The sequence below is a fragment of the Rattus norvegicus genome, chromosome 2 (genome assembly GCF_021556685.1).
Source record: "Rattus norvegicus strain SHRSP/BbbUtx chromosome 2, alternate assembly SHRSP_T2T, whole genome shotgun sequence".
Lineage (NCBI taxonomy): Eukaryota > Metazoa > Chordata > Mammalia > Rodentia > Muridae > Rattus > Rattus norvegicus.
Window position 1 is genome coordinate 23,444,163 of NC_141535.1, and position 144,179 is coordinate 23,588,341.

Here is a 144,179-nt window from a genome sequence, read left to right on the forward strand (position 1 = left end):
CTCTCTCTCTCTATATATATATATATATATATATATATATATATATATATATATCCTCAGCACTCCTTATTTGCCTACAGTTCTTAGTGTAACTTTTAGTCCTATTTCCATTCACTTTGTCACATCTATTATTGTCTTTGTTAAGCTCATTTTGGGGCAGTCATTTTGTTAATGTGTGTAGCTTCTGATATTACTAGGAGATACAGTCTCACAATACTTTAATATTTATACATTGAGAAAAGATTTCAATGTTACAAGGGTTTATGATATTAGCAGCATATTTTCCCGGGGTGAGGTCAAACCATCCCAAATACTATCTAAAAACACTTTATCCATGACCAGGCTGGAAAGTTATAGCAATGACCTGGATACCAAACAAAGAAAACAGCATCATTAAAATATAATAATTCCATAATTCTGTCCACTAAAACAAATGCATTTTATGATGCTCCAAAAGAAGATCTGCCACTTTGGCAGAGAAATTAGTGAAAGTGGACATAACGATAAACACTTATCTAACAAAAATATGAGTCCCATTTTTAACTTTGCTTATAGAAAGATCATAAAAAGCACTTTAAATTTAATTAAAGCCAACAGTGCAGCCTGTGTGTATATGCTTGTAATAAAAAGGGCATAGTTCAGTGAGCTAAATGAAAGAATGTAAGATTCAACTTAGCATTCAACATTTATCATAGACTAATAATACTGAAAATAAAATGAATATTTTTTCTTTAAAATATGTTCTAGGTCCTTCTGGTCTGCCCTCCACCCCGACCCCCAGCAGATAGGTGTGCCATGATGCCACAGCCTACCTGTTCCTAGGAAGTCTGCCATAAACAGAAACACAGGTGAGATCCCCTCCTCAATATCTACACCCACTGGGACCCCCACAGAGCCCAGCAGACATGGGATCTATCCTACTCTGCCTGAGTCCCATTGTCCTTTCTGTCTGTACCTTTACCTGAACATGTGGCAGATCAACAAACCTGCCCCAGGACCCTAAAGACAACCTGTCTCCCAGGATGTCTGCCCTAACCAGGAACACAGGAGAACTTCCATAACCAGGGACAGTATTGCCTGCCTCTGAAAAGGGCTGCTCTAACCCAGGTCACACAGCTCTACCTGCCTCCAAAGAGGCCTGCTCCTCTGAGACACCCAGGCCAGTTAACACCAGAAATAACCACATGGAGAAAGACAAGTATAAGAACATAAGCAAAGAAACCATTATAATTTGGCACCATCAGAACCCAGTACCCTAAGATACCTGAAGAGCAAGATTCTGACTTAAAATCCCATCTCCTCAAGATGGTAGAGATCATTCAGGAGGATCTAAAATCCCTTAAAGAAATACTGGAAAACATAGGCAAACAGGTAGGATCCCTTAAAGAGAAAACAAATCACTTAAATACAGGAAAATATCATCTCACAGATAAAGGAATTGAACAAAAATAGTCAAAGACCCAAAATGGAACTAGAAATAATAAAGAATTTGCAAACGGAGGCAACCCAGAAGATGGAAAACCTAGTAAAGAGATCAGGAGCTACAGATTCAAGCATTACCAACACAATACAAGACATAGAAGAGAGAATCTCAGGGGCAGAAGATACCATAGAAGATATTGACACATCGGTCAAAGAAAATACAAAGTGTAAAAAGTTTCTAACCCAAAATACCCAGGGAATTTGGGAAACAATTGTAAATACCAAACATAAGAACAATAGAAATAGAAGAGGGTAAAGATTCACAGTTCAAAGTGTCAGAAAACATCAACAAAATCATAGAAGAAAACTTCCCTAACCTAAATAAAGAGATGGCCATGAGCATACAAGAAAACTACAGAACACCAAAAAGATTGGTCCAGAAAAAAAAATTGTCCAGCCCTCTAATAATAAAGGCAGTAAATGTATAGAATAAAGAAAGAATATTAAAGTTGTAAGGAAAAGAGCCAAGTAACATAGAAAGGCAGACCCATCAGAATTATACCAGTCTTCTTTTTATTGGTTATTTTATTTATTTACATTTCAAATGTTATCCCCCTTCCCAGTTTCCTCTCCACTAGGCCCCTATCCCCTCCTCCCTCCCCCTGCTCTCTGACCCACCCACCCACCCACTCCTGCCTCAGTGGCCTAGCATTCCCCTACCCTGGATCATCAAGCTACCATAGGACCAAGGGGCTCCCCCTCCCAGTGATGCCAGATAAGACAATCCTCTGCTACATATCCAGCTGGAGCAATGGATAAACCCTGTGAACTCTTGTTGGTGGTTTAGTTCCTGGGAGCATTGGGGGGAGGGGTTCTAGTTGGTTAATGATGTTGTTCTTCCTATGAGGTGGCAAACCTCTTCAGCTCCTACATTCTTTGTCTTTGCTTTCCCATTGGGGTCCCCATGCTCAGTCCAATGTTTTGCTGTGTACATCTGCATCTGTATTTGTCCAGCTCTGGAAGAGTCTGTCAGGGGACAGGTATACCAAGCTCCTGTCCATAAGCACTTCTTGGCATCACCGATAGTGTCTGGGTTTGGTGTCAGCAGATGGGATGGATCCCAATGTGGGGGAGTCTTTGGTTGGCCTTTCCTTCAGTTTCTGCTCCATTCTTTGTCCCTGTATTTTCTTTTGACAGGATGAATTCTGAATTAATTTTTTTGATGTGGATAGGTGGCCCCATTCCTCAACTGGGGTCTCTGCCTATACACTGGATATGGTCTCTACAGGTTCAATCTCCCCTTTGTTGAATATTATGGCTAAAGTCCTCCCTATTGGGTCCTGGGAACTTCTTGGGTCCCTGGCATCTGGGACTTTCTAGAGGCTACCCCCAGGTCCCACTCCTCCTCACTGCTACACACCTACTTTCAGATTCCTGACCCTCTGTATTTCTCCCCATCTCCTTCCATATCAAAACTGGCCCCCCTTTTTCCCTCCCCTTCTCTTTCCCTCCCACATCCCTCTCTCCCTCTACTTCACAGAAGTTTTTCTCTTCCCCCTACTGAGTAGTACTGTAGCACTTTGGTGTGTCTACTTTCTTCCTGAGTTTCAAATGGTCTGTGAAATGTACTGTGGATATTCTGAGCTAACTTTTGGCTAATATCCACTTATGAGTGAGTATATATCATGTGTGTTCTTTGGTGACTCAGTTTCCTTACTCAGGATGATATTTTCTATCTCCATCCATTTGCCTGGATTTCATGAAGTCATTGTTTTTTAATAACTGAGTAGTACTCCGTTTTGTAAATGTAACACCTTTCCTGTATCCATTCCTCTGTTGAGGGACATCTGGGTTCTTTCCAGCTTCTGGCTCTTATAAATAACGCTGCTATGAACATAGTGGAGCAAGTGTCCTTGTTGTAGGTTGGAGCATCTTTTGGGTATATGCCCAAGAGTGGTATAGCTGAGTCCTGAGGTAGAACTATTTCCAATTTTCTGAGAAACCTCCAGACTGATTTGCAGAGTGGTTGTACCAGCTTGCAATGTCACCATAAATGGAGAAGCGTTCTCCTTTCTCTACAACCTCACCAGTATCTACTGTCAGCTGAGTTTTTGATCTTAGTCATTCTGATTCCACTATTCTTCTTAAAAGAGACAATAAATGACAAATCTTGGACAGATGTCACACAGACCATAACAGACCACAGATCCCAGCCCCATTTGCTATAACCAGCAAAACTCTCAATAACCATACATAGAGAAGATATTCCATGAGAAAACCAAATTTAAACAATATCTTTCTACTAATCGAACCTTACATAGGATACTAGAAGCAAAACTCCAACACAAAGAGGATGACTATACCCAACAAAACATAAGAAATTAATCATCTCACAACAAACCACAAAGAAGAAAATCATATAACATAATACTACTACCAACAACAAAAATAATGATCATTGGTCATTAATATCTCTCAACATCAGTGTACTCAATTCCCCAATTTAAAATATCATAGGCTAACAGACTGGATCTTAAACAGGTTTTATGATTTTTTTCCATTCAAGAAGCATACCTCAGAAACAAAGACAGTCACTACCTCGAAGTAAAGGACTGTAAAAATGTTTTCCATGCAAATGGTCCTAATAAACAAGCTGGAGTCACCATTCTAATATCCAGTAAAAGAGATTTTCACCAAAAGTAGTCAAAAGAGATGGAAAGGACATTTTGTATGCATCAAGGAAAAAACATCAAGATGAAGTTTCAGTTCTGAAGAAATATGCCTCAAATGCAAGGGTACCCACATTTGTAAAAGAAACATTACAGAAGCTCAAAGCACACATTGATCCTCACACAATGGTAGTAGGGGACTTCAACATCCCACTTTCACCAATGGACAGGTCATTGAAATATAAAATAAGCTGACACATAATGAAACTAACAGAAGTTATGACCAAATGGACTTAATAGGTATCTACAGAACATTTCACCCAAAACAAAAGAATATACCTTCTTCTCAACACCTCATGGAACCTTCTACAAAACTGCCCATATATTCAGACACAAAACAAGCCTCAACATATTCAAGAAGATTTAGATAATCTCATGCAAATTTCTGTAAGACCATCACAGACTGAGGCTGGACTTTAATAACAACAGAAACTCATGGAAATTGAACAACTCTTTACTCAGTGATAACTTGGTGAAGGGAGAAATAATGAAAGAAATTAAACACTTTCTAGAATTCAATGAACATGAAGGCACAGCATTCCAAAACTTATGGGATACAATGAAAGAAGTGTTAAGAGGAAAATTCATAGCATTAAGTACCTTAATAAGAAAATATAGGGAGAGATCCTATACTAGCAATTTAATGGCATACTTGAAAGCTCTAGAACAAAAAGAATGAGTAGATCATAGGAAATAGTTAAATTCAGGGCTACAAACAAAGAGAACAATACAAAGAATCAACAAAACCAAGAGCTGGTTGGTTAAATCCTTAACCAAACTAACTAGAGGGCACCACAACTATATACAAATTATCAAAATGAGAAATGAAAATGGAGGCATGACAGAAATAGAGGAAATTCAAAAAATGAACAGATCTTACAACAAAACCCTATACTCAACAAAACTGGAAAATCTAGATGTAATGGATGATTTTCTAGACAAATACTAAGTACCAAAGTTAAAGCAAGATCAGGTAAATTATTCAAACTATAACAACTTTAGGAAATAGAAGCAGTAATTAAAAACAAAAAAAAAAACCATGCCCAGGACTAGATTGTTTTAGTACAGAATGTACCAGACCTTTAAGGAAGAGCTAATACCAATACTCTTCAAAATATTCCACAAAATAGAAACAAAAGGAACACTTATCTAATTCATTCTATGAAGCTACAAGTTACTCTGATACCTAAACCACAAAAAGACCCAAGGGAAAAAAAAGAACTTCAGACCACTTTCACTTATGAATATCAATGCAAAAATACTCAATAAAATACTCATGAGCAGAATTAAGGAAGGGCAATTCCCCATACCTAAACACGTGTTGGCGAGGATGTGGAGAAAGAGGAACACTCCTCCATTGCCGGTGGGATTCCAAACTGGTACAACAATTCTGTAAATCTGTTCATTCCTCAGAAAATTGGAAATATTTCTATCTGGAGACCCAGCTATACTGTTCCTGGACATATACCCAAAAGATATTCCAAAATGCCACAAGGACACATGCTTCACTGTGTTCACAGCAGCCTTATTTGTAATAACTGGATGCTGAAAACAACCCAGATGTTCCTCAACTGAAGAGTAAATACAGAAAATGTGGTTTATTTACACAATGGAATAGCGTTCAGCTATTAAAAATGAGGACATCACAAATTTTCCTGGCAAATGGATGGAACTAGAAAATATCATAATGAGTGTGGTAACTCAGACCCAAAAGGACACTCATGATATGTATACACTGATAAGTGGATATTCACCAAAAAGTACAGAATACCCATTATAAACCCATAGACTATAAGAAGTTAAACAAGAAGAAAGGCTCAAGTAAGGATGCTTCGATATTACTTAAAGGAGGAACAAAAATAATCATGGGAGGCAGAGGGAGGTAATACCTGGGTAGAAGAGGTAAGGAAAGGGGAGACAGGGTAGGAAGAGGTATGGGGAAGACAGAAGTCCAGAGGGCCAGGAGAATGAATGGAAATATGCAGCTGCAGGGAAGGCGTGAAATCTCAAAAATGTCCCAGAGATGTGGGATGTAAGAGTTTCCCAGGACTCAAGGGGGATGACCTTAGAAAAAATGTTCAATAGTGGGGAAATGGAACTTGAAGAGACCACCTTCAGTAGAAGGATAGGGCTCCCAGTGGAGGAATGGTGTCACCAACCTGCCTTCAAAATTTTGACCCAGAATTGTTCCTATCTAAAAGAAACAAAGGCACAAAAATTGAGCAGAGACTGAAGGAAAGACTGTCCAGTGACCAGGTCAACTTGGGATCCACCCATGGACCCCCACCAAACCCTGAAACTTTTACTGATGCCAGGCTGTGTGTGCAAACAGGAGCCTAGCATGCCTGCCCTCTGAGAGGCCTTACCAGCAGATGACTGAGACAGATACAGATACTTGCACTGAGGTCAAAGTCTGCTACAGAAGAGTTAGGGGAAGGATTGAAGGAGCTGGAGTGAATGGCAACTCCATAGGAAGTCAAACAATATCACCTACCTAGACCCCTGGGATCTCCCAGAGACTAAGCCTTCAATTAAAGAGCATGCATGGGCTGGTCTGTGGCTCCCTGGCACATATGTAGCAGAGGACTGCTTTGTCTGGGAGAGGACAGGTCTAATCCTGTAGAAGTATTTTGGCCTTGGGAAGGGGAATGCGAGGTGGGGGCTGAGGTTGGGGGTAAAGAGAGTGGGGAAGCACCCTCTCAGAGGCTAAAGAGGGGGGGTATGAGGTGAAGATCTCTGGGAGACAGGACAAGAAAGGGGGCAACATTTGGAATGTGAAAAAGTAAAATAATTTTAAAAATAACGATTAAAATATGTTCTAGCTGGTGAATGAAATAAAATAATTTGTAGATGGTGTTACCTAAAGGAAAATACATTCAGAATAAATTCATTTATACAAAAATATATTACCTGAAAATATAGGGGCCATAGTCAGACTGTTAAGGAAAGGGAAATAAATGTGTCACTAAGGAAAATGGATAGGAAATAGGCAAAAGCCAACTGACACCCAAGCAAAGCTTCCTTAGGGTATTCATATGAAGAGGTGGGATGGTTGGGATGCTTCCGGTCGGTAAAGCTGCTTTTGTGAGATTGTGGGGTGATTAGGAAGTGGAAATTGGTTAGAGGATAGGTATCACTGAGGGGAGAGGGAGCTCTCTGAGTCCTAGTCTGCCAAGATATGAGCAAGTCATGGGACATCTCCACTGCTACAGATAGGGACTGACCCCCAGCAGACCTCCACACCATGATGGACTGTACCCTGTAAAACATGAGGCATACTAAGTCCTTCCTCCTCTAAGTTACTTCAGTCAGATATTTAGTTACACTGACAAGAAGAGTCACTGACACAGAGGACTAGCAAGGGCCACCTGTAAGATACCTGTATATGCAGTGTTTCATGGACTCAAGTCATCCTAGTCAAATAGTCACCATATCTATAAGTAATGCCCAGCTTCAGCCATGGTTCAGTAACACCAGCTTCATAACATAAAATAAAAATTTTGCCATTACAGTCTTTCAGATGAAACAGATAATCCAGTGTCTGCTTTATTCCACATCGCCGACATTAGATGTATGTTAGCATGGTTTTTGGCTATAAGTGATAAAATGAAAGTCAAGCAAGAATATAAAGGATGGAAAAGTTTGTTGATTCATGCTGCTTATACACCAAGAGACAGAGATGAATATAGGTAAAATCATATTTGGAGAGGTTCTCTCTGAGAATCTCGGCTCAAAGCTCTTCTTTTAGTTTATCCTTCATGTGAACTGTCCACTTGGAGGCAAGACAATACTAAAAATAAAGTCTCCCTCTCCCTCTCTCTCCCTTCCTCCCTCCCTCTCCCTCTCCCTATTCCTCTCCCTCTCCCTTTCTCTCTCTCCTTTCCCCTCCCACCCACACCACCCCATCCTAGGAGCACATGTAGCAGAATGGGAAATCACATTCATGACTGAGTATGACAAAATGGGCTGTAACTCTCAACAGATGACTTATCTTCTTTCCTACTCCCATCTCTGAGTTTCACACAGAAGGAAGGGTGAGGCCCTAAGCTGCCCCACCACCATCCGCTGCTTTCCCATGATAAGACTTGTTCTTTCAGAGTAAAATACAGTCTTAAAATTTAATTACAATAAAATAAATGCCTGTGCATTGTTTACTGGAAGAGAAGAATAAGGGCTCTGAGGGCAGCTTGGTAGGTGAGACGCTTGCCCAGAAAACAAGGATCTGAGCTCACTCCCTGGAACCCACATTAAAAAGTCAGATATGGAAGTACATGCCCATACTCACAGCACAGGGGACAAGGAAAAAGGGGATATTCTTGGAGCATGCTAGCTTCCCAACATAGCCTTTCAGGGAAGTTAGAGAATTTTACACACACACACACACACACACACACACACACACACACACACACACACACAGAGAGAGAGAGAGAGAGAGAGAGAGAGAGAGAGAGAGAGAGAGAGAGAGAGAGAGAAGGGGAATTTTCCCAATGACGAAACCCTAACAGATTTACATAGTCAAAAAGGTGGGTCCCATGTAGACTGACAGTATGCTGTGGCTCTTCCAGTGAAGTCAAGTGTCAGCACGAGGTTTTCCCTCAGGAACATTCCATCTACCTCCACACTGTGGTCAACAATCTGCACATGGTGCATCTCAAATCAACATACCAGAATCTGTTCTTTCTGCTCATCCTAATTAAGAATATTTTCAGCATTTAATAATTGTTCCTGGAGTTTTCAGTTCCCAGTAATTTACGTAGGTATTCAATTTTCGCTTTACTTGTCTAAAACAACTTTAGCTGGTTCCTTTATGACCTATAAATTGTTACTGTGCAGCAGCTGCATGGGGCTCGCCAGCGGAGCAGAATTTATAGGATGCAGATATGGAATCGAAGAAGATTTAATGGGATGGCTTACAGGCCGTGGTCCAACTAGCCTGAAAGAAACAGTCTACTAATGGAAGGTCCAAGAATCTAGCAGTTGTTCAATCCATGAGGCCAGACATCTCAGCTGGTCTTCAGTATATGCCAGAATCCTGGAGAAGTAGGCTATAATGTCAGTGATGGATTTGCCAGCAAGAGTGAGGGCAAGCAAGCAAACAAGAAGCTTACGATATGCTGCCAGCAGGTGTGACCTAGACTAAGGTGGCCCTACCCACCTCAGGAGATCTGGACTAAAAGTGGGGCTTCCAACTTCAAAGTGATTCACAGTTATACCTAACTTCCTGAGTTTTAGTTAATTTCTTTTTTTTTTCTTATCGGATATTTTTTATTTAAATTTCAAATGTTATCCCCTTTCCCAGTTTCCCCACCATAAGCCCCCCTATCCCATCCCCTTCCCCCCTCTTCTATGAAGGTATTCACTCCCCTTAACCTCCCCAGCGTTCCATTCCCCTACACTATGGGGTCCAGCCTTGGCAGGACCAAGGGCTTCTCCTCACCCTGGTGCCCAACAAGACCATCCCCTGCTACATATGCAGCTGGAGTCATGGGTCAGTCCATGTGTACTCTTTGGATAGTGGTTTAGTCCCTGGGAGCTCTGACTGGTTGGCATCAATGTTGTTATGGGGTTGCCAGCCCCTTCAACTCCTTCAATTCTTTCTCTAACTCCTCCAATGGGAACTTCATTCTAAATTCATGGGTTTGCTGCTAGCATTCGCCTCTGTATTTGTCATGCTCTGGCTGAGCCTCTCAGGAGACAGCTATATCAGGCTCCTGTCAGCATGCACTTCTTGGTGCATCAGCAATATTGTCTACATTTGGTGACTGTATGTATGTGGGCTGGGTCCCCAGATGGGGCAGTCTCTGGACAGCCTTTCCTTCAGTCTCTGCTCCAAATTTTGTCTCCATATCCTCTCCTATGAATATTTCTGTTTTCCCTTTTGAGAAGGACTGAAGCATCCTCACTTTTGTCATCCTTCTTCTTGAACTTCATGTGGCCTGTGGATCGTATCATGGGTAATTTGAGCTTTGGGGCTAATATCCACTTATCAGTGAATGCATATGATGTGTGGATTTTCTTGATTGAATTACCTCACGCAGGATAATATTTAATAGTTCCATCCTTTTTTCTCTGAATTTCATGAAGTCACTGTTTTTGATAGCTGAATAGTACTCCACTGTGTAGATGTACACACATTTTCTATATGCACTCCTCTGTTGTAGGGCATCTGGCTTTTCTCCAGCTTCTGCTTATTATAAGGCTGCTATGAACATAGTGGAGCACGTGTCTTTGCTGTATGTTGGAGCATCATTTGGGTATATGCCCCAGGAGAGGTATATCTGGGTCCTCAGGTAGTGCAATGTCCAGTTTTCTGATGAACCTCCAGACTGATTTCCAGAGTGGTTGTACAAGTCTGCAATGTCATCAACAATGGAGAAGTGTTCCTCTTTCTTCACATCCTCACCAGCATCTGTTGTCACCTGAGTTTTAGATCTTAGCCATTCTCACTGGTGTTGAGATGGAATCTCAGGGTTGTTTGATTTGCATTTCCCTATGACTAAGGATGTTGAGCATTTCTTTAGGCACTTCTCAACCATTCCATATTTCTCAGCTGAGAATTCTTTGTTTAGTTCTGTACCCCATTTTTAATAGGATTATTTGATTCTCTGGAGTCCACCTTCTTGAGTTCTTTGGATCTCCTGGGTGTTTTGGGTTAGGAGCTTTTGAATTTTATATTTTCTTTGACTGTTGTGTCAATGTTTCTATGGAATCCGCTGCCCCTGAGATTCTCTCTTCTATCTCTTCTATTCTGTTGCTGATGCTTGAGTCTATAACTCCTGATCTCTTTCCTAGGTTTTCTATATCCAGGATTGTCTCCCTTTGTGATTTCTTTATTGTTTCTATTTTCCTTTTTACATCTGGATGGTTTTGTTCAATTCCTTCACCTGTTTGGTTGTGTTTTCTTGTAATTCTTTAAGGGATTTTAGTGTTTCCTCTTTAAGGGCTTCTTCTTATTTACCTGGGTTGTCCTATATTTCTTTAAGGGATTATTTATATCCTTCTCAACATCCTCTATCATCATCATGAGATGTGATTTTTTTTTCAGCATCTTTTTTTTTAATTAACTTGAGTATTTCTTATATACATTTCTAATGTTATTCCCTTTCCCGGGTTCCAGGCAAACATCCTCCTCCCCCCTCCACTTCCTTATGGGTGTTCCCCTCCCAACCCTCCCCCCATTGCCGCCCTCCCCCCCACAGTCTAGTTCACTGGGGGTTCAGTCTCAGCATGACCCAGGGCTTCCCCTTCCACTGGTGCTCTTACTAGGATATTCATTGCTACCTATGAGGTCAGAGTCCAGGGTCAGTCCATGTATAGTCTTTAGGTAGTGGCTTAGTCCCTGGAAGCTCTGGTTGCTTGGCATTGTTGTACATATGGGGTCTTTAGCCCATTCAAGCTCTTCTAGTTCTTTCTCTGATTCCTTCAACGGGGGTCCTATTCTCAGTTCAGTAGTTTGCTGCTGGCATTCGCCTATGTATTTGCTGTATTCTGGCTGTGTCTCTCAGGAGCGATCTTCATCCGGCTCCTGTCGGTCTGCACTTCTTTGCTTCATCCATCTTGTCTAATTGGGTGGCTGTATATGTATGGGCCACATGTGGGGCAGGCTCTGAATGGGTGTTCATTCAGTCTCTGTTTTAATCTTTGCCTCTCCATTCCCTGTAAAGGGTATTCTTTTTCCTCATTTAAAGAAGGAGTGAAGCATTCACATTTTGATCATCTGTCTTGAGTTTCGTTTGTTCTAGGGATCTAGGGTAATTCAAGCATTTGGGCTAATAGCCACTTATCAATGAGTGCATACCATGTATGTCTTTCTGTGATTGGGTTAGCTCACTCAGGATGATATTTTCCAGTTCCAACCATTTGCCTACGAATTTCATAAACTCGTTGTTTTTGATAGCTGAGTAATATTCCATTGTGTAGATGTACCACATTTTCTGTATCCATTCCTCTGTTGAAGGGCATCTGGGTTCTTTCCATTTTCTGGCTATTATAAAGAAGGCTGCGATAAACATAGTGGAGCACGTGTCTCTTTTATATGTTGAGGCATCTTTTGGGTATATGCCCAAGAGAGGTATAGCTGGATCCTCAGGCAGTTCAATGTCCAATTTTCTGAGGAACCTCCAGACTGATTTCCAGAATGGTTTTACCAGTCTGCAATCCCACCAACAATGGAGGAGTGTTCCTCTTTCTCCACATCCTTGCCAGCATTTGCTGTCACCTGAGTTTTTGATCTTAGCCATTCTCACTGGTGTGAGGTGAAATCTCAGGGTTGTTTTGATTTGCATTTCCCTTATGACTAAAGATGTTGAACATTTCTTTAGGTGTTTCTCAGCCATTCGGCATTCCTCAGCTGTGAATTCTTTGTTTAGCTCTGAACCCCATTTTTGAATAGGGTTATTTGTTTCCCTGCGGTCTAACTTATTGAGTTCTTTGTATATTTTCGATATAAGGCCTCTATCTGTTGTAGGATTGGTAAAGATCTTTTCCCAATCTGTTGGTTGGCGTTTTGTCCTAACCACAGTGTCCTTTGCCTTACAGAAGCTTTGAAGTTTTATGAGATCCCATTTGTCAATTCTTGATCTTAGAGCATAAGCCATTGGTGTTATGTTCAGGAAATTTTTTCCAGTGCCCATGTGTTCCAGATGCTTCCCTAGTTTTTCTTCTATTAGTTTGAGTGTGTCTGGTTTGATGTGGAGGTCCTTGATCCACTTGGACTTAAGCTTTGTACAGGGTGATAAGCATGGATCAATCTGCATTATTCTACATGTTGACCTCCAGTTGAACCAGCACCATTTGCTGAAAATGTTATCTTTTTTCCATTGGATGGTTTTGGCTCCTTTGTCAAAAATCAAGTGACCATAGGTGTGTGGGTTCATTTCTGGGTCTTCAATTCTATTCCATTGGTCTATCTGTCTGTCTCTGTACCAATACCATGCAGTTTTTATCACTATTGCTCTGTAATACTGCTTGAGTTCAGGGATAGTGATTCCCCCTGAAGTCCTTTTGTTGTTGAGGATAGCTTTAGCTATCCTGGGTTTTTTTGTTATTCCAGATGAATTTACAAATTGTTCTGTCTAACTCTTTGAAGAATTGGATTGGTATTTTGATGGGGATTGCATTGAATCTGTAGATTGCTTTTGGTAAAATGGCCATTTTTACTATATTAATCCTGCCAATCCATGAGCATGGGAGATCTTTCCATCTTCTGAGGTCTTCTTCAATTTCTTTCCTCAGTGTCTTGAAGTTCTTATTGTACAGATCTTTTACTTGCTTGGTTAAAGTCACACCAAGGTACTTTATATTATTTGGGTCTATTATGAAGGGTGTCGTTTCCCTAATTTCTTTCTCGGCTTGTTTCTCTTTTGTATAGAGGAAGGCAACTGATTTATTTGAGTTAATTTTATACCCAGCCACTTTGCTGAAGTTGTTTATCGGCTTTAGTAGTTCTCTGGTGGAACTTTGGGATCACTTAAATATACTATCATATCATCTGCAAATAGTGATATTTTGACCTCTTCTTTTCCGATCTGTATCCCCTTGATCTCCTTTTGTTGTCTGATTGCTCTGGCTAGAACTTCAAGAACTATATTGAATAAGTAGGGAGAGAGTGGGCAGCCTTGTGTAGTCCCTGATTTTAGTGGGATTGCTTCAAGTTTCTCTCCATTTAGTTTAATGTTAGCAACTGGTTTGCTGTATATGGCTTTTACTATGTTTAGGTATGGGCCTTGAATTCCTATTCTTTCCAGGACTTTTATCATGAAGGGGTGTTGAATTTTGTCAAATGCTTTCTCAGCATCTAATAAAATGATCATGAGGTTCTGTTCTTTCAGTTTGTTTATATAATGGATCACGTTCATGGTTTTCTGTATATTAAACCATCCCTGCATGCCTCGGATGAAGCCTACTTGATCATGGTGAATGATTGTTTTGATGTATCTTGAATTCGGTTTGCCAGAATTTTATTGAGTATTTTTGCGTCGATATTCATAAGGGAAATTGGTCTGAAGTTCTCTTTCTTTGTTGTGTCTTTGTGTGGTTTAGGTATAAGAGTAATTGTGGCTTCGTAGAAGGTATTCGGTAGTGATCCATCTGTTTCAATTTTGTGGAATAGTTTGGATAAAATTGGTATGAGGTCTTCTATGAAGGTTTGATAGAATTCTGCACTAAACCCGTCTGGACCTGGGCTCTTTTTGGTTGGGAGACCTTTAATGACTGCTTCTATTTCCTTAGGAGTTATGGGGTTGTTTAACTGGTTTATCTGTTCCTGATTTAACTTCGATACCTGGTATGTGTCTAGGAAATTGTCCATTTCCTGAAGATTTTCAAGTTTTGTTGAATATAGGTTTTCATAGTAAGATCTGATGATTTTTTGAATTTCCTCTGAATCTGTAGTTATGTCTCCCTTTTCATTTCTGATTTTGTTAATTTGGACGCACTCTCTGTGTCCTCTCGTTAGTCTGGCTAAGGGTTTATCTATCTTGTTGATTTTCTCAAAGAACCAACTTTTGGTTCTGTTGATTCTTTCTATGGTCCTTTTTGTTTCTACTTGGTTGATTTCAGCTCTGAGTTTGATTATTTCCTGCCTTCTACTCCTCCTGGGTGTATTTGCTTCTTTTTGTTCTAGAGCTTTTAGGTGTGCTGTCAAGCTGCTGACATATGCTCTTTCCTGTTTCCCTCGGCAGGCACTCAGAACTGTGAGTTTTCCTCTTAGCACAGCTTTCATTGTGTCCCATAAGTTTGGGTATGTTGTACCTTCATTTTCATTAAATTCTAAAAAGTTTTTAATTTCTTTCTTTATTTCTTCCTTGACCCGGTTATCATTGAGTAGAGCATTGTTCAATTTCCACGTATATGTGGGCATTCTTCCCTTATTGTTATTGAAGACCAGTTTTAGGCCGTGGTGGTCCGATAGCACGCATGGGATTATTTCTATCTTTCTGTACCTGTTGAGGCCTGTCTTTTGACCAATTATATGGTCAATTTTGGAGAAAGTACCATGAGGAGCTGAGAAGAAGGTATATCCTTTTGCTTTAGGATAGAATGTTCTATAAATATCTGTTAAGTCCATTTGCCTCATGACTTCTCTTAGTCGGTCGACATCACTGTTTAATTTCTGTTTCCATGATCTGTCCATTGATGAGAGTGGGGTGTTGAAATCTCCCACTATTATTGTGTGAGGTGCAATGTGTGTTTTGAGCTTTAGTAAGGTTTCTTTTACGTATGTAGGTGCCCTTGTATTTGGGGCATAGATATTTAGGATTGAGAGTTCATCTTGGTGGATTTTTCCTTTGATGAATATGAAGTGTCCTTCCTTATCTTTTTTGATGACTTTTAGTTGAAAATTGATTTTATTTGATATTAGAATGGCTACTCCAGTTTGCTTCTTCTGACCATTTGCTTGGAAAGTTGTTTTCCAGCCTTTCACTCTGAGGTAGTGTCTGTCTTTGTCTCTGAGGTGTGTTTCCTGTAGGCAGCAGAATGCAGGGTCCTTGTTGGGTATCCAGTTTGTTAATCTATTTCTTTTTATTGGGGAGTTGAGGCCATTGATATTGAGAGATATTAAGGAATAGTGATTATTGCTTCCCGTTATATTCATATTTGGATGTGAGGTTATGTTTGTGTGCTTTCATTCTCTTTGTTTTGTTGCCAAGACGATTAGTTTCTTGCCTCCTTATGTTGGGCTTTACCATTTATTATCCTTTGTAGTGCTGGATTTCTAGAAAGATATTGTGTAAATTTGGTTTTGTCATGGAATATCTTGGTTTCTCCATCTATGTTAGTTGAGAGTTTTGCAGGATACAGTAACCTGGGCTGGCATTTGTGTTCTCTTAGGGTCTGTATGACATCAGTCCAGGATCTTCTGGCCTTCATAGTTTCTGGCGAAAAGTCTGGTGTGATTCTGATAGGTCTGCCTTTATATGTTACTTGACCTTTTTCTCTTACTGCTTTTAATATTCTTTCTTTATTTTGTGCGTTTGGTGTTTTGACAATTATGTGACGGGAGGTGTTTCTTTTCTGGTCCAATCTATTTGGAGTTCTGTAGGCTTCTTGTATGTCTATGGGTATCTCTTTTTTTAGGTTAGGGAAGTTTTCTTCTATGATTTTGTTGAAGATATTTACTGGTCCTTTGAGCTGGGAGTCTTCACTCTCTTCTATACCTATTATCCTTAGGTTTGATCTTCTCATTGAGTCCTGGATTTTCTGTATGTTTTGGACCAGTAGCTTTTTCCGCTTTACATTATCTTTGACAGTTGAGTCAATGATTTCTATGGAATCTTCTGCTCCTGAGATTCTCTCTTCCATCTCCTGTATTCTGTTGGTGAAGCTTGTATCTACAGCTCCTTGTCTCTTCTTTTGGTTTTCTATATTCAGGGTTGTTTCCATGTGTTCTTTCTTGATTGCTTCTATTTCCATTTTTAATTCCTTCAACTGTTTGATTGTGTTTTTCTGGAATTCTTTCAGGGATTTTTGTGTCTCCTCTCTATGGGCTTCTACTTGTTTATTCATGTTTTCCTGGAATTCTTCAGGCATTTTTGCGATTCCTCTCTGTAGGCTTCTACTTGTTCTCTAAGGGAGTTCTTCACGTCTTTCTTGAAGTCCTCCAGCATCATGATCAAAAATGATTTTGAAACTAGATCTTGCTTTTCTGGTGTGTTTGGATATTCCATGTTTGTTTTGATGGGAGAATTGGGCTCCGATGGTGCCATGTAGTCTTGGTTTCTGTTGCTTGGGTTCCTGCGCTTGCCTCTCGCCATCAGATTATCTCTAGTGTTACTTTGTTCTGCTATTTCTGACAGTGGCTAGACTGTCCTATAAGCCTGTGTGTCAGGAGTGCTGTAGACCTGTTTTCCTCTCTTTCAGTCAGTTATGGTTACAGAGTGTTCTGCTTTCGGGCGTGTAGTTTTTCCTCTCTACAGGTCTTCAGCTGTTCCTGTGGGCCTGTGTCTTGAGTTCACCAGGCAGGTCACTTGCAGCAGAAAAGTTGGTCTTACCTGTGGTCCTGAGGCTCAAGTTCGCTCGCGGGGTGCTGCCCTCGGGCTCTCTGTGGCGGCAGCAACCAGGAAGATATGCGCCGCCCCTTCCGGGAGCTTCAGTGCACCAGGGTTCCAGATGGCCTTTGGTGTTTTCCTCTGGCGTCCGAGATGTGTGTGCAGAGAGCAGTCTCTTCTGGTTTCCCAGGCTTGTCTGCCTCTCTGAAGGTTTAGCTCTCCCTCCCACGGGATTGGGTGCAGAGAACTGTTTATCTGGTCTGTTTCCTTCAGGTTCCGGCGGTGTCTCAGGCAGGGGTCCTGCCGCTCCTGGGCCCTCCCCCACTGGAGCCCAGAGGCCTTATACAGTTTCCTCTTGGGCCAGGGATGTGGGCAGGGGTGGGCAGTGTTGGTGGTCTCTTCCGCTCTGCAGCCTCAGGAGTGCCCACCTGACCAGGCGGTTGGGTCTCTCTCTCATGGAGTCTATGAGATGTGATTTTAAATCCAAATCTTGCTTTTCCCGTGTGTTGGGATATCCAATATTTGCTTCAGTGGGAGAATGCCAATTAGTCTTGTTTTCTGTTACCTAGATTCCTGTATTTGCCTCTTGCCATGTGGGTGTCTCTGGTGTTAGCTGGTCTTTCTGTCTCTGACAGTGGCTTGACCCTCCTGTAAGCCTGTTGGTCAGTACCCCTATAGTCCTGTTTTCCTCTAGCGGAGTCTGGTTACAGAGAGCTGTGGGACCAGGTTAGCTCCAGGTACAAGAAGAAACCTGAAGGTCCTGTCCCAGACTGCCCCTGGGTTTGTGTGTCCTGAAGCCTCCAGGCGGGTTGCTAGGAGCAGAAGAATTTATCTTATCTCTGCTCTCAGGTGTGTCTGTGCTCCTGGCGACTGGCTTTCAGTTCTGGACATAGACAGAGACCAAAAATATCCTCTCCCTGACTGCTCCTACATTCCTGTGTCCAGAGGGCACTAGTGAGCAGAAGTAGTGGTTTCCCCTGAGCTCTCAGGATTTTTTGCACTTCTGAGAGTCCAGCTCTCTTCCCCATGGGCTTTGGGTAACTTTAGTTAATTTTTAATGTATTCAGGTTGACACCCCAGAATAGCTATCATACCAAATGATTTATAGGAAAGAATCTTTCAAGTCAGGGTCCTTTTTGTCTATTCATATATTCAACATAATTTTTCCCATTTAGAGATAAGCCAGTATTGAAGATTTTACTAAAATGTGTACAAGGATATCATTAGATCTCATTGAGAGATCAAGTGTAAATGGGAAAAAAAAGATAATACTTATCTGGTAATTGTGTCACAATGACTGGATAAAATGACTTTTTGATGATTGGCTCATTTTCATAAACTTAACCCTATTATTTTTAATATGAAAATTGAAAGAAACATCTAATTTGTTCTGTTTATTGTTATTGTTTGTAAGTGTGCATGTGCGTATGATATGTGTGCATGTGCGTGTGTGTGTGTGTGTGTGTGTGTGTGTGTGTGTGTGTGCATATGTGTAGGTATGAACATGCCATAATAAACAGATCAGACAACTTCAGGACCTGCTCTGTACCTTCCCCCTCATTTGAGACACTCTCTTCTTGTTTGCTACATAGGCCAAGCTAGCTGCCCTGTGAGCTTCTAGGATTCTCCTGTTTGTACCTCCATCTCACAATAGGAGCAGTGTGATAGACAGATTTCCCCATGACCTTTATGTGGGTCCTAGAGGCCAGAACTCAGGTCCCTGTGTTTGTGTGACAAGCACTTTACCTCCTGAGTCATAGCTCCAGCCTAATTGAGTCCAACCCCCGTTGAAGGAATCAGAGAAAGAACTGGAAGAGATTGAAGGGTCTTGAGACCCCATATGAACAACAATGCCAAGCAACCAGAGCTCTTAGGGACTAAGTCACTACCTAAAGACTATACATGGACTGACCCTGGACTCTGACCTCATAGGTAGCAATGAATATCCTAGTAAGAGCACCAGTGGAAGGGGAAGCCCTGCTTCCTGCTAAGACTGAACACCCAGTGAACTAGATTGTTGGGGGGAGGGCGACAAGGGGGGGAGGGTTGGGAGGGGAACACCCATAAAGAAGGGGAGGGGAGAGGGGGATGTTTGCCTGGATACCGGGAAAGGGAATAACACTCGAAATGTATATAAGAAATACTCAAGTTAATAAAAAAAAAACATTGTAACACTAATTATCTCCCTTCCAAGTTAAATTATTTAGTTCATCTTTCTTTAGATCTTCATAGTTTAGATTACCTATTTTGTAAGTAAAAGATGTTTTACATTCAGTTTAATTCAATGTCGACTACCTTTGTCAGATTTACAATATTGTTAAAATCATCTTCCAGGACTTCTCTTCTGGAGTAGTGCAATAGTTCTTGTTGAAAAAAAAATTGACTCTGTTTCCTGTCATCTATGAGCACAATCCCTAAGCATCATTTCTTTAAGTCAAATAATTGATTTTATTCTTTCCTGTTGAAAAATATCAATAATAAATCAATAGGTTGCTATTTTGGGAACCACAAAATATTAAGAAAACACTCCATTCTGTTCCATTTTTATTGTAAAAGTGTATTTAAAAAGTTATTGATTCCTATTTTTCCCATTTATTTACTTACCGCCACCCCAAATATATCTCAATGCCTCTCCCCTCAGCACTCCACTGAAGTAGCTTCTGTAACATGCACCAATAGTCTCCCCAACTGTGCGATCAGCCACAGGTGACACTGGCCTTCAATAGCCTAAACTCTGTGTGTCCCTACCTCAATTATTTTAACTCTTATTCTGCCCCCCCCAAACTGTTAATGCTGGATTTAGATGTTTTTTATAGACTTGAACTCACATGCTTTTCATAAAAGCCAGATACTAAGTATTAGCAACCCAAATAATTTTGAGCACATGATTTTAGAGTCCTTCTGGAAGTACATGTTCAGAAATTTATGAAGAACAAGATTTTTTTCCAGGATAATTTGATTTCCTTTACTGCTAGGATGTTTGATGTGTGCATCAGAGAGAAGCACAGACGTAACTAATTACGCTTTCAACAATTCTTCAGAACTTGTGGTTCCTGGTTCTTTAAGAGAAGAGATGATAAGATGTGGAGGAAATTGATAAACTAAATAGATACTAGTAAATGTAAAAGTAAGAGTCTTCAGTATCCTTTTACAGCTGTGGTTCGCCTTCAGTTGTTTCATGCATTAATTCACTGACTAAATCAATGTTTGTCGAGAGCCTATTTTCAGGATTTGAGTATACACATATACATACACACATGCAGACACACAGCAATCCATGTTATCATGAAGTTTTACATTGGGATGAGGATGAAAAATGGTAAATAAGTAACATGGACCATATGTTAAATATTAGTATGAACTAAGAAGAATCAAAATGACAAAGGTGGTAATAGTGTGCATGTGTCTGTGTGTGTATATGTATGTGTATGTGTGTATATGTGTGTATGTGTGGGAGTATATGTATGTGTGTGTGTGTGTGTGTGTTTGTGTGTAGATAAAGAATGAAGAATTATGAATGGGGTAGCAAGAGTAGGAATTCATGTTGTAGTAAATGTGAGTCAAAAAAAAATCGAAGGAAAGGAATTGCTTTACTCACTATTGCAGAACAGCCCTTAATGTAGCAGCTTACACAAGCTAATATCCCATAATATATTTAAATAAATAGACAAATAAATCAATGTGTGAAAGTTGAATATCTTTGATGAAGTTCTTCGTCATATTAATAATAGAGAGTCACTAGCTCTTTCTTCAGAACCAAGTAAGTCATCTGGCTTTGATTTTTTACTTGTACTATTTAATAGTTTAGAAGAGCCACAAAGTAAAGGAAACAATAATTTTCCCACCACAGTGGCTGTTGAAATATCACCTGTTACTATTTTCATTGTCTCCGTATAATGTCTTCTGATAGAGTACACATCAGTTGGACAAGATGGACATGTTAGGAATATGAGTTTCTTGCTTCTAAATTCTGTTGCAATGTGTGTCTGAGTCAGTCAGAAGGGCCTGATAGTATAGAAAGTGATTCCAAGCTCACATCGGCCACTAAGAGAACTGAAATAATGTTCAATGGTTTTGTCAGTGATTTCTCCCAGGTTTCTTAAGCTGCTGGTTGGTAAAACAGCAGAGTTTCCAAGAGAAACTGATAATGCATCTCTGCTGCTGTCCTTTGTCCCAGTCTCTAGCGCATTTGCTGAATGCTCAAAACATCTTCTTTCTTCAGTGGATTGCTAAATGGTAGGAAACTTAAGATAAAAACAAAGAAAGGAGGGAGGGAGGGAAGGAGGGAGGGAAGGAGAGAAGGAAGGAAGAAACAAAGAAAAGAGAAGAGAGAGGGAGGGAAGAAAGAAAGAAAGAAAGAAAGGAAGGAAGGAAGAAAGAAAGAAAGAAAGAAAGAAAGAAAGAAAGAAAGAAAGAAAGAAAGGAAGGAAGGAAGAAAGAAAGAAAGAAAGAAAGAGAAAGAAAAAACAAAGAAAAAAGAAGAAAAAAAGAACTTTTCTTTGCTGCTTCTATGATGATAGTCATTAAGGGAACTCTTCCATTTCTTACAATTAAAATGGTTCTGATTTAAGTGTGTTTACTTAAAGACAAGCGACGAAAGCAAATTCAGCAAAGTTAATTTTCTAGTAAGACTGACCGAAGATGAAGAGACAGAAATCTTTGTACAAGACAGCAGTGACTGAATTGGCTACCCTGTTTCTCAGAGTTTTGCCCTGACCAAGGGAGATTAAACTATTCTTGAACCATAAAGGATAGGAATCACTATGTTTTAAATACCAGTTCATAGGGCTTCCTTCTTTTAGACATTGTCATAGGTCAAAGAACAACGTGCTGAATTTTCTTTAGAAACATATTCATAATACACTCTCTTAATCATATTTTATTTCCACTTTCACATTATAAACCTCTCATATATTGAATGGAATAAATGGAAACCTCAAGTACTAGTTACTGCCTACGGCATTCATTAGCACAAGACTGAATAGTAAAAATGAGCATTCTCCAGGTCCTTAGTCCTTATACTCTGACTCCTGTCAGCAAAAGATAGACCATAAGTAACATTTAAATTCACCTAGCTATAGTAAAAGCACATTTAAATCTTTCAGAGAAATATACCAGGCCCTCTGTATTGGACAATTCTGTCTGTAAATTCTACCAAATATAGATCTGTAGTGAGAATTTTTGGTTTCTTTTTTAAAACACAGAAATAATATAATATACTGTCATTTTAATCCTGGGTGTGGGATATGGGGTTACTTCAGATTGTCCACAGCAGCTGACTATAATTTGCCTCATGCTAGAGTATGGCTGTGGTTTATCAAATGCAGATAGTTTCAGTAATTATGTGACAATGGGAATTCTGATGACTTTTCAGAGGGTATGTAAGTGCTAGGTCACACGAGGTATGTGAGTTGTTGGTTATGATTTGTTTGGTAGTTATTAGAATATGCAGTGAGTCCCAAAGAACACTGGTGACAGGTCTCACATGAGAGGTTTTATTGGTAGAAGCAGCTTCTGACAGGGTGAGAGGAAGGAGAAGGGAAGAGAAAAAAGGGCTGTGGGTAGGGGTACATGTCTTTTTATACTGACCATGATATTTTCTAGTTCAATCCATTTGCCTATGAATTTCATGAATTGTTTTTGATAGCTGAGAAGTATTCCATTGTGTAGATGTACCAATTTTCTATATCCATTTCTCTGTTTAAGAGCATCTGGCTTGTTTCCAGCTTCTGGCTATTATAAATAAGGCTGCTATAAATATAGTGGAACATGTGTCTTTGTTGTGTGTTGGGGCATCTTTTGGGTATATGCCCAGGAGAGATATAGCTGGATCCTCAGGTAGTTCAATGTCCAATTTTCTGAGGAAACTCCAGACTGATTTCCAGAATGGTTGTACCAGTTTGTAATCCCACCAACAATGGAGGGAGTGTTTCTCTTTCTCCACATCCTTGCCAGCATCTGTTGTCACCTGAGTTTCTGATCTTAGCCATTCTGACTGGTGTGAGGTGAAATCTCAGGGTTGTTTTGATTTGCATTTCCCTGACAACTAAGGATGTTGAGCATTTCTTTAGGCTCTTCTCAGCCATTGGATATTCCTCAGCTGAGAATTCTTTGTTTAGCTCTGTTCCCCTATTTTTAATACAGTTATTTGGCTCTCTAGAGTCTATAGACTCTATAGTCCCTAGAGTTAGTTCTGGCACTGGAGGCCCATATGGCACTAACCTTAATTTATTTCTGTTAGTATCTCTCCCAGTGGCTCTCTACTAGCTGTGAACTCTGCCCACATTCCAATACACCTGACAAATTCAAAAATCTAGGAACTTGCAATTTAACCATGGCTTTGTCTCAGATTTACTTAGCAAATTTTACACCCCAAAGAATATCCACACCATAAACTCAGAGCCAAAAGATAAAGATATAAACCACCTACCTTGATAAGATAAATTGACCTATAGAAATCCATCACTTAAGAAATATTCATGGGGTTGGGGATTTAGCTCAGCGGTAGAGCACTTGTCTAGCAACTGCAAGGCCCTGGGTTCGGTCCCCAGCTCCAAAAAAAAAAGAATATTCATAAGTACCTATGGCCATTTAAGACCACCTGGATCTGGATCATCCTTCTCTGTCTCCATCTTGATTCTCCTTCTCCTTCCCCTTCTCTCCTGCCTTACAAAAGCTTTATCCCCACCTTACTTTTTACTGTCCAATCATGGGTCTTGACCTAATTTGTATCAGCCTTCACCTGCATATAGATATTAACCTAGAGTAATCCACAAAGTAGGAACAAGAATAAGAAATGGGATACCCTGATGGGGAAGCTCAAATTTGCCCCAAGGAAAAAACACCTTTAATCAGCAAGTAGTCTAAAAATAACATCACCCCCTTTCCTCTCTATCCTTTTTTTCTCCTCTCCTCTCTAGTGTTAGGATGTTGAAAAGATAGAGAAGGATGAAAGAAAGAACTCACAAAGTAGCCAAAGTTGTGCTACATAGATCAAAAGAAAGAAAAATAAATTGTTCTTGTACTGAATATTTCCAGACACGTTTCTTGTCTTTATTCAGTGGACAGTCCATATTTATTTGTTATTTTCATTCATAGGTATCATAAGCAATCGAAAGACCATGTAAGTACAGGGAGGGATGATTTTAGAGTATACGAAAGTACTGTATCATTTTATAAGAGATTTGAGCATCTTAAAATTTTGGTTATTTATAAGTTCTGTAAACAACTCAACACAAAAAGAAATAAAAAACAAAAACAATGAGGAAAATTCTATGTCATTTATATCTACTTTAAAAGTGTAATTTTAGCATAAACAATTAAACTACTAAGCACAGCATCAGCATCTCGGAAAATCCCTTCCTAAAAGCTGGGAGAGGTCAGCAGACTTTCCTCCTGGCTGTAATGTTCTCTATACTTGAAAACAAGGAACTGCATCCCTGTCTTATATGTTGATTCTTTTTACCAATATTGAAATGGGAGTTGTAGAGTTCATGATACCAATCATTTTTCTTCCACAGAAGGAGTCGGGGAAATATAATATAATTCAATGGGAAGGATTCGAAGAACCTGAGCAATGTTATCAAAACTTAAATAAATTTATTTTCATTTCACAAACTAGATGAGATAGAATAACTGTTTAAATGCTTCCTAGAAACCGAACTGTTTACTGCATTCTTACTTGATTTTCTAACTATAATTTTAAGGAATTCGTTTGCAAACGATCTCTTCTTTACGAAGAACATGGTGGGATTGGGAGATTGGTGTGTGGAAAAACCAGTGTTTTTGAGATAATTTGCCAAAGCTATAGTAAATCTCCTAAAATGAGTTCACCTGAGTTTTTCCTAACTGTCCTTTAACTACTTTGTGATCTTGGCTAAGATACTTGTTCAAGTGTTTAAACTGGTGTTTCAAATTTAGAGATTCATATAAATTACATTGGGTGTTGCTTTTAGCTTCAGTGTAAGTTAAATTCTTCCACATTATTCTCTAAAGTTGGCATTGGGAAAATTAACAAAACCGTAGCAGCCAGGTTTCTGTGACTACGTCATTTTTGAACACCCAAAGGTTCTGAATCATGACCACATACATAGTTATTTCAACGGGGAAGGTTTTTCTGTACCCATCCCCAGAGACAGCTTATGGTAGCCAGAAAACCAGAACCCAGAATGGTCATCTGGCCCATAGATAGGAGCCAAGACTTTGGCCATGACCCATCACAGCTAATTCTCCCAATTCCTGGAAATACTGAATTAGAAAAGAAAGAAAGCCAATTACTCATCCAACTTGGAAGCATCTAGTTCTTACCAGCAAAAGAGTTAGAGATGCCATGGTGAATTTAGATGTAAACTTGAGACATGAAAATTCAGGGCAATTTCATCAAAGATGAGGAAGAGATTTACTTCTCATTCCCAGTACTACATTAATTACACTCTTTCTTATAAATTCAAAAGATAAAACATTGGAGCTCCTTAAGATAGCCAACATTTAGATGGTTTCCAAAGATACTTTTGTTCTCTATTCAGGATACTATTTAAAAGTAGTGAATCATTCATCACAAAGAGTAAGATTTTCTTCCATGGCCATTTCAGAGGCTTAAATAGTGATTGGAAAGTCCTTTAGGGATGGCCTGCCTTTCTCTCATATACATGAGAATGGTAATAGCAATGACAACTACAACATCTTTGACCTCAATTAAGGCATGATAAAGTGACCTTCCTCACTCTATATCAGTGAAAGTACAAAGCAACATTGCAAATACTCTCACGGCAAGATGTAAATTGCTCTTTGTCATAAGCCCCCATTTCCTAATCTGGTCTCTATGACTCTATGAACTGACTTTTAAAATTAAATGAGACTTAAACAACTGTAAAAGCAAGACCTAGGAACTGTTTGATAAGGGAAAATCATAGAATTGTAGAATTGGATGGCCACTGAGGAAGTGAACTAAGTAGCTCCTTGCCTATGAATTTATACCTTAATCTATGAGATAATTTCAGAATGGTAAAGCAACCATATAGGAGTGAAAGTTTTCTGGAATGCTCTTCAAGGTTTTCAGTCTTCTACATTCCACAGGCCAGGAGTCGTTTCCTCCTTCCTAGTTCCAAACTGCAGGACACATTGGTCTCAGGTAGATCTATAACAACTCTAGGGCTCTAATCCTCTTGCCAACGTTACATCATTAAAAACTCTAAGAGCCTATAGAAGCTTCTAGAAGTTCCCTTCATGTATAGTGAGTATTCCCCATTGCTATCTTTGCTTACACAGTCAATCTGCTGTGACACACTTAGAACACTTCAAGCATCATTATAAGTCAAGAAAAATATGCTGTTCAACATTGAAAATGGAGAAGAAAAAATAACTAAACAAGCAATATGGTATACAAAATACCACTTAGAAGGGCTGAGTGTCTTGTCTTCAGGTTCTGAATATGACTTTCAAAAGTAGGAAGGATAGGAAAAGACAGTAAATATTTTTTTCTTTGAGAATTTCCTATGTGCTTTGATCATATGTATTTCAAATTCTCCGAGATCTGCCCCCAACTTCATGTCTTCCTTTTTGGTTCATTTGGTTAAAAATCCGTAAACTTCAATTGTTGCTGTCAATATATTTCTGAATTTGAACCCATGCATCAGAACATGATCAACCTAAAAAGGACCACACCCTTAGAGAAAGCTGACTCTTCTCATAAAGTCACTAACTGTTCACAGCTGTTCAATTAGGGGTGGAAACTCAAGCCCCTCCCCACTTCATGCTTTAATGTTGACCAGCTTCATCTTGTATGAGCAACTTTGCCATTATTAGCTGATATATAGTAGGCCTGTTGTGTTCATAGGACACTGCTTTAATCTAGTCCTCACTGACTTCTTGCTCCTTCTGTCTTTCCAACCCGCTTCTACAATGTTCTCTAAGCCCTGTGGAGACAATAGGATATAAACATCCCATTTGTGGATGAGAAATCCTCTGTCACTTTCTCTTGGTCACTTTTTCTTGGGTCACTTGTGAGTTTCTAGATCTATCTACCACATAAAAACTCTGTTGGGGTCTAAGAATTCACTAGATAGGTTGAGACTGTATCTTTTTAGCAAAATAAAACTGGGAGGCTCACCCTGGGAACCTGTAAGATCACTAACTATGGCTTGTTAGTCAGATTTGCATTATCCAGTATGTGGTTCCTCCCATGATGTGAATCTCAAATCCAACCTGAAAGATGGTGGTTACTTCCGTAACTCGCACTCCATTATGGCTCCCATAAGTATGTCTTGCCATACTGGTCATCATTGCAGTTCACAGAGTTCATATCTGCGTAAAAATGGTGATGGCTTCTGTTCCCAGCATCCTGAAAAGCATACCAGTAAGTACAATGAGAGATTACCTGGAGGGAGTCAGTAAGTTGGTGAATTGGTGAATATCAGTTTGATTTCTCTGTGTTCTGTAACCAGTGCATCTTCAGCAACAGGGTCTTAGCATCAGTATACGGTGGCTATCAAGAGCAATAGCAATGCCCTATATTGTTTTAGGTATCTCCAGGACACTCTGACCAAAGTTTCAGGAGAAGTATTCTACACTTGCCACTGGGCTTTTATTTGGCAACCTATGACTGCTGGGATGGACATAATCCCCTGTATAGGATACTGCAGTTAGACTCTCTTATATGACTATATATGTATGCAAATGTACAATAAAGAATCTTATAAAATGGTAGGTTTCCACATGGCCTTTTCAAACATCCTTCTAGTTAGTAGTCCCTCCCTCATTCCCATTCTTTTCTTTACCCTCTCATTCCTGCACCCACTTAAACCACTCTCCACATTATTTCTCCTTTCTTCTTCATATAACCTTCAGGAGATTTTAAAACACATGTATTTTTTCTTTTTGTACTCCTGAGTCACAATGTCTACTTACAACATGACAGCTGACAGCTCCAGAACAAGTAAGGTCAAGAAGCCTGCTTTACACCAGTGAAGGACAGCATGGCTGTTCTCAGTCACAGAACAGAAAGGTGGGCGGGAATGAACTCTGGATGGTTATATGTGCCCTTAAAGCATGCTTGCCACCCGCTGAGGAAGAGGGAGTCAAATAGCACCTTAGTCCCCTGGGGAGGAGAGGACAGGACGAATCTCCAGTTTCTATTTAGTGCTAAACCATCTTGGAAAAAGCAAGGTACTCAGAGGATGAAAAGCTGTCCTTTCATTTTTGAGGGTAATCGTCTAAATCCCCCATATTTAGAAGCCTGCTTATTATTCCACAACTAAGTTAATTTTAAAGTCTTTGCTCCACAGTGCCCCTAATACAAAGCAGATGTGAGAACTACCTCAGACTCAAGAGAAGCCCCCACTCCTATCTCTCCCAACCTCTGTCAGTTGCAAACAAGCCAAATCTAAACCAGCAACCAAGCATGTTTCCAATCAGCACTCAGGCTTTCTCCCTACGGAAGTAACTCCTTGGCATGCACAAGGGAAGGAAATGTTTCGTTCAAATAGCTGTGCCAGGACAGGGAGCAGCTTCTTCTCACGATACTTAACATGCTAACCAGCCAGTGTAGTGAGAAAAACCAATGTAGGAGAAGCAGCCAGAGACAGGGAAGAAAGGCCTTGGGCCAGCAGAAACAATGGGGTAGACGGAGAAGAATAGATAGTGTTAGACAAGGGACATTGGGAACTGTTCTTACTGAAAGCCTAGTCTATTTCTATTGTGGCTTCCTCAGGAACTTCAGTGTATGTTGAAGATTCTCTCTCTCTCTCTCTCTCTCTCTCTCTCTCTCTCTCTCTCACACACACACACACACACACACACACACACATACATGTTCCCTGGTCATAAACTATGCAAATGAAGTCTTGAAATCCACAGCAAGGGTGGAGGCTAGCCTCTGTGGCCTAAGAGCATGAAACAAACACAGCTTTAAACCAAAATCCCCCTTCTGAAGTGTAATAATGCTTCTACTTCTGCAGCAAGAAAAATCTTACTGTACCATGAAAAACCTGGAGAAACCACAGCCACCCAAAAACTGTTAGGGGGCAAATAAAAACACAAAAAGGGGAGATTCTCTCAGAGTTGCACATACTTTCTGGAACCTCCCACGCATGATTCCCTCCCTTTCGTAGAAAAGATAGAGACAGCATTGCTTAAAATTGAGCTACCTGGAGCTTCTGTTCACATTTGGGAAGCAAGGGGTTACATGGAAATACTGTTATTGGCATTGGCTGGAGTCTGAGATTTTAAACGTACATGGTGGGAAAGACTTCTTGTGAGACGGTTACAGGCCCTCTCATTGTCTCTCCAGTGTTCGTTACAAGTAATTAGCAATGAGCCAGTCTTCCCGGGAAGCCTTTCACTGGAAAAGTCACCAGTTTGGATGTGTATGCTCCTTTCTTTCTGACAGCAGCTCTCAAAGCAAAGCAGAGTAACAGTAACCATAGCAACAAGCAAAACACGGAAAGGCTGGCAGTTAATTCAATAAAGCCCTTGAACACACAAACAGCTGATAATGTCTAATTGACTGAACAGATAGAGAATAGTGACAGTTCCGGGAATTATACTAGGTATTTATGTTGATCTCTTTAATTTAAAATTGGAACAATATTTTATTTTATTATACAGTAAGTTTATATAAATTTTAATGGTTGGTTTCATTACATGCTTGTTTTTAGATGGCAATTCAAAAATATTTATCACGTGTATATTATGAAGTTATTTTCCATTTTTACAAAGCACAGCAGAAAAGACTTTAAATGCAATCAACGTAGAAAGTCAATAGACCATCACATTATTTCTGAAGGAGCCTTTCCAGCAATGAGCAACCTGTGAGGAAGCCTTGTCTCTCGCCTTCTGGATTTGTGAGCTCAGGTAAATGATTTGCTAAGCCTCAGTGAAACCATCTATCGAGTAAGATTGAATTATCCAAGCTCTTTGGGTTACTGTGAGAAAAGATGTCGCAGTCAACAGGCTGCTTGGTCCTCAGGCAGTTCTTAGTCATTGTTCCCCACTCTCTTCTGTGACTTGGCATCGGCTAGCTAATCTGCACACTTACCATAAAGGGCTGGCAAAACCCAACTCTGGAACCAGACTGCCCATCAGAAACTTGTTGTCATAGAGATTGTTAAAGGGCACATGGCTCTTTTTGTTGACCAAAGTCCAAAGTACAGAATCAAAGTTGTCAACACAGAAGAGCTCCAGCCAGGAACTTTGATGAATGCGTTTCAGAACACTGTTAATTCTAATTTTATGTAAAGAGAGGCCTCACAATAGACTCGGAGAATATTAGCCCATCAATAAATCTTACACTATCAAGGCCTAACAGCCCTTGAAAAGTACCTATTTGCTATTACTGTATTTAAAAATTAAAATAAATCTTCATCAACACAAACACACACACACACACACACACACACACACACACGGTAAGTTGTATATTATTTTCTCAGCATTCATCCAAATGTGGGAAAATGGAGGCCGAAATCTGGGAAGTCCTGGTGCGTGGTTTTTCTAACAGAAGATTCTCCCATGCAGATTTCTTCACTGACTCTTCTAGGTATGAGCTAGAGGCAACATGGAAACCCTACAACTGACTTGTCAAAGAGTCAGCACTCTTGACTATCACATTGTCTAGCACTTCTTCTTTATCAGAGGAATAATTACTCTAAAGCAGAATTTGGAGCCCAGTGCGGTGGACGAGGCACTTGATAAGTATGCCCTTTAGGCAATAGAGTCTACAGGACAAAATTCACTGGGCTCCTTATTTCCTCTGTCCACATTCTAGCAAAGATTTCTTTGAATGAATTGAATATACACCTTTTTTCACATTCTACCCAGAAACTTGTAGAAGTTTCTTTTCTTGACAGCTTAGACTTCAACTTCCTGGCTAGAAGAAAACATTAAAAGATTTACTGCTGAAGACAATGGGAAGCATCATGATCATACTGACGCAACCCAAGAAACCACATTAAGTGAATGTCCCCATGTAACACTAAAATTTCAACAAACAGAATTTCTCCAGAAAAGAGGCCATAGTACGCAGATTTCTCTTGTTGTGTTGCTGTTTACAGAGCAATCAGCTGTGATGGGTATTCTAACCCTTTGGGGACAGCCAGAATGCATTTGAGCTCTCTATATTTTAAGATTTACTTTGAATTTGTCTTCCATATTGGCAAATACGAGTTTATTCACTTAGAACTTCAGCTTTAATATGGTTGATTAATAGTTGATTATTTAATATGGTTGATTATTTAATATGGTTGAGTCTATCCTAAGTTATGTTATTCCCTCCCTGCCTTCCTCCATTGCCTCTGCAAAAACAACTCTGTCTTTTGATGAAGGACGTGTTCTCCCTTCCCTTCTGTATAAATCTTCTCAGAGGCCTGCAATTGTTATCGAATAGAGTATATTGCAGAACTCCTTCCTCCTCGATGATGGTAACTGACATTTCTTCCAGTGAGAACCTTGGAGATGGACTCTTTATGCATCTCAGTTTTATAAAGTTAGACGTAAAGTTCAGAAACTGGATTTGCAGCTGAGATTTTAACTAAGGGCAATCTTTCCTGCCTTCTATCTCATGAGAAAATTCCCCAGAGTTATAATAGGCAGATATGATTTTTCCTTAAGTGTGATTACAGTATTTAAAAATACATATTTGGGGGATAACACAGCTTCTAAATACATGCCAACATCTTCATCTGCTGCTCATCTGTTTGAAAATCAGGAGGAAAACTGGCTCTATTTTGATTTCCAGTGAGGCATCATCCTTAAAACTTTCCAAGAATTCTTTTGTCTCTATGTGAATTTTCACTTACTCAATGTCCCTGGAATCTAACCCCTTCCCCAGTATGTGACATTGCTACAGTCCATTTTTGAATGGGGTTTGATAATTCAGCGTGGTTTGTCTCCTAACTTACTGTCCCAAAGCAATCATAAAAGTAGCCAAGCCAGGAAATGCATAGCTCCCTTCTCTTGTTCCCTCTGAACTCCTATGAGCTTAAGGAGGAAGTCACTTGACCAAGGATATGACAGTATGGAAAAGGACAGTGAGAAGGTGCTGATTTGCAAATAACTTAAGTGGGGGAGGGTGGCACGGCCATAGCCACCGGAAATGGTGAGCACCCAGGAAGGCCCCCAACAGTTGTTCATTTTTGCTGTTGCCCTCAGAGTGGTGACTACATATCATTTTATAAGAATGGGAATTTCCTGTTTTTAAAATGCTACACGAATACCATTCCTAGAAGCATTCTTAAAAGAAGCAGATACATATAAACATAGACGTAAATATAGGCATAGATAGACAGAGACAGACATGGAAATATAAGAACAATTAATGGGGGAAAAAAGCCATTAGTTGGAAAAGGAGCAGGGAGTGAAAGAAATGACTGAGTTTGAGGGAGGAAAGAGAAAGGGTAGATGATGTATTTGTCACAAAAATAAAAGAAAAATCTTTTAAAATAAGCAGGGTTTAGAGAGAGCCAAAGAACAATGGTGTTACATCCCAACAAAACTTGAATACCAAGGTAAACTATAATCTATATTTGGGGTTTCTTTCATTGTTCTCCTCAAAGAAACAAGAGATTTAACCTTGGCATTCACTCAAAGCTGAGACTCAGTCAAGTGTAAGAAGGTTGGAGGCCATAGCAGGGCTGGAACACTCCAGTGTGAGGAAGCTCTGTCTGAATCCTGGGGGAGATAATACAAAACATTAACAGATTTAATAAGGAAGACAGAGACAGCAAACATTAGTGCTGTGAACACAGGAAAAACAATGAGTTGCAAAGCTGGCCCTGCTGGGCCTGATAGCAGACAGACACCCTGGAGAGATGGCAACGATGGACAACAATGAAGCCATTACAGAAATGGCCAAAATGCCCAAGGGAAACATTCTAGAAGCAGAAAGTTTCAATTTGAGAAGAGCAGAGGTTTTAGCCAACAATGAAGGGGAAACTTAATGAATAGAAAGAAAAAAATAGTGTTGCTTACAGTTTTCAGATTACCTAAAACCCCCCAAAATCTGCTATTCTTACCATCTGCAATCTCCTCAGAGCATGACGTGGAGCTTTGGGGTTGAGAGAGGCCTGGAGCCTTCTGTCGAGCAGGCGATGACATCTGAACTTGAGGGCTAAGGGTATTGGTTTGTGCCCTTTTATGCTGATCCAATTTATTTTCTTCTTGCATCTATAAGAAGTAAATGGAGACTAGCATCTGTTTTAACCCCTGGAGTCTCTGAAAAGGCATGAAGCTATTGTCAAAAGCAGAATTACCCTTTGCAGTCCACATTGATCTCTCTTATGAAGCAGAGATCTTGTCATCTGAGGAGCTTCAGCTCGCTGATGTGGTCCCTGCAGCACCTTCACATGTCCAGCCATCAGTCTTCACTCTATGTCCACAGAAAGGTCGTAATCACGATGCTTATTGCACAACCATAGTTATTACCTAGGAGCAGAGACCACAACTAATTCAATGCCCCAACTTACAATGCCCCAACTTACAATGCCCTCAATAATTTAAGCATGTGTATAAACTTAGCAGATGGTTATAGGATCTCAAGACAGCCATTGTAAAGCTGCAGTAAACTCTATATTTATAAGTAGGAGTTTCCTTCACATAATAAGCCTGTTTCTAAAAGGTGAGCTCACAAATCATATATTATGAGAATTTGAGGCTGTTTTACATAAAACTCCCCGTTTTCTTCATAGTGTGGTGAAATAAAAAAAAAAGCGCCTAACATCATGACTTTCTTTCTTAGGTGAACTCTAATGTAAATGAGACCACTTTTCTAGTTCTCAGCTCTCCTTCCTGTAGCAAGCCAGGCACCTAAGGCCTGTGCCTTCATTTAGGCAGAGGACAATAGATGGAGAAGGAACATGGACTTCTAGGTTTCTCTTTTGGTTCTCCTACTCAAACTCCTATTTCCTTTATTTCAGAGAGGAAAGAAAACTTAGGGAATCACAGGAAATGCTTTACTACTTGTCTTTGCTGTGATTCACAGGCCTGCACTTATCTACCTCAGAAGATAGCTGAAGTTATACCAATGAAACTTTAAAGATGACACAAAGTTTAGATAGAGACATCATAGTTCAGATTACTTTCATGTGCGGAGAGTGGGGATGAGGGGGAGGTGCCTACTAAGAGAGTATCCCTTTCTTTGCCCTATGACTAAAGTGTCTACAATATTCTCTGGGTTTTTTAATTTAACTAATTTATTTATGTATTACTTACTTTACTGTATTAGTTACTTTTCTATTGTTATACTAAGACACCATGGACAAGGAAGGCAACTTATAAAAGAAAATGTTTAATTTGGAGTTTATGCATACAAAAGGTTAGAGATCATAACTATCGTGAAGGAGAGAGCACGGCAGCAGGTAACACAGTGCTAGACCAGTAGTTAAGAGTTTATATCCTCATCTGCAAATAGGAAGAAGGAAAAAACCAATTGGGAATGATGTGAACTATTGGGACCTCAAAGCCCACCCCTAGGAACATACCTCCTCTAATAAGACCACACCTCCTAATCCTTCCCAAACAGTTCCACCAGCAGGGGTCCAAGTATTCAAATACATAAGCCTAGATGGCCCATACTCATTCAAGCCACCACAATGTGTATGTGTAGTATACATATGCAGGTGCCTGCAAGGTTGAGAAGAGGGCTTTGAATCTTCTGAGGTTGGAGTTATGAGTTACTCAATGTGGGTTTTTGGGAACCTAATTTGTATCTGCTGGAAGAGCAATATGTGTGCTCTTAACCAGTAACCCATCTCTCTAGCCACTTAAAATCCCAGGTTTTGTTGGGGAGTTGTTACTTTGCTTTGGATTTTCTTTGTAAGGTGGAACCTCACTGTGTAGACCAGGGTGACCGTTCATAGAGATTTAGCATCCTTTAAGTGGCACCACCACACCTGGCTTTTCAATATTCTTTTCCTTGGGATAAGACATCTGTCACTGCTTTTAAAATGCAAAGGTTGCCTATGAGGAATACATGAAAGTATGGGTAAAAGTCCATAGAGCTGATTCATTAGACTGAGGCTTGTAATACAATATCTGCCTTGAACACCTAGGAACCAGGAACAATGATAGCTAAACTAATGATGAACTTCTTACAAACAAATGGCAGCTCTTCTCCACTGACCAGACATCATACATTAACACCTCAACTGTAACAGATGAGAGAATTTCATTTGAGACATTTTCTCAATTAGATTGGCCTGTAGACATGTATTTGGAAGAACTGTCTTGATTGGTAGTTGATATAAGAATACCCAGCCCACTCTGAGTGGCACCATTCCCCTGATGGGAGGAACTCTTGATATCCCAAATCTTATTCTTTCTTTCATCTTATTATCTTTGGAAAATGATATAATTTATATTTATAAAAAAGAAAATCCTCAATGGATAGAGTTGAAATAAAAAAAAAAAAAAAACAGAGTTTCCTGGAAATTTTTCTGCTTTATTACCGACATAGTTTACCTGTTAAAATCAGTGTGCTAAGAATACTTCTGCGTGAGGCGAATGTCAGTAGCAAACCACTGAACTGAGAACAAGACCCCCGTTGAAGGAATCAGAGAAAGAACTGGAAGACCTTGAAGGGGCTCGAGACCCCATATGTACAACAATGCCAAGCACCCAGAGCTTCCAGGGACTAAGCCACTACCTAAAGACTATACATGGACTGACCCTGGACTCTGACCTCATAGGTAGCAATGAATAGCCTAGTAAGAGCACCACTGGAAGGGGAAGCCCTCGGTCCTGCTAAGACTGAACCCCCAGTGAACTAGATTGTTGGGGGGAGGGCAGCAATGGGGAGAGGATGGGGAGAGAACACCCATAAAGGAGGGGAGAGGGAGGGATTAGGGGGATGTTTGCCTGGAAACCGGGAAAGGGAATAACACTCAAAATGTAAATAAGAAATACTCAAGTTAATAAAAAAAAAAAAACCTAGGATTGTAAGCAACATTATAGTCAATTCCAAATGTATTCTGTTTTTAGCATTCATTAAAGTGGAGAAATGTTATTTAAAAAAAAAAGAATACTTCTGCATAGATTAAGGCAGAGAAACTACCAATAACTGCAATGGAATACCAAGAGTGCATTGTGTTTTAAAATAAATTTTAGGGAAGTCCCACACCCGCGGATCCCAGCCGGCAGAAGCTCTCTGATCCCAGAACCCGTGAGAGAGAGACCCAACGGCCTGGTCAGGTGGGCACTCCTGAGGCTGCAGAGCGGAAGAGACCACCAACACTGCTCACCCCTGCCCACATCCCTGGCCCAAGAGGAAACTGTATAAGGCCTCTGGGCTCCCGTGGGGGAGGGCCCAGGAGCGGAAGGACCCCTGCCAGAGACACCGCAGGAACCTGAAGGAAACAGACCGGATAAACAGTTCTCTGCACCCAAATCCCGTGGGAGGGAGAGCTAAACCTTCAGAGAGGCAGACAAGCCTGGGAAACCAGAAAAGACTGCTCTCTGCACACACATCTCGGACGCCAGAGGAAAAAGCCAAAGACCATCTGGAACCCTGGTGCACTGAAGCTCCCAGAAGGGGCGGCACAGGTCTTCCTGGTTGCTGCCGCTGCAGAGAGCCCATGGGCAGCACCCCACGAGCGAACTTGAGCCTCGGGACCACAGGTAAGACCAACTTTTCTGCTGCAAGAAAGCTGCCTGGTGAACTCAAGACACAGGCCCACAGGAACAGCTGAAGACCTATAGAAAGGAAAAACTACACGCCCGAAAGCAGAACACTCTGTAACCATAACTGACTGAAAGAGAGGAACACAGGTCTACAGCACTCCTGACACACAGGCTTATAGGACAGTCTAGCCACTGTCAGAAATAGCAGAACAAAGTAACACTGGAGATAATCTGATGGCGAGAGGCAAGCACAGGAACCCAAGCAACAGAAACCAAGACTACATGGCAACATCGGAGCCCAATTCTCCCATCAAAACAAACATGGAATATCCAAACACACCAGAAAAGCAAGATCTAGTTTCAAAATCATTTTTGATCATGATGCTGGAGGACTTCAAGAAAGACGTGAAGAACTCCCTTAGAGAACAAGTAGAAGCCTACAGAGAGGAATCGCAAAAATGCCTGAAAGAATTCCAGGAAAACATGAATAAACAAGTAGAAGCCCATAGAGAGGAGACACAAAAATCCCTGAAAGAACTCCAGGAAACCATAAATAAAAAAGTAGAAGCCCATAGAGAGGAGACACAAAAATCCCTGAAAGAATTCCAGGAAAACACAATCAAACAGTTGAAGGAATTAAAAATGGAAATAGAAGCAATCGAGAAAGAACATATGGAAACAACCCTGTATATATAAAACCAAAAGAAGAGACAAGGAGCTGTAGATACAAGCTTCACCAACAGAATACAGGAGATGGAAGAGAGAATCTCAGGAGCAGAAGATTCCATAGAAATCATTGACTCAACTGTCAAAGATAATGTAAAGCGGGAAAAGCTACTGGTCCAAAACATACAGGAAATCCAGGACTCAATGAGAAGATCAAACCTAAGGATAATAGGTATAGAAGAGAGTGAAGACTCCCAGCTCAAAGGACCAGTAAATATCTTCAACAAAATCGTAGAAGAAAACTTCCCTAACCTAAAAAAAGAGACACCCATAGACATACAAGAAGCCTACAGAACTCCAAATAGATTGGACCAGAAAAGAAACACCTCCCGTCACATAATTGTCAAAACACCAAACGCACAAATAAAGAAAGAATATTAAAAGCAGTAAGAGAAAAAGGTCAAGTAACATATAAAGGCAGACCTATCAGAATCACACCAGACTTCTCGCCAGAAACTATGAAGGACAGAAGATCCTGGACTGATGTCATGCAGGCCCTAAGAGAACACAAAAGCCAGCCCAGGTTACTGTATCCAGCAAAACTCTCAATTAACATTGATGGAGAAACCAAGATATTTCATGACAAAACCAAATTTACACAATATCTTTCTAGAAATCCAGCACTACAAAGGATAATAAATGGTAAAGCCCAACATAAGGAGGCAAGCTATACCCTAGAAGAAGCAAGAAACTAATCGTCTTGGCAACAAAACAAAGAGAATGGAAGCACACAAACATAACCTCACATCCAAATATGAATATAACGGGAAGCAATAATCACTATTCCTTAATATCTCTCAACATCAATGGCCTCAACTCCCCCATAAAAAGAAATAGATTAACAAACTGTATACGCAACGAGGACCCTGCATTCTGCTGCCTACAGGAAACACACCTCAGAGACAAAGACAGACATTACCTCAGAGTGAAAGGCTGGAAAACAACTTTCCAAGCAAATGGTCAGAAGAAGCAAACTGGAGTAGCCATTCTAATATCAAATAAAATCAATTTTCAACTAAAAGTCGTCAAAAAAAGATAAGGAAGGACACTTCATATTCATCAAAGGAAAAATCCACCAAGATGAACTCTCAATCCTAAATATCTATGCCCCAATTACAAGGGCACCTACATACGTAAAAGAAACCTTACTAAAGCTCAAAACACACATTGCACCTCACAAAATAATAGTGGGAGATTTCAACACCCCACTCTCATCAATGGACAGATCATGGAAACAGAAATTAAACAGAGATGTAGACAGACTAAGAGAAGTCATGAGCCAAATGGACTTAACAGATATTTATAGAACATTCTATCCTAAAGCAAAAGGATATACCTTCGTCTCAGCTCCTCATGGTACTTTCTCCAAAATTGACCATATAATTGGTCAAAAGACAGGCCTCAACAGGTACAGAAAGATAGAAATAATCCCATGCGTGCTATCGGACCACCACGGCCTAAAACTGGTCTTCAATAACAATAAGGGAAGAATGCCCACATATACGTGGAAATTGAACAATGCTCTACTCAATGATAACCGGGTCAAGGAAGAAATAAACAAAGAAATTGAAAACTTTTTAGAATTTAATGAAAATGAAGGTACAACATACCCAAACTTATGGGACACAATGAAAGCTGTGCTAAGAGGAAAACTCATAGTTCTGAGTGCCTGCCGAGAGAAACAGGAAAGAGCATATGTCAGCAGCTTGACAGCACACCTAAAAGCTCTAGAACAAAAAGAAGCAAATACACCCAGGAGGAGTAGAAGGCAGGAAATAATCAAACTCAGAGCTGAAATCAACCAAGTAGAAACAAAAAGGACCATAGAAAGAATCAACAGAACCAAAAGTTGGTTCTTTGAGAAAATCAACAAGATAGATAAACCAGATAGATAAGCCAGACAAACGAGAGGACACAGAGAGTGCGTCCGAATTAACAAAATCAGAAATGATAAGGGAGACATAACTACAGATTCAGAGGAAATTCAAAAAATCATCAGATCTTACTATGAAAACCTATATTCAACAAAACTTGAAAATCTGCAGGAAATGGACAATTTCCTAGACAGATACCAGGTATCGATGTTAAATCAGGAACAGATAAACCAGTTAAACAACCCCATAACTCCTAAGGAAATAGAAGCAGTCATTAAAGGTCTCCCAACCAAAAAGAGCCCAGGTCCAGACGGGTTTAGTGCAGAATTCTATCAAACCTTCATAGAAGACCTCATACCAATATTATCCAAACTATTCCTCAAAATTGAAACAGATGGAGCCCTACCGAATTCCTTCTACGAAGCCACAATTACTCTTATACCTAAACCACACAAAGACACAACAAAGAAAGAGAACTTCAGACCAATTTCCCTTATGAATATCGACGCAAAAATACTCAATAAAATTCTGGCAAACCGAATTCAAGAGCACATCAAAACAATCATCCACCATGATCAAGTAGGCTTCATCCCAGGCATGAAGGGATGGTTTAATATACGGAAAACCATCAATGTGATCCATTAAATAAACAAACTGAAAGAACAGAACCACATGATCATTTCATTAGATGCTGAGAAAGCATTTGACAAAATTCAACACCCCTTCATGATAAAAGTCCTGGAAAGAATAGGAATTCAAGGCCCTTACCTAAACATAGTAAAAGCCATATACAGCAAACCAGTTGCTAACATTAAACTAAATGGAGAGAAACTTGAAGCAATCCCACTAAAATCAGGGACTAGACAAGGCTGCCCACTCTCTCCCTACTTATTCAATATAGTTCTTGAAGTTCTAGCCAGAGCAATCAGACAACAAAAGGAGATCAAGGGGATACAGATCGGAAAAGAAGAGGTCAAAATATTACTATTTGCAGATGACATGATAGTATATTTAAGTGATCCAAAAAGTTCCACCAGAGAACTACTAAAGCTGATAAACAACTTCAGCAAAGTGGCTGGGTATAAAATTAACTCAAATAAATCAGTTGCCTTCCTCTATACAAAAGAGAAAAAAGCCAAGAAAGAAATTAGGGAAACGACACCCTTCATAATAGACCCAAATAATATAAAGTACCTCGGTGTGACTTTAACCAAGCAAGTAAAAGATCTGTACAATAAGAACTTCAAGACACTGAAGAAAGAAATTGAAGAAGACCTCAGAAGATGGAAAGATCTCCCATGCTCATGGATTGGCAGGATTAATATAGTAAAAATGGCCATTTTACCAAAAGCAATCTACAGATTCAATGCAATCCCCATCAAAATACCAATCCAATTCTTCAAAGAGTTAGACAGAACAATTTGCAAATTCATCTGGAATAACAATAAACCCAGGATAGCTAAAGCTATCCTCAACAATAAAAGGACTTCAGGGGGAATCACTATCCCTGAACTCAAGCATTATTACAGAACCATAGTGATAAAAACTGCATGGTATTGGTACAGAAACAGACAGATAGACCAATGGAATAGAATTGAAGACCCAGAAATGAACCCACACACTTATGGTCACTTGATTTTTGACAAAGGAGCCAAAACCATAAAATGGAAAAAAGACAGCATTTTCAGCAAATGGTGCTGGTTCAACTGGAGGTCAACATGTAGAAGAATGCAGATCGAACCATGCTTATCACCCTGTACAAAGCTCAAGTCCACGTGGATCAAAGACCTCCACATCAAACCAGATACACTCAAACTAATAGAAGAAAAAGTGGGGAAGAATCTCGAACACATGGGCACCAGAAAAAATTTCCTGAACATAACACCAATGGCTTATGCTCTAAGATCAAGAATCGACAAATGGGATCTCATAAAACTGCAAAGCTTCTGTAAGGCAAAGGACACTGTGGCTAGGACAAAACGGCAACCAACAGATTGGGAAAAGATCTTTACCAATCCTACAACAGATAGAGGCCTTATATCCAAAATATACAAAGAACTCAAGAAGTTAGACCGCAGGGAGACAAATAACCCTATTAAAAAATGGGGTTCAGAGCTAAACAAAGAATTCACAGTTGAGCAATGCCGAATGGCTGAGAAACACCTAAAGAAATGTTCAACATCTTTAGTCATAAGGGAAATGCAAATCAAAACAACCCTGAGATTTCACCTCACACCAGTGAGAATGGCTAAGATCAAAAACTCAGGTGACAGCAGATGCTGGCGAGGATGTGGAGAAAGAGGAACACTCCTCCATTGTTGGTGGGGTTGCAGACTGGTAAAACCATTCTGGAAATCAGTCTGGAGGATCCTCAGAAATATGGACATTGAACTGCCTGAGGATCCAGCTATACCTCTCTTGGGCATATACCCAAAAGATGCCTCAACATATAAAAGAGACACGTTCTCCACTATGTTCATCGCAGCCTTATTTATAATAGCCAGAAATTGGAAAGAACCCAGATGCCCTTCAACAGAGGAATGGATTCAGAAAATGTGGTACATCTACACAATGGAATATTACTCAGCTATCAAAAACAACGAGTTTATGAAATTCGTAGGCAAATGGTTGGAACTGGAAAATATCATCCTTTGTGAGCTAACCCAATCACAGAAAGACATACATGGTATGCACTCATTGATAAGTGGCTATTAGCCCAAATGCTTGAATTACCCTAGATCCCTAGAACAAACGAAACTCAAGACGGATGATCAAAATGTGAATGCTTCACTCCTTCTTTAAATGAGGAAAAAGAATACCCTTGGCAGGGAAGGGAGAGGCAAAGATTAAAGCAGAGACTGAAGGAACACCCATTCAGAGCCTGCCCCACATGTGGCCCATACATATACAGCCACCCAATTAGACAAGATGGATGAAGCAAAGTAGTGCAGACCGACAGGAGCCGGATGTAGATCGCTCCTGAGAGACACAGCCAGAATACAGCAAATACAGAGGCGAATGCCAGCAGCAAACCACTGAACTGAGAATAGGTCCCCCGTTGAAGGAATCAGAGAAAGAACTGGAAGAGCTTGAAGGGGCTCGAGACCCCAAAAGTACAACAATGTCAAGCAACCAGAGCTTCCAGGGACTAAGCCACTACCTAAAGACTATACATGGACTGACCCTGGACTCTGACCCCATAGGTAGCAATGAATATCCTAGTAAGAGCACCAGTGGAAGGGGAAGCCCTGGGTCCTGCTAAGACTGAACCCCCAGTGAACTAGACTATGGGGGGAGGGCGGCAATGGGGGGAGAGTTGGGAGGGGAACACCCATAAGGAAGGGGAGGGGGGAGGGGGATGTTTGCCCGGAAACCGGGAAAGGGAATAACACTTGAAATGTATATAAGAAATACTCGAGTTCTCTGCACCCAAATCCCGTGGGAAGGAGAGCTAAACCTTCAGAGAGGCAGACAAGCCTGGGAAACCAGAAGAGACTGCTCCCTGCACACACATCTCGGACGCCAGAGGAAAAAGCCAAAGACCATCTGGAACCCTGGTGCACTGAAGCTCCAGGAAGGGGCGGCACAGGTCTTCCTGGTTGCTGCCGCTGCAGAGAGCCCCTGGGCAGCACCCCACGAGCGAACCTGAGCCTCGGGACCACAGGTAAGACCAAATTTTCTGCTGCAAGAAAGCTGCCTAGTGAGCTTGGGACACGGAAGCAGAATTTCTCTAGGAGGCACGGTCTGTGTTTACCGGAAGTCCCACACCCGCGGATCCCGGCCCGCAGCAGCTCTCTGCTCCCAGACCCGGTGAGAGAGAGACCCAACCGCCTGGTCAGGTGGGCACGCCTGAGGCTGCAGAGCGGAAGAGACCACCAACACTGCTCACCCCTGCCCACATCCCTGGCCCAAGAGGAAACTGTATAAGGCCTCTGGGCTCCCGTGGGGGAGGGCCCAGGAGCGGCAGGACTTCTGCGCCTGAGACACCACCGGAACCTGAAAGAAACAGACCGGATAAACAGTTCTCTGCACCCAAATCCCGTGGGAGGGAGAGCTAAACCTTCAGAGAGGCAGACAAGCCTGGGAAACCAGAAGAGACTGCTCCCTGCACACACATCTCGGACGCCAGAGGAAAAAGCCAAAGACCATCTGGAACCCTGGTGCACTGAAGCTCCCGGAAGGGGCGGCACAGGTCTTCCTGGTTGCTGCCGCTGCAGAGAGCCCCTGGGCAGCACCCCACGAGCGAACCTGAGCCTCGGGACCACAGGTAAGACCAAATTTTCTGCTGCAAGAAAGCTGCCTGGTGAACTCAAGACACAGGCCCACAGGAACAGCGGAAGACCTGTAGAGAGGAAAAACTACACGCCCGAAAGCAGAACACACTGTCCCCATAACTGACTGAAAGAGAGGAAAACAGGTCTACAGCACTCCTGACACACAGGCTTATAGGTCAGTCTAGCCACTGTCAGAAATAGCAGAACAAAGTAACACTAGAGATAATCTGATGGCGAGAGGCAAGCGCAGGAACCCAAGCAACAGAAACCAAGACTGCATGCCATCCTCGGAGCCCAATTCTCCCACCAAAACAAACATGGAATATCCAAACACACCAGAAAAGCAAGATCTAGTTTCAAAATCATATTTGATCATGATGCTGGAGGACTTCAAGAAAGACATGAACACACTTAGGGAAACACAGGAAATCATTAATAAACAAGTAGAAGCCTACAGAGAGGAATGGCAAAAATCCCTGAAAGAATTCCAGGAAAACACAATCAAACAGATGAAGGAATTAAAAATGGAAATAGAAGCAATCAAGAAAGAACACATGGGAACAACCCTGGATATAGAAAACCAAAAGAAGAGACAAGGAGCTGTAGATACAAGCTTCACCAACAGAATACAAGAGATGGAAGAGAGAATCTCAGGAGCAGAAGAGTCCATAGAAATCATTGACTCAACTGTCAAAGATAATGTAAAGCGGAAAAAGCTACTGGTCCAAAACATACAGGAAATCCAGGACTCAATGAGAAGATCAAACCTAAGGATAATAGGTATAGAAGAGAGTGAAGACTCCCAGCTCAAAGGACCAGTAAATATCTTCAACAAAATCATAGAAGAAAACTTCCCTAACCTAAAAAAAGAGATACCCATAGGCATACAAGAAGCCTACAGAACTCCAAATAGATTGGACCAGAAAAGAAACACCTCCCGTCACATAATTGTCAAAACACCAAACGCACAAAATAAAGAAAGAATATTAAAAGCAGTAAGGGAAAAAGGTCAAGTAACATATAAAGGGAGACCTATCAGAATCACACCAGACTTCTCGCCAGAAACTATGAAGGCCAGAAGATCCTGGACTGATGTCATACAGACCCTAAGAGAACACAAATGCCAGCCCAGGTTACTGTATCCAGCAAAACTCTCAATTAACATTGATGGAGAAACCAAGATATTCCATGACAAAACAAAATTTACACAATATCTTTCTACAAATCCAGCACTACAAAGGATAATAAATGGTAAAGCCCAACATAAGGAGGCAAGCTATACCCTAGAAGAAGCAAGAAACTAATCGTCTTGGCAACAAAACAAAGAGAATGAAAGCACACAAACATAACCTCACATCCAAATATGAATATAAAGGGAAACAATAATCACTATTCCTTAATTTCTCTCAATATCAATGGCCTCAACTCCCCAATAAAAAGACATAGATTAACAAACTGGATACGCAACGAGGACCCTGCATTCTGCTGCCTACAGGAAACACACCTCAGAGACAAAGACAGACGCTACCTCAGAGTGAAAGGCTGGAAAACAACTTTCCAAGCAAATGGTCAGAAGAAGCAAGCTGGAGTAGCCATTCTAATATCAAATAAAATCAATTTCCAACTAAAAGTCATCAAAAAAGATAAGGAAGGACACTTCATATTCATCAAAGGAAAAATCCACCAAGATGAACTCTCAATCCTAAATATCTATGCCCCAAATACAAGGGCACCTACATACGTAAAAGAAACCTTACTAAAGCTCAAAACACACATTGCACCTCACACAATAATAGTGGGAGATTTCAACACCCCACTCTCATCAGTGGACAGATCATGGAAACAGAAATTAAACAGTGATGTCGACAGACTAAGAGAAGTCATGAGCCAAATGGACTTAACGGATATTTATAGAACATTCTATCCTAAAGCAAAAGGATATACCTTCTTCTCAGCTCCTCATGGTACTTTCTCCAAAATTGACCATATAATTGGTCAAAAAACGGGCCTCAACAGGTACAGAAAGATAGAAATAATCCCATGCGTGCTATCGGACCACCACGGCCTAAAACTGGTCTTCAATAACAATAAGGGAAGAATGCCCACATATACGTAGAAATTGAACAATGCTCTACTCAATGATAACCTGGTCAAGGAAGAAATAAAGAAAGAAATTAAAAACTTTTTAGAATTTAATGAAAATGAAGATACAACATACTCAAACTTATGGGACACAATGAAAGCTGTGCTAAGAGGAAAACTCATAGCGCTGAGTGCCTGCAGAAAGAAACAGGAAAGAGCATATGTCAGCAGCTTGACAGCACACCTAAAAGCTCTAGAACAAAAAGAAGCAAATACACCCAGGAGGAGTAGAAGGCAGGAAATAATCAAACTCAGAGCTGAAATCAACCAAGTAGAAACAAAAAGGACCATAGAAAGAATCAACAGGACCAAAACTTGGTTCTTTGAGAAAATCAACAAGATAGATAAACCCTTAGCCAGACTAACGAGAGGACACAGAGAGTGCGTCCAAATTAACAAAATCAGAAATGAAAAGGGAGACATAACTACAGATTCAGAGGAAATTCAAAAAATCATCAGATCTTACTATAAAAACCTATATTCAACAAAATTTGAAAATCTTCAGGAAATGGACAATTTCCTAGACAGATACCAGGTATCAAAGTTAAATCAGGAACAGATAAACCAGTTAAACAACCCCATAACTCCTAAGGAAATAGAAGCAGTCATTAAAGGTCTCCCAACCAAAAAGAGCCCAGGTCCAGATGGGTTTAGTGCAGAATTCTATCAAACCTTCATAGAAGACCTCATACCAATATTATCCAAACTATTCCACAAAATTGAAACAGATGGAGCCCTACCGAATTCCTTCTACGAATCTACAATTACTCTTATACCTAAACCACACAAAGACACAACAAAGAAAGAGAACTTCAGACCAATTTCCCTTATGAATATCGACGCAAAAATACTCAATAAAATTCTGGCAAACCGAATTCAAGAGCACATCAAAACAATCATCCACCATGATCAAGTAGGCTTCATCCCAGGCATGCAGGGATGGTTTAATATACGGAAAACCATCAACGTGATCCATTATATAAACAAACTGAAAGAACAGAACCACATGATCATTTCATTAGATGCTGAGAAAGCATTTGACAAAATTCAACACCCCTTCATGATAAAAGTCCTGGAAAGAATAGGAATTCAAGGCCCATACCTAAACATAGTAAAAGCCATATACAGCAAACCAGTTGCTAACATTAAACTAAATGGAGAGAAACTTGAAGCAATCCCACTAAAATCAGGGACTAGACAAGGCTGCCCACTCTCTCCCTACTTATTCAATATAGTTCTTGAAGTTCTAGCCAGAGCAATCAGACAACAAAAGGAGATCAAAGGGATACAGATCGGAAAAGAAGAGGTCAAAATATCACTATTTGCAGATGATATGATAGTATATTTAAGTGATCCCAAAAGTTCCACCAGAGAACTACTAAAGCTGATAAACAACTTCAGCAAAGTGGCTGGGTATAAAATTAACTCAAATAAATCAGTTGCCTTCCTCTATACAAAAGAGAAACAAGCCGAGAAAGAAATTAGGGAAACGACACCCTTCATAATAGACCCAAATAATATAAAGTACCTCGGTGTGACTTTAACCAAGCAAGTAAAAGATCTGTACAATAAGAACTTCAAGACACTGAAGAAAGAAATTGAAGAAGACCTCAGAAGATGGAAAGATCTCCCATGCTCATGGATTGGCAGGATTAATATAGTAAAAATGGCCATTTTACCAAAAGCAATCTACAGATACAATGCAATCCCCATCAAAATACCAATCCAATTCTTCAAAGAGTTAGACAGAACAATTTGCAAATTCATCTGGAATAACAAAAAACCCAGGATAGCTAAAGCTATCCTCAACAATAAAAGGACTTCAGGGGGAATCACTATCCCTGAACTCAAGCAGTATTACAGAGCAATAGTGATAAAAACTGCATGGTATTGGTACAGAGACAGACAGATAGACCAATGGAATAGAATTGAAGACCCAGAAATGAACCCACACACCTATGGTCACTTGATTTTTGACAAAGGAGCCAAAACCATCCAATGGAAAAAAGATAGCATTTTCAGCAAATGGTGCTGGTTCAACTGGAGGGCAACATGTAGAAGAATGCAGATCGATCCATGCTTATCACCCTGTACAAAGCTTAAGTCGAAGTGGATCAAGGACCTCCACATCAAACCAGACACACTCAAACTAATAGAAGAAAAACTAGGGAAGCATCTGGAACACATGGGCACTGGAAAAAATTTCCTGAACAAAACACCAATGGCTTATGCTCTAAGATCAAGAATTGACAAATGGGATCTCATAAAACTGCAAAGCTTCTGTAAGGCAAAGGACACTGTGGTTAGGACAAAACGGCAACCAACAGATTGGGAAAAGATCTTTACCAACCCTACAACAGATAGAGGCCTTATATCCAAAATATACAAAGAACTCAAGAAGTTAGACCGCAGGGAAACAAATAACCCTATTAAAAAATGGGGTTCAGAGCTAAACAAAGAATTCACAGCTGAGGAATACCGAATGGCTGAGAAACACCTAAAGAAATGTTCAACATCTTTAGTCATAAGGGAAATGCAAATCAAAACAACCCTGAGATTTCACCTCACACCAGTGCGATTGGCTAAGATCAAAAACTCAGGTGACAGCAGATGCTGGCGAGGTTGTGGAGAAAGAGGAACACTCCTCCATTGTTGGTGGGATTGCAGACTGGTAAAACCATTCTGGAAATCAGTCTGGAGGTTCCTCAGAAAATTGGACATTGAACTGCCTGAGGATCCAGCTATACCTCTCTTGGGCATATACCCAAAAGATGCCTCAACATATAAAAGAGACACGTGCTCCACTATGTTCATCGCAGCCTTATTTATAATAGCCAGAAAATGGAAAGAACCCAGATGCCCTTCAACAGAGGAATGGATACAGAAAATGTGGTACATCTACACAATGGAATACTACTCAGCTATCAAAAACAACGAGTTTATGAAATTCGTAGGCAAATGGTTGGAACTGGAAAATATCATCCTGAGTGAACTTACCCAATCACAGAAAGACATACATGGTATGCACTCATTGATAAGTGGCTATTAGCCCAAATGCTTGAATTACCCTAGATCCCTAGAACAAACGAAACTCAAGACAGATGATCAAAATGTGAATGCTTCACTCCTTCTTTAAATGAGGAAAAAGAATACCCTTGGCAGGGAAGGGAGACGCAAAGATTAAAACAGAGACTGAAGGAACACCCATTCAGAGCCTGCCCCACATTTGGCCCATACATATACAGCCACCCAATTGGACTAGATGGATGAAGCAAAGAAGTGCAGACCGACAGGAGCCGGATGTAGATCGCTCCTGAGAGACACAGCCAGAATACAGCAAATACAGAGGCGAATGCCAGCAGCAAACCACTGAACTGAGAATAGGTCCCCTATTGAAGGAATCAGAGAAAGAACTGGAAGAGCTTGAAGGGGCTCGAGACCCCAAAAGTACAACAATGCCAAGCAACCAGAGCTTCCAGAGACTAAGCCACTACCTAAAGACTATACATGGACTGACCCTGGACTCTGACCTCATAGGTAGCAATGAATATCCTAGTAAGAGCACCAGTGGAAGGGGAAGCCCTGGGTCCTGCTAAGACTGAACCCCCAGTGAACTAGTCTATGGGGGGAGGGCGGCAATGGTGGGAGGGTTGGGAGGGGAACACCCATAAGGAAGGGGAGGGGGGAGGGGGATGTTTGCCCGGATACCGGGAAAGGGAATAACACTCGAAATGTATATAAGAAATACTCAAGTTAATAATAAAAAAAAAAAAAAAAAAGAAAGAAATACTCAAGTTAATAAAAAAAATAAATAAATAAATAAAAAATAAATAAAAAAATTAAATAAATTTTAGCCTCAAATATGTTATGATCTCCTTGAATTTTACAAATATCTTGGCAGGGAATGATGGTATTATTATTTAAAGATTAAGGGAGAAAGGCTTGAAGGAGTTAAGCAATGTGGCCAACTAAACCATGAGAATAGAATGATCTCTTCCTATTCCTTTGCCTACATGAACCAAAAATTCCATCCTAAGAACTATTAATGCAGTGTAGTGTTTTTTAAAAATAAAACATTCAAATTATGCATGGCTTTTGTTTTCACTTTAGTTTAGGGTGTGTACGTCTGTGTGTACGTATCTGTTTGTATCTCTCCCTGCTCCCTGCCGTGTGTGTGTGTGTGTGTGTGTGTGTGTGCGTGTGTGTGTGTGTGTGTGAAAGTTACTGTTTCTATTGCTATAATAAAACACCATGATCTTGGCAACTTCTAGGAGAAAGGGTTTGTTGGAGTCTTAATAACTTTGTTTTGTGAAGGGTGAGTCCATGATCTTCCTGGTAGGAAGCATGGCAGCAGGCAGGCAGACATGGTGTTAGAGCAGTAGCTGAAAGCTTACATTTTGAGACAACAATCACAAAGCAGAGAAAGGGAGGGTGAGTGAGAGAGAGAGAGACAGTGACAGAAACAGAGACACTAGCTACTCACACTGAGCACCATACAGTGACCATTCTAGTATACATTAGCTTGCACAAACAACTTGTTGGATTTTCTCATATGCAAAATGTAATGAGAACACTGGGTTTCATTAACACGTTTGTTTTCAGGAAGATTCTCTAGAAACCATTCTCCATTTCCACCACATAGGTGCAAGATAAATTGGATATATTTGTTGTTATGGAAATATGTAGAATTTATGATAGGCAGTTAAAGACACCATTTATGCTTTGGCAGTGGCATCGAACAGGCTGAAGGCACAACTATTCCCTTGGCTATTCACTCCCACTGCCTTCTTATTTTCCCCTCTGGAAAGCTCATGTGTACTTTAGAAGTGTCCCCAAACTATACCTTTAGTAGTCCAAGGGTTGAAAAATTGCAGACATAGGGAAGGATATTTAAGATAGGAGAGACTTAGATATTCACTTCCCTGTAAGTAGCATAGATTCTCTTATTCCCCTATTTTAAATATATTTCCTTATTTCAACATATCCCTATGTCCAGGGTCACATTGGTTCAATTTGATAAATTGCTCTGCTGGCCCCATACAGTCCTATAATTCATTTTACATGAAAGCCTTAATGCCATGATTTCAATACTGCTAGCTCTTATGTTTTGCCAAGTGGTAAGGGCCTGTACATTTGTGGTTTAACTTAGTCTTCTGTTTGTTTCCATTGTTGGCACTATTTACATGGTTACATTAGCATTTGTATTTAGAGGCAAAGTAAATTAACCTCCTCGTCTTGATGGTTAATGACTACCATTGTGTCCTTCTTTCAGTTATGGCTGGGAAAAGAAGGACTATTTTCTAGTCTTTCACCAGAAAGTTGATACTGTAATTGAAAGTCTGGATAGTAGTAACTGTTGGGGTAGAAAGCCTGGCTTTGTGCTGGGTCAGCCTTTGGTCAGCATGTTTAGCAGACACTCTGGTCTGGTGGCAGGGCATCTTGTGTGGCCCTATGTTAACCATAGATGCAGTTTTCTGAGAGACTTTTTTATCATTTGCCCAAAATATATGAAAGACAATGTAGATACAAGGCATAAATACAAACCTGATTTTAATTTATTGCCATATGCGGAAACAAAGATATTTCCATAGATAACAGACAATTGGATTCAAGAGTGTTTTGATCACCTGGGTTTTTATATAAAACCCATTGAAAATTACTCATGAAGCCAGAAAGGAGATAGTGAGGGGGCATCGTAAAGCATGGGGAGAGAAAATAAAGAAAAGTGTGAAAAACTAAATGAGAGGCACTAACCAGAGTTTGCAGCAGGTGGCAGAGTAGAGGTCAGTGGGAGATAGGGACGACTTCAATAAAAATCTAATGACTCATATGTATGGGAAAGCCAGAATGAAGCACATTTGAATGCTTACTAGAAGCTTAAATAATAATTTTTAAAAAGGAATGCTGGATGTGTACACTCTGACTTCAGAAGCTTCAGAACTTAAGGTCTAACATTAAGTCTTTGATCTATTTGAAATTTATTTTCCTAAGGATTATAACAGATACAGATCAACTTTCATTCGTCTGCCTACAGATGTCCAGTTTTCCCAGCACCATTTGTGAACACTGTCCTTTCTCCAGTGTGTTTTGACATCTTTGTCAAAAATCAGATAGCCATGGATACATGGATTATATATGGATCCTCAATTCTATTGCATTGATCAGTGTGTCTGCTTTGTGTCAATGTAATAATATTTTTACTATTCTGGTTCTCTAGTATGAACTGAAATTAGGAATGATGATAACTCCTGTGGTGTTTTTATTGTTCTGCGTAATTTGGGCTATGTATGAACTTATATTCAACCTATGGGTTTTATGACTATTTTTTATAATTTCTATATAAAAAACTTCATTGGAATTTTCATGGAGATTGCTTTGGGTAGAACAACTACTTTAAATAAAAAGCTGGTCACACAAGAGATACTACAAATAATAAGAGAAATCTCATGATTAAAAGATTTCTGAGGTTCCTCAGAAAATTGGACATTGAACTACCTGAGGACCCAGCTATACCTCTCTTGGACATATACCCAAAAGATGCCCCAACATTTAACAAAGACACATGCTCCACTATGTTCATAGCAGCCTTATTTATAATAGCCAGGAGCTGGAAAGAACCCAGATGCCCTTCAACAGAGGAATGGATACAGAAAATGTGGTACATCTACACAATGGAATATTACTCATCTATCGAAAACAATGACTTTATGAAATTCATAGGCAAATGGATGGAACTGGAAAATATCATCCTGAGTAAGGTAACCCAATCACAGAAAAACACACATGGTATGCATTCATTGATAAGTGGCTATTAGCCCAAACGCTTGAATTGCTCTATATGCACAGAACACATGAAACTCAAGAAGGATGACCAAAATGCGAATGCTTCACTCCTTCTTTAAAAGGGGAACATGAATACCCTTGGCAGGGAATAGGGAGGCAAAGATTAAAACAGAGGCAGAAGGAACACCCATTCAGAGCCTGCCCCAAATGTGGCTCATACTTATACAGCCACCCAATTAGATAAGATGGATGAAGCAAAGAAGTGCAGGCTGACAGGAACCAGATGTAGATCTCTCCTGAGAGACACAGCAGAATACAGCAAATACATAGGCGAATGCCAGTAGCAAACCACTGAACTGAGAACGGGACCCCAGTTGAAGGAATCAGAGAAAGGACTGGAAGACCTTGAAGGGGCTCGAGATCCCATATGAAGAACAATGCCAACCAAGCAGAGCTTCCAGGTACTAAGCCACTACCCAAAGACTATACATGGACTGACCCTGGGCTCCAACCTCATAGGTAGCAATGAGTAGCCTAGTAAGAGCACCAGTGGAAGGGGAAGCCCTGGGTCCTGCTAAAACTGAACCCCCAGTGAATGTGATTGTTGGGGGGAGGGCAGTAATGGGGGGAGGATGGGGAGGGGAACACCAATATCGAAGGGGAGGGGGAGGGGCTAGGGGGATGTTGGCCCGGAAACCAGGAAAGGGAATAACACTCGAAATGTAAATAAAAAATACTCAAGTTAATAAAGATTTTAAAAAAAGATTTCTGTACCACAGTTAATACATAATAACAGAAGATATAGCCTAATAGAAAAACGTCTTTGCATATAATATGCCTGACAGAAGATTAACATCTAGAATATTATAAACAAAATAAGCAGCAAGGAAACAAAAATCCTAATTTAAAAATGGGCTATGGAACTGAACATAGTCTCAAAAGAAAAAATACAAAGAGTTAAGAAATACTTTTGAAATATTCAATACCCATAGTCACTAAGGAAATGTAAATTAAAATACTTTGATATTTCATCTTCACACAGTGGGATTCTTATGATTAAATAAACAAATAACTTTACTGGAATGTTGGCATGAAGTTTGAGAGTACTCACAAGTCTTCCAGAGGACCAGAATTCATTTCCCAGTAACTCCAGACAGAAGTTCACAAATGCCTGTAGCTCCAACTTCTGGCATCCATGGGCACCTACACCCATGTCTACAGACACATACACACATTTCTATATGTATACACACATACATACACATATTCATACATGTGTACAAACACATACACAAACATAAATAAAGAATAAGTCTTTGTTTAAAGAAAATAAGTGACAACAACACTGGCAAGGATGTAGAGGAAGGAAAGTCTCATTTATTACTGATAAGAATGAAAACTGGTAGAGCCACTATGAAAATCATACTGAAAATTTCTTAAGAAGCTAGAAGTAGAGCTATCATATCACTCACATAGAACATACCTGGAGAGATGCCCAAAGGACACTACAATGATAAATACTCATCCATGTTCATTGCTACTCTACTGAACAATAGCTAATGAAAGAATAAGAAAAATATAGTATTATTAAAATGGAGTTTTATTCAGCTATAAAGAAAATGAAATTAGATGGTAAATGCATAAAACTGAGAAAATATACTGATTAAAAAAAAAACAACCTAGACCTAGAAAGACAAACTGCATATTATCTCTTTTATGCGAATACTAATATCAAAGTAGTTGATTTGTCTATTTAATATGCAGTACCTTTAAATATGGAAAACCATAAAGGGGATATTGTGTGTATAGGAGGAGTAATTAAAATTTTAAGAGAGGGGAAAACAGTATATATTAAGGTAATAAAGGGAATAATGGGGCTTAGGTTTAAGTCGGGAGGGTGACAGACATGTAGGGGAAATGAGAACATGGGAAGGAAAGGTAACTTATACTAAGAATTTTGAAAAACATGTGAAGACCTACTTATTAGATGAGAGATTGAAGACAGGGAGATGGGGTGTATTATACGTATATGGGGCAAGATGCTTTTCTCTAAAACCATGAGTTGCAATATATATATTTGCCAAATGTAAAAAAAAAATGTCCAGTGCCTGATGAGGACACCTTTCCACAGACCCTCCATACAAAGAAGGTTATTACCAGTGTTCTTGGTTGCCCACCAGAACTTTATGATAGGGCTGTATTCTCCAGGACACCACACACTACAGTCAAGTTCTTGGAAATACCAACCTGGTACCAACTTGGAAGCTTTATCTTTATTGGCTAACCTCCACACTACCAGCAGTTATTCAGGATGCCAAAGTAGAAAAATTATCAATAGTCTTCATCCAGTTGTGAACCCTGGGAGCTACAACAATGAGTGGTCTAGTAAGATATGGCCCATGAATGAAATAGTAGCATGAATGTTTTAGGGGTAGCCAGTCAATTTCTGGTTGTGTTTAAGGTCCATTCTCCAAGATATATCTCATGCCTAATACAGAAATCTGGCCAAGAAACCATGAGTTATAGGCCCTAAGCATGAGCCTACTACTATTGTTAACTACTATTACTAAACAGACAGCGTGTCCAGCTGCCTTCTAAATATATACCCATGTTACAATAAATAAAATTAGTACAACCCTCAGTCCTCATCAGAGCAGCATCTTTGTTCATTGAGAACACCATGAAAGATGGAGTAACCTTAGCTTCTGCATAGCACAGTATCATTACACTCATGAACTCACAGCCTAAATAAGACCTTCACAAAATAAACCTAGTCAACATCCATCAGGTAAGAGGGAAGAACGCGTGAGCTCCCATGCCTAGTGACAGTTGATGGCTTCTAGGGAAGAAAACATTTTAGTTTGTTTGGTTTTAGGAATGTGGCCCATGGTGGGTAACTATGCTCCAGTGGATGGCCCAGAAACCTTGCATATATTAGCAGCACTAATTGAACTCAGTGGGTTATGCAAAATAAAAATGAAAAAGTCATGAAGTCGGAAGACTTGAGACGAGTTGGAAGAACATGTATCATATTGTATGCACATATAAAATACTCAAAAAATAAAAATATTATGTTTCAAAAAGAAGAATGCTTGAAGGCTTTGTGCTAGATGCAAAGGTTCTACTTCTTTCAAGGAATGGAGATGTAACAAAGTGCAATGAAGAGTAGCCTGCAGTCACTTCCCAAAAACTGAGATCAGGACCCTGCAGAGTCATCGGCATTCAAGATATTTAATAAAGCAGTACATAAAATGAGATTAAAACACTTTACGGAATAATACTCCAAAAATGTTAGCTATTGTTGCTAATATCATGATTTCACAAAGACCAATTTAACCAATGAGGCAAACAACTGGGGTTTTAGCTGCTTTTCTTTCTCTTATAAACTTGTCAAGAAATAAGACCCCCAACTCTTACTATCTAGTGTTTCACCCAGTGATTACAGAATAAAGATCTGAATTATTTTCATCCCCTTTTACTGACTGATATACAGTTCTGTTTTATGTAAATTTCCCATGAAATTCATATGATTGCCAGATTAGAGTCTTGATGCTCTTGATTTGGAGCAAGCAAGGACTTACTGACTGATACACATAAAAGTGAGGATAGTTATGTGTTAAGTTGACAGTTTGGACATGCCTATAATGGAGTGAGCTTGATAATGTTACTTGTTGTAGGAAGACCCATCCTAACTGTAGGCACAATCATTTTCAGGTCCTAATAGGCATAGTCATAAAATAACAGGCATTAAATTCTGGATGATATAAAGTACAGAAATGACAAAAACAGCTGATTGCCATTGGAGCATCATCTTCAGCCTCCTGGCCTAGAATATCTGATAGGACTTTTGTGAAGTAGGAATTATTAAAGAGTTGCTCACCCTGTCTTGGCAGAGCTTGGCAGTCAACTTCTCTGCATCTGTTTGCCCTTTCTGGACAGCAATCTGTCTGCAGATGAAGTTTGGGCATTTTCTTTGCCCAGTGACTAGCTTGCCACAAATGAAACCACCTGCAAATAGAAATTATTTGATGCTCATCATCATCTTCCAAGTCAAATAGGATGCTGCCAGGATCTGACATGTCTCAATGTCCAAAAAAAGTCTTAAATTAATAAAAACATCTTTATTAGAATCAAATGGAGTATGTCAAACTCTATTTGTTCAACATGTGTCCCTACTCTCCTCGGACTTACAGAGTTTATCTTTGTTTCTGGTGACCGATATTTCTGAGCACTAACCAGGAATTCTCTGTGATAGTCCACAATTTAATTTGTCTGTTATGTAAGGGTAGTGGTGTCTCAGAAGAACTGTGAAATAAACTTTCTTTCTTGTCAAAAAATAAAACTAAATAGACCTTTAAATGCCACACTGTGAGTGTCTGGGATTTTTGAAGACCATCTATCTATTCATAGCATATGTGCACGAGAAAATGTTGACTGTTTCTAGCAAACTCTTATCCGTTCAAACCAAAATGTGATAATCCAGACTAGTATATGACATGATTGAATGCATTTTTCAACAATTCCTAATAGTTTGTAATAGCATCTACTAAAAAGGGTGGGACTAAACCTTGCATTTTCTAATGAGTTGCATAGGCATAACACCTATACAAGAGTTGAAACACACATACACACATTATATTGTAACAAAATTAACCTTAAATTTTGTATCAATATACAAAGATTTATAGCAAAGAAAACTTTAAACCTGTATCAATAAACAATAATCAATATCAGTGTAAATAAAAATAACCTCATTAGAGAATAATAATAGCTCTAAGTTGAAGAGTAGATTTAATAAACCACTCTATTGTTTTTTTCTATGATAATTCTACAATGGACTATGCCCGTGAGCTAAAATAAGCCCCTCCCTTTTCCTGGTTGTTTTTGTCAGAACATTCTATTATAGAAATAGGAAAAGGAACTAAGACAGAAACTACAATGATGCTACAAGAGCTTTGCAAAATGGGACAGCTTCATCATGTGGTTACTGATCAGAAGACCTGGAGCTGTAAACTCAGATCTGCCTTCCCCATCACCTGGTATCGGGGGAGTTTAAGGGAAGAGGCTGATTGAATGGTGAGATGGTGACGTTTCAAAGTTCTTTGTCCAGCTGAGGTCATCATGTCTTTTCTCAGGTCATATGTTCCTTCGGATGTGTGTAGGATTTTGAGCTAGTGAAATCAAAAGGTCACCAACAAATGAACAGGCTCCTTACACATAGGTCCACTCCTTAAAATTTAGTTTCAACCCATCCTAGAGTAGATTCTTGATAATTTTCTTGAAAATCAAAGTAAGTACTTTGCAATTTATGAAATTTATATTTGCTATCTTCAGGTCTCAAAGAGTTTTGTATTTACTGAAGTCTTGAGTCTAGTTTTGGCATTGAAAATCATGTAGGTCGAAAATTAAGTAGAGAAAGCAATTCATGTAAACTATATAAAATCTCAAATGTAAATAAATCTTTTCAGCAAAATTTCAAATTTTAAAGAAAGTTTTGGTAAGGGTTTGAAAGTGTTTGAATAGAACTTTTAAAAAGTAATAGTAAAAAGAAACAAAGTTCGATTTTTGCCTAGGCAAAATCTGATCCCTGGGACATTCCAACTAATCAATGTCCACAAAACCGGAATAGCCCTGGTTCAAAGGTCAGTGACTAGTTTCCCCCCGAGTTTGGACAAACAGTGGCACTCTGGTTCAGTGTGAAAGTCTGCAGACTTGCTTCCTCTGGGGAATCCTGAGGAAATGTCATCAAATATTGTGAAGACTGAGTGGCCAAATATTAACCTCAATTTACATCACAGAAGCCAAAAAACAAATCCCAATGAAACCAGTGAACTTCTCTGCTGTCAACTCCAAGAAAGGTAGAAAAGAAAAAGATCATGAACTAGCGATCTGTAGGCAGCGTTTTGTGGACCAGCTGGGAAAATTAAATGCTTTCAAACCACTGAAAATCAGCCTTTCCCAGGCTTATTCTCACTGGCTAGACTGTCAAAATCAAATGAAAATGTATGTAACCTTCAGGGTTGGAATTTGCTTTAATTTTCTGAAGACTGTGCTCTATTACAAATACAAGGTTAGAAAGGGACAAATTAAAATTTATTTTTTCTTTTTTTGATTAAAATAATCTCACCTCTCCTTGAGGAGCAGTCTTTAGGAGCCTTAGAGTGTCTTTCCAGTTCTATGACAATAAACTCCAAAAAAGTTTCAACAACAACAACAAAAGCAAACAGTCAGCTTCTACAGCAAAGAAACTGTACACGCCAAAAGGCATCTTTGGATTGCTGGGTGGGATATGAACTTAGGAACCCACCAGTGACTTCCAGATGTGCCCAGAAAGCCCCGCTGTCACCAGCAATTGCTCATGGTGATTTGGTCCACTGGGTTGCTAATCCTGTATAGGGAGACGTTGTGTCCTGCTGTCAGACCTGTCAGTGGCACCAAGCTAAAGTCAAAACTCATCCAAGTAGCAGCTGACCCTCCTTTTACTGCTTATGTGCTTAGGCACGGTTCATTTCCTTCCCTGGGTCAGAGTGCCAAAGTCAATTCTCCCAGCTCATCTCCATCCCATCACAAGCTTTCCTTTGTCTCCTTTCAGGCTCCACTGAGCTCTGCCAGAAAAATCGATTCTCAAGTTCCTCCAGTGATTAAATCCCCTTTTCTGCTGGTAACTCTAGAGTGTCTCCCCTTTGTTGTGAGTGGGCTGTACATGTTGTTTTAGTAACTTGCTCTCGTAGGGTTTTTTTTTTTTGTGGAAAGGACATTCCTTTTGTGATTTTCATCTCTTTAATCCTTCCTTTCTCATCATCTTTATCTGGATGATGTCTTTATGGTATATGTTTCAAGCAAGAGAATTTTATAAAAAGAAATTTGGTTAATTAAGGCTGGAATACTTTTTTGAAACAGGAAAACAATTTAAGGCCAATTAAGTAAAATAAGATTTCTTTGAAAATATAACAAGTCATGAATGTGGCAATCCTCAGGGTAAGAAGAGGTTCAGAGAACTACAAGTAAGCAAGAAGATCCTCAGGAAAGCAGAAGTGAGGCGCAAAGAGTGGATCTATGGATTGGTTGTTTCTACATTCCTTTCTATGTAAATATTACAACATGTGATATCATCATGATAGGTTGTATGTGGTCCAGCTGCTCTCAACCTCTGTCTCTGTCTCTGTCTTTGTCTCTCTCTCTGTCTCTCTGTCTCTCTCTCTCCTCCTCCTCTCCCTCCTCCTTCCCTCTCCTTCCCTCTTGCTCTCTCCCTCTCTATCTTCTTTCCTCCCTCTTTGCTTACCCCTCTATCTTCTTCCCTGCCCCTGTCTCATCTCCCTGTCATTCCCCCTCTCCTTTTGTTGTGCTTCTCTTCCTCCCCTTGTCCTCCCTCCTCCTCCTCCTCCCTGTCTCCACCTCTCTCCCATTCTCATTCCTACTCCCTCTCCTTCTTCCTGTCCTCTCTGTGTTCTCACCATTCACCACTTCTCTCTCTCTCTCTCTCTCTCTCTCTCTCTCTCTCTCTCTCTCCCCTCTCCCCCCCCCCTTCCCTCTCCTATCCCTCTCCCTCTTCCCCTTCTCCATCTCCTGATTTCTTGAAAGGTCAAAAAAAAAAAAAAACACTTCAGTGGCAAAGACATTGAGTATGAGTCCCTTCACTTTTAATTGTTCTATCTTATTGTAACATCTCAGTCAAAATCAACATATTATATGTTTTAGTTAACGAATCCAAATGGGAATGAGTAAGGTAACTCAAAGATTAGCAACACGCAGAGCCAGGTAATCCAGAGTGTACACAGAATTACCAGAACTTGTAGAAACCTCTCCATCTGGATATGGAGGAAATAGAACCATGTCTGGAAACTTGAAGAGTGACAGGCTAGAGCCTATGAAAAGTGCATTCTTCTAATATCACCTTCTGTTCAAGATCTCTGTTGGCTGGACTCAGCTGGAAACTTGAAATACAGCCTGATTGGTCAGGATCCCTGTCTCTCATAGAGGACATCAAAGAATGAATCTGACAGCTAGGGCTAAATGAGTGTTGCCACTCTGAACTGCTTAGTTCCCAAAGCTACAGTCATGCAACATCCCATCACAGCAAGCAGGTGAATGAATTACACCTTTGAGCTCAGCCAGGGTTCCTACAATTGTAACATCCTATGCTGGCTCAGTCCAAGATAGGAAGTCAATTTGTTGTTCTCAATGACATCACCCAGACAACATATTTACTGAACTAATTAGATATACCATCTAATAACGTTCTTGAAATCCTACTAGCTATAATGCTAAGTATCACAGGAAATGAAGATCGAACACAGCTCTTAAGTGCCGTGGGGAAGATGCGGTAGTCCAAATCAAGTAACAGCACAGAAAGGATAGTGGTTCAGAAGGTGTCAAACGTGATGGATGTGAACAGACAGAGCAGTCAAGCAAGGTTCTTTCTTCCTCTATGACGGAGAGGGCAGAACTTGGTGGGGCCTGAAGCTGTGGCTCAGTAAGAACTATAGAGGTCAAAATTCAGATGTGGAGGAACATTTAATATAAATATATAAATCAAAAGCAAAGTATCAGGCAGTAGAGCAAATAGAAGAACTAGCCATAATGCTTTCAATGTCATAATTATCATATATTTTGAGTGAGATACTATTGGATATCATTTTTGTTTTAGTGAGATATTATTGAATATTTTTATTAAAGACATTAAATATTTTAAAAATAATAGGCATTTTTATAGAAACAGGTACTATAAGATTACCATAGTCTAGCTACGCTTAATGTAGAAAAACTTAGTATTGAGCTTTCTTTTTATTATTTATTTTATACTGTCTGTTTTGTGGTTGTTTCATTTTGGGTTTGGAAATATTAATACACACTGCCCATTTTCATATTGAACTCTTGGCCAATACCAAATACATAGCAAAATAATGTTGACTTAAATCTACTGGCTGGGCTTAGGATATATCCGTGCATAAAGATTGCCACCGCCAAGCCTCATGACATGAATTTGACCCCCTAGAAAACACATGGTAGAAAGAACTGATTCTTATAAATTGTAATCTGACCTTCATATATACTCCTTGGCATGCAAAAATATGTGAATATACACACAATAGATAAATATTAAATGAAATAAATAAGTGAAAATAAGTTTAATGACTACACTCTCATTTAAGAACATATATAGCCTGCACAGTTCGTATCACTTTTTTCTCCACCTATTAACTTTGCCCACATTGTTCAACATATTCAAGAATATTTTCTGACCAACTAACTTAGAGTGAAATACAGGCTTGAGTATCTTAATCCCAAACTCTGAAACCGAAATGCTTCAGCATTCAAAACTTTTTGTGTGCCAACACAACACTATAAGTAGAAAACGTCTACACCTAATCTTAGGGGAAAGTCACAGTCAAAACACAGATGCAGTAATGCTGTTGTGTAAATTTGCCATTTGAGAATGCCTGCTATGATCCCTTCACATGGTCTATGTTTTAAAACCATTGCATGGAACTAATGAACCTGGTGCTGCTAAAATTTCTGATTTACGTGTGTGGGAACAGGGCAGGTAAGCAGGATTGAGGCAAGGTCAAGATCTCCACTTGCCTAAGTCATTTAATTCCAGCGATCAAAATCAGAAATTACCATTCTTGACTACTGTCCCATACATAAAGCCCAATACCAGGAAATTTTGGTCAGACAGACTTTGGAATAAGGATAGCTACTTCTTCTGAGGGCTGAATCTTGCCTTAACACAGAACAATCAGCATGGGTTTTCCTGTCATTTTGTCACAGGCTGTACTAGTATAGGCTCTCGGTGCTTTGTTGAAATAACCACTTTGCTGAAATCGCAGTCTCTACGGTACCAAAATCTGTGTGCTCAATGATGAAAGTGTTCTCATAGGCAAGCAAACAAAGAAATCAACAGATCTTTACAGTGCCAGCTCCAGTTCATCCACTCTAGCAATTCTCAACAGGGATTATCAACCACACAGGCCTCTGTCTGAAGAAGGGTCCAAGGAAACCCTAAATAAAATAATACTTTGCTCAACTATTCCCAAGCAAAATGACCCATATGTTTAGAAATGCTTTAAAAGGTTAAAAACAATTAAACCATTGTGCCGTAATGTAAAATAAAAAGAAAAACAATAATACTTTTAATCTCTTAAGTACTAGTATCCAACGAAGAAGTTAGCAACTTATAGATATATTATCGTGTTGGCTCTCTGCCAGTCTTAGTTAACTATATAAAGAGATCTGGACTCGAGGTCTCATATAAAGTGAATCCTTGTTATTCTCTCTGAGAACTTACAATTGATATTTTGTCAAGGGAGCAAAAGTATTCAAAACACTAAAGAAATTACCTTTGATAAACTAATGTCACTCTACCCTTTTCTGTATTCATCACTCCTAGTTAATATCAGCTTCTCTCTTGATCCATAATACCAAAATCAGTTCTGACAGTCATTAACTGCTTGTGTGTACAACAGCCAAGCAGACAATACAAACAGAGCAAATCATTCTGCAAGAGAAACTGCGAAGCTTTCCAACATTCTATTCTATGAAGCCATTTGATGTCGTCTTAAAGATGCATTTATATATGGAATTATGGAAGAAGGGAAGTATTAAGGATATCGGTATGTATACACAGTTGTGGAAGTTTGGCAAGCTCAAAATCCAATGAGAAGGCCAAAGCCTGAAACAGAAATGAACTGGATTGGAATCCAAAAGCAGTCAGCTGTCTAAGTGATTAGGAGGATATCGCAAATGAAGTCCAGTGCAGCTGCAAGAGAATTCCCTCTTGCTTAGGTGCTAATGTGGGAAGTCAGCTTTGTGCTCATCATATAGATAGAATCACTCGTTATATTAATTGAAAGGTAAATCCTATTAAAATTAACCATAGAAACTAGAACAGTATTTAGCCAGATGCCTAAAACCCTCAGCAGATTGTAAGAGTTTAAGGAAAAAGCCTATGAATACATTTTGGGAGTGCAGTACAGAAAGAGCAGATCCTCAAGTTGACAACCCCTGACAAATACATGACCTGGATGAGGGGAAGGAAATGAAGCCTTCTGTATACAGCACATCACATGAACAACAATTCAACATTTTAGAGATCTGTCCTTCTCAGTACTGATAGGATGCCCCAGAGACTGCAGGATTTGACGAGATCCAAGAGTCAAGTGAAGTGAACATTTTCATGGCCTCCATGCAGGGTATCCTTCTCTCTGCCTGTCTCTGGGGTCCCAGAATAAATTACACAAGAAGCACTGCATCACACTTATGAGTATGAACATGGGAAATGAGAAAACTCCTATGCTCCTAGGATCATATTACACAAAGGGGGACACCATTTTACAAGGTTTCTGGAAACATCCCTGTAAGAATGGCCCAATATTCTCTCCTCAGTGTTTGCTCCCCATTCTATGCACTCACACGCCATAAAACCATGCTGTGACATTAACTGTCTGATCAGGCTTCTGTTCCCATGCATAAATCAACAAATGAAAATGCTCCCTTTGCATTTGTAAGAAAATTATTTCAGTCACACATCATGACTTATTTGATTATCGATTGATTATTTTTATTTATTCATAGGTTGAATATTGTTTTTTCCCATGATGAAACATATTACAAAAAATGTACAATTAGCTGGGAGTCCATGGAGAAGCTAGTGGAGTTCAAATATGAACGAATCCAAGAAGCCCATGAAAGAGAACAAACACATTTCGTTTTACAAGTCCCCTGGTTCTCCTAGTCTGGATAGCTGTTTTAATAGTCCCCACATAGTTGCCAATGTTTACACTGCTACGCTCTTTCCATTATGACCCAGCCTCACTGGCCTCTCTGGGCTTTTTATCTGGCCCTTGACGTAGGAGATTTCCAGGAACTCAAAGATGTCTCTAATTATTAATTGGTCACTATAATCTATATTTGAAACAGTTTATCCTTTATTTCCACCAATCTCCCCAAGATCTTAATTGTGGCTATTTCTTAAAGCTTTAGACAAGTAGGTTTCAAAATATATTGTATACTTTTAAAATACATACAGTAGTTAACCCGAATGTCAATAATAATGAGAGAATAAGGGATGGCCAAGCAATATTCACCCCTTTGTCTTTCAGGCCTTCATTCAATGTTGTATTCAGATATTAAACAAAGAGATAAGAAAAAATTCCATGGCTCAGAAATGTGGAAACATCTCCTATTATAGCATGATTCTTGTGACACCATCAATCACAAACCCTATTCTCTGACTATGGGTGGGGAGTTGGGGGGTAGTAGGTGACCCACCCCTACCATTCCCATGGCCAAGGAGTTGGATCAGAGGCAAGAAGTCAAGCATCTGGCCAATAAAAGCAGTTAACCTCTCCATGTTCTTTTTTCCATAGATGGGAGGGGAGGCTTGATTTTTATGTCATAGGGTAAGAACACCTGTTTCTAGCATTGTTCTTGGCTGAGTTGACAAATTTTATCTTCAGCAAGAGAAAATAGGTTTAAACGATGCCAAGAAGGAATGCAGAAAAAGTGGGGAGAGATTTAGTTTTTAAATACATGCAAGTTCATGTCTGAGGCATGCTTCTTGGATTCTTTTCAGGTAAGGGTGTAAAGCTCTTTCTTACACATGTGCTACAATTGGTCTTCTGCCAGTTTGGATGGAAAGGAACCGAACAGTATTCTGTGTGCAAGGCCATTTGTTGTGAGAATTCTATTTGCTTCATTCTTCTGGGGCAGTCTTCAATAATGAGGTGCTTTCCCAAACACAGCTGGAATTTCTCACTTTTATACATATATCACAGAGAAGGAAGGTTAATTCATCTTATCTGTTCAGTTGAGTACAGGCATGCTCAGTTTAGCATCCTTCTTACTTTCTTGAAAGCCAGTGTACTACAATGGGAATCTAACCCCAGCTTCTCCATGCAAAGTTTACCTAAGTCTTCTCTTCATAACTGAGGCCTGCCTGGTCCATACCTACTGTGACATGATTGTAAAGGGAGCTGAATCCTCTTATTTGTGGTGAGTATGGGCAACAATAATAGTATACTTACTTTCCTGTCAAGAGAACCACTTTCTTTAACCTACTTTATATAATGAAAATAGCTAGTGCATAGCATTTTTCATGCATATGCAAAGTATTGAACTTTACAGCATTCATCTAGAGTAGCACTCTCTAGTTACTCCAATCGCTTGCAGAAAGAAGTGTGGTGCAGAGTCTAGGCTAGTCTTCCTAGGTTAGACTTCTGTGACTCTGATATGGGCCATACCATTCTGGAGCTAACAGTCTAATTTCACTCCACATATTGTATGTAAGAAAAATGGTCATTTGCCATTTTCAATACTCTACTCATTGTTTTAATTTTTAATTTGTTCCAAGAACATTTTAAAGTCTCCTTAAAATTCCCAACATGCAGATGGGAGTGGGTGCAGAAGCCAGACATTATGCAGAGAGTCTAAGTTGGAATTCTTCATTGGGTTCCTACCCTCTGAGTGGTGAACCCTGTGGAAGAGGAGGAGGAAAGTTTGTAGAGTCAGGGAGGATGGAGGACACCAGGAGAATATGGCTAACTAAGTGGGGCTCATATGGGCTCACAGGGACTGAAGTGGTTAGTTCAGGATCCGCAGGCATCTACACCACAACCCCACATACATACTATGGCTATTAGCTTGGAGTTTATGTAGGACTTCTAACAGTGGGAGAGGGTATGCCTCTCTGACACTTTTGCCAACATCTTGTGACTCTGTCTCTTCTATTGGGTTGCCTTGTCTAGCCTCAATATGAGGGCCTTGGCCTTGTCTTTTGTACCTGTTTTTATCATGTTTTGCATGACTGTTTCTTGAAAGTCAGCTCCTTTCTGAAGAGAAACAATGGGGAAGTGGATCTGGCATAAAGAGGAGATGTTAAAGAGCTGGGAGGAGTGGATGGAAAGAAAACTGTGGCCAAGCCATGTTGTATGAGAGAAGAATCTATTTTCAACAACTACACAAAAAGTCCCATCACTGATATAATTGAAGTCTCAGGGATAATTCCTACATTCAAGAAATACCTAAAGAAAAGCAATGTTAAAGTTCCATAAATATTAAGCTTCTATTTAATGTATGTAATAGTTTAATATGTTGCACCCATACTAAACAAAAAAATTTGAATTCACAGGCCTCAAATTCTTTTCTGTTTGTCAATGGTGAACTTTAAAAGTTTCACTGCTAGTTTTATACTGTCTGTTATAATGTTTTGAATACTTCAGTGTGTACAGTATGAAATGATCTATGTACCCATTAGTTAGGTTTAATAGGTAGCAGAGGGTTGCCTTGAGGGAGAATGGGCAGGCTAGTGGTGGTCAGTTAAGAATGTATGGGAAGGTACACATAGACTGCCCATTTTCTATTAGAATAAATGAACATTTTCTTCAAGCTTCAGATGAGTCTGTAACTTGTAAAGAAGCTGTAAATCCCTGAAAGGTAAACACCAATATGAATTCACTGGAGCAGATGTCTTTCCCTCATCCTATAAAGAGAAGTGTGACTGACTACACGGTTTTAGCCTCCCTCAGGGGATTGCTGGAACACTTGTTGAAGAGAGCTATCTTACAATGTGATCTTTTCCTGAGGCCGAACCTAAGACATTCTAAAATACCGCAGACTTCATCTGGGGGTGGGGGTGGCAGGTGATAGATTCTGTAATTAGTACTTTTGTTAATATGAAACTCCCAGAACCATGGCTGGCTTTATCCTATTAGTGACACCCCCCTGCTTCACTAGGTAATGAACACTGGCTATGAGAATCCTCAAAGTTGAACACTCACGTATGACTTTTTCTGTTCCATGCAGAGGCAAAGCAGAGCCATAATATTCTTAAGCAATTTCTTTAGCAGCATACAGTAGACACAACCATTTTAGAATGTCTTCATTCCCTGGCCTCCATAATCATGGATACCTTAAAGTGGAGCATGTGGATTTCTGGTATCAGACAAAATCTAGAGTGTTTATTACAAGGAATTGGGACATGCAATTATGGAGGCTGAGAAGTCCCAGACTTTGCTTTATACAAGCTTATGACCAAGGAAAGCTAGTCATGGGATCCAGTCTAAGACTGGGAGTCTTAGATAAACAGGATCTGATAAATATGTCCTAGATTTCATTACATAAATCTTCATGAAGATTGGCAATAAGATGCCATGTGCAAATTGTATCTTTGTCTATGTTATGGAGCTCTTTCCTAGGAATCAAAATATTGGCTCCTGGTGACAAGGGTTGCATGAGTGAAGAGGAAGCAGTAGAGAGTGTGAAGCTCACAGAACTAGGGGAGCTAATCAAACATGGAAGACATAAGAGACCTTTCCAAGGTTGTATGAGTAATATCAGCGCTCTGGGAGAACGGGCCCAGGATAATGCTTGCAGGTTGAGCAGGAAGCGCCAGCTATACAACTTCCTGTGTCATCACTCATACCCAAATGGGCTTCTCTGAGAGGCAGCTAATGAAGAGTCATCATGCTCCTATTAGGAGCCCCAGTGAATTCATCAGTTCACCAAACTAGACAGAGAAAACCTTTTCTTTAGTCCATTAATATTTTCCTTTTTGTGGTGAATAATTATTTTTAGGTAACCCTGTGAAAGGTCACATAACAGTACATTGCATGTAACTACCCAAAATTGCCTGAAACTCAGTAATGTACAAAGAATGGAGTGTATTTAACTCACAATTGTGAAGGTTAGGGATGCACAAAACACAATACAAGCATCTTTCAATTATTTTACAACCATCCTGCTGTCTGTAACATGGGATATGGCATTGCATGTGGGCACAGAGCAAGCTTGTACGCACAGGCCTCCTTTACTCTTCTTTGTATGAATTAAATTCCTTTAGATTTTATATATTTTACTGTATTTATGATTTACGCCTTTCTCTCTGAGATGCCAAAACTACTCTATCTTAGCACCAGCCTTCATCTTAAAAGAAAAGAGCCTGAGAAGTTGACCTGCAGCTGAACCCAAGCTATACCCCAGTACCAGAAGGGACCCCTTGGCTTGTCTTTGGCTGATATCCCAGAATTACTCCTTAGCTACTTCCTAGCAAGAGTCAATCAAAGATTGGTCTTGTCTCAGATGTACTTTCACACTGTTTGTGATTGTTCATGGTTTTGCTTCAAAGCACCCACCTGTTGGCCCAACCCGCCTTGCTTGCTTTCCATTCCTTATAAAACCTTATCCTGATGAGGGCTCAGGGCTGTTCCACCATCCCATCCCACAGAGCCCAAGCTCGAGCCTCTAATAAAGAAACCCTCATGCGATTACATTGGAGTCGACTCGTTGGTGGTCTTTTGAGGGTTCACGAACACTTCCTGGTACATCTTCTCCTCTCTCCATCCTCTGCCATGTCCCCCTACTTCATTGCAAATAGATGGTTCTCTTTTCCTTGAACTATTATCATATATATGTTTTCTATTTCTTGCATACAAAATAACTACACAAAATGCAATTAAATATGCACAATAAAAATTCAGACTAACAAAATTTTATAGAAATGTGTCAAACAGTTGATTCTAATACATATTGTAATCATTCTGAATTTTGAAATCTTCATAGAACTCATCGACTTTCAAAATGTTCATGAGTAAAAATGTGTGTGTGTGTGTGTGTGTGTGTGTGTGTGTGTATTTTTCTAGAGCTGATGATGTGATATTGGATAATCAAATAGAGTGCCCATTCTTGGGGAAAACTAAGTGCCCCCCTCTCAGCAATTGGTAATTGCCCAATGCTCTTCCTATCATTATGGGACCTTGTGACATTTCTACCATCCACACTGACACATGTTGAGTTCTTGTTTAAGCAGCATATTGTTGAGATTTTATTGGTGCAACTTTCCTGTCATATACAAAAGATACACTCTCACAGTGAATATCTTGGCTCTTACAATTTTTCTACCCTTCTTACAAAATGGTCTCAGGGCTGTAGATGTAGGAATTGTATTGGAGATGTGTCAGCTGGACTGAGGCTCCTGCTGCCAGTAGTTCTCTGTGTTCTGACAGATGTGGCTTTCTGTAGTGGTTGGCATTACATGCTGCAAAAACGATTCTTTTTTGATGAGGAATGAGATCCACACTTATTAGTAGGTACAATGGTAAGTATTTATAATGCAGTTAATTGTTGTATTGGTTTACAAAAAAGGCAACAGTAGCTTCTCCTCCAAGATTCATGGCTTCATTAAGCCAAAGGTAGGTTGCTACTTTTATAGTACCAAGCATGACAGTCTATGGGAACAGACTAGCTAATAAAAACAAACAAACAAAAGAACAACAGCAACAACAATAAAACCCAATAGCAAACATGAGAAAACTCCTTTCCAGTTGGTGGTCAGTTGACTCCCAAAACAATACAGGCTACTGCTGTTGCTCTTGGTTGCCTTCCTGAAGACACCACATACTTTAAACACAGGACTCAGAGAAACCAAAGGGGATATGATCCAAAAGCCTCTCGCAAAATACCAGCTTTTGTAGTATAGAAAGGTGCTATGTAAGCTCCTGCGGGAAAAGCAATCACTAGCCCTACCCAGCTCTAATGCCTACAAAGCACAGTGGCCAACATGCCAACACATTCCTCTTAGGAACAATCGTGGCACATATCGTGGCTGTAACCAACACCTTTTTTCATGAAGGCATTGATGCCACCAAAGGGTCCCATCCTCATGATCTCATGTACTCCCTATTGCCTCCCCCATAGCACCTATGTTCTTATAGAAGTCAAAATGTTGATTAATACCCACGCTATGTTATACATTGCTGACTGTTAATCTTTCTGGATTTTGCAATATTTGTGGAACCCAACATCTTTAAAAATGTTTGTCAAGATAAATGAACATTTATTCTCATGTCAATTTTGAGCTTGAAAGTCATTTTTCTTAAAACCAAACCTTCAAATTGTATAAGCTGTAGTTCAACAAAATCAGAATTCATTCCCATTTCTGTTTCATATATTTCTCCTCTATATGACCCCAGCCTCAATCATAAAATTGGCTGAGGTCACCAGATTAATTTTATTCATTCAGTTCTATTCATAAACAGAACTACCTTATAAGGAAACGAAGTAACCAATGGCAGAAGACCAACCCCCCACCCAAAAAAACAATTCCAGGTAAGGTTTCATTTCTCATCAAACACTGTCCCTCATTCCTGGACTTCAACCACTATACTTTCCATTTTGCTGTGCTCTCTTCTCCACATTTGTGGTCATTTCCTTGGCCTCACCTGTTTGTTCCCTTCTGTTTTCACTAATACATCCCTGTCCTTTTTATTATATTTTTCTTGGATATTTTATGTATTTACATTTCAAATGTTATCCCTTCCCCCCATTGCCCCTCCCTTACATCTTGACCTGTACCTCCACTCTACTCTGACCTAGAAAACTGTGACATCCCATTTAGAAACCAAAAGACTAAGTGTATTAGGAAATGACCTTTTGGGATAGAAATGCCTTGGACAACCATCAAATTTACAAAATACTAGGTGGAAAGTTGTTGAGGAAAAAGGAGATGAAGATATAGAGAGAAGGGACGAGAGAGCAGGGAGCAAGAAGGACAATTATGCTTCATAACTGAATATTACATCTTCATAACTGAATATTAACCTGAAATCATTTGAGGGATCAGAGATACTCTTGGTCATATAAATGACCTGAAACTTTAAAATCCTATACCCTATTTCTAATCATTGCATCAGGATTCCAATCAAAAGAATAAGTAAGCCTTTCTTGGAAGGGACAATAGCATTGCATCAACCTCGAGCAATCCCCACCTCTCTGACTACCCTCGGGGACAGCAATGGTTATTATAAAACCCCGTCTCCTGTTCTGCCCTTTAAAAAATTAGCTTAACACCTCCAGCAATAAAAGTTCACATGCCTCAGATAATAAAGAGGGTCATACCTTCTTCAATGCCTACAGAGTGCCTGAGGAGGTTTTATGCAAGATCAACTAATGTAGACTTGAGAGCTATTATCAAAGAATCCCTTCCTGCCTTTAATTTTCTTTCCTTTCAAATATTTCCTAACTGCTCTGAACCTTTAAAGTTTCTTTTTGTAATTTGGGGTTAGCTCTCTTTCACTATGTAAACGTGCACAGTTAAACCTATAGAAAGGGAGCATTCACAGCTTGCTGTATATTTTATTAAACCAATTAAAGAATTTATGGAAAGAAGAAATAGAGTTAACAACCACAGCAAAGTAAAAGAAAACAGTCTTTTGTACGGAAGCCAACTTCTGCCCTGTTTCACAGGTACCCCACAAACGTGATGTCATTTTGATTGAGACAACCTCTCTCCCACAAAGACAAATGAAAGAACTCCTTTGAAAATAACCCCTGCATTTCACACAGGTGGTCACATCTAAAATAAACCTCCAGACTGAACCTCAGAAAGCATTTTCTAAAGAAATGTTCTGTTAGGGCTGCCCAAAGAGCTTTAAAAAAAAAAGGAAGAAAGAAACTGATTCTGAATGTGCAGCGTGCTCTTTTGAAGAAAATAAAGACTATGCTTTTCCACTCTGGTTCTCGTGAAAGCCATACTTCTCAACTCTCAGTTTTACATTCTAATTACAGAACATGTATAAACCTTTGCTCAACTTCTTTACAATTGATTTGCAATGCATTTTAAAGGCAAAAGAAGAAATGGCTTATGTCCAGGAGCTGCTTAAAAGGAGATGATTTGGTGTAGGGCTGGGTATCTTCCCTCTGATTTGTCAAGTCTTGATTTTTCTGAATTTCTTTTGATGATTCAGACTCAGTAGTGGCGCTCTCGACTGGTCAGTCACTGGGTACAAAGGTCGTATCCACTAAAACTCTCTGAGCCTCGGATCAGGCTCCTGTAGTTGGTCTTCCAGCCTTGTGAGTCATTAAAAATCCAGGAGAGAAATATGGGTCACCACTACATTTTGTTGCTTTGTTTTCCTACTACATCAAAATCCACTTTGGTTGTGTTCAATCCCCACTAGAGTGCTACTGCCTGTATGCATCAGCACTGTGCTCTCAGGACTGGGCCACTGTCCACTGTGTGAGTCAGACATGTTTCCAGATAGATCTTCTGGCTTCCACACCTTTAATTAGTGGTTCAACCTTCTCTGATTTTGAAAGGTTTGCTTTTGATTATGTGCAGCATGTGTCTTTGTGTGAGTCTGTGCAAGGCAAGTGTTGGTGCCCACAGTGGCCAGAACCAGAGTCAACAGTAGTTGTTACCTCCCCAGGGTGGTGCTGGAATCAAACTTGTGTCTTCTGCAAGAACAGTGCACACTCTGAATAGCTGAGACATCTCTCCAGCCCCAGGTTCCCAACCTCTAAAATAAATCTCTTTCCAAACAACTGTTTAAGCTTGGAGTGTCCCAATTCATAATAAAAGCTACATGTTTTCCCTTGGCCTGTATTTCTATAAATTTTAACTTATTAATCAGTACGGTAAGATACGGATGAGAACTAGTAATAAAATATAACAAACAATACACTAGTAAAAATACGGACAATGAAGAGAAAGGCTCACCAAATTCCTTTATCCATGTAGTTACTATTTTCTTATTATTTTAAATGATGGGACATAAAATGACCTAATGTATTTCCTTCCATTCCAGCCCATCCTTAAGAAAGGGATTAACAATTGCAGTTTTGTCGTTTTATGTCAAGAGTCAGCCGTGCTCACGGGTTCTCATGGAGGAGTTTCTAGTACCTGCTGAACGGGAGGGCTACAGCTCCAAAATTCCATCACTGTGCCTGTTAGCTTAGGTACCATCGGTGGCAGGTTGAGATTCTTCAAAGGCAGCCTCTGAGATAGAACTGAGCAAGCAGGGTGTGTGTGTGTGTGTGTGTGTGTGTGTGTGTGTGTGTGTGTGTGTGTGTGTGTGTGTGTGTTGGGGGTGTTAGTAAATACGTTGTTGATGAAAGGTAAGAAAGAGACACAGAATTGACCAGAGAAATCAAGAAGGGATCCAATCCCAGTGTGGGGCAACTAACCATGTGGGGCATTCTGAAGATGGGCTGGCCCTGTACGTTCTCATGTTGGCCAACAGTCATGTGTTTTGAGCTGCCTGGGAAAAGGAATCCAAAGTCGCTTGAATAAGATGCAGCTTCCATGTCAGACTGGCAGATGAGCGAGCCAGTCCACCCCACCAAGTGAATGAGTGAATCCTTTAAACCCGAAGGGAATCATGGGTAATGCATCATGATCCTAGTAATCTAAAATATTCTCAGTATATAATGCATTCATAGTTTTAATAATGTTTTTGCTTAACATGGGCTTAGTTTCTGTACTGTAACTACCCTAACTTCCTTGAGAGGTCTGCTCCAAAGTACTGTTCTCCCTTATTTTTCTTTAAAATTTCTAGTCCATGTGTCTTTGACATCATGTAAGCAACATATAATTAAAAATTTTTAAATATTGTTTTAATGGTCTATACTCTATATACTCTATAACAAAGAGCTTAGTGCTTACTGTCACCATTATTGGTGAATTCTTATTTATTTCTACCAATTTTATCTAATATTTCCATCACATGTACCTGCATTGATTTTTCTTTTCTCATCTTGTGCCTTTTCCTTTTCCTATAATGACTACTTAGAAGGTAAAGCATTTTAATTTTATCTTTATCCTTGTGAGAGACCAAATCTTTTGGGTTCAGATTTCGTCTTGGCGAACTTGACCTAAGGTTGAACTTGAGTTAACTAGCAAACTGGCAACTCACACCAGTTTCCAGGTTACTTTCCCCACCCAACAAAACCTGCAGCTAGTACCAGTTTCCAGGTTATTTCCCAACAAATCTGCACCTCCAGGTTACAAGCCTGCCCCTGACACTTCACTTCCTAAGCCACCAATCAGGAGAAAAGAAAAGTTCAGTTGATGGTTTGCCTAATAGCATCAGTCAAATGTTAAAGGCCATAATTCCCCGCTCCCTGCAACCAGATGTGTACCAGGCTAGATACCCGTCCCCTTCTTGCCTCTATAAATGTTTGCCTAAAATCGGGCTGGAAGCCCCTTCCCGTTCTCCTGAATCAGACACGGTGGTGTAGCCCATGCTCAAGCTTGAATAAAGAAACCTTAATGCAATTGCATTGGATTCGGCTCCTTGGTGGTCTTTTGTGGGTCCATGAATATTTCCTAGAACAACACTACAAATTTGCATATTCATACTCATAAAGCAATTAAATATAATTAATAATTTCCCTCCTACAAAATAGCACAAGAAGTGTACTCTTTTTTAAACCTAATTTCTTCTTCCTTGTATTTTGCTTATTCTTCTCAGTAGTTTAGCTCCTGTATTTTTTTTCTTTAATGACGCAATTTAAAATCCTAATATTGCTTCACACAGTCCATTTAGGTCATCTGGCTTTTATAACTCTTAAGAGCTTTGTTTTACATATAATCCAGTTTAACTAAATTGCATCTAGATTATTATATAAGTTTATATTTCTTAAACCTGGTAATTCATTATCTTCTATCTTTTTAAATTAGCTTAATTGTTTCTTGAATTTTTTTCGGAGTGCAAACTAGTATCGAGCAGAGCACATCTTGTACAGTCTGTTACTTAACACGGTATCACTATCGTGTTTCCATTCTCTGTTCTCCTTGTAAAGTCTAAAAACCTTTTTTCAGATTTGTTTCCTCTATGACTAGTGCCCTATGTAGGCATGTCTAATACATCTAATTGCGTTTATAACTTCAAATTTTATTTGTAAATAGTCTGTATTTTTATAAACCTACTTTATAAACCTACAGTTGGTTTTTACCTAGTAGTGTTTTCAATTTTACACTTCAAACTGGTTTGAATCTGAATAGTGAGTATCTGTAGTATTTTAGTTTGAGTCTATAGTTGTTTTTTTTTTTTGAGAGATTCAATGAAATGAAGGAGAAGAAAAGGAAGAGCATTAATGAGAGAGAGAGAAGGACACATTAGGAATTCTACATATGAAAGGAGCAACTGAGTTTCATAGTTAAAGTAAAGATATTATTTTAATAAAATGTGAAAGAAGGCATGCAACTCGTCTGAGTTTATAATCAGAATACATAGGAACTCCAAAATGTCAATAACAAATATCCAAATAATAAACTTTGTAAAATGGAGAATAGACTTAAGTAGGCATTTCTCAAAAGAAAATATGCAAACACCCAATAGGAAAATGAGAAAAAAAACTCACTATCACTGACCATCAGAGAAATACAAGTCAAAGCCAGAATGAGATATCATGCCATTCCTTTAAGAATGAGTAATAATCAAAAAATTTAAGTTAATAAGTCCAGACAGGTATGTGGACAAAAAGGAGCACTTTCTGATAAGGGAATGAAATCAATATGTTTCTTTACAAACTAAAAACAGAATGAGCATATAATACAGCAATCTCAGCATCTGTCCAAAAGAAATAAACTCAGTGTGCCTGTGCTCCCGCTTCATTGGAAAACCAACTACTCACAATTCAATAAGCACAAACTACTTTATATGGCATAAGTGGGTAAATAGAGGAAATATCATTTCATTATCTAATAAAATACCATCTAACCATAAAATAATGAAATCCATTTATTCGCTATAACAGAGACTGACCTAGAAATCATAGCACTGAGTGAAAGCAGCCAGGTGCAATGAGACATGTCCAACATGACTGGTGACATCAGTGGCTAGGGACAGTATGAGAGACTAGACTTTGGTCACACCTCTCCACAAAGAGTGTCGCTATGTATTTGAAAAACTTGAAGTATTTTACAACTTATTCCCACAAAGCAATGATTAACATTTGAAGGTAATAGTGAAATTTACCTAATTCAAACACCACACAATGTATTAGTATATTAAAACATCACACTACCTGAGAACCCAGCTATACCACTCCTGGGCATATATGCAAAAGATGCTCCAATATATAACAAGAACACATGCTCCACTATGTGTATAGCAGCCTTATTTATAATAGCCAGAAACTGGAAAGAACCCAGATATCCTTCAACAGAGGAATAGATACAGAAAATGTGGTACATTTGCATAATGGTGGACTACTCAGCTATTAAAAACAATGTCATGAAATTCATAGGCAAATTGATGAAATTAGAAAATACCATCCTGAGTGAGGTAACCCAATCACAGAAAAACACACAAGGTATGCACTCACTGATAAGTGGAGATTAGCCCAAAAGCTTAAATTACCCAAGATACAATCCACAGACCATATGAAGCTCAAGAAGGACGACCAAAGTGCAAATGCTTCAATTCTTCTTAGAAGGAAGAAAAATATTCATAGGAGGAGATCCAGAGACAAAATTTGGAGCAGTGATGGAAGGAATGGCCATTCAGAGCCTGCCTCACCCAAGGAGCCAGCCCATATACATACAGACAATATTGCTGATGCCAAAAAGTGCATGCTGATATAGCTGTCTATATGAGTCTGATATAGCTGTCTCTTGAGAGACTCTGCCAGAGCATGACAAATACAGAGGCAAATGCTAGCAGCCAACCATTGAACTGAGAATGGGCTCCATATAGAAGGAGGTAGAGAAAGGATTGAAGGAGCTGAATGGGTTTGCAACCCCATAAGAAGAATAATACCAACTAACCAGAGCCCCAAGGGACTAAGCCACAACCCAAAGAGTACACATGGGCAGACCCATGGCTCCAGCTGCATATGTAGCAGAGGATGGCCTTGTTGGGCACCAATAGGAGGAGCTTGACCACCCCCCCCCCCAGTGTAGGGGAATGTCAGGACAGGGAGGCAGAAAGGGGTGGGTGGTTGGGGGAGGGGTATGGGATAGAGGGATTATGAATGGGAAACTGGGAAAGGGGATAACATTTGGAATGTAAATAAAATAATATCCAACAAAAATATCCAATAAAAAAACGAATTCACTTTCAAAGGGTGTCAGTGTAGCTTTGTGGAAACATTCTGGTCTCATAAGAGTCACTTCTTTTGAAGAGTTACCTCAAGGCAAGGCCAGAGGCTGTACAACAAGTGTGAACCTGGTGTCTCCAATAGCAATGTCTGACCAAAGCTGGTCGACTTGGGTCTCTACAATAGCAGTATCTGCCTAAAGCTGGGGAGAAGGTACGAATTTGGGTATCTAGAACATCAGTGTCTGTCTGAAGCTAAGAAGATGGAGTGTACTTGGATGTCTAGAGCAATGATGTCTGCCTGAGCTAGAGAGAAGGTGTAGTCCCCAACGTGTGGGAAAGCAGTGACTGCCCCTGAAGAGACAGTGCAATCTCCAGTATCTAAACCAATGGTTCCTGCCTTTCTTCCCATGCCAGAACTCTTTTATTGGTCATCAGACATGCCTTTATTAACCTCAAAGAGACTTCATGTGACTTCATAGCAGGCTTTGCCTGCTATGCAACACGAAGCTGTTCTCTTCCCCAGATGCTTTTCTATGTGTTATGGTCTCCACTCCCTCAGCATCCCTAAACTGTCTTCTGTTCCCAACACTGTTGTGGCTGAAACAATGTTATCATGTAGATCACAAACAAAAATCCTTTTACATACAGTACATTTATACCAAAATATAGCAGAAGATTCGACCAAGAGGCAAAGCACCAAGTCTAGTCTACTTATATCCCCTGAGCCAACAGGCCACTGTGGGAAATAAAAATCAGTTATAATAATGGAATTCCACCTCAGTAGGTTGGATAATTTTCAAGTATATGGAAGGTGATCTAGAAATGGCACCTCACCAAGACTGAAGTTCAAAATACACACACACACACACACACACACACACACACACACACACACACACACACAATCTGATCATAAAGAAACTCATCCTTCAGTCTCCAAATAGATAAATTGGAGGAGAAACCCATTAAGGTGCAGAGTAATAATCCAGAATAGAGTGTAAAGACAGATTTTAAAGCACAGCACAAAAATACAACATGGACATTTAAAATAAAAAAGAAATGAATGATGGATCCTAAAAACATGTTTCTTTTTAAAGATTTCTTATCCACTGTGATTTTTTATATTTTGCATATTCTTAAGGAACAGAAGGACATGACACAGAACTGCTTTCAAGTCAATATATCGTGGACTATTTTCATGGAATGTTTTCACTGAGGTGCAGAGCATATCATTTTAGTTTCACAATTTATTCAATGATTATTTGAGAATTTTTATTATTTTACAGAATAACTTTTAATAAAAATTAATCATGCTGAGTCATTCCTTAAAATATCACTATCTTATAAAAGTGTAGCTTCTAAAATAATAATTTTGAAATTTGTAAAGAAGTACAAGATCTAATCAATTGTAGATTACATTTTTAAATATGTATGTGTCCTGAAGGCTATATATCTGTTCAATCCAACTTATAAACTTTTAAATTTTAAACTATAAAATATCTTTACATCTTTATTTGTTTTCATCAATAACATTATTTATATCTGTTCAAGTGAGTTTCTATATAGAAAGGTTTAATAAATATAATCAAATACAATTCAGCAAAATACCAAAGAATTAATGTACTATGACCAAGAATATAGTTATTTCCAGAAACCACATAATTTTAATAATAGAACTATAAACATGATTAAGAATTTCATCAATGTAGTCTAGTATACCTACAAGCTGATAAAAGTATTCACTTGATGAAACTCATACTTTCTTGGTAAGAGTTTCCCATAGGTTAATGTAAACAGAATCAAGATTGGTTATTAAAATTCACCTTTATATTGCTGGTTGTTGATCACCAAAACAATCTTAGATCAGCCACCACCATCATTACTCAGGATCATTTCAGAAGTCTCAATAATTATAAAAAGGTCAATACCCGGTGTAAACATTAGCAGAAAAGGTTCTAAACTGTTCCTATTGTTGACATAACTGAATGAATGAAATGAATGAATGAACTGAATGAAAAACTTAGATATCCATGGGGAAATGCAGTAGCATTAATAAGAAAAGATGTCTCGGTTTTTAGTGGAATTCCCAACCTCGCAGATCCCCGCCCGCAGGTGACTGCTCCCAAACCCCGTGGGAGAGAGAGCTCACTGCCCGGACAGGCACTCCTGAGACTGTAGAGCAGAAGAGACCACCAACACTGCCCACCCCTGCACACATCCCTGGCCCAAGAGGAAACTGTATACAGCCTCTGGGATCCCGTAGATAACGGCACTGGAGCAGCAGGTCCCCTGTGCCCAAGATACCACAAGAACCTGAAGGGACCGACCAGATAAACAGTTCTCTGCACCCAAATCCCATGGGGAGGGAGAGCTAAACGCTTAGAGAGGAAGACATGCCTGGGAAGCCAGAAGAGACTACACTCTGCCCCCATTTCTGACTCCAGGGGGAAACACCAAAGGCTATCTGGGACCCTGGTGCACTCGGGCTCCCAGAAAGGGTGGCACAGGTCCTCCTGGTTGCTGCCCTCATGGAGAGCTCATAAGCAACACCCCACGAGCAAACTTGAGCCTCAGAACCACAGGTAACAACAACTTTTCTGCTCCAAGTGACCTGCCTGGTGAACTCAGAACACAGGCCCACAGGAACAGCTGAAGACTTGTAGATACGAAAAATTACATGCCCAAAAGCAGAACACTCTGTCCCCATAACTGGCTGAAAGAAAACAGGAAAACAGGTCTACAGCACTCCTAACACGCAGGCTTATAGGACATTCTAGCCACTGTCAGAAATAGCAAAACAAAGTAACACTAGAGATAATCTGATGGCGAGAGGCAAGCGCAGGAACCCAAGCAACAGAAACCAAGACTACATGGCATCATCAAAGCCCAATTCTCCCACCAAGCAAACACTGAATATCCACACACCAGAAAAAGAAGATCTAGATTCAAAATCATATTTGATCACTATGCTGGAGGACTTCAAGAAAGACATGAATAATGCCCTTAGAGAAATACAGGAAAACATAAATAAAAAAATAGAAGACTAGAGAGAGGAATCACAAAAATCCCTGAAAGGATTCCAGGAAAACACAATCAAACAGTTGAAGGAATTAAAAATGGAAATAGAAGCAATCAAGAAAAAACACAGGGAAACAACCCAGGATATAGAAAACCAAAGGAAGAGACAAGGAGCCATAGATACAAGCATCACCAACAGAATACAGGAGATAGAAGAGAGAATCGCAGCAGCAGAAGATTCCATAGAAATCATTGACACAACTGTCAAAGATAATGTAAAGCTGAAAAAGCTACTGGTCCAAAACATACAGGAAATCCAGGACACAATGAGAAGATCAAACCTAAGGATAATAGGTATAGAAAAAGTGAAGACTCCCAGCTCAAAGGACCAATAATATCCTCAACAAAATTATAAAAGAAAACTTCCCTAACCTAAAGAAAGAGATGCCCATAAGCATACAAGAAGCCTACAGAACTCCAAATAGATTGGGCCAGAAAAGAAACTCCTCCCATCACATAATAGTCAAAAGACCAAATGCACAAAATAAAGAAAGAATATTAAAAGCTGAAAGGGAAAAAGGTCAAGTAACATATAAAGGCAGACCTATCAGAATCACACCAGACTTCTCGCCAGAGACTATGAAAGCCAGAAGATCCTGGACAGATGTCATACAGACCCTAAGAGAACACAAATGCCAGCCCATGTTACTGTATCCTGCAAAACTCTCAATTAACATAGATGGAGAAACCAAGATATTCCATGACAAAACCAAATTTACACAATATCTTTCTACAAATCCAACACTACAAAGGATAATAAATGGTAAGGCCCAACATAAGGAGGCAAGCTACACCCTAGAAAAAGCAAGAAACTAATCAACAAAGAGAAGAAAAGCACACAAACATAACCTCACATCCAAATATGAATATAACAGGAAACAATACTCACTATTCTTTAATATCTCTCAACATCAATGGTCTCAACTAGCCAATAAAAAGACATAGATTAACAAACTGGATGCGCAACGAGGACCTTGCATTCTGCTGCCTACAGGAAACACACCTCAGAGACAAAGGCAGACACTACCTCAGAGTGAAAGGCTGGAAAACCGAGCAAATGGTCGGAAGAAGCAAGCAGGAGTAGCCATTCTAATATCAAATAAAATCAATTGTCAACTAAAATTCATCAAAAAAGATAAGGAAGGACACTTCATATTCATCAAAGGAAAAATCCACCAAGATGAACTCTCAATCCTAAATATCTATGCCCCAAATATAAGGGCACCTACATACGTAAAAGAAACCTTACTACAGCTCAAAACACACATTGCACCTCACACAATAATAGTGGGAGATTTCAACACCCCACTCTCATCAATGGACAGGTCATGGAAACAGAAATTAAACTGAGACGTAGACAGACTAAGAGAAGTCATGAACCAAATGGACTTAAAAGATATTTATAGAACATTCTATCCTAAAGCAAAAGGATATACATTCTTCTCAGCGTCTCATGGTACTTTCTCCAAAATAGACCCTATAATTGGTCAAAAACCGGGCCTCAACGGGTACAGAAAGATAGAAATAATCCCATGCGTACTATCAGACCACCACGGCCTAAAGCTGGTCTTCAATAACAATAAGGGAAGAATGCCCACATATACGTGGAAGTTGAACAATGCTCTACTCAACGATGACCTGGTCAAGGAAGAAATAAAGAAAGAAATTAAAGACTTCTTAGAATTTAATGAAAATGAAGGTACAACATACCCAAACTTATGGGACACAATGAAAGCTGTGCTACGAGGAAAACTCATAGTTCTGAGCGCCTGCAGAAAGAAACAGGAAAGAGCATATGTCACCAGCTTGACAGCACACCTAAAACCTCTAGAACAAAAAGAAGCAAATACACCCAGGAGGAGTAGAAGGCAGGAAATAATCAAACTCAGAGCTGAAATCAACCAAGTAGAAACAAAAAGGACCATACAAAGAATCAACAGAACCAAAAGTTGGTTCTTTGAGAAAAATCAACAAGATAGATAAACACTTAGCCAGACTAACAAGAGGACACAGAGAGTGTGTCCAAATTAACAAAATCAGAAATGAAAAGGAGACATAACTACAGAATCAGAGGAAATTCAGAAATCATCAGATCCTACTACAAAAGCCTATATTCAGCAAAACTTGAAAATCTGCAGGAAATGGTCAATTTCCTAGACAGATACCAGGTACCGAAGTTAAATCAGGAACAAATGAACCACTTGAACAACCCCATAACTCCTAAAATAGAAGGAGTCATTACAGGTCTCCCAACCAAAAAGAGCCCAGGTCCAGACGGGTTTAGTGCAGAATTCTATCAGACCTTCATAGAAGACCTCATACCAATACTATCCAAACTATTCCACAAAATTGAAACAGATGGAGCACTACTGAATTCCTTCTATGAAGCCACAATTACTCTTATACCTGAAGCACACAAAGACCCAACAAAGAAAGAGAACTTCAGACCAATTTCCCTTATGAATATCGACGCAAAAATACTCAATAAAATTCTGGCAAATCGAATCCAAGAGCACATCAAAACCATCATCCACCATGATCAAGTAGGCTTCATCCCAGGCATGCAGGGATGGCTTAATATACAGAAAACCATGAACATGATCCATTATATAAAAAAACTGAAAGAACAAAACCACATGATCATTTCAGTAGATGCTGACAAAGCATTTGACAAAATTCAACACCCCTTCAGGATAAAAGTCCTGGAAAGAATAGGAATTCAAGGCCCATACCTAAACATAGTAAAAGCCATATACAGCAAACCAGTTGCTAACATTAAACTAAATGGAGAGAAACTTGAAGCAATCCCACTAAAATCAAGGACTAGACATGGCTGCCCACTCTCTCCCTACTTATTCAATATAGTTCTTGAAGTTCTAGCAAGAGCAATCAGACAACAAAAGGAGATTGAGGAGATACAGATCGGAAAAGAAGAAGTCAAAATATCACTATTTGCAGATGATATGATAGTATATTTAAGTGATCCCAAAAGTTCCACCAGAGAACTACTAAAGCTGATAAACAACTTCAGCAAAGTGGCTGGGTATAAAATTAACTCAAAGAAATCAGTAGCCTTCCTCTACACAAAAGAGAAACAAGCCGAGAAAGAAATTAGGGAAACAACACCCTTCATAATAGTCCCAAATAATATAAAGTACCTCGGTGTGACTTTAACCAAGCAAGTAAAAGATCTGTACAATAAGACCTTCAAGCCTCTGAAGAAAGAAATTGAAGAAGACCTCAGAAGATGGAAAGATCTCCCATGCTCATGGATTGGCAGGATTAATATAGTAAAAATGGCCATTTTACCAAAAGCGATCTACAGATTCAATGCAATCCCCATGAAAATACCAATCCAATTCTTCAGAGAGTTAGACAGAACAATTTGCAAATTCATCTGGAATAACAAAAAACCCAGGATAGCTAAAACTATCCTCAACAATAAAAGGACTTCAGGAGGAATCACTATCCCTGAACTCAAGCAGTATTACAGAGCAATAGTGATAAAAACTGCATGGTATTGGTACAGAGACAGACAGATAGACCAATGGAACAGAATTGAAGACCCAGAAATGAACCCACACACCTATAGTCACTGGATTTTGACAAAGGAGCCAAAACCATCCAATGGAAAAATGATAGCATTTTCAGCAAATGGTGCTGGTACAACTGGAGGTCAACATGTAGAAGAATGCAGATCGATCCATGCTTATCACCCTGTACAAACCTTAAGTCCAAATGGATCAAGGACCTCCACATCAAACCAGATACACTCAAACTAGTAGAAGAAAAAAGTGGGGAAGCATCTCGAACACATGGGCACTGGAGAAAATTTCCTGAACAAAACACCAATGGCTTATGCGCTAAGATCAAGAATCGACAAATGGGATCTCATAAAACTGCAAAGCTTCTGTAAGGCAAAGGACACTGTGGTTAGGACAAAACGGCAACCAACAGATTGGGAAAAGATCTTTACCAATCCCACAACACAGAGGCCTTATATCCAAAATATACAAAGAACTCAAGAAGTTAGACCGCAGGGAGACAAATAACCCTATTAAAAAATGGGGTTCAAAGCTAAACAAAGAATTTACAGCTGAGGGATGCCGAATGGCTGAGAAACACTTAAAGAAATGTTCAACATCTTTAGTCATAAGGAAAATGCAAATCAAAACAACCCTGAGATTTCACCTCACACCAGTGAGAATGGCTAAGATCAAAAACTCAGGTGACAGCAGATGCTGGCGAGGATGTGGAGAAAGAGGAACACTCCTCCATTGTTGGTGGGATTGAAGACTGGTACAACCATTCTGGAAATAAGTCTGGAGGTTCCTCAGAAAATTGGACATTGAACTACCTGAGGACCCAGCTATACCTCTCTTGGGAATATACCCAAAAGATGCCCCAACATATAAACCAGACACATGCTCCACTATGTTCATAGCAGCCTTATTTATAATAGCCAGAAGCTGGAAAGAACCCAGGTCCCCTTCATCAGAGGAATGGATACAGAAAATGTGGTACATCTACACAATGGAATATTACTCACCTATCAAAACAATGCCTGTATGAAATTCATAGGCAAATTGTTGGAACTGGAAAATATCATACTGAGTGAGGTAACCAAATCACAGAAAAACACACATGGTACGCACTCATTGATAAGTGGCTATTAGTCCAAAGGCTTGAATTACCCTAGTTGCACAGAACAAATGAAACCCAAGATGGATGATCAAAATGTGAATGCTTCACTCCTTCTTTAAAAGGGGAACAAGAATACCCTTGGCAGGGAACAGAGAGGCAAAGATTAAAACAGAGACAGAAGAAATACCCATTCAGAGCCTGCCCCACATGTGGCCCATACATATACAGCCACCCAATTAGACAAGATGGATGAAACAAAGAAGTGCAGGCCGACAGGAGCCGGATGTAGATCTCTCCTGAGAGACACAGCCAGAATACAGCAAATACAGAGGCGAATGCCAGCAGCAAACCACTGAACTGAGAATAGGACCCCCGTTGAAGGAATCAGAGAAAGGACTGGAAGAGCTTGAAGGGGCTTGAGAGCCCATATAAACAACAGTGACAAGCAGCAGACTTCCAGGGACTAAGCCACTACCCAAAGACTATACATGGACTGACCCTGGACTCTGACCTCGTAGGTAGCAATGAATAGCCTAGTAAGATCACCAGTGGAAGGGGAGGCCCTTGGTCCTGCTAAGACTGTACCCCCAGTGAATATGATTGTTGGGGGCAGGGCTGTAATGGGAGGAGGATGGGGAGGGGAACACCCATAAAGAAGGGGAGGAGGAGGGGTTAGGGGGATCTTGGCCCGGAAACCAGGAAAGGGAATAACATTCAAAATGTAAATAAGAAATACTCAAGTTAATAAAAAAAACATGATTTTCATAGAATGAGTATATACTTAAGAAATACAAATAGTTGTTTCAAATTATACATGTATATATGTGTGTGCATGATAAAACAATAAAGTTTATTTTATTTTATAATATTAAAAAAAGAAAAGATGTCAAGTTGTAGATACAGGATGATAAGAGGAAATTGCTTGTCTCTGTTTAGTTATTATCATCTAAAGGAGGGACATATTCAAACAGAAACAAACACTAGAGTGCTTAGGTAAATTAAAAGTAAAAGACCTACTCGAAGAAAATTATGCCTATTTAAGGATAAGAAATTTAAACATCTGCAAATACACTTATATTTATATTTATGGATAGGAAGAAAGCAAATTAAGAAGAATAACTTTCTCAAAATTAATAAACTTACTACTATTCAGATGATAATTTCAGTGGGTGTCTTTTGCTTCTTCATGTTGGTTGAGGGAGAAGAGCCAGGGCTAGTTGGATAAGACAATTTTTGAAGTTTACAAAGAAGGTAAAGTATATAATTACCTCATTGGTTTAAATTGGTTTGAAAATTAGAAGTGATGATTGGCAATGGGCAACTTCGAATATAAAAGGTTCAGAAGTCATAAAAATGTTAAATTTGGGGACAAGAGGTGGGGAGGAAATTCTATAAAAGAAGACACAATCCACTTGGACAGTCTCAACTTTTCACAGTTGATGGATTCTGGCAAGGCCAGTGTTGGGAGGACTCAGTTTTCTTTAACGAGCAGGCCACTTGGAGTTTAACCATGCTACAGTGAGTATATGGGCAACACAAAATGGACTTGGTTATTTTTTTCTTTTTGCTTTTCTTCCTGTTTTTTTCTTCCTCGTTGTGTGTGTGTGTGTGTGTTTGTGTGTGTGTGTGTGTGTGTGTGTTTGTGTGTAGGAGATCACAAGTGTAGGGGTGGACCTTGGAGGACTAGGAAGTGAATGTGATTGGGGTGCATTATTAAAATCCCCCTAAATTAATAATAATACATGTTGGAGGGAAAAATGATTGCATGATGCCCCTCCCCCAAAACATAGCTTCACACATGATTAATTCTGTGAATTTCTTCCAATCCTCAACTCCAATGCCCTGATTCAACACACCCTCCTCTCCAGCCTATTTTCTGCTTGTTCTGGAGCCTTTACTCTGGCTTCACATATAGCCATGCTCACAACAAAGTGATGTTTCAAACTCCCTGAGTGGTCTCCACAGTGTACATTACAATCTGAACTTCTCAGGTCTCCAAAATTCTACCAACTTCCAGCTGAATCACCAACCTTGGTTGATGTCACTCATATCCTTCTCTGTTATGCTGTGTCCTAGCAACAGTATCCTTTCGGTTCCAGAAAAACTACAGCACTGTTCAGACGAGAAACATCTTGATTGTTGGCTACCTTGATTGATTCAAGGCTGCTTTTCTCAGCAGTCAAAACGTCCCCTGACCACCTTCCACAGCACCCTGTTTTAATTAGCTGCAGAACAACAACTATTGTCAGCTATTTCTTTGGTTTATTTGTTTGCACAATGTTTATTTCCACATGAGACTGTAATCTCTGAGAAAAAGAAGTTTGTCTGTCTGGTCCTTCAGCATTAGGCACAGTGCCTGACATAAGGCAGGCACACAATAAATATTTATAGAGCTAAAGAAATAGTACTTGAACACAGATTTACTTCTGAGAGTGTTTCCCAAGAATAATGTTGAACCACCAGACACAGGTTTGCTTTGAAAGGTCACTGAGGAACATACAGCAAAGATGAAAAGTGTGCTTTACAACCTAATTTCACTCATTTAAGAATCAAGATGGCAAAGTGATTGGTGTGTATGTCAGAAGTAACATTAAGCAAATAGAAACTGAGTGCTTCATCTATGAAATGTCACAAAACTGAGCAGCAGTGAGTCTGTTGGAGCCCTTGACATACACACTTAGTGATCCACACAGATTTATATAAATTAGCTGCCAACGGTTCAAAAGGAGGCATTAATTTTCCATACACACTCCTAAAATGAGTTACTAAATTCCAAACTCAGCCCCAGCACAATGATCAGTCATCCAAAAAGCTTGGTGTCAATGAAGAGTCATTTCAAATCAACATCTGATGTCTCTTAAAATCAAGAGGAGAGCAATGCAATGAACTGCTAAATGCATCCTCTAGCATGTTCTGTGCAGTGGAGACGGCCTTGAGGTGGGACTCATTGTCTTTTCTCTGACTTGTTGGTATCAGGAAATGAGTAGGTACTTTTATTTTATACAGAATTTCTCCAGTCCTAGGTTAGCCATTCTATAAGTAAGGTTGTTCTCTGCTCTTGCTTTCCCATACCAGAAACACATCTAATTATGATCCCGATTACAACTGGTAGACAAAGTCATAGCAACCGTATGTTCAAGGGCAAGCAGATCCTGAGACCAAACTGAGTGTTCGGGTCTTTATTATAGACTTATTATACCTTCTCATGCATACCTCCAGATATAGGGTTTGAATACCCAGCTTCCATTCAACTGTGCTGGGAGTCAGAACACTTTTGGAATGTAATGAAGGTTAGATGAGCTATTATGAGGTTAGATGAGAAAAAGGATGTGCCCTTTTCTAATGGGGCTGCTGTCTCTATAAGAAGCAGAAAACAGCAGAGTACTCTCTCCTCCTCCTTTTCTCTGCCTTCTCTCCCTCCGTCTCTCTCTTTTCATTCACCTGTATGTGTGCAGACCCAAGAAGAGAAAGCCAATTAGAAACAAGCTTGTCTACACCTGACTCTTGCCCTTGACTTCCAGAGCTACATAGAAATAAACATCTATTTAAGCCTCCCACGCTGTACTATTTTGTTATGACAGCCACAGCCCTTCCCAAGTCTCCTATATCTGTCTGTACCAACATCTCCCCATATCCCTCTCCTTCAATTGCCTTACCTTGCCTCATATGCATTGTTTGATTAAAATAATCAGTGCCAGAAAGTATATGATAAATGCAAGAAGAAAGTCATGAATGGAATAAATAAGCACCCTTTTCAACCCAGTTCTAAAAAGAATGAACTGTGAGCAATAGAATGTAGTTATGTCATTGAGACAGGACCTCAGTATGTAGCCCAGACTGCCTCAAATGCTTGCTTGTCCTGTATTTATCTCCCAAGTAGCTGGAATTACAAGAATGTAACAGTGCCCACAAATCCAAAATATACTTTATAGACCAAAGCTGCTCTCTCTGAATATCATGCTTGAGAGTAAGGCTGCCATTTATATAATATATAATTCAAATAATAATAGCCTGGTAACTATCAAGTGCCCTTTTCAGACTAAAACCAAAAAAGCATAATTAGCTACTATCAATGCACCATGAAGCAGTCACCTTTCTGCAGCTGTCAATGACAACTGCCCAAGGCCTTATAATCATATGAAATGTGGATTTGAGAAGTGGGGAAGTAAAATGTTGCTACTTTAGTAAGACAAGCCTGGAGAAAGAACGAAGCAGAAGGAGAATGGGAGAGAGTAACTGTACAAAAAAAGGGAAGTGCAGAACATAATTTGAAAATAAAGGTCATGAAGGTCATGTTCTTCCCATAAACTTTACTTAGATTTTCCCCTTGAGAACAATGCAAAGCACAGTAACTAAGAGTAGAGAGCTTGCTCAAATTGGATATCACTGTCATCATCATGTGACTCAAAGAATTACTAAGGTGCAAGAAATACTTACTTTGCAGCAATGTCAGGAAAAGAAGCTATGAGAGGTCCCGATGTTATGTGTTATATGATGCAGGCTCACATGGCATTTTGCTGAAGCAAGACCCATGGAAGGACATGTGATGTTTGGAAATAGAATAAATAAGGCTCAAGCTTCCTGATCTCCTTCACTTCCTTCAGAAAGACATAGCAGAGAACTTCTCCTGGCATCCTCAAGTCCCAGCTTGCCCTGATCACTCCCATTTACTGGCGTTGATTTGGCATAGGCCTGGCAGTTTCTGCTGCATTTTGCCACCATTGCTGATTCTTGTGTGTTATCCTGACACTAGTGAGCTGGACTGCTAGTATCCTGGCGGAGATTGCAATCGCCCCACAGAACTAGTTCTAAACAGATCTGCATCCCCTTGTTCTATTCACCATGTTTTCTCTTGCCTGCCTTTGGACAGTGGGCAAGAAAGATAGGTTTTAAACTATCCAAGCCTACACCAAAGAGAAAAACATTTTCTTAAAGACTAATGGACAGATGGTGAGATGGATAGTGGATAAAAGTATCTGTAGCAAAGCCTGACAACCTGAAATTGATCCCCAGGACACACATGATGGAAGAAGAGAACCAATTTCTACAAGTTGTCCTCTGGCCCTACATATACACAACATATGTATACATATGTTTGTATACATATGTGTATACAAACAGGACAAATAAATAAATATAAGGAAAATTTAGAGGACCGAAGGATCAGAATATGCTTAACAGTGAGACTACATCTGAGAATCATATTGGTAAGCAAGTTCAATATTATGGAACCACTGGAGACTGTATCTACAGAAATCAGAATGATAATGCTTACTATGTAACCTGTTATATAGGGCGACCTGGGCTATAAAACTGAACAGCATGTTACTATACAGAACACTGTAGCCATCTGCAGCACAATGATAGTCACATTTCTAAACAAATTTAAATATAAAAACGATGTAAAACCATGAGATAATGGCAAGTTTCAAATCTGTTCTATATTGTAAGATCAGTGACCTATTGATTTTTAAAGTCATTGTTAGACACACCACTGTACCCTCCTTCTCTGTGAGAGTCAGGAGTTAAAGAGTCAGTCCACCATGTACTACAATGGCATAGGAATCAGGATCAGAGATATTCAGATGTTTGGGATCCAGCCTCCGGGCTCCTGCCTGCCTAGAATGAGGTAGATTCTCCAATGAATCACAGAACCTTGAAATGTCAACACTCATACCCTACTCGATTAATGAGAAAACTGAGCCCAGAGGGATAAGGACACAGTTGCATAAGGCTAAGCAGTGAATTGAATGCCAAGAACAAAATGAGGCACAGTGTGCCAGGCCACCACACACTGTTCCAAGTGCCCCAGACCATCTTAAACACTGACTGATGTCCAGAAAGAGAAGCTGAAAGACAGCCACCAATCTATTAAAAAAATAGTAGCTCCTTTGTTCTTTGTGAACTCTGGTTTTATTTTATAAAGGAAAATATCCAGTATTAATACTAGAAACAAAATAATAAAATACTATATAGGAAGCCTATTTGTTCTGGGGACACACACACACACACAAACACACACACACACACACACACACACACACACACACATACACACAGTATTTGTGTAATTACCATGGAAGGATGAAGAACCTAGTCATCTGATTGCAAGAAGTAAGACTGAGCCACTCAGTTCTCTTAGTGCCAGTCCTTGCTGCAATCTTATCTAAACCTATGAAATTCATAATTGGGTTCTCACCTGTTGTATTTGGAAGGTCTCCCACTTGTAAAGTCTAGCAAATTATTATTCACAATTAAACTTTATTAAATACCCACTTTCCAATTATAAGCCACAGTGTGTGGCTGCTTATGCTCTATAAGCCATTAGTAGCAGATTTACATGCCTCATGAGGATGGAAGTCTACTGACCCTAGCAATCCTCAAAGTACAATCATAATCCAGTCTGATAATGGCCTTGAGATCTTCCTGTATTTATAGCTGAAACATTTTAAACAATGCAGCATTAATGAATTTTAAATGGTTTTTACTCACTTACAAATGATGTAAGAAATGGAAAACAGTATAATGCAGTGTTTAGAAACATACATGGAGGTCACAATACCCACACCTCACATTATCTGGCCTTTCTCGCTACTTGTGTCTGCTCTATGTCCACTTGTTTTCCTTTCCTTCATCTCAGACTGCTTGACAATCCAATGAGAGAGCGATTAGATGACCCCAAATTCACCCAACAATGTCTCAATGTCTGCCTCTAGAATTCCTCTCTCTCTCTCTCTCTCTCTCTCTCTCTCTCTCTCTCTCTCTCTCTCTATCTATCTATCTATCTATCTCTCCCTCTCTCTCCCTCTCTCTCTCTCCCTCTCTCTCTCTCTATCTCTCTCTCTATATATATATCTCTCTCTCTATCTCTCCCTCCCTCCCTCATTCCCTCCCCCCCTGAAGCTGCAATGGCTTTTGAGTGTTTCAACATTATGTTTCCTGTCAGAGAACTAGGCAGGGGTGTACTTAAGTAATAAGACTGGTCAGTTATGATGTATGGAGTCTTTTTCTACAGGTTGGCCTTTGAATTTAAATTCAGAATCTATGTTTAAACCTAAAGAAATGTTCTACATCTTTAGTCATAAGGGAAATGCAAATCAAAACAACCCTGAGATTTCACCTCACACCAGTGAGAATGGCTAAGATCAAAAACTCAGGTGACGGCAGATGCTGGCGAGGATGCAGAGAAGGAGGAACACTCCTCTATTGTTGGTGGGATTGCAGACTGGTACAACCATTCTGGAAATCAGTCTGGAGGTTCCTCAGAAAATTGGACATTGAACTGCCTGAGGATCCAGCTATACCTCTCTTGGGCATATACCCAAAAGATGCCCCAATATATAAAAAAGACACGTGCTCCACTATGTTCATCGCAGCCTTTTTTATAATAGCCAGAAGCTGGAAAGAACCCAGATGCCTTTCAACAGAGGAATGGATACAGAAAATGTGGTACATCTACACAATGGAATATTACTCAGCTATCAAAAACAACGACTTTATGAAATTCGTAGGCAAATGGTTGGAACTGGAAAATATCATCCTGAGTGAGGTAACCTAATCACAGAAAGACACACATGGTATGCACTCATTGATAAGTGGCTATTAGCCCAAATGCTTGAATTACCCTAGATACCTAGAACACATGAAACTCAAGACGGATGATCAAAATGTGAATGCTTCACTCCTTCTTTAAAAGGGGAACAAGAATACCCTTGGCAGGGAATAGAGAGGCAAAGATTAAAACAGAGACTGAAGGAACAACCATTCAGAGCCTGCCCCACATGTGGCCCATACATATACAGCCACCCAATTAGACAAGATAGAGGAAGCAAAGAAGTGCAGGCCGACAGGAGCCGGATGTAGATCGCTCCTGAGAGACACAGCCAGAATACAGCAAATACAGAGGCAAATGCCAGCAGCAAACCACTGAACTGAGAATAGGACCCCCGTTGAAGGAATCAGAGAAAGAACTGGAAGAGCTTGAAGGGGCTCGAGACCCCATATGTACAACAATGCCAAGCAACCAGAGCTTCCAGGGACTAAGCCACTACCTAAAGACTATACATGGACTGACCCTGGACTCTGACCTCATAGGTGGCAATGAATATCCTAGTAAGAGCACCAGTGGAAGGGGAAGCCCTGGGTCCTGCTAAGACTGAACCCCCAGTGAACTAGACTGTTGGGGGGAGGGCGGCAATGGGGGGAGGGTTGGGAGGGGAACACCCATAAGGAAGGGGAGGGGGAGGGGGATGTTTGCCCAGAAACCAGGAAAGGGAATAACACTCGAAATGTATATAAGAAATACTCAAGTTAATAAAAAAAAAAAAAAAAAGAATTTCCGGGGTTGGGGATTTAGCTCAGTGGTAGAGCACTTGCCTAGCAAGCGCAAGGCCCTGGGTTCGGTCCCCAGCTCCAAAATAAAAAAAGAAAAGAAAAAAATTTCAGCTTTAGGAAGGATGAGAATCACTGCTTCAGCCCTTTCCAATTTACCCTCCCTGGTCCTTTCTTGACTCTCAATTCGACAACCATTTTTCTTTGACTATTATTGTTAAATATGTATGTATATATATATGTGTGTATATGTGTGTTTATAAAGTCACATATATAATATCAAAAAAAGAATCTATGTTTAAAATGGTCCATTTTTTTATTCATTTGATGTTCTCTTTAACCTTCTCACTCTCTTTCTCGCTCTCATTTCTGCTCTGTCATTCTCTCTCTATTTTGCTTTATTCTTACGTCACTCAGTTGATCCATTTGGATGCTCATATGTCTGTGGGAAGCACATGAAACCCTTGGTCAGTTCTTGCTGAACAACTTTGAAAGGAGCTCCTATTCACCTCCAAGCAATAGGCGTAGGACCAAAGCATTTTAATGAACATATTTATCTCAGCCCCATGGACAGTTGGTGGGAAAATGTGAGAAACATGATCGTCATTTGATTTCCTTCCAAGTGCCCACAGTCTAATGTGAATGGAAACACATGAAACCCATCTAAATGTACACCAACAAATGCTTGTTGAACTAAACTACACAACTGTTGGGAATGATAATGCCGTATCTGCTGTGCTCCAACTGTGACTACAATAATAAGGTACAGGACTCTTGTCATTATGCACAAAAAGGCAAAGCTAAGTTTAATGTTTAAGTAATAGGAACTATCATGGAAGAGTAGAGTGATCTTCTTAACTTCATTTATTAATATTGGTTCCCTACAATAGTCCAGTAAACTCTATTAATTCTGTTTCTCTCTAGGATGTTTGATGTTATTTCACTAAATACATTTTAGTTTCATGAATTCAGGTCACAATGTTTTTGTTCTCTGATAGTGAATAAAAGATACTATCCTAAAACTAATAATTTTGGCAGTAACGATCTAAGTACATGACTGCATTGTTCACACTTGACCTGTCACACCCTTTAAACATCTTTATCCATTTTATGTAACCCAAGTCTCTAAGAGAATAGTCACACATGAACTTATTAAAGGAGAAAATGAATCTTGCCAATTGATATTATAGTCAGCTTTATTAAAAATATTCTTAGTCCCAAATCTAACACTGTAAGTATAATATCAAATATAATAGTTGATATAAAAACAACATAATATTATATAGGGAATATAGGAAAAGAAGTCACAAGACTGAAATAAAAGTCTTTAAAACTGTCATTTTATGGTAGCAAATAGACTTAGGAAAAAAGACATCTTCAATGAGTAATGATGCCCACACTGTCCAGCTGAATGTTGACCCATTCTTATCACCTTCAAAGGGTTCAAAGACTTCAACATAAGACCAGATACACCAAATATGATAGAAGAGAAAGTGTATAATCTTGAACATATTGGCACAGGAGATGATTTTCTGAACAGAAAACTGACAGCACAGGCAGTAAGATCAAGAATTATTAAGTGGGCCTGCATGAAACTTAAAGGCTCCAGCACAGCATTGAACACCATCTTTCAGACAAGGTGGAAGCCTACAGAATGGAAAAAAATTACCAATTGCACATTCAAGAGAGGGCTACCATCCAAAAAGAATTTTAAACCTGTATATCCAGAAATAATCTAAATTAAAAATGGAGCAACATCCTTAGACATCAGGATGATGCAGATCAAAACTACTTTGAGATTTTATCTTATATCCATCAGCATGGGCAAGATTAATAATGGAAATGACAGCTCATGCTGTCAAGGATGTGGAGTAAGGGGAATATCCATCCACTGTTACAGCACAAACCTACACGGGTACTATGGAAATCAGTGTGATGGTTCCTTATGAATACGGGAACCAATCTACCTCAAGATCCAGCCATATTTGGGGTGACACACACAGAAAGGACACTACATCCATTCACAGAAACACTTGCTTGGCCATGTCTGTTGCTACTTTATTCACAGTAGCCAGCAATTGGAAACAACCTACATGCCCATCAAGAGATGAATGGATAAATAAATTGTGCTATATTTACTCATTATAATATTACTTAGCTATTTAAAACACAAACTCATGAAATTATCAGGTAAATGTATGGAAACAGAAGAGTGAGATAACACAGAAACACAACTGTGATAGTATTGGCTTGTCTGTGAAGTCGACTGCTAAGTGAGCGATAAGCAAGAAAATCCATAGACTCACAGAAGTTAGGGACAGAGTAAGGGACTAGGAGGGAAGAATAGATCTCCGTAGGAAGGGAATTGGAATAGATAGTTATGGATGGAGGGATCAAACAAAGAGTGGGAGGAAAGAGTGAAGGGATTGCAGGGGGGGCAGCTAAAATTAAGGGCCATTTGAGAGGGCAATTTTAAGAAGTGTCCTAAAATATGTGTATCTAAGAAGGTGATCTAAATGAGACTGCTAAATAGCAGGAAAGACAGAGTCCCAACTGGACTTCTCTTGTCACCAAATAAAACATCCAGAGTATAGTGAATTGGTTACATCTAATCGAGTTGTTAACCAGAGGGAATCCACAAACAACCTAGGCTGTTGCCCAGATTATATGTTGCTCTCTAACAACTGATAGGAAAGCCCTATTGCTAAAGACAGCACCTGCACAATGACATTGAACATGGAGAATTTGAGTTGGTTCCTACATAGACTCTTTAACCCTTGGTACCAGGAGGGACTCTACATGATACAAAAGGAGAAATGTACACACCAACACTGCTACAACCCTACAAACCCTGCTTTCAGTCTGTAATGACGTCCATAAAAAAATCTCATATACAATGTGGTGGAAAGCTTGTGAGAGTAACCAACTAATATCTGATTTTATTAGAGGCATGAGATAGAACACACTACCATGCTCCATGCTTATCAGTCCCTTACAGCTAACTTCTTGGATGACCAGGAAGCCAAGACCAGCTACCTCAGGGACTTAGGGGGCAAAGCAAATGCTAGTATTAGGCTAGTAGTTCCCCTAATTCTCCTAATGACATTCTGCTGTGCTCACATATCAATACCTTGCTCAGCCATCACCAGAGAGCCTGCCTCCTGCAGCAGATAGGAACAAACACAGAGACCCACAGCCAGACAATATCAGAGTGTAAAAGGAAAGCCTCCATTGAATCTTTCCCACTGGGGCTCAGGGAAGACTTCAGAGGAGGAGACCAAAACAGTGTAAGAGCCCGAGTAAATGGAGGTCACCAAGGAAACAAGGCTTTCTAAGTAGCACAGGACCAATGCATATGAACTCACAAATACTGAGATGAGATTGCATGGGTCTGCACCAGATGGGGTCCTAAAGCTGAAAGAAGACGTGGACACGCCTCTATGGCTAACCCATAAGCTATCTCCAATTGATTACCATTTGCAAAGGAAAATTTAGTTTCCTCCAAGGGAGTCTCACTGGGGAAACAAACTCCTCTTAAGGGCATGCCGTAGAACCAGTGCAGACGCCAACAGAAACCAAACTCAACAGCAGCTTTTACTGTTCATTGTCTCATAAAGTTGTTTCAAAGCAGTTTGCTGCTTTTCTTTGTTTGTTACTTTTATATTTTTGTTTCTATTTTATGTTTTACCCAATATGTCCTTTACATATATGTCATGGCTTCTGTTTTATGATTTTATGAGATTATCAAGTGTGCAAATGAGTGGACCTCCACATCTACAACTTTTCTCATGTCTTGTATTAGGCTCTTTTTCTTCTGTTTGTTTTGTCCTGTTCTGATTTGTTTGTTTGGGGTTTATTTTATTTTATTATCAGACCTTATATGCCTGTTTTCTAAAGAGAGATAGAAAGGGAGTGAATCCAGATGGAGGAGAGGTGGGGATAACTGGAAGGAGGAAAGAAAAGGCAAGCCATGATCAGGATAGAATATATGAAAAGTATCTATTTTTGATGAAAGCAAAAAGACCACCATTACAAATAAACAGACAAAAAGTTACAACAGTAAATTCACATGAAGAAAAACACAGACAAGAAACAAACACAAAGAAGCACAATAAACTGTACAATTTTCAATGAATTAAAAATTTAAAAAAGTACAGCCACTAAGTTAATCAAAATTTTACAAAAAAAAAATACCAGCAAGTTTTATAATAAAGGATCAATTTATAGCCTACAGCATTGAAATGTATATAATGCTTTTATTAAGGAAGGAAGTAATACACATTCTATGTATATATGATATGTGTGCAAGCATATGGTGTGTGTGTGTGTGTGTGAGTGATATGTGTATGTGTGTGTGTTAATCTAAACTTTCAGCATATTAATCCTCTTGCTTGGAACTACTCCAAAGTAAACTATTTAAGAGAAAAAAAGACCATTTGTACAACATTCATAGCTATATTATTTTATGGAAAAAAATTGTAATCAATCCAACTCTTTTATTGATACTGAATCTTCAATTATAACATATAATTAATAGAACATTATATACCATAATAAACAATAAATAGGGAGTAACATGAAACTCTTTACAAAATATGTCAAATGCAAAATTCAGATTGTACAGATAATATAACCATACAAAAATATGTTATATATGGATAATTAAAACATAAATATTATGAAGAAAGGCTATATACTATTAGGATGTTGGTTTAATGTAATTTCTTTGTTCTTGATATGTGGTGTTGTAACATCTTTAATAGTATTTTTTAATTACTTTTGTTAAGAAATTTTGGAAATTTAAGATTTAGTCATACACAATAATTGTAAGAAAAGCAGAATCAGTTAAAGATTAAGAGCTTAAATCGGGAAGTCTAAGTAAAAGACCAATGCCTTACTCCTGTCTAGAAGTGACAGAAGATTGAATCAGGGTTACAGATCCAGATCAAAGGCAGAGAGCAAAGGGTCATAATGGTGAAAAATGCAAGAGAGTTGGCTCTAGTTGAAAATTGAGTAAAACCACCCTCCTTCCTTGATGAGTCATGACTAGCCTAGCTGTTTATTCATTTCTTCAGTTACTGAGCTAGTTATGTGCCAAGTTCCTAAGTCTAGATGCTAACCCAAGGGAAAGACTTGCACTCTAACATTGTTGCTTGTAATGCATAGCCTTAAAGGATAAACACTGATAAATAAAAGTCACCACCTAGATTAGAGTGTAATCGGGTAGATGATAACTCAGGGGGAAGTATTGGTAATAAGATAATAAAATTCAGTGTTTTGTTTGAGAATGACTTAGAATCATTAGTTTAGACTGGTCAGAAATACTTTGGGAAAATGAATCATCTGACATAAAATGGGATGCTATTTAAAGAAATTACTATGCAGTATATATTGGAATAGAAGTCAGGGGACAATGAAGTGCTTTTTAGTAAAAAGGAAAAAAACTGCACATTGTAGTTTAAGTCTAGAATGTTTGAGCCATTTGGGAGGCAAGAAAGGTGGGAGAGAGTAGAGGTAGGAAAGGATCAAAATGTCTCCATGGTCTAAAGGGAAGAGCTGCAGAATCCAGTGCAGTATAAAACCTGAAGCTTAAGCTAACGAAGATGGGAGCTAGGAAAGAAGCACAGTCTTACGTGCATTTTTAAAACTCTAACTGCTACCATGTGAGGTAGAGCATAGAGGTTAAGAGTAGAAGCCAAGAATTTGGTTAAGGCACTGCACAGTGACCTCAGGGATAGATAAAATGGCAACCAGAATAGGAAAATGATTCTGGAAATACCAATTAGCCATCAGTCTGAATCCTTGTGAACAAAGGACTTCCTGTAAGTTGGATGACAGGGCTGCTGGGGGATACATTATGCTGGAGCATGAGGAAAGGTGAGTAAAGAGAATAGAGCATGACCTCAGTTGGACAGGAAGGTGCCACAAAGCAAGCCCCGCCCAAGTGGAATCTGAGTGAGCATTGGAGGCATCAAGGTAGGTACACAGCAGAGTAAGAAGACACTGTCACTTAGTACATCTGCTCCACCTAGTCACTCCAGAGTGACTTGGGAAAGGAAAACCTGAGTTCTCAGTAACAAGATCATTAAGACATGTCTTAATTATGGAGACCTCTAATTGTTACGATTCTGCAGTTTGTGGGGGAAAGGATATAGCCTGGTTTGTATAATGCTTGAAGCAACAAGGTCTAGGAATCCATCAACTTTTAACACATGACCTCATTGTTCCCTGAAAGAATCAATCAAGCTCCTATACCCATATTGAAAAGCCATAGAAAATAAGTCTTCTTGTGTTTGTTTTTCCTTTATTCCCGTGGGAAATTCTCGGGTCAAGGAACAAACGTGAGACCACCATCACATTGGCCTCCTCTCACCGTCTTTAGAAGGATACTGACATTGCACAAGTGGCCAGAAATTCTCAGTAAATTCTCAATAAAAAGCTAGTTCATGCTTCATCTGGGAAACTTAGTTCCTTGAGCAATAAACTTTTAAATATTTATAGAGAACAGGACTTAAAAAATTAAGACAAAAGGAATCCTTCCCTTCCATGATGTTACGTAACATTTTGGAAGTCATTTGTGACTCCTACCCTAATACTCAACCAAAAAAAAAAAAAAAAAACAAGTATTCAAAAATTTCTGTCTTAGCAAAATTGCCTTATAAATTCATTTTATATATGGAAGTGCAATTTGATGATCGAGACATCTCATGGGAGTGTTTATTAACATATGCTGTTTACAACTTAAGGTTAGCCTGGCAAATACATAGACCAAAAGAGACCCAGAGCCTGAAAGGGGGGATTTTTTACAACAAAGGTCATTGGTTCAAGCCCAGCCCAACTCAGCTAGAAAGCAATTACCATCTGTTGATCTTTCTTAATGAAATGCACTGGTGGTCTAAATTCAATTTCTACCAAGGAAAATAAACATGAAAATTGTTGCAAGCCTAGACACAGACCAAGAATTAATTTAGTTGTTTCATGTCAGGATTAATAAACATGAGAAATTCTCAGTGTCAGGAACCATAGAAATTTTTTTGACAATGTGAAAAAATATAAAGATAAAGAAAATCTAAATGCACTTTTATGTATTATTATAATTTATGTATTATATGACTTGAGCATGCATGTAAGTATACAGATACATGTGAAGTATACAGTACATGTGAAGATTCACATGTGTGCATCTTTCATGTATGGTGTATGCACATTTGTGATAGTGTAAAACCATGGCAGCTAGAGAAACACATCTGGCACCCATCCTATCACTTTCCACTTTGTCCCTTTGATCTCTTATTTTAGTATTATTTATTTATTTATTTATTTAGTAAGGGGGTTGCTCATGTGTCACAATGTGTATACAAGGTTGAGGACAGCTTATAGCAGTTGGCACTTTCCCTCCACCTTGTAGGTCCTAAGAATCAATTTAGCTCATCAGGCTTGGCAGCAAACATCTTAATCCGTTGAGGCATCTTGCTGGACCTCAGCTGTGTTCCTTTGAGCCAGAGTCCCTCCTGGAACCTGGAGTTTACACTGATTTTTCTTCAAAAATCTTTCTTCTTCTTAGGCTGGTAGTGAGCAAATTTCAGTGTGCCCCACACCCACCCCTGCCTCCATCTCCCTCTGTTCTTGGACTGCAAGGATGCATGTGAACAAAGCTGGATTTGATCTTGGCCTTCCTGGTTGTGCAGCATGTGCTCTCAAAGTGCCATCTCTTCAGGCTAGTCGCTCTCTCTGTGTGTGTGTGTGTGTGTGTGTGTGTGTGTGTGTGTGTGTGTGTGTGTGCTTATAAAAATCTACTGATGTTCATATAAGTACACATATATGTACTTGTGTATGTATATCAAAACATGTATTTTGAAATATCATAAATATTACTATGTGTAGGTAACTCTAAAGATTCATGACATACAGTTCTGTAAAGTCTTTGACTCCACTGAATAAATTCTCAGACATCCAACGATTCCATGCTTTCCAATAGGTCATTTGTCTATAATTTCTCCCTTTAAATTATTCTCTTAAAAATGGGGCAAAGGGGAGCAAAAGACTCCATTAGGACCTTTCCAGAAATGTTCCTCTTTTTATTTCAACATTCAATATCCATTAGGTGTCATACAAAAAGTTTACTGCCTTTTCCACCTTGCTCAACTTTAATCCCTTCCCTGTTGAACAATTTTGTATTGGCTGCAGAACTGGCTGGAGTCATTTCATAACAGGCTTTGCCTTGTTATCCTAGCAAAATCAATAAATTTCACAGATCTTCGGGGCCATAGAACTTTGCCAAGCCAGAATATTAAGTCTGCATGGGGACCCTATAACGCGGCACTTCACTATGTGGGTAGCATACGACAAGCACATGATGTTGGAAGAAGCTGTTTTTGCTAGTTGGGAGAGCACAGACCTCTTCTCTGGATGCAGCATTTTATCTTAACAGCAAACAGTTAAGATAACTTTGAATTTCACTATGTTTTGTGGAACAAAACTGTATTGTGGCACTATTTGAAGCTCCATAGACTTCCTAAAGATTTGAAGAGTCAAGTACAATCTCTAACAACCGGCTGCAAGTTGGCCTAAGAAGGAGACAGCCAAGACAACATCCAGAGTTCCAAATGTGTGATTAGAGAATGTAGGTTATCATCACCAAGAGAAATTTGTGAGAAGTGCAAAAATTTCAGCCTTGGACATCCTGGTTTTGAGCTTTCTTGTAACAATTAGATAAAAGATATGCAACAGAAAGATGGACATTGAGAGAAAAAGAACTGAACTCCAAATAAGGATGACTTCAGGTAGAGTGAAGGATAGTGAAGTGTGCAGAATTTGAATGCAGCTTTTCTGCTGGGTCGGGAGCATGTTGTGACTCCTACCCTAGAATACTGAAGGAGAGGCCACATGGGTCCAAAGCTAGACTGTCTCAAAACAGTTTTTGTTGTGGAAAGATCTGAGTGTTGCTCAATAGTGTAGTAAAGCAACTGCTGCTTAAGGTTCACTGGCCCCTAGGCTCACTGATAATAATGGGAGCAGACACAGAGACGTACAGGGAGGGGGAGCAGGTGGCTTTTTCAGAGGCACTGTATAAGATCTTCCTGTCTCTTCTTTTCTTTATTATTAGCATTATTAGTATATGTGTGTGGTGTGATGGTGGGGGATGGGAGGAGGCATGGGCATACCACAGCACATGTGTTGAGGTCTGAAGAAAAAAATGTTGGAATCATTTAGAGCTTTTTCCATCCTCGTGTGGGTTCCATGGATCAAGGTGTTCCAGATGCAGCTTTTATCCAATCAACCTCCAATTTACCTTGAGCGATCTCTCAGGAACAATTATCTTTCTTATTGCTGTGTCAAAAACTTGAAAGAAAGAAAGAAAGAAAGAAAGAAAGAAAGAAAGAAAGAAAGAAAGAAAGAAAGAAGGAAAGAAAGAGGGAGGGAGGGAGGGAGGGAGGGAGGGAAGAAAGGAAGAAAGGCAAGTTCAGGAAGGCAGGGTTCATTTAGACACACATTATAAAGATGCAGTTCATCGTGCTGAGGAAAGTAGAGGAATTAGAGTGAGTCACTCTTTGGTGGAGACATACAAGGCAGCTGTGTCCGCCATCTTGAAGCAAGTAGACATAAATGCTGGTATTTATCTCACTCTCTCCATTTATCAGTCAAAGGGATAGGGTGGATCTTCCCTCCTCAGATAACCCTCTCTAGAAATGCCCTCACAGGCACACCTAGAAGTGTGTCTCCTAGGTGGTTTTAAGTCCAGTCAAGCTGACAATGAAGATGAACTGTAACAGGCAGCCAGATCAGACGAGGCCAGCCCTCACCAAACTTTATGGGCAGCAAAAGCATAGAGTTCAAGATCCCAACATTTCCCTGGCCATACTTTCTCTTTGCATTACTCATTTATTTTGTAAAATACTTGAACAGCACTTCATATTATAAAGTGAGCATCCAACTTACTAATACTAATATAATAAAACCCTTTGTTTGACCATAACTACATGTAAAAGCTAAATCTGTATCTATCACTTCTGTAAAGGTGCCCCATTCGGTGCGTTCTGTCTGTGACATGCCCTCCACCCACTGACCGTTCCATGGATCGTCACTTTGCTCTAGAATTCAGTTGTGTCAGAAGACACAAGTCAGTTTCTGAAAGTGAAATGCAAACTCATCAAGTCGTGTCCTTCTACTGTTTCTTTGTAGGAAGGTTTTCCATCACAAACTCAGTTTCTTTAATAGATACAAGGCTAGTTCGAGTTTCTATTCTGTTTTCTTTTGCTAGGGGTTGAAATTTCATGACAGAAACAGGGGGAATCTTTGATTTTTACAATACCTAACAATAGAGTAGAGGGAAAAGGGCTTTCCTTAAAAGACACTTTTATTAAATTTATCCCTTTCTGTTAGAAATTAAGCCACCATGAACATAAAGCCCCAAAATCTTGGTCTTTCCTTTTAATGCACTACAGATGGATGGTGTTTTCAGAGGCCATGCAGGGGAGCAGTATGTTAGCATGGAAAGGTCACAAGAGAATTAAGTTGTTTCGGTGAAATGAAGCCAAATGAAAACTCTATGTCCACCTCTCCCCAAACCAACTTTCAAGATCTTCTTAAAAGCAGAGCCAGGCATAAGATTGGGACAGGATTGCCTACCACAGGCTCTGCGTTGGTTTTAGAACTTATTCCCAGTTTTTTCACTGCCACTCACACTACCTTGCACTGAAAATAAATAATAAATAAATAAATGGTCATCTATGCGTGATGATGAAGCAATGGATGCTGTACCACACTTCCACTGTCCACTAAACTCAATCAAAATGCCAGAAAGCTTCACTGGGTTCTCATTTATCATGACACACATATCAGGTACAGATTATTCTTCAATTTATATAAGCAGCATCAATATTTGCTGTAAAATAAATTTATAGTAGACATAACAGTAACCCAACCCAGCCCCGTATGATGCCCATCACACAAAAGATGTGTGCTTCGTTTGACTCTTGTAGTATTCAATATGAAGCCATAAATTTCTAAAATTATCACTCCTTTATTTATAATCACCTAGCCTTTAGTTTTTAAAAGCATTTTGCTTATTTGCCATACCTTAATTAAGCTTTTATTCTGTGAACAGACACCAGGATCAAAACAACTCTTAGATAACATTTAGCTGGGGGCTGGCCTACAGGTTTGAAGGTTCATATCATGAAAGTGGGAACATGGCAGAGCTGAAAGTTCTACATCTTCATCTGAAGGCTGCTAGCAGAATACTGGTTTTCAAGCAGCTAGGTTTTAAAGCCCATACCCACAAGGACCTATTCCAACAAGTCCACACTTACTCCAACAGGGCCCCACCTTCTAATAGTATAACTCCCTGGGCCGAGCATGTACAAACCATAGCAGGATAGAACCAAGAGCCTTCAGCGTGCTAGACAATTAATCTACCACTAAGCTCCAGATGCAAAGCATCTGGCTGAAGAACACACACACACACACACACACACACACACACACACACACACAGAGTAGAGGACTGCCTGGTCTGGCCTCAATGAGTGATGTACCTAACCCTGGAGAGACTTGAGGCTCCAGGCCTGGTGAGGTAGGGGTGGGGCATCCTCTTGGAGACAGGGGCTGTGGGGAGAAGGGATGGGATGGGGAGAAGTCGGGAGGGCAGACTGGGAGGGGTATGAAGTCTGGAATGTAAAAAAGGATTAAAGAATAAAAATAAATAATTTTTTAAAAAATAAAAAGAAGAGCAGAACCCAAGGAAGACATATTTCTATTGCTGCTAATGCCAGTGAGGGATGGTATATCTCAGCAGAAAGAAAATGATTCTCCTCAGTACCTTCAGGGTTCCTATTGAGTCTCCTTGTGGTGGGACCTAAGTGATATTTTCTTATTTATGACTCTTACCTGTTCTTTGGAAAGCTGAAGACTGTACTCTCTAGATTTCCAGCATGCCAGCCCCAACTCAAACCCCTAACGTAAGATTTTCCCCTTTTCTGATTAATTAAAGTTGTCTATAAAGTTATTATAATATGTTGTCTGGAGTAAGCGTAGGATGAATGTTGCTTCTTTGTAAGTCTATGACTTGATCTTATCCAATACTTTTGGTCTTCTGTTCACCCTGCTATTATCTGTAGCGTTGTTTTACAACAAGAGAAAACAATATGTTAGCGTCACACTTTTCCTGTCTTAAGGTTTCCCGTGTTAATAATTAAAGGTTTAAGTAAGGAATATCCAATATAGTGGTCATCTAAATAAATGACATAGTTTCAAAATTGCCCTTCAGGATGAAATAAGGAGAGTTTGAGGCAGATGATAATTAAGTTAATTATGTAAATCAGAAATATGTAATAGATACAAACAGACAAAAATAACTGTACATGAAAATTTTAATTGCCTGAAACTAAACATGCCTTCCACTCAGGATCCAGCTCTGCCTCCAGGAAGGAGCCCTTTCCTCTGAGGTACCTGAAGAGGTATCCTTCCCAGCCCCTTCAGAATGACCTTGGAACTAAGCTTGAGGCATGGAATGTCTATGATGTTTTCAGATTGGGAGAGCTTTAAGTACCCTCTGGCAACCACGTCACTCATTGCTTCCCATCTGCTCCCATCTGGGATACATTCCAGAGCTCTTTTAAAGATATTTGTGGGCTGCCACCGCGGAGAGCTCTTGGGCAGCACCCCGCGAGCAAACTTGAGTCTCGGGACCACAGGTAAGACCAACTTTTCTGCTGCAAGTGACCTGTCTGGTGAACTCAAGACACAGGCCCACAGGAACAGCTGAAGACCTGTAGAGAGGAAAAACTACACACCCGAAAGCAGAACACTCTGTCGCCATAACAGGCTGAAAGAAAACAGGAAAACCGGTCTACAGCACTCCTGACACACAGGCTTATAGGGCAGTCTAGCCACTGTCAGAAATAGCAGAACAAAGTAACACTAGAGATAATCTGATGGCGAGAGGCAAGCGCAGGAACCCAAGCAACAGAAACCAAGACTACATGGCACCATCGGAGCCCAATTCTCCCACCAAAACAAACATGGAATATCCAAACACACCAGAAAAGCAAGATCTAGTTTCAAAATCATATTTGATCATGATGCTGGAGGACTTCAAGAAAGACGGGAAGAACTCCCTTAGAGAACAAGTAGAAGCCTACAGAGAGGAATCACAAAAATGCCTGAAAGAATTCCAGGAAAACACAATCAAACAGTTGAAGGAATTAAAAATGGAAATAGAAGCAATCGAGAAAGAACATATGGAAACAACCCTGGATATAGAAAGCCAAAAGAAGAGACAAGGAGCTGTAGATACAAGCTTCACCAACAGAATACAGGAGATGGAAGAGAGAATCTCAGGAGCAGAAGATTCCATAGAAATCATTGACTCAACTGTCAAAGATAATGTAAAGCGGAAAAAGCTACTGGTCCAAAACATACAGGAAATCCAGGACTCAATGAGAAGATCAAACCTAAGGATAATAGGTATAGAAGAGAGTGAAGATTCCCAGCTCAAAGGACCAGTAAATATCTTTACCAAAATCATAGAAGAAAACTTCCCTAACCTAAAAAAAGAGATACCCATAGGCATACAAGAAGCCTACAGAACCCCAAATAGATTGGACCAGAAAAGAAACACCTCCCGTCACATAATAGTCAGAACACCAAACGCACAAAATAAAGAAAGAATATTAAAAGCAGTAAGGGAAAAAGGTCAAGTAACATATAAAGGCAGACCTATCAGAATCACACCAGACTTTTCGCCAGAAACTATGAAGGCCAGAAGATCCTGCACTGATGTCATACAGACCCTAAGAGAACACAAATGCCAGCCCAGGTTACTGTATCCTGCAAAACTCTCAATTAACATAGATGGAGAAACCAAGATATTCCATGACAAAACCAAATTTACACAATATCTTTCTACAAATCCAGCACTACAAAGGATAATAAATGGTAAAGCCCAACATAAGGAGGCAAGCTATACCCTAGAAGAAGCAAGAAACTAATCGTCTTGGCAACAAAACAAAGAGAAGAAAAGCACACAAACATAACCTCACATCCAAATATGAATATAACAGGAAGCAATAATCACTATTCCTTAATATCTCTCAACATCAATGGCCTCAACTCCCCAATAAAAAAACATAGATTAACAAACTGGATACGCAACGAGGACCCTGCATTCTGCTGCCTACAGGAAACACACCTCAGAGACAAAGACAGACACTACCTCAGAGTGAAAGGCTGGAAAACAATTTGCCAAGCAAATGGTCAGAAGAAGCAAGCTGGAGTAGCCATTCTAATATCACATAAAATCAATTTTCAACTAAAAGTCATCAAAAAAGATAAGGAAGGACACTTCATATTCATCAAAGGAAAAATCCACCAAGATGAACTCTCAATCCTAAATATCTATGCCCCAAATACAAGGGCACCTACATACGTAAAAGAAACCTTACTAAAGCTCAAAACACACATTGCATCTCACACAATAATAGTGGGAGATTTCAACACCCCACTCTCATCAATGGACAGATCATGGAAACAGAAATTAAACAGAGATGTAGACAGACTAAGAGAAGTCATGAGCCAAATGGACTTAACGGATATTTATAGAACATTCTATCCTAAAGCAAAAGGATATACCTTCTTCTCAGCTCCTCATGGTACTTTCTCCAAAATTGACCATATAATTGGTCAAAAAACGGGCCTCAACAGGTACAGAAAGATAGAAATAATCCCATGCGTGCTATCGGACCACCATGGCCTAAAACTAGTCTTCAATAACAATAAGGGAAGAATGCCCACATATACTTGGAAATTGAACAATGCTCTACTCAATGATAACCTAGTCAAGGAAGAAATAAAGAAAGAAATTAAAGACTTTTTAGAATTTAATGAAAATGAATGTACAACATACCCAAACTTATGGGACACAATGAAAGCTGTGCTAAGAGGAAAATTCATAGTGCTGAGTGCCTGCAGAAAGAAACAGGAAAGAGCATATGTCAGCAGCTTGACAGCACACCTAAAAGCTCTAGAACAAAAAGAGGCAAATACACCCAGGAGGAGTAGGAGGCAGGAAATAATCAAACTCAGAGCTGAAATTAACCAAGTAGAAACAAAAAGGACCATAGAAAGAATCAATAGAACCAAAAGTTGGTTCTTTGAGAAAATCAACAAGATAGATAAACCCTTAGCCAGACTAACGAGAGGACACAGAGAATGCGTCCAAATTAACAAAATCAGAAATGAAAAGGGAGACATAACTACAGATTCAGAGGAAATTCAAAAAATCATCAGATCTTACTATAAAAGCCTATATTGAACAAAACTTGAAAATCTGCAGGAAATGGACAATTTCCTAGACAGATACCAGGTACCGAAGTTAAATCAGGAACAGATAAACCAGTTAAACAACCCCATACCTCCTAAGGAAATAGAAGCAGTCATTAAAGGTCTCCCAACCAAAAAGAGCCCAGGTCCAGACGGGTTTAGTGCAGAATTCTATCAAATCTTCATAGAAGACCTCATACCAATATTCTCCAAACTATTCCACAAAATTGAAACAGATGGATCACTACCGAATTCCTTCTATGAAGCCACAATTACTCTTATACCTAAACCACACAAAGACCTAACAAGCAAAGAGAACTTCAGACTAATTTCCCTTATGAATATCGACGCAAAAATACTAAATAAAATTCTGGCAAACCGAATCCAAGAGCACATCAAAACAATCATCCACCATGATCAAGTAGGCTTCATCCCAGGCATGCAGGGATGGTTTAATATACAGAAAACCATCAACGTGATCCATTATATAAACAAACTGAAAGAACAAAACCACATGATCATTTCATTAGATGCTGAGAAAGCATTTGACAAAATTCAACACCCCTTCATGATAAAAGTCCTGGAAAGAATACAAATTCAAGGCCCATACCTAAACATAGTAAAAGCCATATACAGCAAACCAGTTGCTAACATTAAACTAAATGGAGAGAAACTTGAAGCAATCCCACTAAAATCAGGGACTAGACAAGGCTGCCCACTCTCTCCCTACCTATTCAATATAGTTCTTGAAGTTCTAGCCAGAGCAATCAGACAACAAAAGGAGGTCAAGGGGATACAGATCGGAAAAGAAGAAGTCAAAATATCACTATTTGCAGATGATATGATAGTATATTTAAGTGATCCCAAAAGTTCCACCAGAGAACTACTAAAGCTGATAAACAATGTCAGCAAAGTGGCTGGGTATAAAATTAACTCAAAGAAATCAGTTGCCTTCCTCTATACAAAAGAGAAACAAGCCGAGAAAGAAATTAGGGAAACGACACCCTTCATAATAGACCCAAATAATATAAAGTACCTCGGTGTGACTTTAACCAAGCAAGTAAAAGATCTGTACAATAAGAACTTCAAGCCTCTGAAGAAAGAAATTGAAGAACACCTCAGAAGATGGAAAGATCTCCCATGCTCATGGATTGGCAGGATTAATATAGTAAAAATGGCCATTTTACCAAAAGCAATCTACAGATTCAATGCAATCCCCACCAAAATACCAATCCAATTCTTCAAAGAGTTAGACAGAACAATTTGCAAATTCATCTGGAATAACAAAAAACCCAGGATAGCTAAAGCTATCCTCAACAATAAAAGGACTTCAGGGGGAATCACTATCCCTGAACTCAAGCAGTATTACAGAGCAATAGTGATAAAAACTGCATGGTATTGGTACAGAGACAGACAGATAGACCAATGGAATAGAATTGAAGACCCAGAAATACACCCACACACCTATGGTCACTTGATTTTTGACAAAGGAGCCAAAACCATCAAATGGAAAAAAGATAGCATTTTCAGAAAATGGTGCTGGTACAACTGGAGGTCAACATGTAGAAGAATGCAGATCGATCCATGCTTATCACCCTGTACAAACCTTAAGTCCAAATGGATCAAGGACCTCCACATCAAACCAGACACACTCAAACTAATAGAAGAAAAACTAGGGAAGCATCTGGAACACATGGGCACTGGAAAAAATTTCCTGAACAAAACACCAATGGCCTATACTCTAAGATCAAGAATCAACAAATGGGAATCTCATAAAACTGCAAAGCTTCTGTAAGGCAAAGGACACTGTGGCTAGGACAAAACGGCAACCAACAGATTGGGAAAAGATCTTTACCAATCCTACAACAGATAGAGGCCTTATATTCAAAATATACAAAGAACTCAAGAAGTTAGACCGCAGGGAGACAAATAACCCTATTAAAAATGGGGTTCAGAGCTAAACAAATAATTCACAGCTGAGGAATGCCGAATGGCTGAGAAACACCTAAAGAAATGTTCAACATGTTTAGTCATAAGGGAAATGCAAATCAAAACAACCCTGAGATTTCACCTCACACCAGTGAGAATGGCTAAGATCAAAAACTCATGTGACAGCAGATGCTGGCGAGGATGCGGAGAAAGAGGAACACTCCTCCATTGTTGGTGGGATTGCAGACTGGTACAACCACCTGGAAATCAGTCTGGAGGTTCCTCAGAAAATTGGACATTGAACTGCCTGAGGATCCAGCTATACCTCTCTTGGGCATATACCCAAAAGATGCCCCAACATATAAAAAGGACACGTGCTCCACTATGTCCATCGCAGCCTTATTCATAATAGCCAGAAGCTGGAAAGAACCCAGATGTCCTTCAACGGAAGAATGGATACAGAAAATGTGGTACATCTACACAATGGAATATTACTCAGCTATCAAAAACAACGACTTTATGAAATTCGTAGGCAAATGGTTGGAACTGGAAAATATCATTCTGAGTGAGCTAACCCCATCACAGAAAGACATACATGGTATGCACTCATTGATAAGTGGCTATTAGCCCAAATACTTTAATTACCCTAGATGCCTAGAACAAATGAAACTCAAGACGGATGATCAAAATGTGAATGCTTCACTCCTTCTTTAAAAGGGGAACAAGAATACTCTTGGCAGGGAAGAAAGAGGCAAAGATTAAAACAGAGACTGAAGGAACACCCATTCAGAGCCTGCCCCACATGTGGCCCATACATATACAGCCACCCAATTAGACAAGATGGATGAAGCAAAGAAGTGCAGACCGACAGGAGCCGGATGTAGATCGATCCTGAGAGACACAGCCAGAATACAGCAAATACATAGGCAAATGCCAGCAGCAAACCACTGAACTGAGAATAGAACCCCCGTTGAAGGAATCAGAGAAAGAACTGGAAGAGCTTGAAGAGGCTCGAGACCCCATATGTACAACAATGCCAAGCAACCAGAGCTTCCAGGGACTAAGCCACTACCTAAAGACTATACATGGACTGACCCTGGACTCTGACCTCATAGGTAGCAATGAATATCCTAGTAAGAGCACCAGTGGAAGGGGAAGCCCTGGGTCCTGCTAAGACTGAACCCCCAGTGAACTAGACTGTTGGGGGGAGGGTGGCAATGGGGGGAGGGCTGGGAGGGGAATACCCATAAGGAAGGGGAGGGGGGAGGGGGATGTTTGCCCAGAAACCGGGAAAGGGAATAACACTCGAAATGTATATAAGAAATACACAAGTTAATAAAAAAAAAAGATATTTGTGGAAAAATTCTTCCTCACCCCATTCCAATCCATACCTACAACCTGCCATCTCAGCTACTTTTCTTCTGATTCATCATCACTCCCAGCTCAAAGGGAAAGAGAAAGACTAAGAAATCCACTCAAATTCTCTTCTGACTCACAGCACCTCTGTTCTTACCTTTGTAAAGTGGGTTCATCAATCAAAACGAACTACTCTGCACTTTCACAGTAGTTTTCTGTTTCCTTATGCGCCTACGTCTCTTTAACACACACACACACACACACACACACACACACACACACACACACACACACACTGGTAAATTGTCTACCATTAATAGATATTTGTTGAATAAAAGAAGAGAAACTAAACCATGTTAACTATGGAGGAGAACCTTAAATGGGACTATACAATGTGTAAAGGACTAAACAATGTGTGAAATATGTATGTACTAGATACATAATGCTTTAAATATTAAGAGATGAATTAAGCAGCTATTTTGTTTTGTCTTGAGCCTTTGTGAATAATCTTCAATCCTCACAGATACATTTTCTCAAAGTGAACACTTCACTTTCTCTTTTTTCCATCTCATTGTTTACTAAAGTAAGCCAAGGAATGAGGTGACATTCAGTTGCAACTCACAAGGTGCGTTTTAGCCAGGACTGCCTTCCATGTTAGCTCCTGTGTACTGGTCTTCTTCCTGAAGTGTAAGAATCTCAAGTCTGTCTGACAGAGAGTAAGCTGCAGGCCATTCCACCGCCCTTATAAAAAGCTCCTTTATACTTTTGGGTAAGGTTTACTCCAAAAAAAGCTCTCCATAGCCCCTTAATCATGTCCTACTTAGAACTTAATGAGTCCGGGTAGTACAGCACGCAAATCGTGTTTGAAGAAATGTTACTTTAAAGTTCTGAAGATGTGGTTGGTGCCAGAGACACACAAATCATCCACAGTCATTGAGTGTGTGATTTTATTTGCTGACTTACATTGAGGTATAATGTAGGGAGGAAAATCTGAACATACTGAAGGAGTGCCTTTAAGGAGTGTCTGTATATGGCAAAAAATTTAAGAGACACACAAATATGATGGAGAAAAAGAAATGGAGCAGGGGTGGGAGTCAGGGAGCAAAGAAAGGGGAGAATAGAGAACACTTTTTTAGCACCTGGGTCCTTAAGCTGGTAGAGTTTGTTGCAGGCAAGTATATAAGCTGTAAAGTAAGAACAGTTGTTATGTGAACCTGGGAAAGAAAGAGGCCTCTGCCAATCAGCTACAGGAAAGATGACATCATTCCTATATAAGAGACAATGACCTAGAGTAAAGGACAGTGAAAATCCATAACTGACTCTAGGGAAAATTGTGAGCAAAAGAGGCTTTTACAGATTAGTCATCATTACCCAAATAAGCAAGATCCCAACCCTAAATGCCTAATAACTATCTAATAAATAATATATGTGTGAATATCTCCTTTGCAAAAGCCATACTAAAAGCAGCAAATCTGTCTCAAGAGCCAGGTTTCACATATGACCTCACCCTTTCAGTACCTCAGCCCTGTGAGATACACACTACTGTCACCAATCTACAGATGAGAAAAGGAGACAGGGGCGATCAAGTGACTTCTCTGGGATGCTCGGTTTGCAAGTGGTAGGTTGAGTCAAGATTGTAATCTCAGTGTTTAGTTTCCAGAGTCCCTGCTGTTAACCCTTCAGAACCCTCCCCTAGTCCCCAGTCTCTCTCTCCTACCTTGTTAATTAATCCCCACTGTGATTCCTGGCACACAAACAAGGAAACTAAGACTGAGATTGTGCAAAGTTTGAGCCAAGCTTTTCATCAGGAAGTCCACAAACTTCCCGGGCAACACATCACTTCTGCAGGGAAAAGGATGGCCATGAAGGGTCTACGTAGGGAAGAATAAAGGAATATGGTGCGGATGTGGTTTCAGGCTTCTCAGACCCAGCTTTGATATGATTCATTGACTGAAAAAGTGTGTGATTCCCGTTCATTCACAAATCATTAATTTCTCCTACAGAACATACATCAGGATTGAAAAAGCTAATCAGACATCAAAGGCAACCCAAGGGCCCTCCCCCAGTTAAAAGGGCAAAGGGAGGAGAAGGCAATAGTCTTCCAAGCAGCTGTGGAGGACATCTGCTCATGAAAAGATCCTATTTTCCATAAAGCACGCAGTGCTGTGTTTATTTCAGCAGAACAACATTCCCAGAAGGCCGCTTTTTAATAAGCTGCAAAACTACTGTTCCCTAAGCTTAACTGTATGCTCCCTACCTCATCTTCCCTTTTATCTCAACTCAGAAGAATCCACCTAGAGAGCTGTAAAAAGTGGAAAAATCCAAAAGTGACTGACGATCCCATTGAGAAAGATTTCTTTAAAAATGAATAGTATTTGCTTTGGGATCTTGCTTTCTTGTTCAAGGAGTCCTGACCTCTAGTAGTAAGGGTCAGCCTAGGCAAAGCTATCAACCCAGAAGACCTCTCCCATAACATACTCACACACACACACACACACACACACACACGCACACACACACACACACACACACACACAGGCTTTAAAGCCTCAAATATCAGCTGTCATCCACCTGGAGTTTCTGTAAAGTTTCTGCTTGTACACAGACACACAGACCCAGACCCAGACCAAACAAAAAACGCTGAGAATATACACTTAATTATATGATGCCATTTGGCACTCTGTGATAGACAGCTGACCGTCACCTACTTCTTTCAACACCAGGCCAGCAGGGTTCACAGTTCACAGACCACTGACCATATTAACCTCTGTCCCCCTAAAACAGTGGGTGTAACTTGCATATAAAGAAAGCAGGAGGTGGGAAAGAGACCTCACCGCCTGGTCAGGTGGGCACTCCTGAGGCTGCAGAGCAGAAGAGACCACCAGCACTGCCCACCCCTGCCCACATCCCTGGCCCAAGAGGAAACTGTATAAGGCCTCTGGGCTCCCGTGGGGGAGGGCCCAGGAGCGGCAGGACCCCTGCCTGAAACACCGCCGGAACCTGAAGGAAACAGACCGGATAAACAGTTCTCTGCACGCAAATCCCGTGGGAGGGAGAGCTAAACCTTCAGAGAGGCAGACAAGCCTGGGAAACCAGAAGAGAATGCTCTCTGTACATACTTCTCGGACGCCAGAGGAAAACACAAAAGGCCATCTGGAACCCTGGTGCACTGAAGCTCCCGGAAGGGGCGGCACAGGTCTTCCTGGTTGCTGCCGCTGCAGAGAGCCCGTGGGTAGCACCCCACAAGCGAACTTGAGCCTCGGGACCACAGGTAAGACCAACTTTTCTGCTGCAAGAAAGCTGCCTGGTGAACTCAAGACACAGGCCCACAGGAACAGCTGAAGACCTGTAGAGAGGAAAAACTACACGCCCGAAAGCAGAACACTCTGTCCCCATAACTGACTGAAAGAGAGGAAAACAGGTCTACAGCACTCCTGACACACAGGCTTATAGGACAGTCTAGCCACTGTCAGAAATAGCAGAACAAAGTAACACTGGAGATAATCTGATGGCGAGAGGCAAGCACAGGAACCCAAGCAACAGAAACCAAGACTACATGGCATCATCGGAGCCCAATTCTCCCACCAAAACAAACATGGAATATCCAAACACACCAGAAAAGCAAGATCTAGTTTCAAAATCATATTTGATCATGATGCTGGAGGACTTCAAGAAAGACGTGAAGAACTCCCTTAGGGAAACACAGGAAAACATTAATAAACAAGTAGAAGCCTACAGAGAGGAATCGCAAAAATCCCTGAAAGAATCGCAAAAATCCCTGAAAGAATTCCAGGAAAACACAATCAAACAGTTGAAGGAATTAAAAATGGAAATAGAAGCAATCAAGAAAGAACACATGGAAACAACCCTGGATATAGAAAACCAAAAGAAGAGACAAGGAGCTGTAGATACAAGCTTCACCAACAGAATACAAGAGATGGAAGAGAGAATCTCAGGAGCAGAAGATTCCATAGAAATCATTGACTCAACTGTCAAAGATAATGTAAAGCAGAAAAAGCTACTGGGCCAAAACATACAGGAAATCCAGGACTCAATGAGAAGATCAAACCTAAGGATAATAGGTATAGAAGAGAGTGAAGACTCCCAGCTCAAAGAACCAGTAAATATCTTCAACAAATCACAGAAGAAAACTTCCCTAACCTAAAAAAAGATATACCCATAGACATACAAGAAGCCTACAGAACTCCAAATAGATTGGACCAGAAAAGAAACACCTCCCGTCACATAATAGTCAAAACACCAAACGCACAAAATAAAGAAAGAATATTAAAAGCAGTAAGGGAAAAAGGTCAAGTAACATATAAAGGCAGACCTATCAGAATCACACCAGACTTTTCGCCAGAAACTATGAAGGCCAGAAGATCCTGCACTGATGTCATACAGACCCTAAGAGAACACAAATGCCAGCCCAGGTTACTGTATCCTGCAAAACTCTCAATTAACATAGATGGAGAAACCAAGATATTCCATGACAAAACCAAATTTACACAATATCTTTCTACAAATCCAGCACTACAAAGGATAATAAATGGTAAAGCCCAACATAAGGAGGCAAGCTATACCCTAGAAGAAGCAAGAAACTAATCGTCTTGGCAACAAAACAAAGAGAAGAAAAGCACACAAACATAACCTCACATCCAAATATGAATATAACGGGAAGCAATAATCACTATTCCTTAATATCTCTCAACATCAATGGCCTCAACTCCCCAATAAAAAGACATAGATTAACAAACTGGATACGCAACGAGGACCCTGCATTCTGCTGCCTACAGGAAACACACCTCAGAGACAAAGATAGACACTACCTCAGAGTGAAAGGCTGGAAAACAATTTGCCAAGCAAATGGTCATAAGAAGCAAGCTGGAGTAGCCATTCTAATATCACATAAAATCAATTTTCAACTAAAAGTCATCAAAAAAGATAAGGAAGGACACTTCATATTCATCAAAGGAAAAATCCACCAAGATGAACTCTCAATCCTAAATATCTATGCCCCAAATACAAGGGCACCTACATATGTAAAAGAAACCTTACTGAAGCTCAAAACACACATTGCACCTCACACAATAATAGTGGGAGATTTCAACACCCCACTCTCATCAATGGACAGATCATGGAAACAGAAATTAAACAGAGACGTAGACAGACTAAGAGAAGTCATGAGCCAAATGGACTTAAAGGATATTTATAGAACATTCTATCCTAAAGCAAAAGGATATACCTTCTTCTCAGCTCCTCATGGTACTTTCTCCAAAATTGACCATATAATTGGTCAAAAAACGGGCATCAACAGGTACAGAAAGATAGAAATAATCCCATGCGTGCTATCGGACCACCACGGCCTAAAACTGGTCTTCAATAACAATCAAGGAAGAATGCCCACATATACTTGGAAATTGAACAATGCTCTACTCAATGATAACCTGATCAAGGAAGAAATAAAGAAAGAAATTAAAAACTTTTTAGAATTTAATGAAAATGAAGGTACAACATACCCAAACTTATGGGACACAATGAAAGCTGTGCTAAGAGGAAAACTCATAGCTCTGAGTGCCTGCAGAAAGAAACAGGAAAGAGCATATGTCAGCAGCTTGACAGCACACCTAAAAGCTCTAGAACAAAAAGAAGCAAATACACCCAGGAGGAGTAGAAGGCAGGAAATAATCAAACTCAGAGCTGAAATCAACCAAGTAGAAACAAAAAGGACCATAGAAAGAATCAACAGAACCAAAAGTTGGTTCTTTGAGAAAATCAACAAGATAGATAAACCCTTAGCCAGACTAACGAGTGAACACACAGAATGCGTCCAAATTAACAAAATCAGAAATGAAAAAGGAGACATAACAACAGATTCAGAGGAAATTCAAAAAATCATCAGGTCTTACTATAAAAACCTATATTCAACAAAACTTGAAAATCTTCAGGAAATATACAATTTCCTAGACAGATACCAGGTACCGAAGTTAAATCAGGAACAGATGAACCAATTAAACAACCCCATAACTCCTAAGGAAATAGAAGCAGTCATTAAAGGTCTCCCAACCAAAAAGAGCCCAGGTCCAGACGGGTTTAGTGGAGAATTCTATCAAACCTTCATAGAAGACCTCATACCAATATTATCCAAACTATTCCACAAAATTGAAACAGATGGATCACTACCGAATACCTTCTACGAAGCTACAATTACTCTTATACCTAAACCACACAAAGACACAACAAAGAAAGAGAACTTCAGACCAATTTTCCTTATGAATATCGACGCAAAAATACTCAACAAAATTCTGGCAAACCGAATCCAAGAGCACATCAAAACAATCATCCACCATGACCAAGTAGGCTTCATCCCAGGCATGCAGGGATGGTTTAATATATGGAAAACCATCAACGTGATCCATTATATAAACAAACTGAAAGAACAAAACCACATGATCATTTCATTAGATGCTGAGAAAGCCTTTGACAAAATTCAGCACCCCTTCATGATAAAAGTCCTGGAAAGAATAGTAATTCAAGGCCCATACCTGAACATAGTAAAAGCCATATACAGCAAACCAGTTGCTAACATTAAACTAAATGGAGAGAAACTTGAAGCAATCCCACTAAAATCAGGGACTAGACAAGGCTGCCCACTCTCTCCCTACTTATTCAATATAGTTCTTGAAGTTCTAGCCAGAGCAATCAGACAACAAAAGGAGGTCAAGGGGATACAGATCGGAAAAGAAGAAGTCAAAATATCACTATTTGCAGATGATATGATAGTATATTTAAGTGATCCCAAAAGTTCCACCAGAGAACTACTAAAGCTGATAAACAATGTCAGCAAAGTGGCTGGGTATAAAATTAACTCAAAGAAATCAGTTGCCTTCCTCTATACAAAAGAGAATCAAGCCGAGAAAGAAATTAGGGAAACGGCACCCTTCATAATAGACCCAAATAATATAAAGTACCTCGGTGTGACTTTAACAAAGCAAGTAAAATATCTGTACAATAAGAACTTCAAGACACTGAAGAAGGAAATTGAAGAAGACCTCAGAAGATGGAAAGATCTCCCATGCTCATGGACTGGCAGGATTAATATAGTAAAAATGGCCATTTTACCAAAAGCAATCTACAGATTCAATGCAATCCCCATCAAAATACCAATCCAATTCTTCAAAGAGTTAGACAGAACAATTTGCAAATTCATCTGGAATAACAAAAAACCCAGGATAGCTAAAGCTATCCTCAACAATAAAAGGACTTCAGGGGAAATCACTATCCCTGAACTCAAGCAGTATTACAGAGCAATAGTGATAAAAACTGCATGGTATTGGTACAGACACAGACAGATAGACCAATGGAACAGAATTGAAGACCCAGAAATGAACCCACACACCTATAGTCACTGGATTTTGACAAAGGAGCCAAAACCATCCAATGGAAAAAAGATAGCATTTTCAGCAAATGGTGCTGGTTCAACTGGAGGTCAACATGTAGAAGAATGCAGATCGATCCATACTTATCACCCTGTACAAAGCTTAAGTCCAAGTGGATCAAGGACCTCCACATCAAACCAGACACACTCAAACTAATAGAAGAAAAACTAGGGAAGCATCTGGAACACATGGGCACTGGAAAAAATTTCCTAATCAAAACACCAATGGCTTATGCTCTAAGATCAAGAATCGACAAATGGGATCTCATAAAACTGCAAAGCTTCTGTAAGGCAAAGGATACTGTGGTTAGGATAAAACGGCAACCAACAGATTGGGAAAAGATCTTTACCAATCCTACAACAGATAGAGGCCTTATATCCAAAATATACAAAGAACTCAAGAATTTAGACCGCAGGGAAACAAATAACCCTATTAAAAAATGGGGTTCAGCAAGAATACCCTTGGCAGGGAAGAGAGAGGCAAAGATTAAAACAGAGACTGAAGGAACACCCATTCAGAGTCTGCCCCACATGTGGCCCATACATATATAGCCACCCAATTAGACAAGATGGATGAAGCAAAGAAGTGCAGACCGACAGGAGCCGGATGTAGATCGCTCCTAAGAGACACAGCCAGAGTACAGCAAATACAGAGGCGAATGCCAGCAGCAAACCACTGAACTGAGAATAGGACCCCCATTGAAGGAATCAGAGAAAGAACTGGAAGAGCTTGAAGGGGCTCGAGACTCCATATGTACAACAATGCCAAGCAACCAGAGCTTCCAGGGACTAAGCCCCTACCCAAAGACTATACATGGACTGACCCTGGACTCTGACCTCATAGGTAGCAATGCATATCCTAGTAAGAGCACCAGTGGAAGGGGAAGCCCTGGGTCCTGCTAAGACTGAACCTCCAGTGAAGTAGACTGGTGGGGGGAGGGCGGCAATGGGGGGAGGGTTGGGAGGGGAACACCCATAAGGAAGAGGAGGGGGGAGGGGGATGTTTGCCCGGATACCAGGAAAGGGAATAACACTTGAAATGTATATAAGAAATACTCAAGTTAATAAAAAATATATATATATATATATATATAGAAATAAAAAAATAAAAAAAAAATGGGGTTCAGAGCTAAACAAAGAATTCACAGCTGAGCAATGCCGAATGGCTGAGAAACTCCTAAAGAAATGTTCAACATCTTTAGTCATAAGGGAAATGCAAATCAAAACAACCCTGAGATTTCACCTCACACCAGTGAGAATGGCTAAGATCAAAAACTCAGGGGACAACACATGCTGGCGAGGATATGCAGAAAGAGGAACACTCCTCCATTGTTGGTGGGATTGCAAACTGGTACAACCATTCTGGAAATCAGTCTGGAGGATCCTCAGAAAATTGGACATTGAACTGCCTGAGGATCCAGCTATACCCAAAAGATGCCCCAACATATAAAAAAGACACGTGCTCCACTATGTTCATTGCAGCCTTATTTATAATAGCCAGAAGCTGGAAAGAACCCAGATGCCCTTCAACAGAGGAATGGATACAGAAAATGTGGTACATCTACACAATGGAATATTACTCAGCTATCAAAAACAACGACTTTATGAAATTCGTAGGCAAATGGTTGGAACTGGAAAACATCATCCTGAGTGAGCTAACCCAATCACAGAAAGACATACATGGTATGCACTCATTGATAAGTGGCTATTAGCCCAAATGCTTGAATTACCCTAGGTGCCTAGAACACATGAAACTCAAGACGGATGATCAAAATGTGAATGCTTCACTCCTTCTTTAAAAGGGGAACACGAATACCCTTGGCAGGGAAGAGAGAGGCAAAGATTAAAACAGAGACTGAAGGAACACCCATTCAGAGCCTGCCCCACATGTGGCCCATACATATACAGCCACCCAATTAGACAAGATGGATGAAGCAAAGAAGTGCAGACCGACAGGAGCCGGATGAAGATCGCTCCTGAGAGACACAGCCAGAATACAGCAAATACAGAGGTAAATGCCAGCAGCAAACCACTGAACTGAGAATAGGGCCCCCGTTGAAGGAATCAGAGAAAGAACTGGAAGAGCTTGAAGAGGCTCGAGACCCCATATGTACAACAATGCCAACCAACCAGAGCTTCCAGGGACTAAGCCACTACCTAAAGACTATACATGGACTGACCCTGGACTCTGACCTCATAGGTAGCAATGAATATCCTAGTAAGAGCACCAGTGGAAGGGGAAGCCCTGGGTCCTGCTAAGACTGAACCCCCAGTGAACTCGACTGGTGGGGGGAGGGCGGCAATGGGGGGAGGGTTGGGAGGGGAACACCCATAAGGAAGAGGAGGGGGGAGGGGGATGTTTTCCCGGATACCGGGAAAGGGAATAACACTCGAAATGTATATAAGAAATACTCAAGTTAATTAAAAAAAAAAAAGAAAGTATTATGACAAAGGGATGCTATTTGATGAGTGGACTTAAACCCACAAATGTTTAATCTGTCTCACCTTGCATAACTCAATAACCAGCTGCCAGCTGGGTATGTGCTCATATCCACAGGATATTTCTGGCTAGATATTTATATATGGCTTGTTGAAATTGTGCTTTGTAGTGCAACATGATGTTAGGGAGTAATTGACCTAGCAGGAGATGGGAAGGGGGAAGAAAAACTACTGGGGGCTTTTACAGTGATGGGGTTTTTATGATGCTGATGTTATGATTTCATTTAAGCAGAACAACCAATGATATCACTGCTCATGGAAGTAGGCTTGTGAGTGTATAAAGAAAGGTGGGTTGAGCTATTCAGTGCCACTTGGTTGAAAGTCAAAAAAAAAAAAAGAAAGCAGGAAAACTACAGTCTAAATACACTTAGAACTGGACTATCCCTTTGTCTCCATCCACCCTTCTCCTCCTGCGGCTAAACTCCTTCCCCTTCATGTATACTTATCACCCATTGCTACAGCATTCAGGCATCCTTGTTTGGAAATATGATCCTGTAGATTTCAGGGCATGGGTGAGCGGCAGGTTCTCCATTTTGTCTGTGACCATGACTAAAGCTATGGGTATGTTCTAGCATCTCAGAAAAGAGACCTGCGTTGTTATCTCCTCTTGCCTGTTTTCCATTCAAAGTTCCCCCAACAAATTGCTCAGGAATCCCAGACAGTGTACCATGAAGCAACCCGTGCAGTGATTCATGTCTCTCCAACCACTCTAGGTAGATTCATTCACATACAGCAATTCTCCCTGGCTCTGTGTTGCAGTCTCTTCTTAGAACGCCTGGTACATTCATGAGCACTGCGCCACTGTGTCTGGCACCATCTCCCATGGAATGAAAGTCACAGCACTTCCACTTTGCTCCATCTTGTGCAAAGTCACAGACTACTAAGAACATGATTTTTGACCTACTTGATCCAAGAAGTTATTTTGTCATGGGACTAGAAGATTGTTTTATTTCTTTGGGCTTTCATAAATATATAAATTCAGGAAAAATGTCATTCTCCAGTTCTTTTTAAATGTTTACTTCTTACTAAACCATAGTCCTAATGAACATTGCTAAATCTTAATTAAGAACACTCTGGTCCAAGACCTTGTGTTGGGAGTCCTGGAATGCATTTAATGCATGTAAGCAGTCAAGGAAAGCATCCAAGCACATGCTGATAATTCTGATCCAAAACTAAAGCTCCCAGACAATCGAAGGAAGACTGGGAAATTGGCTAATGCTGAAAATATTGAACTAAAAATGCCAATTCTATATCTACAAGGCCCAAAGCAAAATGTTAGTCATACAATTGTTCTGGTCTGTGCAGATAATAAACCTAGACTCCAAGAAACCATACAAGTGCTTGACCAAAGTAGGTAGATAAGAAGGGAAGAGCTAAGTAATCAGCCCTTGCTGCACTGGCTGCCAACTCTCCAACCCACACACTCATTGTTCTGGATTCTTCACATAAGATTTCCCCTTTCTGCAAACACTAAAGCCTTAGTGTGCTTTACACAAATGTTCACGCCTCCAGGCAGGTTTACACCTGCTTGGTGTACCTGTACCAAATGAGAGGGACAGGGTTCCCTTTAAAAGCTACCTCGGTAGACTGCCACGTGAAGAAGGCCTCTGTGTCTACCTTAGTTAGTCAGGCCTCAGGCTGCTTGGCAGCCCATCCATGCAGGAAACCCCCTGTTCAGTGCAGTGGAAGCTCCCATAGTGTGAACATGCCAATTCCACAGCCCCTGAGGAGTTCTGGTGCAAGCCCTTTCCTATCTACAATCCCTCCCAGATGAGTTCATCCAGTTCCAGGGTTTTCATTAACAAACTATTTCCAAACTTATGCCGGCAGCCAGGGCCACCCCCGGGGTGATTGGGGCCCGAAGAAATGGCTTTTGCCAATCTTTGTCTATATAAACAATTCAAATCACTGCAAATCAGGCTGTTAACACAATCCCGGTAACACAGTCTCATAAATCCCTGATCTAGAGAATATGCTGGGCGCTGGCAAAAGTGACTTGGTGTGACCCTGGTACAGAAGCAGTTCCAAATACCACGAACACCAAAGCCACACTTTAAAAATCCAGAGGAGAGTGCAGATAGCCAGAGCCTCCAAAGCCAGGCCCTGGACACTTGTACTGTCTGAAAAGATAGTATTTCTTGTCCCAGTCCCTGGCCCAACTGTCAAACATATCTGAACACACTATCTACCAATATAACCCCTGGCACGTTCACTGTCATTTCCCAATCACACACATCTGAACATATGTGTGTATCATATGTCTGTCTCACCTCTCTCACACAGGCTGTCCCTGAAAAATTCTGTGACAAGGTTTTGTGATACCATTAACACCATTGCCACAGTGGGAGGTGCAGCAATCCATCTAAAAATACACACTGACTCACTCTGCCTGAACCTGGGAGACAAGAGTTCTAAAGAAGGCTGTGGTCTGTGCTAAGCTTTCCTCTTGTCGGTGCCTAGAGTAGGAACACAGAAACGCTTTCCTGAATGAAGTGGGAAAAGAAGCCCCAATCAAAACACAGTACGGAAAATAATACAGAGGCGAAGACGTTAAATCCTTTTCTTTAGTTCACTCACTCACACGCCCTACCCACACTCCCCTACACAGGGGATTTGCTGATGGGAAAGATTCACAGCTGGTCTATACCAAAGAAGCCTATCTATATCCAGAAAGTAAACACTATCACAGCATGGCAAAAATAGTGCAGGTTGTGGTACTTGTCCTGTAACTGGCATTAAGATTTTCTGAAATTGTTTGAAGATACACAAGTCTCATATAGTCAAAGCCTTTCATTTTAATTACATGTGTGGGTAAAATTGTCAAATACAAACAAAGGACCTCCATGTATTATTCCTTTGAACCAATACTGTGACCTCTTTATAGACCTCAACTTTGTGCTTCCTTTTGTTTACTAAGCAACCGGGACCTCTTTTGTTTCACTAGTTTAAAGACAGTGACCTTTCTAGATATAGAGTACAATTTCCACCCTTCCCATGGCTTTTTTAAAAGTTTGCCAATTTATGACTTGAAGTGAAATTTACAATTAAGTTGCACCGTGGAACCTTACTTGAATCCCAAAAGGTCCTTTTTCTTCTATGACCAGAGCACTGCATGAGTGGAAAAGCATTCTCAGGTTATGCTCTTGTAAAGCCTTTTCTGATTGACATGTGACCACTGAGGTGATCAACTAATCTAACTTCTTCCTGGGAATAGATGTTCAGAAAACAGCCCAATTCATATCTCAAAATTCTCAATCCCTACCAAAATTCCAGAGTAATTTTTTAACTTACAGAAAGAAAGCATCCATTAAAATGTTAATGACTCGCCTTGTGCTTTCCTGTTTAATAGGCAGAGTGTTCTCCAACTGTATAAACACAGACCTGTATGACTTCTGATCAAAATTGAATGTGCTTCCTTGTTCATGCTGCCCCTTCATCCCATTCATTGCCTTTGTGTGCATGTGTGTGTCAGCCACAGAAAGTAATCTCTCAATACGGATAGGTCGTATCCACCTAAGAAAATTTTTGTTCTTTATGGAAATGTGACAATAAATTTATAGTGATGTGCTGATTCTGTAACCCAAATGGTATTCCAAAAAGTGTCCACCTTTTACCATAAAAGTCTTTCAAGGTAAGGAACTCGCACTGGGCAAATCATTGCACCGAGTGAAGACCTGTGACTTCATTGGTTTTCAAATGTAAATCAGACACTTAATGATTGTGTTCTTGTGAACCTGGACTGGACTCTTCTCAGTTCACTAATTTACATACATTGTCACATTTACCACATCCACCTACATCTAGAAAATGAAGTCATAATTTTTCAAATAGCAATATAAAAGGAAATACTGCATAAAAGTTTGGAGAAAACATAAAAAGCATATACATAGGAAACAAAAACCTTCAACTGTCCTTTGTTGTTCCCTAGAGTTCATCAGCATTTTTTTCCTTTTTTTAATTCTTCCCGTTGCTTACAAGACTCTGTGAAGAAGAATCCCTTTTAAGATCCTGAACTGCAAGATGCTTCTATCCTCATTGTTCACATCCCTTAACCACACCCAGTCACAAAAAGAGCAGGAAATGTGTCTCTAGTTATATAGGCTCACATGCTCAGTGACCCTCGGATTCTCAAGTATAAGGAAAGGGCAGGATGGCTAGATACCAGAAGACGGCTAACAAGGTAAGCTAACACTGAAAAAAAGTTCTCAACAAATGTAGAGAACAAATACAGGAATAAACGAGAGAATTTGATGAGTATTTTTGAGAGAGAAAAAAATTCAATCAACTAGGAAGAAGAAACCAGAAATCCAGGCTGGAATTGAGGGAAATAATCATAACTTGATTATGTTAAATGTGCTCCTATTTTATAGGTACTGATAACATATCTCACAGATTTAAAACATGAGCCTTAGACATAACAGTCCCTGAGCTTCTTAACCTCTGGGCTATAAATTAGTAGATATGCATCAGCTCTGCTTGGGAAATGTCTCTTGGCAGACAGCAGAAGAGCTCAGTGTACAAAAAGTAGTTTCCTGAGATTTAATGTAGTAAAAGTAAAGATTGCAACAGAACTATGCACTCTGCCAAAACTTGGTGGATTCACTAATTTCCCCAAAGGCTTCTGTGCTTGTTCCTTTTCAGAACAGCATGAACTCAAAAGAAGCAATATGTTACTTAAAAGCAAACACTGAGGGTCACATAGAAATTGTTTTGTAATAAGTGACCTAAAGTTGGATTTATGAAGGGCCCGGCCACTTTAGTTCATTCACATCATATCATGGCAGACAAATCAGCAGTGTGCTTTCTGTATGATGTGTGCCGTCTGTGACATGGCTCTCGGTTGGACCCAGTCCTATCCTTACCTGAACATGGATGGAGACAGACTATGCTTGTCTCAGCTTTTTAAAATCATAGAAAAGAGAACTAAGGCTTGACAATATTAGAGAAAATAGAAAATTATTATAAAGAGCAAGAAAGCCTAGCTCAGTGGTTAAGAGCACTGACTAATCTTCTAGACGTCCTGAGTTCAATTCCCAGCAACTTCATGTTGACTCGCAACCATCTGTAATAAGATAATTTTCCTCTTCAAGTGTGTCTGAAGAGAGTGACAGGGTATTCACATAAATAAAATAAATAAAATTTTTAGAAGATCAGGAAAGAGTGGTAGTGACAGGCAGACACCTTTGTAGGAATACTACTTATAAGAAAAAATATCTAAACCACCAAAAAGGTATAAGACACAGGTATAGAATAGAAATAGAAATAAAGGTATATTTATGAAATTCATAGACAAATGGTTGGAACTGGAAAATATCATCCTGAGTGAGCTAACCCAATCACAGGAAAACACACATGGTATGCACTCATTGATAAGTGGCTATTAGCCCAAATGCTTGAATTACCCTAGATGCCTAAAACACATGAAACTCAAGACGGATGATCAAAATGCGAATGCTTCACTCCTTCTTTAAAAGGGGAACAAGAATACCCTTGGCAGGGAAGAGAGAGGCAAAGATTAAAACAGAGACAGAAGGAACACCCATTCAGAGCCTACCCCACATGTGGCCCATACATATACAGCCACCAAACTAGATAAGATGGATGAAGCAAAGAAGTGCAGGCCTACAGGAGCCGGATGTAGATCTCTCCTGAGAGACACAACCAGAATACAGCAAATACAGAGGCGAATGCCAGCAGCAAACCACTGAACCGAGAATAGGACCCCCGTTGAAGGAATCAGAGAAAGGACTGGAAGAGCTTGAAGGGGCTTGAGACACCATATGTACAACAATGCCAAGCAACCAGAGCTTCCAGGGACTAAGCCACTACCTAAAGACTATACATGGACTGACCCTGGACTCTGACCTCATAGGTAGCAATGAATAGCCTAGTAAGAGCACCAGTGGAAGGGGAAGCCCTGGGTCCTGCTAAGACTGAACCCCCAGTGAACGTGATTGTTGGGGGGAGGGCGGCAATGGGTTGAGGATGGGGAGGGGAACACCCATCAAGAAGGGGAGGGGGAGGGGTCAGGGGGATGTTTGCCCGGAAACCGGGAAAGGGAATAACACTCAAAATATAAATAAGAAATATTCAAGTTAATTTAAAAAAAAGAAAGAAAGAGAGAGAGAGAGAGAGAGAGAGAGAGAGAGAGAGAGAGAGAAAGAAAGAAAGAAAGAAAGAAAGAAAGAAAGAAAGAAAGGTATAGAAAACAGAGGGTATAATTCTGATGTTACTGAGGAAAGTCACAGGAGGGGTTTTGCAATACAATCTACATCAGCTTTACTTCCTTTTTTTCTCTCATTCCTCTTTGTTTTGTTTTAGACGGGATCTCATTACGCAGCCCAGGCAGAACTCAGACTAGCTATTCTACTCTCTTGCCATATACTACTGCATTTTTTGACCCTATAGGTAGAACTCAATAATCATCCCACATTAAAAAGAAAGAGGAGGAGGAACACAACTATAATGCCAGCACTCTAAGCAGTAGAGGTAGAAGTAGCAGAAGTTCAAGGTTCTCTTCCAGTGCACAGAATTGATCAATACATATATTGAGAGTCTCCTGCACCATATGACGCCCTGTCAAAACAAAAACAAAATGAAAGGGACATCAAACAAACATCTAACTTTACACACAGGAAAAGGGAAAACAAAGGAGGGAGTGGTAAAATCCAAAGTATCAAATGTTGTCCATCTTCACCAGTCCCTGGACTACAAAAAGACGTAAGTCGTAACATTGTGCAAGGACTGAGAAGACATGGTATAAAGACCTTCAGTTACAGCTGGAAAAATTTCAGGGATGATCATATGGCATTGAACAACTAATTTGGGGGCTCATCCCTGGGGAAGACTATTTCTTCCCCTCTCAACACTCCTTAGTCACCTATAGTTTTTATTCCAGGGTTGAGACCCCATGATATTGCCCTCTCGATACCAGCATGTCTGTTGTTGTTCGTATTCTCATGTTTAGGCAGCCATGCTGATGAGAGTTCCTGGGTGTAGCTTCTCTGACATTTCTAAGAGACACAATCTCACAGCAAACTTTCTGTTTCTCTGGCTTTTACAGTCTTCCTACTCTTTCTTCCACCATGATCCCTGAGGATTAGGTGCCAGGAGTTGCAAAGTCATTTACATACAAGTAATAGTATAAGAACTGAACACTTTGTATTTATGTATTTCAGTGTGTCTCTCTCTGTGTGTGTGTGTGTGTGTGTGTGTGTGTGTGTGTGTGTGGGTGTGTGTGTGTGTGTGTGTGAGTGACACCAAAAAAAAAAAAGAGGCCATTAATTTGAGAGAAAAAGCTAAGGCAGTACATGAGAAGGTTTGGGGGAAAGAAAGAGAAGAAGGAAAAATGATATAATTATATTTTAACTTCAATTTTTTAAACTATGTATCTTAAAAAGACCTTGAATTTTTCTAAGAATGTAACCGCATGGATCCATACTTGAGTTCAAGCCTCAAATATGTATTTCCTCCTTGTTCTAGAATCCCTGCACTAGTGAATGCAGTTGTTTTCAAAGGATTGGGATGCGTGACCTTGGTAGAGCAAGTGTAGCTTTGTTGGAGGAGGTATGTTGCTGGAGTAGAAAAATCTCATGACAGTCTCTATCTCTCTATCTATCTGTTTGTCTATCATCTATCTATCTATCTATCTACCATCTATCTATCTCTGCCTCTGTCTCTATCTCTATCCCTTTCTCCCTCTCTTTTCCTCTGTAACTTACAGAATAGATGTCAGTTCTCTGCAACTGCTCCACCACCTTGCCGGCTACCACATTCCCCTCTATGATGGTCATGAACTAACTCTCTGAAAGTGTAATTAAATGCCTTCTTCTGTAATTTTCTGTGGTGCATTGAGTCAGAATGCCCCCACAGGCTCATACATTTGAAAGCTTAGTCACCAGGGAATGAAATTCTTTGAATTATAGGAATTAGGAGGAGAGCCCTTGTTGAAAGAAGTAGGTCAGGGGGATGAGCTTTGAGGTTTCAAATTCCCACACCAGCCCCAGTCTCCCTCTATTCCTGCTACCTCTGGATCAGGATATAAAACTCTCAGCCACTTCTCTAGCACATGAGTGCCATCCATGCTGCATGTTCCTCACCATGATGATACTGGACAAAAGCTCTCAAACTATAAATATGCCCCTAATGAAATGCTTTTATCTTGTAGGATTTGCCTTGGTCATGGTCTTCACCACAATAGAAAAAGAACTGAAACTGTAGAGATGGGCAGGCTTTGAGGTTTCAAAAGATATGTGCTATTCCCAGTGTTCTCTCTTTACTTCCTCATTGTGGATCAAAATGTAAAGCCTCAGCTGTTCCTGATGCCATCCGTGCCTTTGTTCCATGGACTTCAACTCTCTGAAACCATGAGAAAAATTGAATGTTTTATCAGTATACTAATATATAGTTTTATTAATTGCATTAGACATGTGGTATTGCCATAGCAATAGAGAAGGGACTAAAACACGAAAAAATAGAAATCCTAACTAAGACAGAAATTGGTACAAGGTCACAAGATATTGTTGTAACAAAAGGGCCATGTATCTTGGGAAAGACCGTGGCGGCATCTGAACTTTAGTTTGAAAAAGCCATGGCATGCTCGGCACTCAAGGAGCTGCTCTGTGGGTGTTTGAAAGATAAGAAGGCTGAGAGCTGTGAAGACACTGAAGACCTGGTTTGTGAAGTTTCAGGGGGAAGTTTTAGAATTCTATAAAGATTCTGAGGCTGTTTGATATTTCAAACTAAGGATCTGTGGTTCTGGCCAGCTGGAACTGAAAAATCAGCTGTGATTAACAAGAGACCAAACCCTAAAGTGAAGCCTTAGCTCTGCTGGGACAATTAATGTGGTCAACTGGGCTGTTGTTATTAAACTGCAATTAAGAAGAGACAAGCATCATTGAGATGAAATCTTCCAGGAACATTTTCTCAAGATCAGTACATAAAAGCTGTGGTCTGAGAGGCACTAAAGCTGTACTTCCTGCTGTCAACCAGAGCTCACTTCCAGTGTGGAAGTACTTATGTGGTACTGGTTTTGAAGGCACGAAGAGTTCATGGAGAGCAAGTGAGGCTTTGCACCATGAGAATCCAGAAAAAGCTATTGGGGCAATTGTGCAACCACAGATAAGTAAAAGCCATGGGACTGAAGGGGTCTGAAGAAAAGTTGAGGCTTGTCACCATGTTGCAGGGTTAGAGTCCTTAAAGAGTGGTCCAAAGAAGCTATTTGTGAAGGTTCAGCCAAGTTGCAGTAGAGACTCCTGCATTTGGGAGATTCCAGTATCATGGAACAATAACTCAGGTCAACCCCAGCTGTGCAGTAGGGAGGTACGCTATGAATGGCAGAGAGAAAGGAATGCAACCACTGGGGAGATCCTTCTGTGCCCAGAGGATGGCAGGTCTCCCAGAAGTTTCACACTGAACCCTATATGCTGGACTCTGGTTTTTTTTCCACTTGAATGTAACTATTCCCTGGTTCTTCCCCTTCAAGTAAAAAAGTATGTAACTGAATTTTTATCTTACAGGAAATCATAATTTAGACACCTTGGAATTTTAAAAAGACTTGAATTTTTAAAGAGACTTTGGATAGTAAGAGGCTCCGGGTATTTTAAAGAAACTGAACTTTCAAAATGTTTGAATTTTTAAAGAGTGTGGGACTTTTAAAGTTATATTAGGTTTAATGCTGTGGTAGTAATATACCATCTGGGGAAAATGAAAAAAGAAAAGGTTGTAGCTAGGATGATGGGATATCTTTGTGTGCCAAGTTGACAGACATCAATAGTTTTAATTTTTTGTCAAAGCACAAGCACAAGTTCTGAGTGGAAGGTACCTTAGTTTAAAAAAAAATGCCTACATAAGATGAACTATAGGTGAGCCTGTGGGACATTTTCTTAATTACTGAATGATGTGGGAGACTCTATCCCTTTGTGGGTAGTGCCACTTCAGGGCATGTGGTCCTAGAGTATATAAGAAAGCAGGATGAGTATGAGGAGCGAGCCAGTAATCAGTAGTTTTCTATGGTTTCTGATTGAGTTCCTTCCTCAAAAAAATCTTTGCTAACATCCTGTTCCCCAATTGGTTCTTGATCTATCAGTAAAGATGCCACAGGCCAATTGCTGGGCAGAAGGAATAGGCAGGACTTCCAGGTCCCCGCAGGCAAGTGAGCAAACACAAGGAGAAGAGAGAGGAAGTGTTTGCCATGCTTTGGAGGAGAAAAAGTCAACTAGCCATGTGAGATCTTGGACGGAGCAGCCACAGGTCACTTCTAAAGGTGGGAAGTTGGGGATGTTGAGCTGGGACTAAAAGTAGCTGAGTGAAGACTATTGAAGACGGCATGCTAGCCATGGGAGATTAATAATGCCCAGCAATTGAGCCAATAAGGCAAGTTGAAATTGCACAATGTGTACAGACCCAATATTCTCTGGGTGGGGACTCATAGTGCAGTCTGTTCCCGGAGCTTAGGTAGAGTAGCAAAAGCTATAGCACTACCCTGACTTCCTTCAATAATGGACTGTGATGGGAGAAAGAAAAGAAACCCTTTGCTCCTAAATTGCTTTTGGTCCTGGTGTCTTTTCACAGCAATAGGAAAGCTAACCATGACACCCAAACCTCCATATGTAAGCTCTCACCTGCAAGGAAGCCCGATAAACTCATTGCTTTCACAGAGTGAATTTTGGCAGAGCCATGCCTTAGTTTATCACTGGGACCTTAGGAGAAGACGTAGACCTCAGAGTGTCTCCTCTGGGAAGGAATTTTAGCAACAGCCTTAAATTCAACCACACAGCAATTTGATACCTCCGTAAGAGTCATGTCCATGCCACTGTAACACCGGCAGGCACATCTTACCTGGCAAATGGTAGTATAGCATTCAGTATCCACAGCTAGTCAAAACATGCTCATGGCTTTCCCTGCTCACAGACATTTTGAATTTTAGCGGTTTCTTTAAAAAAAAAAAAAACTTCCAAAACTGTAGATCATAAAAACACTACAGTGCATAAAAGAATACAAATGTGAAAGAGATAAACAAGGAATGATATTGTAAAAAGCAGGGTTCCATTGCTTGCTCAGTGGTAGGGTGTCTACCTGGCATGTGCCAGGCACAGTGCACTGCCCAGAACCATCAAAGGAAAATATTTTTAAAGTATAAGATATTATAAAGAATATGAGGATTTGAATAGGAAAGGTATAATTTCTAGAAGTTGAAAATAAAAACATTGTAATTAAATTTTCAATTGTTAGAGCCACTGTATTGACACATCCATGTAGTAATTCCGCAACTTCAGAGGCTGAAGCATAAAGATGCTAACTTCAGAGCTAGATTAGCCTATGAAATGAGATCTTAAATAAGAAGACTAAATAAAAATTACTTAATAATAAATACTTAAACTTTAAGATACAAATGTTGTCTCAAGCTAAAACTAACCATATGCAAAGATTTAGCCAACTAAATACATATGCAAGGTATGATCCCACCTGTAATCCAGAAATTTACAAAAAAAAACAGAAATATGAAAGAGAGGTTAAGAATCACCGATTACATATAGCCAATATCAGAACTGATGAGGTGAAAATGTTTGAAATAGTATCAGAACATTGTGTATAATTTTCCAAAAATTCAAAAATAATTGATTCTGAAGTAAGCATGGTTTTAATATGACAAATAAAATGTCTATGTCTTCATTCATTATAATGAAACTGTAGAATATTGTCATATGTTAATGCCAGATACAGAGAGATTGTAAGCATTTAAAGGCTAAATAGGGGAGGAAGGTGCTACTAAAGAGAAGAGGAAGGGGAAAGAGGAAATGGGGTAGGATACAAGGAAAAAACACTGAGTGTAGACATTTTTAACAACCTAAAAGTCTGAAGACATAAATAATTTTCAAAGAATTTTAGTATTAAATAAACATTTATTAGTTATGGTAAGGGTAAACTTTCTTTAATACATGGCAATGTATTCATATTTTCTCTAACATCACTATCTGGGTATAGTTCTTTCTCCAGGGCTTTAAGTCTAGAGAATGGAATGAATCAGAAATAAAAATTATCTTAGTCAAGGTTCCTTTTGCCATGATAAAACACCATGACCATAAGCAAAATTGAGGGGTACAGGGTTTATTGTGCTTATACTTCCTCACCATGATCCACCATTGAGGGAACTGAGGACAGGAATAAAAACAGGAACCTGGGGGCAGGAACTGATGCAGAGACCATAGAGTTCTCTGCTCACTTCCTGTTCACTTCTTGCTCTTCATGGCTCACCAGTAGCTTTCTTAAACAAATTACACAACTCAGGACTGACCACCAGTCCAGAGTTTTTCAATGGGCTGGACCCTACCACATCAATCTGAAGGTAATTCCCCACAGACTTGCTCAAAGGCCAATCTGGTGGGAACAATTTTTTCTGTTGAGGTTTCCTCTTCCGAAATGATTCTAACTCATCATCAAGTTGACAAAACCAGCTAGGACAAGAAGAAACGCAATGACCATGTAAGCAAATGTAAACCCCTAAATAGAAAGTAATGAGAAACATAATTAGTATAGGCAATTACGATGGTTAATTTTATATGCACATCAGGCAGAGCCAGGATACTAGATCTCATATTTTCATGAGAGCCTTTTTTATAAGGAATTAACATTTGAATCAAACAACTTTATTTCCCTGATTTGAGTGTGCCTCAGCTAACCCTTTAGGTAAGCTGTGTACACTGCTATAATGAAATAGCAGGGATAATCAAGTTAGGAGAAAAGGGGTTCCTGTGACTCATAGTTTCCAACTTTCTGTCTACAGTTGCTTGTTTCCATTGCATTTGGGCCCATGGTGAGGAAGCTCATCACAGCAGGAGTATTAACAGAAGAAATTGCTCATGGTGTCCAGGACATGAAGCAGAGAGAGAGAGAAGCAGTTTCCCCTACATGGACGTGTGCCCAGTGACTTTCTTCAACCCATCGCCACCTCCTAAACAGCATGTCCCAGTAGCACCAAGACATGAGGTTTGGTGGAACATTCAATATCCAAACCACAAAATACTTGCAGACTTAAGAAAAAACACTGACCTTCCCTAGAGCAGAGGGAATTCTGCCAGCAGACAGTTCTTGAATTTATATTGCTGTTATACCTTCAATATTGACACTTCTTGCAGATTCTGGAATTCCAATCTCCACATTCCATAAAAATCTACCTTTCCTCCCAATAAACACACACACACACACACACACACACACACACACACACACACACACACACTCCTTAGAGCCGTTGTTTGTGTGGAAAACACAACAACCTTCTATAGCAACAGAAAGGGGGAGAAAAGTGTCATTGAGTGGCTGAACAATGACTTACCATAGGAGCAGCCAAACTTGTAAGGTTGCTTAAATATCTGAGAACGGTGAACATACTGAGCAGCCCTAGATGTTATTGCATGGGAGTTGGGTTTTTAAAGTGCCTATTAAAAAGGAAATGAATGGGATGGAACACATCTGAGCAAGCAGAGACAATCAATAAAAGTCAGTCAGAATAACTGATTACAGAACAGGGGAGGCTGCACATAGAAAATTCAGTAGAAAGGGAAAATGATAGAAATCAATCAAAGTCCATCAGGAGTAAATAGACTACTAAAGAGGATTTCTGTCTTGGGTTAAAAAGAGCCAAATTTTCCTTCATAGTCTTTAGAATAGTATGGACACATCTGAAATGTCAGAATAGAGAATAAATTTAAATGAATGGAGAAAGATATACTGGGTAATACAAACCAAAAGGAAACCTCTATATGTTTATTAATGTCAAAATGAGTGGAGTTTAACACAAAAAGTTAGTAAAAGATAAAACTAAATTATGCACTATGATAGATGGGCAGTGTTCCAGAGAACCCTTCTGAACTAACACACAATGCCATGGTCTCAAACGCTATAAAGCAGTGAGACCTCGGCAGATACCCTAGACATGCTCTGACTTTCTTGGGCTGGGGTACAATCTTCTAGTCAGAAAGCTGAACACAGATGTCTGCACAGCCCAGATGCTTAAGGTTAGAAGAGAAGCATGCATACTTTACAGGCACTGGTTCAAGAGTCAGTAAAACAAGTGCCTCTAGAGAAGGAAGGCTTCCTCATCTTACAAAAGTCCAGAGACAAGACACTTGAAGCTTTCACTAAGACCTCCATCTCCCCAGACTCTCACTTCCTCCCTGGCAAGAAGTAAGACGCAAGGATGAGTTCTACATTCCTTCACGGTAGTAGTCTCAAGACAGACCCATGAGACACCTAACTCAGCTGTGGAATGTGGCCTCCAGCCACAGAGACTTTGCATCATTATCTTACATGTAATAAAATGATACGGATTTGGGAAAGTCCCATTCCCATTATACTGGAAGCCTCTTGACTCTGCCTTTCTATTAAAAGTCATACAATCTTACTTCAAAAATGGTTAAAAGTTCAAGCCTGGAAGTCAGGTGGCCATGAGTTCAAATTCTAAAAAATAAAAACCTATATGAAACTTGCAAATAAACACTATATACTTCAGGCTTTGCATTTATTATAAAAAAAACAGTATGTTGAATATAAAACCACCTAGATAGGATTTGCTATAGAATAACCAGAGAGAGCTATATCTACAAAGAGCAACTGTGGCAGAGATAAGGAAATTGATGAGCACAGTGTGAAGTATCCCTGACTCACTGAAGGGTTCCTTCCCCACCATTCAGAACTAAGTGCCATTCCTGGGACTTTGGGAGTCTTCTGTCAACACAACCCTCTACTCACACAACATCATTTTACACCAACTCGAATTCTCTCATATATTTATCTTTAATCTCTCATATATTTATTCTGTGCCTGGTCCTGACTGAAGACAGTAGGAACTTTAGTTGACCATAGCGTGACCTCTGTCTTTAGGTAATGAGAAGGAAGAGGAGAAGAAAGTGAAGGAAGAAGAAAAGGAAGGAAAGGAAGAGAAGGACAACAGCAAGCAGTGGTGTGACTAGGGCAGAAGAAAGTAAGGTTGGTGTGTGACTCTGTTGGTAGTGTTGATCAAATATGCATGAAGCCCTGGACTTGATCCCTAGTGTCACACAAACTGCATAGGTGGTATATGCCAGTAAGGTTAGATGTGGGAGGATCAGAAGTTTAAGGCCATCCATGGCTACATAGAAAATTCAAGGTCAGCCTGGACTACATGAGATCTTGACGGAATAAATGGATGATGGGGAGGGAGGATGAGAATTGGGAAGACAAAGAGGAAGCGGTGGTAGTGAAAGTGAATGAGAAAGAGAAGGAAAATGAAGAGAAAGGGGGAGGAAGGAGGAGAAGTCAAAGGATAAGGAAATATGTACAATAAAAAGAAAATGATCTCATAGCTCTCTGTCTTTTCTGAAAGAACTGGGGAGGACCTGCTTTCTATATAAGCTTCTGGCTCTGAGAGGTTCCCATAGCTCCTATTTCTAGTCAGCAAAGCAAAACTGGAGTGCTATGAACCACAGCTGTGATTCCCAGATGACTAATATGAGATGTGTGGTCAACCCAAGATGAGGCATTTGTTTTGTGGATAATCTCTGAGATCTACACTCCTTGTAGCTCCTGTGCCATGCCTCATGGACCTGCTCTTCAGCTTCTCCCTATAGTGCACAAGTTCCACATGTTACCTGCAGCTGGGCAACTGAGGCAGTATATCACATCTCCCTCACAGCTGAATAGTTTCCAATTCCAAGGCATCTGAAGAGGCTCACAGATTGAGACAGCAGAAAAGACAAGAGGAGTCAACTCTTCTTCAAAACTAAGAGGAAGAAGTGCCCTTTATAGAGCATTTAAACAGGTTGAAAGGGATATTTCATGATGAAAGAACAAAACTCAATCTCAACCACCCTTGCCTCTGTAGCTCTTAGCCTACAGTTCTTGCATTCTCCCCACCAATTTTAGTTAGCATGTCTGTTCACTTTCAGCATTTATAACAAGGTTAGCCACGGAGTAAGCTATAACCGAAGCAAAATGCATCAAAGGCAGCTGATTGGCCTCCACCAGATACTGTTTGTTCTGGCTGCATTCTCTGTGTTAAAGCATGTGAGAAAAAAATCCAGTTTGATCTGGAATTCAGTTGTTTTTTTTATTCCAGTCTTCAGTAATGTATGAGAACAAGAAAATCTGCCTCCAGGTCGCTCCTGCTAGAAATCACACGAATGCGTTAAATATCCATCTATCTTTCAGACGTTCCTGCCTCTGACTTTCATTCTGGGTGTTCTCTGAATGTATTAACACATCTGTGGGTTGCTAACAGCCATCTTGAAGTTCTGCAAGGAATCTTCTAAAACTATTTCAAATTTTAATGCAAAGGCACGTAATTAGCTGAGTTTTGTTTTTTTTTAATCTATTGGTTGTGTCCCCTGCAAACTTTAGAATGACTAAATAGAAAACTGGAAAACAGATTTGAGTAGAATTTTGTCTCTCACACAAGAAAATAAGGCTATGTGTTTATAGCTTTTATAATATGGAACTTGATTCAAAATAGTTCAAAATAAATAACATGAAGCAAATTGAAAAACATGACTCTTGCCCACCTAGAAATGAACAGCTCTGAGACTTGTCTAAATGCTTTAAATTTGATTCCATAATTTTGTGTCTAGACAGACGTCAGGAAAGTTCTAGAAGATGGTAGCCAACTTCCCTGGTAGAAGCCCTTCAGTCACCAAAGGCAAGCATGACAGCCCTTCACCTTGTTCATCCTCTCAGAACTCACTTCTAAGTCAGATGCATCAGCGTCCATGAGGGGCAATGTTGGCTGGAATACCCAAGCAGCAGCACAGAGCAAAGAGGAGTCCAGAAATAGCTGTTTCTTTCTCTTCTGACCAGTATAAATGGAAATGCTGGAGATGCTGATACCCAACAAAACTGATACAGAACAGAATAGCAGTGACCAAACCTCTTAAGAAAAAAAGGCAAATAATCACCCGGGGACAGCAAGGTATCAAAATCATCATCATCATCATCACCACCACCACCACCACCACCACCACCACCATCACCATCACCTAGCATTGAGTGGCATCATATAGTTTTAAAGTTCTTTGCACATATAGCATCTCATTTAAACTCTGCCTTACTTCCAAGGTATAACAACTATTACTCACAGTAAAAGCATCAGAGTCCCAACTGGGCTAAAGCCCAATAGCACAGATTGTTTATCTGAAAAGCTTCAAACCATAATCCTTTGAGGTCCTAGATCATTATTCTCCACTGCGCATGCATGCGTGCATGCGTGCAAGCATGTGTGCGTACGTGTGCTGGTACAGATGTGTTAACTGGCCTCTTTTCCCTGCCTCTCCAGCACTGAGATTACAAGCAAAAATATCACATGTGGTAATTTTGCTTAGATTCTGGGGACTCAAACCCAGGAACTCAGGATTGGGAGGTGGGTACTTTATCAACTGAGCTATCACACTGACCTAGTTCCTGGTTCGCTTGATCACATTTCACCTTGAATCAGTGTGATGAGATGTACATTGCATATCTATTTCATTCTTTTCAGTTACATTTTTCTCATATCTTTAATCATGTTTTCCTTCCTGCCACTCCTCCCAGATCCTTCCCACCTCCCAACCTACCCATCTCTCTCTCTCTCTCTCTCTCTCTCTCTCTCTCTCTCTCTCTCTCTCTCTCTCTCTCTCTTTTAAAAACGCCCCAAAACAGCCACAAGAAACAAACAAAAACAAGAAAATTAAAAGTCAAAAGACCAAAAAAAGTAGCCATAACAAAAGAAAACAAAACAAAAAGTCCACATTAATTTTAAAAAAGTAAGTCGCTGAGTTCATTTTGCATTGTCAGCTACTCCTGGGCATGAGGTCTGCCCTGGAATGGGGTTGATGTACTCAATAACGCTCTGTTAGAGAAAGCTGGTTTCCTTCTTCCAGGGGATATTGTCAGGTAGCTTCTTGCTTAAGTGTGGGATGCCATGTTGATTTTGTCCACTCAGTGGGAAAACCTGGGAGCCCCACATGGCTTGACCTTACACAGTCCTTGAGCATGCTGCCTCAGTACTGGGAGTTTTATCTGCACCATTTTTACACATAAAAAGTTGGGGATTTAGCTCAGTGGTAGAGTGCTTGCCTAGCAAGCGCAAGGCCCTGGGTTCGGTCCCCAGCTCCGAAAAAAAGAAAAAAGAAAAAAAAAAGTTTATACACAGGGAACTCAACCTTCCCTGTCTTTCAACTAATTAATGATTGTAATCTATGTCTGTTTTAATGTCTCTAGGGGCATTATGTCCCTTTCTCAGAGGAAGACCTTCCAGGAGGATCACAACCCATCTTCGGCACCAGCACGTGAGAGTTGGAGAGATGAGTTGAAACCACGCCAGGTGCATTTTGAGATTGCTAATGGTTCTTATGGTTTATACTAAGCTTACTGGCCTTACGAGTCCACTGCTAGAAACTTCCATCCTGCTTGGCCTGGCCCACGGCACATACTTCACACTTTGCATCTTCTTATATATTGGACTCACCTCCACAAAGTACTTAAAGGTTATGGTGATAGAAGGAGGGAGCCCTGCAACCCCGCCCACTCTGCCTGGGGATGGCACATGAACCAGAAACCCAAACTTTTCCAGGCCTGTCTGTTCTGCATATTTGAAATCTCTAAAACATCTACCACAGACAAAACGACGATAACAGATCATTGGCCCTAACTGGGAAAATCTCCCTGTGACGGTTAGAATCAGATTAGAATTAGATTAGAGTCAGCTGTTCAATGATCGAGGAAGGAAATGTGTCTTCTTTGCTTCAGGCAAAGCCCAGCCTCCCAGAGCAGTGATTGGCAGCTCTCCATCCCAGGAGAGCCTAGCTCTGGATGCATGGATAGTGCAGGTGCAGGTTGGAAATGGAGCCTGCTCACAGGGGACTGGCTGGAAGAAAATAGCCCTGCAAGTATTCCACTCTGCTCTCCAGCCTGAGTCGCGTTCCTGTCAACAGAACAACTGCCTCACCCCAGGCCAGATGCATGTGCTCCAAGTCGGCATCTCACAGCACAAGAGCTTTGAGACTAGCACTTGGCCTTGGGAAGGAAACCATTGCTATTTTCATTGCATCTTTATACCTTTCCTTCTAGGATATAACTGGTGATGTCCCAGTTATCTAGCTGAAGGAGTCTGGGGAGGGGAGAACGTAACAATAAGGAGATTTGGGTTGAAAATTAAATAGCCAGGGAAGACAAACTATTTAACCAATTAACTAACTAACTACATACATACAATGTACAAGATAAATGTGTACGTGAATATATATATGTATATATAAATATATGTGTGTATACAAATATATGCATATGTGTATACATATGAGCAATGTGTGTATATATCTATATATAAATATGTATATATACTTATACATGCATATATATACATATACATCATATACGTATATGTATACATAGACATATATGGGTATCACGTACCCAAAGCTGTCCTAAAACTCTAAAACTCACTATGTAGCCAAAAGGACCTTGAATGTCTGATTCTCCTACCAAAACCTACAAAGCACTGGGATTCCATGAGTAGGACACTATTCCCAGTTCATGCAGGGATTGGGACTAAGTGCAGTGCTTCACGTGTTCATGGAAGGTACACACTCTACTAACTGAGCCACATCCTCAGCCACAACCTTCTACATTAAGTCCCTCAAAGACCTCAAGAACCCTCAGTTTGGGAGGCCACATCACTTCATATAACAATTTTTAGCACAAAGGAAATGTGTGTGTGTGTGTGTGTGTGTGTGTGCACATGCTCACACATGCATGTGTGAAGACTTGTGAACTCCTAATTCAAGAACTATTCATTTTATTTTGAAAATTTGTGTTTGTCTGGTTCTTTGTTTGTTCTTTGGCTACAAGTTCTCACAACTAGACAACCTAGAACTCACTATGTAGATGAGGCTGGTCTTGAACTCACAGAGATCTACCTGCCTCTGCCTTCCACATGCTGGAATTCCAAGTAAGCATCACTACACCAGCCCAAGGTTCTTTGTATTGTAGAGGCAGTAAGTGTTTATCATGATTTCATTTAGATTGTAAATCTATCAATTTCGTAGTCTTTCTAGTGGCAGAGGAGCATGGAACCCTGATAGAAAGAAGAGAAAAGTTAGTAAAAATAGGCCATGCACACACACGTATTCAAGAGAGGAGGAATAGAGAAAAGTATATAGTCAGAGTCACAATGCTCAACATTAGGCATCTATGCCATCCATGAAGAAAGAGCTGTGAAGTAGGTGCGCTCTCTCTCTCTCTCTCTCTCTCTCTCTCTCTCTCTCTCTCTCTCTCTCTCTCTCTGGCATGTGCATTTTTGATCTGTCTTTCAGACAGGTCTCATATAGCCCAGGACCCCTAAATGCAAGAATTATATATGTATGTAGCTATTTTATGCAGTGTTCAGGGTGCAGCCCAGTTATGCATACCTAGCAAGCATTGTCCTAAATTGGCTACATCCCCAGTCTTAAACTGTATTAATAATATGTTAAAACTCCTCTGTCACACTCCATCCCCCCTTCATTCTCCCTTGCAGCTAGAATAGAGAGAAGAGCCTGGCTTGCTTCACAGACATTCAGGAGGACATTTCAAATCATCAGGGATATGATCTCGTGGCGTCTTACCAGCCTGTGACTGTGACGGGGAATGAGGCTGTTTCCTTCTTATTCCCAAATCACTCTGACATAAGCTACTGTTTTTCCAGTTCCTGGAATCCAGACCTAGACCTGCAGTTTCCAGGAATGTGCAGTCATTTTTGCCCTGGCAAAAGCCCCCCACTTTCTCCACTGGAAACTCTTGCTACTTAAACACGCTGCTGTCTTTCCCAACCACACCCTAGTGTCAGGGTCTTCTATGAACACAGCTGTCCTCACAGGGCCTGCAGCCAGTAGTTCTGTTCCTGATGGGAAGGAAAAATGCTGCCTCTTCTGTTAGTCTTTCTGAAACATAGGCGAGATTTCCCAGACCCTAGAGATTATCTAATAGCTTGTTATAAGAAGTCACTGATAGTAAGAGCTAAAAGAAGTAAATGAGAGAGAAACAATGATTCTTGCTGAAATCTGGTCCAGGGGCCAGAGGTCAAAGGGGACCTCAGGTGCCCTTACTGGGTATTTGTGTCTGGCTCCTGCCTTCTCCACATGATCAGTTTCCATACAGCATCACAGGGTCCAACTCTTCACTGGCCCTAGAAGGAAAATATTTCTCCTGTATACCCACACTGTCTTATTTTTATTTAGGAATATCTTTTTCCTAAAGAGCTCAGCTTTGGGTGAAGCATTTTCTTGGGGTTGTATCTAGTCAGACATTTGACAGGACACTGAGCTCCTGACAGAAACAGAAGACATGTATACATTGAGAACATATTTCTCAGTTCAATCAAATTACAACGGCAGTAGCTGAAACACTAGCAACACAGTTCAGAGTCTTATATGAGCTAAGACTAAGGAGGGAACCTTAAGCTAGCTTCCAAGGCAGGCAGAATATCAAACCTGTGTCACCTATGCCTAAATCTGACTCTTCCGTGTCCTGAAAGTGTTTGAGTAACATAAATAAACATATATATATATATATATATATATATATATATCTGTCTCATAGACACACACACACACACACACACACACACACATGCAAACATTTACATAGACCACACATGCACATGTCCTTCCAAAACAAATTATAATTTCAAGGATAAGATAACCTTGTTCTAAGCTTATAAATCCTTAATTTTTACAGAAACAAACTTCTGCCAGTTATTAAACAAAGTATTTAAAATCTGAAGTATTATCTGTTTTTGGGTTGTGTGGAAAGATTTAACGGTTTTGTTGGGTTTTTTCATTTTTTCAAAATCAGGAGGAGGTTATTAGCCTAAGTATGAAGGGCTAACGTTAAATAACTGTCCTGACCAATCAGAGGTCAAGCTTCTCTAGTAATTGACTCTAAGAAGTGCCCATAGTAAGTCCTGAGGTGCCTGTCTGCATCCTCTAAACATAAATATCTTATCAACTCTGCCCTGGAAACTATTCTTATGAACTGGGCCACTTAACATAGCTGTACTGTGAGACCTCTGTTTGTAATCAATTTTCTATGCCTTCTCTTAATGATAATAGCATTGTCCAAAGAACTAGATAAGAAAGGAATGTAGACTGACCAAGGAAAGACTTCAGCTTAGAAGGACAAGAGGAAGCCCCTTAAGCTTCATGTGGTGCTGCATAGGACTCCAGCTCC

General features: G+C 39.9%; 1 long non-coding RNA gene across 1 annotated transcript; it reads right to left on the reverse strand.

Annotated features, from left to right (window-relative positions):
* Positions 1-24,177: 24,177 nt before the first annotated feature.
* On the reverse strand, positions 24,178-115,437 carry LOC147995978 (uncharacterized). Its single transcript, XR_015670255.1, has 4 exons — positions 115,147-115,437; positions 33,388-33,559; positions 33,151-33,301; positions 24,178-27,482 (listed from the first exon to the last, which is right to left on the reverse strand). It is a non-coding gene; the product is annotated as an uncharacterized LOC147995978 (long non-coding RNA).
* Between the last annotated feature and the right edge of the window lie 28,742 nt (positions 115,438-144,179).